General features: G+C 28.0%; 4 protein-coding genes across 5 annotated transcripts in view; 3 read left to right on the forward strand and 1 right to left on the reverse strand.

Moving 5' to 3' along the window:
• The window catches only part of LOC100208285 (uncharacterized), a 96,393-nt gene extending 50,653 nt beyond the window's left edge, over positions 1 to 45,740 (forward strand). Inside the window, exons 20-51 of one of the 2 annotated variants that reach the window (XM_065820190.1) lie at positions 10,711 to 10,944; positions 11,595 to 11,822; positions 11,988 to 12,416; positions 12,499 to 12,651; positions 13,131 to 13,295; positions 13,747 to 13,911; positions 14,306 to 14,636; positions 15,844 to 16,169; positions 16,672 to 16,868; positions 17,311 to 17,435; positions 17,995 to 18,249; positions 18,477 to 18,672; positions 29,296 to 29,467; positions 30,610 to 30,738; positions 30,863 to 31,294; positions 31,453 to 31,581; positions 31,669 to 31,905; positions 32,038 to 32,250; positions 34,588 to 34,759; positions 34,958 to 35,193; positions 35,332 to 35,493; positions 37,194 to 37,349; positions 37,548 to 37,700; positions 37,854 to 38,015; positions 38,340 to 38,464; positions 38,630 to 38,688; positions 39,024 to 39,157; positions 39,232 to 39,345; positions 42,361 to 42,477; positions 42,621 to 42,690; positions 44,775 to 44,899; positions 45,389 to 45,740. In XM_065820190.1, coding sequence (XP_065676262.1) covers positions 10,711 to 10,944; positions 11,595 to 11,822; positions 11,988 to 12,416; positions 12,499 to 12,651; positions 13,131 to 13,295; positions 13,747 to 13,911; positions 14,306 to 14,636; positions 15,844 to 16,169; positions 16,672 to 16,868; positions 17,311 to 17,435; positions 17,995 to 18,249; positions 18,477 to 18,672; positions 29,296 to 29,467; positions 30,610 to 30,738; positions 30,863 to 31,294; positions 31,453 to 31,581; positions 31,669 to 31,905; positions 32,038 to 32,250; positions 34,588 to 34,759; positions 34,958 to 35,193; positions 35,332 to 35,493; positions 37,194 to 37,349; positions 37,548 to 37,700; positions 37,854 to 38,015; positions 38,340 to 38,464; positions 38,630 to 38,688; positions 39,024 to 39,157; positions 39,232 to 39,345; positions 42,361 to 42,477; positions 42,621 to 42,690; positions 44,775 to 44,899; positions 45,389 to 45,615 — 6,128 coding nt within the window. In that variant the 3' untranslated portion in view covers positions 45,616 to 45,740. Of the gene's footprint in view, positions 1 to 10,710; positions 10,945 to 11,594; positions 11,823 to 11,987; positions 12,417 to 12,498; positions 12,652 to 13,130; positions 13,296 to 13,746; positions 13,912 to 14,305; positions 14,637 to 15,843; positions 16,170 to 16,671; positions 16,869 to 17,310; positions 17,436 to 17,994; positions 18,250 to 18,476; positions 18,673 to 29,295; positions 29,468 to 30,609; positions 30,739 to 30,862; positions 31,295 to 31,452; positions 31,582 to 31,668; positions 31,906 to 32,037; positions 32,251 to 34,587; positions 34,760 to 34,957; positions 35,194 to 35,331; positions 36,389 to 36,468; positions 36,699 to 37,193; positions 37,350 to 37,547; positions 37,701 to 37,853; positions 38,016 to 38,339; positions 38,465 to 38,629; positions 38,689 to 39,023; positions 39,158 to 39,231; positions 39,346 to 42,360; positions 42,478 to 42,620; positions 42,691 to 44,774; positions 44,900 to 45,388 lie in introns of those variants that run through there. The other variant, XR_010644322.1, reaches the window with a different exon arrangement.
• Positions 45,741 to 52,630: 6,890 nt separating this feature from the next.
• Positions 52,631 to 53,389, reverse strand: LOC136092005 (uncharacterized). The gene has a single exon (XM_065819726.1). It carries the CDS (start codon positions 53,387 to 53,389, stop codon positions 52,631 to 52,633), a length of 759 nt encoding a protein of 252 aa, XP_065675798.1.
• An 11,479-nt stretch (positions 53,390 to 64,868) lies between these two features.
• On the forward strand, positions 64,869 to 67,443 carry LOC105846008 (ubiquitin carboxyl-terminal hydrolase 37). Its single transcript, XM_065820093.1, has one exon. The coding sequence runs from the start codon at positions 64,878 to 64,880 to the stop codon at positions 67,158 to 67,160; it is 2,283 nt and encodes a 760-aa protein (XP_065676165.1). The 5' UTR covers positions 64,869 to 64,877; the 3' UTR covers positions 67,161 to 67,443.
• Positions 67,444 to 69,276: 1,833 nt separating this feature from the next.
• On the forward strand, positions 69,277 to 117,322 carry LOC100200745 (centrosomal protein of 152 kDa). The gene is made up of 15 exons (XM_065820094.1): positions 69,277 to 69,395; positions 86,776 to 86,902; positions 87,057 to 87,107; positions 87,198 to 87,627; positions 94,364 to 94,704; positions 95,563 to 95,610; positions 96,348 to 96,586; positions 101,532 to 102,486; positions 109,785 to 109,898; positions 110,790 to 111,581; positions 111,720 to 111,974; positions 115,598 to 115,786; positions 116,058 to 116,276; positions 116,419 to 116,534; positions 116,605 to 117,322. Exons 2-15 carry the CDS (start codon positions 86,864 to 86,866, stop codon positions 117,170 to 117,172), a joined length of 4,356 nt encoding a protein of 1,451 aa, XP_065676166.1. The 5' UTR covers positions 69,277 to 69,395; positions 86,776 to 86,863; the 3' UTR covers positions 117,173 to 117,322.
• Positions 117,323 to 131,506: the final 14,184 nt, after the last annotated feature.

Raw genomic sequence — 131,506 nt, forward strand, 5'->3', positions numbered from 1 at the left:
AAAAGAACTTGTGAAGAACAAAAGACGAATGAGAAATTTAAACTGTTGCACAAATTGGAAAAACAAAAATATGGTAAACGAATACAAAGCTTTTTGTAAAACAGTTAAAATTGAAACGAGAAAAGCCAGAAAAAAATACGAATGCGAACTGGTCTACAAATCGATTAGAAACAAGAAGATACTATTTAAATATGTGAACGATCAACAAAATGTAAAGAGCTCAATTAAAGCGATAAAAAACATCGAAGGAAATGTTACAAATACGACTAGTGAGATTGTTGACATTTTAAACGAAAATTTTCAAAACTCTTTCACTAGAGAGGGCGACCAAGTATTACCAGAATTCGGATCGAGATGTGGGGGTAAATATTTAGATTTTGACGAGAGTGCAATTAATTACAGTGACGTAGTAACAAGATTAAGCAAATTATCCATTGAGAAATCATGTGGAGTTGATCAATTGAGTACTATCATTTTAAAAAATTGCACTGAAGGACTAGCAATGCCAATCACATTGATATTTATGTCTTCGATTGATAAGAGCGAACTACCTAAGCAATGGAAATTTGTGAACATTACCCCAATCTTTAAGAACAAAGGCAGTAATCTAGAAGCGAAAAATTATCGACCAGTATCACTGACTTCTGTGCCATGTAAAATTCTGGAGAGCATAATAAAAGACTCACTTTTGGCACATTTTACGAACAATAAATTTTTATCGAAGTGTCAACATGGATTTGTTAAATCTAGATCATGCACGACAAATCTCATGGAAACTGTGGATTATTTAACAGAAAATATCGCACTGAATCGTCCGGTAGATGTGGTTTATTTAGACTTTGCGAAAGCTTTCGACACAGTGCCGTACAAAAGACTAGTTTTAAAATTAAAAGCGTATGGAATTACAGGAAAGCTGCTAAAATGGTTAGAGGAATTTTTAAAAGATAGAAAGCAACGCGTAGTCAACGGTGATACTGTTTCGAGCTGGCGCGATATCTACAGCGGAGTTCCGCAGGGGTCGGTAATTGGCCCGATATTGTTTGTTTTGTTCATAAATGACCTGCCGGATAGAATACAAAATGTAGCCAAGCTCTTTGCAGATGACACCAAAATAATGATCGATGTGAACTCAATAGAGAAAATAAACAGTCTTCAACGAGATATAAACAGTGCTTGGGACTGGTCTAAAGAATGGTTAGTGAAATTCAATAAAGAAAAATGCGAAATAATACATTATGGAAGTAACAATCCAAAACACGATTATTCTATGGATAATGTTGTCCTAGGACAAACTACTATTCAAAAAGATCTAGGCGTATTATTATCAGCAAACATGAAATGGAGACAGCAAATTATATCTTGCAGCTCGAAGGCAAATAAAATGCTGGGAATGATTAAAAACATATTTGTGAAACTGGATGTGCAGACTCATAAAGTCTTATATGTGACATTTGTTCGCCCAATAATTGAATTCGCGGTTCCAGTGTGGTCCCCTCAGCTTAAAAGAGACATAGAACTGCTCGAGAAAGTTCAACACAGGGCTACGAGACTCAATCCGACTCTGGCAAAAATGAAATACGAGGAAAGACTGGAGATTTTTGGCCTCAGCCCATTATGTGAACACAGACTTCGTGGAGATTTGATCCAGACTTATAAGTTATTAAATAAGATTGAAAATGTGGACTTTTTAAACGGTTTCAAGCCTAATGATTTTCAATTATCTAGAGGAAACGGTGTCAGGTTTGAACGCGAAAAAACTAAGTGCAACTTAAGACACTCATTCTTTACTAACAGAGTAACAAAACCATGGAATAAACTACCTAAAGATGTAGTTAATGCAAAATCAGTAAACAGTTTTAAAGCACAATTAGACAATTGGCTCCTTTTAAATAAAATTAATACTGACACGGCTGTCTAAGTGTGTTATTAATACACACACTCGTCGTCTTCGGGCGGCTACAGCATCTACTACTACTACTACTACTACTACTACTACTACTACTACTACTACTACTACTACTCATATAAATTGCTGTATACTCTTATTTGTAAACACATGTAATTTATTTATCAAACGACAATGTTATAGTTTTATTGCTATCATTTTTTTATACTGCTAAGTCTATTACGGATATATATATATAAATATATATATCTATATATATATATATATATATATATATATATATATATATATATATATATATATATATGTGTGTGTGTGTGTGTGATATTGGGAAAGTTTACATAATTTTCAACTCTATTCAAAAAGAAATGATAACTTAGATAAGAAACTAATAATATGGTTTTTTTTATTTAATTAAATCATTTATTATTGAAATGAAAAAACAATCATTAAATTTCAAATTTATTCATATAAGAAATAAATCAACTTAATTTCATAATTTTTAAAAATCAATGCAGAATATAAAGCAATTAACTTTTTCTCAGACGAATTTGAAGACATTTTTTCAGATTTTTTTACGGTATATCTAGTTTTATCAATAGATTGCTACTGCTCCTACAACAGGACCATTTATAACAACTAGTGATTTAGCAAAATCTTCGATGTTCTTAATGCTTGATTGTGTGTACAAATATTGAGGTAGAAGGGCCAGTCTCTAACCCTTTGCTTATCTAACCCTAATCTATCAAACATCAAGTATAAGAATTGATCAACTTGTGATGATAAACTTGGTGTATCAACTCTCTTTTCAATCCTAATCTTTCAATTGAAAATTTGTTATTGATTTTGAAATAATGAGTTTGGCATGTAATATTGCAGCATGACAGATGCAATCTTACATTTCTCTTCATTAGGAACATTGTTATACAACAAAGAAAGTGGTACAATTATAGAATTGAGATTTGTATGTATATTTATAAAATGATTTTAATAATGGTTTGACTGCATCTGGTTTGGTGAAAATATCTTTGTATAAATGAATTTTATGTATTGATAAAATATCCAGATATGGGGCTTTGATAGCCTTGTCAGATTGCAAATACCATTTTACATGAAAACATTCTATAAATTCTGCCATGATATTTATTTCTTCTAAAAGTAGTTGATCTTTCTAAACAAATTTAATCTGATTTGAAAGGAGTTGCAATTTGAGATATTATAAGTCTTTTCCAAAGAACATTGCATGATGGAGAGCTCCTGGTTTCTTCATTTTTACAACTCCAGAAGCCAATTAAGCAACAACTAGCTAAGCTAGTTCTTTTTTTCCTCTAAAAACTTTTTATTACCTCTAAAAACTTTTTATTACCTCTAAAAACTTTTTATTACCTCTAAAAACTTTTTATTACCTCTAAAAACTTTTTATTACCTCTAAAAACTTTTTATTACCTCTAAAAACTTTTTATTACCTCTAAAAACTTTTTATTACCTCTAAAAACTTTTTATTACCTCTAAAAACTTTTTATTACCTCTAAAAACTTTTTATTACCTCTAAAAAAATTTTTCACTTTTGATGTGTTTATTACAAAAATTTAGAGATACTCAATAATAGTTCCTTTTGTTTTGTCCTAAAAAATTTTGTAACTTCATTAGTAACATAATGATAAATCAGGAATTTCAAATGTATCTTTGAGTTTTTTAAATAAAGTATTGTCTGGTCCAGAAGTCTCATTTGTGTCACAACGTTCCCAAAGTGAACAATCTTCAGCTCTGGTACATGGTGTCTATAAGCTAGCAACAAAAGATTGATATCTAGATCATTTCCAATTCTAAGAAGTGAACTTTTTTTAGTATAAGTATGACTGAAGTTGTATCAAAGCATTATCTTCCAATATATGTTTGGGTTTCCTCAAGGAAATTTATCACATCTTTATACTGATAATTTTTACTACCAAATGTGTAACAATAGCAACACTACCATTATAAACATCTTCAGGAATTGCATATGTAACTGATTTTATAAAGTTTATTTCTTGTCCAGTCCCCTGGTTCAAAGTCTGAATCATTTAATGTTTCAATATCATTTTCATCTATACTAATTTTCCGTTTTAAATTTGCTTTAACATTTAGAGTATTATGTTTTCTTTTGAAAGTTTTCTTTCTAATATTTATTTTAAAAGTTAAGCTTCTTATCCAAGATATCATTTCTTTTTGTATAGATATATATATAATGTTTAATAGCTATATATATATATATATATATATATATATATATATATATATATATATATATATATATATATATATATATATATATATATATATATATATGATATATATATATATATATATATATATATATATATATATATATATATATATATATATATATTATAACTTTTGCATTATTATTTGATACATAAAGTACATGTGTATACAAATAAGAGTATATATACAGTAATTTATTTGAGTAAAAATTACTTGACAATTTTTTTTTTATAGTCCCAAGTAGAATTGTTATTATGACATAAATTTTATAAAATAAATGATAAATTCAAAATTCAAAACGTCTTAAATAAAGTTTAAATTTTACTATTCTAGTAATTTAAGCTAAAAATTTAACTTTTTTTCACGTTTTTAACACTTTTTATATACAAAAAATAGCAAAAGCAGTTTTATTCTGTCTTAACTACCCTTTTTATTTAAAAATAATTTTATTAAAAAATTTTATTAAAAAAATCAGTTCAAAATTTTCATATTATCACTTTCCCCAAAAGTGACAATATGAAAATTTGTTTTTGCATTTTTTAACCTTTTTTTAAAACTAAATGGGCACTGGGGGAGGCACAAAAGTGATCCAATCAGGCTAATATTTTTCCAAAGTCATTTTTAACACTAATATCCCACATTTCAAGGGGTTGTATATTGAAATTCAAAAGTTTCCTCAAAAGCAAGTATCCTACCATGTATATATAAAATTGTTATATTAAAATGTTTACTTATTAATAATGTTGTTTACTAACATTTTTAAGTATAAAAATTGTTTGCTATGAATAGTATAAGTATATATATATATATACATATATATACATATATATATATATATATATATATATATATATATATATATATATATATATATATATATATATATATATATATTATTGCTCTGTTCTTTAAGAACATTGAGAACTCTATTTGTTGAATACACTAATGTTATTTATATATAAATATATATATATATATATTTTCTTTAAAAGTTATTTCTTGTTATACGATATGTTTACAAATATATAAATTGATTTTAATAAAAAAAGCAGCGTATAACTATTTTTAATATATATTTTGACATAATAATATATTAACGATATTTTGCTGACCTATTGAGGTCAGCGTCATCAGGTAATGAAAAAAACGTTACAAAATAACAGAATCCAGGTGTTTACGAGCTTAAATGCTCATGCGAAAGTATATATATTTTTTTATTAATTACCGCAAAACAAGTTAAATAAATGTTAAATGTAGAAATGCTATTATGGAATGTTTATTTTCTTTCAGTTTTTTTTTTTTTAAATAATACAAATTAATATTGCATATTATAAAAAATGTTAGATGTAAACAAATTTCTTTCTTTTCTTGACATTTGTGTAAATGAATTAAAATATGTTAAATTTTTTTACTCTTTCCCTACCACAAGCCGCTAACAGCGGCTTTTGTTTTTTATATATTTTGACCACAAGCCGCTGGTATCGGCTTTCTGATGTGCCTCATTATTTATCATATTTTGTGATAAAATTCAAGATGAATTAGTTGGATTTATTAATTCTTTTGCCTCTTACAAAATGCAGATAAATAGTCCATGTTTAAGTTCATCTATATTTTCTTCTTGGACCCCAATTAATAAATATGATCTTGTTAAGTTTATTGGTGTCATGGTTGCAATGGGATTAGATAAAAGGCCCTCAATTAAAGACTATTGGTCTCTAACTGATATATATTGCAGTCCTTGGTATAACTCTATGTTTCCAAGAAATAGATTTGAAGCAATATACCATACAATGCTTCATGTTGCTCCATCTCAAGAAAGCCATGCAAAAGAAAAAATTTAACTATTTATGAAAAATCTTATTGCAAATTATCAAAAAGCATTTTATCCATATGAAGATGTTTCTGTTGATGAAATGTTCATTAAATTTAAGGGTAGATAAAAAAATAAACAATATAACCCCAGCAAACCAAGCAAATACCATATTAAAACATTTGGTTTGTGTGACAGTGCTACTGGCTATGCCTTTAACATCCTTACCTACTTTGGAAGTGATACATCTTATAACTCTGATCCATATGGAATGGGATAATTGGAAAAAAATTTGAATACTTAAACCTCTTGGAAAGGGTCGCCATATTTTTGCTGATATATATTACACAACACACTCTTTGATCTCCTATCATTCAACATCCAAATCATTTCACTACACTAGAACCTTACAAACAAATCGTAAGAATTTTCCAGATAATATCAAGTTCCAAAAAGGTTGTAGAATGAAACATCTACAAACAAATTATTATCGCAGTTAATCTGGAATTCTGTTCAGTGGCAAGATAAGAAAGCTAAAAAACCGGTAGTAGCTGTTTCTACTAAGTTTTCAAAAAATGTTGTTGCAGTATCTTCTCATCGCAAAGGAGTCAGGGAAATACCAGAAATTATTCACCGGTACAATCTATCAATGAATGGTTGTGATAGTCTAGACTAATCTGTTTCATATTACAGTAATCTAGATAGAGAGACAGTTAAGTGGTGGAAAAGAATTTTTAATTGACTGATAGAAGTAACTCAAGCTAACTCTTACATATTATATTTGTTAACTTGTCCACATAATTCAAAAAGAATTACTCTAAAAATATTTAAGGAGAATCTTATTGAAGAACTAGTTAATTCTTGTATTACCATGATGCCTAATAATTCTACACTTTTAAAAAGAGCTCCACATGTTTCAAATCCAGTCTTGGAAAGATTCACCAATACAAGACATTTGATTAAATATGTTGAAAGCGATAGAAATTGTGTCTTTAGTACTCCTGTCAATAGAAAGCGCACAAATTTTATATGTTCTGGCTGCAGTAATGAACCTCATTTGCATTCTAAAGATTGTTTTTTGATTTACCATTCCAGATAATTTTTTTTATCATTGGAAGTACTTGAGAATTTTTTTTTTTAAAGCACATTTTACAAACTAATTGATTTTTTTCCTCTTTAGATTTTCTAAATTCAGTTAAAAAAAAACTGGTTTTAGCTTTTTTCTGTTCTCAAAAGAAAAGTAAAACTATTTTTTATTACTTATGATAGATTCCATTCCCTATGTAAGTTGTTAGAAATATCTTTTAAAATATTTATTCTTAAAGTATATAAAAAAATTTTGTTTTTGATTTAATTTTTTTCTTTTAATAAAAAGCAACACTTTTAAACTCCTTGCATTTTCCAGTATGAAATGCTGTGTATTCAATATTTATATATTTAAAAAGATCTTTTTTTTAGCTTTCTTTATATATAGTTTGTTATGGTTTCAAACAGATTTATTACTTGAATTTCTATTAGTTTTGAATAATATGTGATTTTTTTTTTAAATTAGTGCTATCACAGCGAAAAGTTTTTTAAAAAAAACTGCGGTAGTGAAAGAGTTAAATTATTATTTTTTAAACTTCTAATTGCTACTTTGCAACTAAAAATGGTTTTTAAAATTAAAAAAAAGATTAATTTTTAAAAAATCAGCAAGTAACAAATAAAGTAATTACTTTATTTATTAAAAGTTTATTGTTTTATCAGCAATTATAATTTGAAAACAAAGACTAATTTTCCAAACCTCATTTATTTAAATTATATTGTTGTATTCTTTTATGGGTTTGTTTTTTTACGTTTCATTTAATAAGTTTGTGTACAAAAAAGAAAATCGTTGTTAACTATAATCAATTTTGTTTTCTGTTACTATAAATAAATATAATAAAATAAATATTTCATAAAATAATTAGCTAAATAGATGACTTTCCGTGCAACATCATATCTTTTTGTAAACAACATGCGTGCTCATACTTGTAGGCAGAAAAAAAACTTTATAAAAATACATTCATAAGTTTATTATATAAAAACACACAAACAAGTGTTTTTCACATTTCTTTTTATTACATTTCAAGTATTTCTTCTGCAAATCTTAAATTCAGATTGCTCTCGTAAAACATACACAACAAAATTCTTATAAGCTTTTTAAATTTTTTTGAAATTCTTTTGAAACCTAATAAATAACATCATAAGTGAAATATTTAATATTAAAAATTGATAGTTGTTATCATAAGTAGTGACAAATCAACAGAAAATGTAAGGAAAGTTTACAGCATATTCAAAAGACCTAGCTTTGTAAAAAATATACTATTATAAAAAATTTAAGTAATTTAAAAAAAAAGACAAATTAAAACTATTAGCCACCTTTAAATATATTTAAATCTTTATTATGTAAATAATCCTTCTTTTCAAATTACTTTATAAAAAAGCAGATTGCTGGGCATCCTGCAAAATTCAGAGAATTAAATAAATTTTGAAAAATCCAGGGAATATTGATTGATTTCATTGGAAAGTCAGATAATTTTTATAAGAGTCAGGGAAAATTCATGGAAAATGAACATAAAAATTTGCTGGCCACCCTGATAATATATATTTATATTAATTAACTACACCCATATTAAGACAAACAAATGCATTATTATATTAAACATGGTTTTATCAAATAAATTGAGTGCTCCTCTGTCAGCAAAGTCATATAAATTATGGGAAACATTTTATACATCAAATTACTCTAGTCATATGTGTACGAACATTATAAAGCTCTCTAGATTTCTTTGCCTCCAGATAATTATACTCTTATGTAAAAGTTATTATTTTTAATGTTGCCTTTATAGCATTTTTATTATTAAATCCTCTAGGTAGTCAATTAGTAGTAGTAAATTAAAACTCAAGCTGGTATAGAAGACTTTATTCAACAATTTAATAAATATGGTAGCCTAAAGATAGTCAAATTATTTTACATAAAAGAAACACAATAGTTATTAAATAATAGTAGTAAGCAATCGGAATCAACACACTCTGTCCGCAAGTATATAGCCACTAGGTTTATAGTTCTGATAAAAGTTCATTTTGATATAGTTATCTGTCTGCTACACAAGCACTCCAGCCAGAATATAATAAACTAATTGCCTCAGCAAACTAACTGCTGTTTTTTATTATATACCAGTTACAAATTAAATAGTATTAATATGTTTATAACTGAATCAAATTTGCTATTGTAAAGTCAAAATTGTTTCCTTGAAATAAAAACTTCAGTACAATCAATAATACAGTCTTTAAACTTTTTTTTCAAAAATTTATTTGTTATTTCTTTATTGCAATTTGGCCAAAAATTAGATTAACAACTCTAGCAGAAAATTGGTATTATTATTTTTAAGAAATTACACTAATGCAGGGCTACTGCAGAAAAGTAGTATCTTTATTTGATGGACTTTGTTTTAGTTTTATAAGCATTATTAAAATGGTCCTCCAACAACAATCTCAAGTGAACCAAGTTTTAATTCTTTTAAAGAGAGTTATTATTATTATTGAGAGTTATTAAAGAGTCTTTAACTAAAAAAAATTATTTTTTTTTTGACTAAAAAAAATTATTTTGTTCCTCTGATATCACATTTTGCTATAAAATATGTTTACTTTGTTCAATTAAAGCTTATTTTTTCAAGTTCAATAATTCAATTAAGTTTTATTGATTGATTAATTGAAAGTAAAATGTTTAAAATCCTGTATATAAGTATTGTGTTAATAATATTTTGAAATAGTAGACTTATTATTATGTGGTTTGGTGTCATAATGTATTTTCTCAGTATAGTCTATCTACATCGCAGATAATAATATTGATAGTCAAGAGATTGTTGTTTTTTCCATAAAGCTTCATATGATACTTTTCTCTTCTCTTTTAGATCGAACTAGAAATTAGAGTTAAGAAATCAGATGGATTAGGCTAATCCATTGCTTTAACCCAGTTTCTACATCTTCTACTTTTAAAAATTGATTTTCCAAAAGAAACTCCATAAACTTTAAATCCACATTAGTTTTCACATATTTTTGAGTAACTAGCTACACAACAACTTGTTGAAGTATTTTAATTCTTGTTAAAAAATAAAACAGTGAATAAATTTTCTAACAGAACATACAAGTATCACAATGTTTTTACTAGAAAATTTATGAATGTTTTTTTTTTCTGCCTACAAGTATGCGCGCGCATTTTTTGAAAATGTGAATGTAAACATTCGCAAGTCATTTATAGAGATTAAGTTTTTCTAGTCTTTAATTTGATCTGAATTTTTTTCATTAGTAAATGGCGCTTATATCTAGCATAATTGTCATTCAAACTTTTGTAACAAATATATTTTTACATAGTTGTCATTCAAAAGTTGTTTTTTATAAAATTAATCACTCCTTTTATCTTACTGCTTATTGAATAATTTAAAAGCTAAAAAATAATAAAAAGTTGGTTTATAGAAATCGCTTTAGGCGTTCATTAAATTGCTTAACGCGTACATAAATTATCACCAGCTTAACGCTTTAAAACAAGGCCTGATTTATATATATATATATATATATATATATATATATATATATATATATATATATATATATATATATATATATATATATATATATATATATATATATAAACACAGTATCTGTAAAATATATTCAGATATATATATTATTTTATTTCAAATTTTAGACAAAGAAATTCCAAAGATATTTTGTCCTAAAAATATTGTCATTAAAAGTGACTTATCTTCAAAGGTGTTTTGGTCTGATGGTATATACACTGATAATGTTGGTATAAAAAATGTTATCTTTAACCCACCAAATGGAACAGTCCTAGAGTCTAATAAATACCACAAAGTTACAATGTCAGTAGAAGATACTTCTGGGAACTCTGACAGTTGTGTCATGGAAATACATGTAGAAGGTTTGTTTTTATTATATAGTTGTATATAAATTTCTCTCTTTATATATTTTATAAGTTTAATACTTATGGTTCCATACTTGTGTTATTTGGATTACAAGACAAACTTGGGTAAATTGAAAGTTGAACTTTCTAGTAGAACATATTCAGAGAAAATGATATAATGAAGGGATGCCTAATAATATTGCTTTTTAAATATAAACAAAAAAAATCAAAATAAAATCAAACACCATAAAATTTTATACTCTACCCATAGTATCTCTACATCTACCTCTACCCATAGTATCTCTACATCTACCTCTGCCCATAGTATCTCTACATCTACCTCTACCTATATTATCTCTACATCTACCTCTACCCATAGTATCTCTACATCTACCTCTACCCAAAGTATCTCTACCGTAAATAGAATTTTTTAAAGAATTTAAATAGCAATAATAATGAATTTTAAAAATTCATTTTTATTGCTATTTGTATTCTTTATAAAAAAAGATTTTTTTAAACAGAAGAGATTTGTTTCAATTTAAAAATGACTTGTACTTTTTTGGAGAGCACTTAAAAAAGCCCAAAAAGTTTGCTGGTTCATGGGCAAGCACAGAAAGGTGCTTTGTTAGCATGAATATTTATGCTTTTTTTTTTTATTTAAAATAAAGGTTGCGGATGTACTCAGCGCGGTTGTGACTACAAGCAGCGGAATGGTCAATCAACGTGTACAATTGCACCTGGGGTGGTGCCTGATTCAGTAATTATTTCTTGTAATTTAAATTGTTTTCGAAATCAAACAACAGTGTTTGTTTCCAACACAGAATATGAAAAAACAAGAAATGTGATGTGTATACCTAATAAAGGATGGGAGAACAAATCTCCATCAGGATGCGTAGGTAAGTATTTATATATTGCTTAATTCATGCACAAGAAAGTTAATGAATGTAAGATGATGATGATAATTATGGTAATGTTGATGTTTTTTGTGTGATTATTGTTTTTCAAGTAGAACAAAAATAGAAGCCAAAAAAATCTTTATCTTTTTTTTTCTTCTTTTTTAGAAAGAAAGCCACTTATTTCATGCTTAAAAGGATCTTTATCAATTGACTTCACAACTACTAAAGATAATACAAATGAAAAACCATTTTCAGATATCTTTACTTTTTTGAATAACTTGAAGAATTCAACATGTTCTTTTATTTATCAAACAGGTAACTTAATTTCAAATGGTACATCAGTAGCTGGAGATTTCAAAATATTATCTCATGATGATGGTGTTATTCCTTTATTGAAAGATCATTTGGAAGAGTGCAAAACAATTTTACTTAAAGATCTTGAACTTTTTAAAAAAAATCTACTTCAATTAACTTCATCTGTTGACATTAAACTTTTAAATATAAGTAGTTGCTGCCCATTAAATAAAAGCTATTGCTGTCCTACTGGACATCTTATAAAAACCACAGGACAAACTGTTAAAACTAGCTATTGCAGTGAGTTTTTTTTTTTGTTATTATTATTATTATTATTTTAAAAACATAACAAAATGAATAATAATAAAAAAATATTTTCTAGTCCCATGCGGTTTGGGTATGTATCACAATAGCACAAATAACAAATGTTTAAATTGTCCTGTTGGATTTTATAATGATCTTGAATTTGCAGATCAATGTAAACGTTGCCCTAATGGAACAAATAATTTAAAAGTTCAATCTGATTCATGCACAAGTAAGTTAATAAATGTTAGATAATGATGATGTTAGTAATGTTGATGGTGATGATGGCGATAATAATGTTGATGATGATGATGATGATGATGATGATGATGATGATGATGATGATGATGATGATGATGATGATGATGATGATGATGATGATGATGATGATGATGATGATGATGACAATGATAATCATCATAATAAGGTGAGAGTTATGATAATATCATAATGACAATGATCATCACTGATCATCCTATTATCAATATTGGTTATGTTTTTTACAATTATGCGGTAGTTGTGTAGTGTTAGAGTCCTCATAAGAGTCCACGCTTCTGGTAGTATCATGCTCAACTTGTTTTTCCATGCAGCAGCCTTGTTCATCAAGGTTTGTGTTTTGGAGTTATAGAAGTGAGAAAGGGTTATACTACAAATAAGTAACCACAATTAAAGTACCAACTTAGTGCGCTATTAATTAAAGTAATATTTTAGAGATGTGTGCTGCTGGTAGTTATTCATCTACTGGATTAGAACCAACATGTCGTAAATGTGACTATGGTGAGTATCAAATGCAAGTTGGTGCATATAATTGCATTAAGTGTCCTGATAATCTTACAACATCAAGAAGTGGATCAGAAAATATCTCAGAATGCAAAGGTATTTTTTTCTATTTATGTCAATAAGCTTTAAAAATTATATATATATATATATATATATATATATATATATATATATATATATATATATATATTGGTATATGCACAGTTTAAATACGAATTTAATAACATTTATATATATATATATATATATATATATATATATATATATATATATATATATATGTATATATATATATATATATATATATATATATATATATATATATATATATATATATATATTGGTATATGCACAGTTTAAATACGAATTTAATAACATTTATATATATATATATATATATATATATATATATATATATATATATATATATATATATATATATATATAAGTATATTTGTATATGCACAGTTTAAATACGAATTTAATTACATTTAAGTATAATAATAAAAAAGTCAAATAATATTAAAAGTCTAATATTTTTTTATAGCCCAATGTTCTCCTGGTACTTATTCATCAACGGGTTTGGAGCCTTGTACAAAATGTGCTAAAGGACTCTTTCAAAATGAAATAGGGCGATCATATTGTAAACTGTGTCCTTCAGGAGGTATCTATCTTGGTATGGAGGGTGCAACAAGTGAAGCTAGTTGCCCATGTATGTTTTCAAATTTAACTATTTTAAAACAATTTGTTTGTTTTTTTAATTTTTTTTTAACTCTTGAATTATTGAAACACTCATTTTTGTCTATTTCTTATTTATGTAAATTTATGTAAATCCCTCAATCTGTTTCTTTGGCCTTGTTTAACAAGGTTTGTATTTCTGAGTTTTTCGGTTGAATTAGAGTTGCAAATAGTATCAAAAAAGAAGAAAAAAAAAGATTTCTTTCTAGAGTGGTAGTCGAGGGTGTAAGTGTAGTGAATTTAATTAGAAAAAAAAGAATTTAGTTTCATTAGTGAAGTTTTGCATCAAACTTAATCTCCATTAAAATATGTTTATGAGCAAAATTAAATAAGTTGTATAAAATGTTTACAGTATTATGAATATTTAGCAAAAAATGCATGCGATGAAAAGCCATGTAAAAATGGAGCGACTTGCAATGCAGGAAATTACTCATACACTTGTATTTGTGAGCCTGGATGGTCAGGTGTAAACTGTGAAGTTGATATTGATGAATGTGCTTCTTCTCCTTGTGGTAGGCACGGCACTTGTACAAATCTCATAAATGACTTTAACTGTACCTGCATTAAAGGAATAATTGGAAAACAGTGTGAAACAAACATTGATGATTGTAAAAATGATACTTGCAGAAATGGTGGAATTTGTAATGATCTTGTTGATGATTTTAAATGTCTTTGTGCTGCTGGTTTTGAAGGTAAAAGGTATGCAATTGAAATAGAAGTTCTGATATTTGTAAATTTGTTTGTTTCAATATTTTCAAAATTGTTTTTTATTTTCATGACTGTGCTATTATAACAATTCATAATATAATTGTAAAAATAGTAAAAAAAAAAAAAAAAGTAAAAAAAAAAGTGCAAATAACTAACAATAAAGAGTGTAAACACATATATTAACTAATTAATGATATGAATCATTAATGGTGTGTGTATTTTTTTTTTTTTTTTTTTTGGATCAGTAATAATTTTAAAATATTAACACTTTAACAAAACCACACAAGGTTTAAAATGATTTCTATGACACTTCTGATTCAATGCAGTCATATGATTTGATACTAATCACCAGAAAATATCACCTTTTGTGTTAAAATTTATAGAAATCAAATTTATAAAACAAAACTTTTTATATATAGTATTAGGGTTAGGGAGCTCCTTAAAAATTTTTGAAATATCTGCTCCCTTAATGTGTTTTATGTAATAAAATAAGCCTAGTTTGAAAAAAATTATGATAAAAGTTATTTTAAGGGGTAGCTCATGACTTTTAAATATTAAATTGGTCCCTAATATATTAAAAAATAATAACATTATTAAAAAATGAGTCATCAACAGTATGTCAACCTGGGTCTCAAAAGAAGCAAATTTATACGAATATTTTAAAATTAGTAATCATATTTTGTAAGAATAATAACTCCAATAAAATAACTCATAAATCTTTTTATTTTTGATGAGACCTGGTTACATGCTACCTACCCAAATTATTAAAATTAAAACGTTTTTATTGTTTAAATATTAAACAATTTAAACTTCTTTTGTGTATCAGACTGACTCCATTTTTAAAAATTTTTTTAACTAGTTAAAAAAATGTTGTTTAGTACTTTCATATTATAACTATTATTTATTTTTTTAATTTTGTTTCTTTTGAGACGAAATTATTTTTTTTTTTTTTTTGATTACTATCAACAAGGTTACAAGCAACCACTATTTAAGTTGCCAAAAAGCAAAAAATACTGGTAAAGAGCAAGAAAATGTATATTAATAATTAATTATGTGATATAATTTTATTTTAAGTGTTACAACTTTATTATACTTTATGTCATTTTATTAAAAAAAGTAAAAATTACTTTGTTAACACCTGTTAACCACATTAGTTACATTTATTTTTGATCCATTTTTAATTAGGAATATTTTTTAGATGCGAGATAAACAAAAATGAATGTGAACCAAATCCTTGCTTAAAAAATTCAACTTGTGAAGATTTGATTAATGATTTCAAATGCAATTGTACACCAGGTTATGTAGGCAAGCTATGTGATGTTGACATTGATGAATGTGCTATGTCTCCTTGTTTTAACAATGCAACATGTATTGATAAAGTTAATGCATTTGAATGCAAATGTCAACCTGGGTTTAATGGAACACTCTGTGAAACTGATATAGATGAGTGTAGTACTCAACCATGTGCAAATAATGGCTCATGCATTGATATTGTTAATGGTTTCTTGTGCAAGTGTATAGACGGTATGTTTTCTTTTTTAAATGTAGTTATTATTTTTTAAACTTAACATTTTTTATATATATCTTAGGATAGTAATTGTTATTAGGACATAAGTGGAAATTTGCGCAAATATCAAGTTTCTTTTTCAAAAATTTTAAGAAAAATTTTAAATCCCTAAGTTCTATAACTAGTTTTTATAATTTTCAAAGATGAATTGAAAAATATTAGATTTACTCAACACACAGGTCTTTATTCCAAAATTATGTAAAATAGTTTCAATGTGTCATTTTTCGTCAGTATTAAATATAATTTATATGTTTTATGTTCTTACTCAGTTAAATCAAACTTTTATTCCATTCTAAAATTTATAGTTATTCTATTACCATAGAAAATAGTTTTTGAAAAAACCGTAACTCAACATTACCCTGGTTCTCCAGAATGGGTTCTTTTTTTTTTTTCTTTTTTGAAATTTGAAAGTTTCAATTATATTAAAATGTTAATAAACTTGCTTTTTACATTTCTCAGGATTTAGAGGTTCCAATTGTTCAATTAACATTGATGAGTGTGACCCATCTCCATGTCTTCACAATTCAACCTGTGTTGATCAAATTAATGGGTTTCAATGTGAATGTTTGCCAGGTTATTTTGGTCTAAGGTGTGAAACTGAAATAAATGAGTGTGAAAGTCAACCCTGTTTAAACAATGCTACTTGTGTAGATAAGGTAATTTGAATAATTTTTAAAAATGACAATTATGATGATGATGATGATGATGATGATGATGATGATGATGATGATGATGATGATGATGATGATGATGATGATGATGATGATGATGATGATGATGATGATGATGATGATGATGATGATGATGATGATGATGATGATGATGATGATGATGATGATGATGATGATGATGATGATGATGATGATGATGATGATGATGATGATGTAGAAAAGGAGAAGGAGGATTCTATTGGGGACATAACTTAACAAAATAACTTTCATATTTCCCTTTGTTATAATTATATTTATTATTATTATATAGTTTAATAAATATCCACTGTCCTAATATTGTTTTGTTGCTCTTTTTGAAATAAATCAAGTTTAAAAAGTTATTCGATTTAGATAAATGATTACCAATGTCTCTACAATATTGTTTTAGATAAATGATTACCAATGTCTCTGCAATATTGGATTTGAAGGAAAACAGTGTGAAATTGATATAAATGAATGTCAACCAAATCCTTGTGTTAATGGATCATGCAAAGATCTTGTTGGAGATTATTTGTAAGTACTTATTCTAAAATTTTGTTGATAGCAAGCATTGCATTATTTAGAATTATGAATTTCTGATGAATAGTTTGATAAGTTCTGCCCACAGCATCAATACAAGGCTCAACTCATCAGTACAAGGCTCAACTTGTTTCTCCACTTTGTTGATCTTGTTTGATTTTTCCAATATTTTTGGCAATATTTTTATTTCAGAGTTATAGGGTGGAAAGAAATAAATTTAAAAAAAAGTTTTTTTTTTTAAATTTAAAATATTAAAGTAATAAAAGTAAAATATTTTTAAGTAATTCTAAGAACTTCTTGATGTAGAACGTCACCTCCTTGATATAGAACGTCACCTCCTTGACGTATTCTAAGAACTAGCCTCCTTGGCGTATTCAAAGAACTAGCCTCCTTGATCTAGAGTAGTATCTTAGCTCCTATAGGGAGAGTAATTTATTAACCTACCTGAGGTGATCATGTAATGATCAAATTCACTTTTATGATGTTTTTACTAAAAAAAATTTTATAACTTGCCTTGAAATTGTTCATTTTTAGTTGTATACATTAATACTAGGTGCGAATGTCAACCTGGTTTTGATGGAAGAAATTGTTCAAATCTTATAGATAACTGTTTTACATTGCCGTGCAAAAATAATGGAAATTGTACAAATAAAGTTAACAATTATACTTGTACATGTCAAGCAGGTTTCTCAGGTAGTGATTGTGAAACTAATATTAATGAATGTGACCCAGATCCTTGCAATAGTAATGCTTTAAACTGCACTGATCTCATCAATGGGTATATTTGTTATTGCAAACTTGGGTTCAGGTAAAAATTTTAACAAAAATTATTACTAATAAAAAAATTTGATTTATTCATTTTTTTTATTTAAGTTTTACATTAATTGTCAAGTTTGACTGAGTTTTACATTAAGTGAATTTTTTTATTTTAACATTAATTTTCAACATAACCAAGCATATTTGTTTAATAATAAAAAAAATTCTTAAATGTTAAGATATTTTTATTATTAGTAAATAATTGTTACATTTTTTTAGAGGGGAAAACTGCTCTGAAATAATTGATAACTGTAATCCACAACCATGCAGGCATAATTCAACATGTACTAATCGTTTTGTTACTAATGATTTTCATTGTAACTGCAGTCTTGGTTATGAAGGTGACCACTGTGAAATCGAAATTGATGAATGTAAAGCTTTACCTTGCAAAAATGGTGGAAACTGTACTGATTTGGTAAAAAATATTTTCCTATGAAATAAATAAGTAAAATCAAGTAATAAAAAAGTAGCTTAAGTTCCAAGTTAGGTTAAGTTTTTTAGAATAATTAGAGTATAAGTTTTTTAAAATAAGGAAGTATATATTTTTTTCAAACATACAATATTGTTAAATTTAAAGATATTTAGTAGTATATATATACATATAAATATATATATATATATATATATATATATATATATTTATATATGTCAAGTCAGGTTATCCTGCTACTGGTAACATGTAACTCAGTACAATTTGCTTCTTGTCCTGCTGCCTTGTAGGATACGCTTTATTAGGCAAAGGCTAGGAGAAGCCAACTCTGACTTAAAGCACCCCCTGCCTTGGGGCTATTGGTTGAGTAAAGGCTAGAGATTGTGTCTCGATAAAAATACTCATTTTGCGCAGATGTTAAATGCATCCAGCTACTGACTTGTAGAAGGCCTCCTAGGCAAAGACTTAACCCCTTCTTCATCTTTTAGGCTGGCGCAGATGTATTTTTAATACCTTGTTTCCAGTTTTGGATGTTGAATGCTGAGTCTTCTTAACTCAATGCATAGGTTTTGCTTGTGTCCCTGTTTTTATGACTAGGCAATTCATTCCTTTATTTCCTAATAAGGGTACAGCTCTAACACTCAGTTTTATGGTTCTGAGGCCGCCTGGTAGTTAGGTTTCCCGAACTCTGTGGTAGCTCTCAGAGAGGCTCATTCCATCAACAACTGAAAAATATCAAATTATTAACAGTGCCATGTTGCGCATGGATGGTGTCCCTGTTTGTACTTTTGGTGTGCATTGTTAAGGCCACATTTGGAGCCCTTTGTTACGGCTTAGTGTTTATTAATAGTAATGAGGCAATTGCTTGGGCTATTAAACAGTGTTCTGAGTACTATCTATGCTTTGAGTCAAGTTCTTCAACAAATTTAAAAATGAATAAAGTACCAAAAACTTTAAAACACAAAAAACCATCATCATCACCAAGTTCTCTTAACCTATCATTCACTAATATTCGTGGTCTTAAAAATAACTTTTCTTTTGTTGAGTCTTATCTTTTGCAAAGTTTACCAGATCTGCTTGCTCTATGTGAGACTAATTTGTCTCAGCTCAGCTGTCTCATCTTGTGGATCTTAGTGTTGATAATTATCTTCCTTTAATTCGTTAAGACTCCAATAGTCAATTGCTTGAATTGGGCATTTACATTCGTAAGAATTCACCCATTTGTCTGGAAACTAGATTTAAATCCACAGATTCTTTTATGTGCTTTCGTTTAGCACCACTTCACTCTATTGTCTTTCACTTAGTTCTATATCTCCTTCATCTCAAGACTGCACTCTTTTCGATGTTATTTCTGATCATATTGACCAAGCCCTCTCTTTATCCATCAGCCTATATTGTTGTTGTCAGTGACTTTAATGCTCATCACACTAAATGGCTTGGCTCTAGTGTCAGTGACTCTGCAGGCGTTAAAGCCCACAACTTTTCCTTTCTCAATCCCAAGTCCAAAGTCAACTTTCTAACTTGGACAACCTGAATCATTTACCTTCTCTACTTGACTTTTGTCTTGTTTCTAATCCTAGTCAGTACTCAGTTTCTCTACATTCACCCTTAGGTGCTTCTGATAACTTCTCTTACAACCACCTAAAAACTTTTTAGGTGGTTGTAAGAGAAGATTTCTTTGTGATGACCCTTGGGTAGAAACCTTTCTTCTTCCTGCTGACAAATATGCTTCTTACATAACTTCGTGGATTCAGGCTGGCATGGAATCTTTTATTCCCTCTCAATGATTCCAGGTCAACCTTCACTCTTTTCACTGGTTTTTCTCGCATTGTGCTGCTACAATTTTCAATCGAAATTGTTGCTTCCATATCTATCAGCAAAACAATTCTCCAGAAAACAGATGTCTGTTTATTACTGCTAGAAACCATTGTAAAAAGACTTTGTCTAATGCCAAAGCCCGCTATTCTCAGGTCATGAAATCTCATATTTCATCACAAAAATTAGGCTCTCACGACTTCTGGATAATCTTTAATAGTATCAATAATAAGGGCAAATATGTTATTCCAACTTTCTTGTATGGTCCAGATTTTGTCACCTCACCTTAAGACAAAGCTGAATTGTTTGCTAAGAACTTTTCGTCAATATTATCTCTTGCTTCCACTAGTTGCATTCTACCTTATGTTGCTGACAAACAGGTTGATCCATTGCTTGACATTTGTATTACTCCAGCTTCTGTTTCTAAAGTGGTTTCCTGCTTAGACTCTTCCACAACTTGTGGCCCAGACAACATGCCTGTTATAGTCTTGCAGAAGTGTTCTCTGGAGCTGAATACTATACTTTCAAAATTATTTAGCAAGTGCTTATCAGAGTCTTGTTTTCCACCCTTTTTGAAAGCGGCAGCTGTTATCCTTTTTTTCAAAAATTCAGGAGAGCGATCTGATTCGTCTAACTACTGTCCCATTAGTCTTCTTCTATCATAAGCAAGGTTTTTGAATCTTTAATTAACAAAGGCTTAATCTCTTATCTTAAATCTAATAACTTACTTTCTGATCATCAATATGGATTTCGATCTTCTCGTTGATTTGCTAACAGTAATAACCGATAGGTTTTATCCTGCATTAGGTAAAGGTAGAGAGGTTAAGGCCATTGCTCTTGATATTTCTAAAGCTTTTGATAAAATTTAGCATGCTTGTCTTCTCCATAAGCTTTCTTCTTACGGTGTATCTGGTAACATCTTTAAGATTATTGAATCCTTTCCAATTGTTGTATAAAAGTTGTCCTCGATGGACAGCACTCTTCTTCTTATTCTGTTACTGCAGGGGTTCCTCAAGGTTTAATCATTGGCCTTATACTCTTTTTAATTTACATTAATGATCTTCCAAATATTCTCACATCTAAGGTGGCATTGTTCGCTGATGATACTACCATTTATTCTTGTCATGATACAGCATAGGGCTCACAGTGGCTGGTGAACTTTAATTCAGATAAAGCTCAATTTTTTCAGCCAATCGTTATCGCAATAATTTAGTTCTTCCTATATTTATGAACGGTAATGTACTCGATAAGTCATCTACCCTTCATCTTCTAGGAATAATTCTTACTTTCGATCTTTCTTGGAAACCATATATCAAATTGGTTGCAAAATTGGCATCTACTAAGGTTGCATCTTTTTATCGAGCTCAACATTTTCTTACCTCGGATTCTATTCTCTATCTCTATAAAGTTAATTCTTGTGTTACTCATCATTCAAATAAGTCTCATCTTTTTTCTTTGACTGTTCTTAAGTACTCCAAAAACTATTATTAGTCTTGTTTTTTTCCTCGAACATCGTTTCTTTGGAATTCGCTTCCTTCATCTTGCTTGCCTGATTCTTATATTTGCAATATTTTAAGTTGTCTGTAAATCATTATCTTGCTCTACAATATTCATCTTTTCTCTTCTAGTACTCGAAGTGGGGTTGGATGTGGTGGATGCTATCCCGTCACCTTTCTATAGAGTATAAACCATCCCACCACCTTTTTATAAATCTATATATATAACAACGATTAGGTGGGATGATATTTTTAATTTAACAAATACTATCCTGTTAATTTTTTTTCTCTCCACTTTAAGCACTGTGTATATATATATATATATATATATATATATATATATATATATATATATATATATATATATATATATATATATATATATATATAATTTATAAATATTTTCATATTTTTAATAATAAACTTCATTACTTTATTACAATAAACTTTTTGTCAACTACTGAAATAAAGAAACTAAACTTTTAAAAATAATTATTTTTTTAAAAATAGAACTAAAGAAACTAAACTTTTTCAATAAAAAGTTTTTTGCTTCAAATAAATAAAAAATGATTTTAAAATCCCAAAACAGCAAACTTCAGGCACATTACAATTAACAACAATACAATTAACAAATCTAAAAAAATAATAAAAACAAAAAAGTCAATGAATAAATGTCAACCTTACAAGTCAAACTTAATATGGTCGTTCTTTGTTTAAAACAACATAGTTCTTTGTTTGATTTTGGTGTAGAAAATTTTTCAGTGGTTTTTCATAAATTAATATAGGAAAGTATATTGTGATGATAACACTCAATTTCAATAAAGTAATGCATTAAAGCATCAAGTCAAACAAACTTCATCTTTTATCAAATTGAAGAAAAGCCATTGAACAGTATTGTCAAAAGGACTTTTTAATCCATCTATTTCAAATGATTTTGGATATTGACCAAAGTGTAAAAAAATAAAACACTATACTGGTCAAAATTTCATATTTGTTAAGCAAATCATAATTTCAAAATACATGTCAATGTAAACAAGAGACTTCTTTGGTTTCAAAGAACACTTAAAAAATACGTCTAAAGATTTTTTTTAAATTTCTAAATTCTGTTTCAAGTAGTTCTGTAACAAATTTTCCTAACATATCATATTTGTAACAAAAGTTTTTCTCTTAATAGCGTTTTAATCAGCTAGACTATTTCTTTACGTGTATAATTTGTGAAATGCCTTGTGACATGTGTTGATATTATATGCCTATTGACATGTGATTTTTTTCATGCATAATGCTGTATCGCAAAAATCCAAAACAAACTTTCTTTGTTCATCATTTAGATCTCTAAGGAAGCTTTTCGATCATTATTGAACCTAAAATATATGCCCACACTTTTTAGATTAAAAGTTTTCCATTATGTGTTAACGTTTGAGATAGTAAAAGTTTCAGAGTGATTTAGAATAATATTGTTAGTATTATCAGTAAAAAATGTTTTGTTTTTCCATTATTTTGTATGTTCTTGATAACATGGACAAAATTCAAACAACAAAAGGGTTCCATCTGTAGTTAACCTAAATAAAATAAACAAACAAACAAAAAAATTAACAGCAATAATAATAAATAAAAGCATGCGTAAATTAAATTAATTTAAAAAAATAATAATAACGATAAAGCTATAATAAGTTATAATAATTATCAATTATATTGACAATTGTAACAATGATATTATCTTCAAGAAAAAAATCAAACTCTACAATAGGTTTTTCATTAAATGTTAGAGTTTGATTTTCTTTCACATATATATCACATAAAGCCTTTGCTTTGCTATTTGACTCTCTTACTGATTCTTAAGTTAAATGAATTTGATCACATAAAAATTAGGAATTTGTTTACAGGTTTTCACAACATTTTCAAAAGAAATTTAGGACCATCAAACATATAACTTGTATTACAAGTTATCATAACATCTAAAACACTTTTCGAAAAAGAATTTATATCACTGGTTTTCCAAAAACAGCAACTTCCTAATACAATAAAATTATTGTAACATACACCTTGTCACAGAGAATATTAGTTCCTAGTAGAAATTTTCAAATTAAAAAAAAAGTAGTAGAAAGTTCCTTGCAATTTTAGAATAAACTAAAAATCTATCTGAGCGGAAAATTGTGTTATTTTAGTTTAACCTTTTTGAAGTTTTGATGTCAATCAGATCATATAATAAAGTGCTGCTAGACGTTTTAAAACTCGCATTAGGTAAACGTTCTATCCAACGTGTATTCTTCTCTTTTGTCATCTGGGAAATCAATAACTTTTTAAAACGCTTTTAAATCGTTTAACTTCTTCAATGATAAATAACTTGTAGAACAGCAATCAACACATTTCACCATTTTTCATAAACATAAACAAACTTCATTATTTTTATAACAGACTAAATAAAGAAACCAACAGACGGTGCTATTTAATTTAGTCTTTATAATTATAAAATCTTTTCATTTAATAATTGCTATCCACTTCATTAAAAAAAAGTTTTATAAACAGAGAGTATTTTTAGTAGAGGATATTTAACAAAATTTCTGTCTTTGCTACACAGTTTTTTTTTTTGCTACAGGTTCTCGCTTGATGACTTTTAGTCACTATGTAAGACCTTCTTGTTAATAAAAAGATTGCAACTAATAGCCTCAATATATAATAAATTATTGGGGGTATGTATAGAGCTGTTTCAAAATATGACAAATTGACTTTTGCTACAGTTCCTACAGTCAATTTGCCATTTTATATAACTCCCAGTTCAATTTAAGTTGATACGCTGCGAAAAATGTGATATTCATTCAAAAATTTATGGGCATATGAGACAAAACCCATTAAATGGTTATCCGCTCCTGAATATATAATAATATATGATATTTTATATGTTATAAAATTATTTTTAAGTATCTTTACTGGAGGTAATAAGATTAAACCAGTATTTCTTTATTTAAAGAAACCAAGTTGAGTAAAGTTTTCTTACTGAAATATTAGCTGTTTTATTTATATAGTAAATTTTATTATGCTTATGTACAGTTATAAATACATGACAATAAATGTCATGTACATAAGCGTAATAAAAAGCTATAATTTTCAAGCAGTAAAAATACACAAATGTTAAGATAAATCTCAAGTCTCAAGATTGTATAAACATTTACATTTTCAACAGTATAAGCGTATATTTATCGAGTAAATCAAAATATGAAAGGTAGTTTTAATTCATTTTAAAAAAGTCAATTTGTATTATTTATGTACTGAAGTTTTTTGTCTGACAAAGTTTAATTGATATATTTTAAACTGTAAAAAATTTTTAAATCATTTCAAATCCATTTGGATATCTTAAATAGTCCATGCAATCAGTCAGATTAAATCCTGCCACACAGACTTTAATATCACAAACAATACTTCCATTTAGTTGATTAGTAATGTACGCAGATCGCTCAAGAACTAATTTTTGATAAACCAGTTTTTGTGTTACATCTATGGAACTGGCTGGTTAATTTAAGCAATCCAAGTTTATTTACAATGGTTTATTTATTCTAAACATTTTTTCTAGTTTAACACTTGAATGCACACATCAAGAGAGTTAGTGGAATAAGAATTATTGTTTTTGCAAACAAATATATATATATAAGTATTGAAAAAGGGCACTTTTCAAGATATTTTTTGAAAATTCTTTAAAAAGGTTATATTTGGATGTAACCTTCCTAGTGACTAATTGTTAATGACTTCATAGACCAGCATTCTAAAACAGTCAAGTTTAAATGTGTTTCAAAAAATGCTAGTGTTGTTAGCCAACTATTTCTGTCAGAAAAGCCAAAATTAAGTTCAGCTAACAAAAAATTAAATTTACTTAGAAATATATACTCATCACCATTTAAAGTATGAAACACATTGCTTATTTCAATAGAAGTTATCTTCCAACAAATCATGCTTTGTCACTAAATTTCTTCATAATGTGAAAGTATTTTAACTCTAATTGAATTTTCGTTCTAATGATCTATTCTCTATCTAACTCTACAAACCTTTTATTCATCCCTGTATGGAATATTGTTGTCATATTTGGGCTGGTTCTTCTATGAGGCTCTACTAATGACATGTTACAAAAACGCATTGTAAATGTAGTTAGACCTGCTTTATCTGCCAAGCTTGAGTCTCTCTTCCATCATCATAAAGTTGGATCTCTTTCTCTTTTTCTACAAATACTATTTATGGTTGCTGCTCAAAGAAGCTATCATCTCTAGTTTCATCAAACAAAACTCATTCTTGCTTGACTCCTCATTCAGCAAAGTCTCATTCTTTTACTTTACTTTTACTGTCAGTCCCTGCATGCTCTAAAAACTTTTATTTGTCTAGTTTTTTTCCCCGCCCTTCAACCCTTTGGAACTCTCTACCATCTTTATGTTTTCCTGACTCATACAACCTGAAACTTTTCATGTCTCCATTCAATGGTTCCTTCCTCTTTTATCTCTATTCTTTGTTTTCTAGTAACTCCTAATTTAATAGAGGTTGCTTGTAGCCTTGTTTGGAGTGAATCAGAATTAATAAAAAAAAAAAATACTTATTGAAAATGCTCCCATGTTTAATACCAGATTCCTTATAATCAGGTATATTAATATAAAATGTATAATTAATATATAATGTATAATTATAATCAGGTTGACCAACTGAATTAACTAATTATAAATTTTATAACTATTTTATAACTTTATTTTAAACTTTATAAGTTTCTATAATGATTGAATTACACATAATTTTTTAATCATCTCATGAAACATAATTAATTTTATTGTAATTGTAATTGTAGAACAATTTAATAAACAAATGTCTAAAATCTGTCACTATAAAAATATAAAACTAAAGCATCAAGAAATTTAGAAAAATAGGAATGTTTCTTGTATGTGTCAGTATCAAAGTAATCCGTTAAATTTTTGAATTGACAATTTAATTTAAAGAGTGATGTTCACACATTCAATCATTAGTTGTGCTAATAATAATTCTTTAGGATTGTATTGAGATGTATCCAGTCTTTCATTTTGTGACAACCTAATGACACTGATTTGCAATTCTCTCTCCTAACTTCAAGATGCTATATAGCAATAGTCTTTAAATATGCTATCAACTTATGCTCTGTATCAACTTTATCAATGCAAGTATTCACAGCTGCAAGAATATAAAGTATCCACAACTGCAATTTTCTTTTATGCTAATGCAAGTATACACAGCTTTCATAATAAGTTTTAATGCAAGTAAATCTTTTTATCAAAATTCAGTTCAGTAAAAATGGAACAAACAAAGTTGTAGTTAAATTTGTGGTGGTTCCTTAACATTTGCAGTTTACATATATTTTTTGAAAAAATGTTACATTGCACTTACAGCTGAGCAGTAGATGCAATAAATGTTTTTTTCCATACTCTCCTGTATATTGTATCACTGCTATCTACAAAATTTACACTACAAAAATATTGGCTGAAAAAGCTAAATGTGGGTTCTAAATTATTTATGTGTGACAAACCCTGATGATATTTGCAAATATGCATTCTCCGATTGCAAAAATTTGAAAAATTTTTTATTGCAGTTACCTTTGCCCTCAAGGAATATCCTTATGTGCATAGACAGCATGCACCTTAAATGCCACGCCATTTTGTTTAAATAGCCAACTGACTTTCTGCAAACAAAACAATTTTAATTTATTATTAAAAGGCGGTTTTAAAATATTTAGATAACTCTGATCTTTTCTGAATTATTTAAAGAAAAGTATATTAGCAAGATGGTTAGAGTCTATCATAAATGTATTTAAGATAAGCATGTGGTTTATTTTGGTTTATTTGTTACGAGACTTGCATGTTTTTATTTTGCCAGTGTTTGAATTTATCAAAGACTTTGTTAAGTTTTGTTTGCCTTTTATGATTAGGCTTTTTTTTTTTATTGTCGTAAGTTAATTAATATTTGATTGTTTTATTGTAATTGTCTATTTTTTTTTAAAAAAAAAGTTTACTCCAAAAAAGCTGTAAGTAATCACTAATCAAGTTGGGTCTTAACAGAAACTACTAATCAAGTTGGGTGTAACAGAAATCACTAATCAAGTTGGGTGTAACAGAAATCACTAATCAAGTTGGGTGTAACAGAAATCACTAATCAAGTTGGGTGTAACAGAAATCACTAATCAAGTTGGGTGTAACAGTAACCACTAATCAAGTTGGGTGTAACAGAAACCACTAATCAAGTTGGGTGTAACAGAAACCACTAATCAAGTTGGGTGTAACAGAAAGCAAAGAAGAGAGTTAAAGAGCTATTTTATGTTTTATTTTATTTTGAAGTCTCATTTACCACTATTTATTTCATTCTTTCCTCAGGCATTCACTGTTTGTGTGTGTGACCATTTGGCTAATTTATGTGTCTAATGGTCACATACTTATTTTCTAAAATTTTAAATATTTGGACTAGTCTGTTGGGTTTAGTTAATGGTCATCAGAAACAATGAAAAAAGCGGTTGTGTACAAATCAGGGCTAGAACTAGTAGACAATGATAATGTTAATGTTAGATAATTAATGATAATGTTAGATTTCTAACAATCAAGCTGCATTAATGAACAATCAAAAGAAAAAACATAAGTTAAATAATAATAAAAAGAAAAAAAAACATTAGTAAAATAATTTTAAAAAAAAGAAAAAACATTAGTAAAATAATTAAAAAAAAAAGAAAAAACATTAGTAAAATAATTAGAAAAATTAAGAAAACAATAGTAAAGTAATTTAAAAAAACGAAAAAAACAGTGAAATAAAGAACAGTTTTCAATCAACTATTTTAATTTAAAAAACTATATTTTGATTTAATGCTAATTGAATATAAGTGATCAATTTGAGTGTATTTTATAACTAATGATAATTATGTGTAGGTGTAGCTGTGTCTCGATATCATAAGTTTGGGAGAGGTTTGGGTCTTTGGGTTTGGGTTTTTTTTGTAGTGAGATCTGTTTTATTTTAATAAGGTATTTGGAAAATATCTGAATAAACTTATGACTGCATAATTTTGTATTGCTATAATATTATGGAATATAATAATATTATATTTTTATAATTTTAGTATATTAGTCATGTATTTAGATATATATTTATTTAGATATATATATATATATATAGTTAGTCATGTATTATATATTTACCAAATTTTTTTTATTGGAAAAAGTGTTTATACTTCATTTTAACTTTTTAATTGTTTTTGTCCATTTACTAAATAGTTATTAAACTTTACCTTGAAAAAAATTTTTTTTTCAACATTTAGCCTGGTAAATACCTTTGTACTTGTCCATCTGGATTTACTGGAGTCGATTGTGAAATAAACATTGATGATTGTAAGAATGTGAGCTGTTTAAATGGTGGAAAATGTATTGATTTAATAAACAACTATGTGTGCGAATGCCCTGCAACCCACAAAGGAAAACATTGTGAAAAAAGTATGTTTATTTACTTATGGGGTTGTTGTTTTTTTGTTGCAATTTTTTGATTTTTTTCTGCTAAATTTAAAATTTTAAAGTCTAAAAAAAAATTTACTTTTGTCTTAAAAAAAATAAGAAAGAAATAAGGTTTTAGAATTCTGAAATCTGTAGTTATTTTTTTCAAATTCTCCAGAATTTAATTTTTGTAAAAACAAATGGTTGTTAAAGTAAACATCACATTTTTTATCACTTAACAACTGATAGTTCAATAGTTGATGCATGTCAACTTTGTTCTGGTTGTTTCAGTGTTGATAGTTCAATTGTTGATGCAGGTTTTATGTCAATTTTTTGGTTGACATAAATGCATTAATGAGATTTTATGATATAAGTGAGACTTTATTTTATTAAGCATAAGTTTAGTTCAGTTTCTAAACAAAAACAAATCTGAAACAAGTTTTTATACAATATTTACATACAGTGTTATAATTTCCTTTTTTTTTTTTTTTGATAATTTTAAAAAATAAATTTTTATGATGCAAAACAAGGATAACTTTTAAGGGAAAAAGTGGGTTGATTGTTAAAGTGATTGTTTTAGTAACAGAATGCTTAGTGTGTTTTTACAAATTAATAAGTCAGCATAATTTTTAAAATGTTGTCATTTTATAATATATTTTTAAAATGCTATAATGAATGAATTGGTACCCTGTGATTTCTGAGATTGACTTTGAAAAGGAGATTCTGACCCACTCAGATTCTGACCCAATGAGATTCTGAGATTGTATTGGTTTTAATATGGTATGGTTTTAATATGGTATTTTAATGCGGTAGTGGTGTAGTGGTAAAGCGTTGGCTTCATAAGCGAGAGGTTCCGAGTTCGATCCCCACCACATCCCTGGTAGTACCGCGCTCAGCTTGTTTCTCCGCGCAGCATCCATATTCATCAAGGTTTGTGTTTCAGAGTTATATAGTTGAGAGAGGGTTATAACCACTATTAAGTAGCCTCCTCATCTGTAGTGGCCTTCTCGGCCTTGAGGAGGTGAATAACAAAAAAACAAAAAAATACTTGTTTTTACTTTCAATTGTTTTTGTGCAATAATTTTTCTATTTGATTTTAATTTAATTTTTATTTTAATAGTATGCTATTTTTAAATGTCTCATAGAAATTCCAGACGATGTTGATATTACGTTTCCGGGAGGGGATGGCTCTTACATCAAGCATTGTGTTAAAGGAAACGCATCAAAAGAATTTTCTATATCACTTTGGTTTCGATTTCTTGGAAGATCTAGAGGTATTTTTATACATTTTTTAATTTTTTTTAAGCTCTGTTATGTTTTTTCTGTATTTTTTATCGTTGGTTTATTGTCAATAACAATCATAATAATTTGTTTTTAACATTTAAAAATTCTTTGTAGGTGTTTTTTTAAATCTTGGATTTGGGTGCGAAACTGTTCGTCCTTTTCTTATAATGAGCCACAGTAGTATCAGATTTCAATTTCGTAACCAGTTTAGTTTTGTAATGATTGATAACTTAAAAGTAAACAATGAAAAACTAATTATTAACAATGGAGTTTGGCATCACATTTATATTGCATTATCATCTATAACATTAAATTTTAAAGTTGTGTTGGATGGAATAATTGTGCAGGAAGAACAAAAGGCAGAATTATCTGGAATGACTTTTTTCAACGAGTCTGGAACAATCTTGATTGGTAAATCACTTTTAAATGGTAAGCTTGTAGAAAGTGGTTTCATTGGAGATGTAAGCCAGGTAGCATTATTCAAACGTGTTCTTGATTCAACAGAGATAGCAGGATTGGTTAGAAATTGTTCTAGAAACATATCAGGTGATTTGTTATAATAATTTGTTATAATAACTTTCTTTTTTTTTTTTTTAATTTTTCATTTTTATTTATAAATTTTTTTTCATGTAAAACAATTAAAAAATGTTTTTTGTTGTGTATGCTTTTTTTCAATTAAATTTTTTGTGTCATTTTTTTGACAGAATCAATAATTCCATGGGTTGGTTTAATGGCTGACGCTGGTCAGAATGTTAGTTTACTTGAAATTTGGAGTTGTGGAACAAATGTATGTCCTCCTGAGTTTACCGGACAGTTTTGCCAAACAAAGATAGGTTTGTTATGTTTTTGATTTGTGTAAATTTTTTAAAAAAATTTTAAAAATTTTCAAAAAGCTTTTGTAATTAATTTGAATATTGTAGACAAAACACCACCAACTGTTGTTTTTTGTCCGTCTGCAATGAAAGTTTACACTGAGGAGTCAAGTGTTTTTGTAACTTGGAAAGAACCTCAATTTGATGATGATGTTGCAGTGGTTGAAGTGATTAGATCTCATTCTCCCAATGGTTTGTTTAGTTGGGGAGATTATGTAATTACCTATATTGCAAAAGATGCTTTTGAAAATTCTGCATCATGTACTTTTGAAATAAATGTTACACGTAAGTAACAAACGTTTTATGTTTTTGTATTTATTTTTCTTATTTGACTCTCTTTTTGTTTGTTACTCGCAATGTTATAAGTATGTAATAACATATTAAGGTTATAATATTTACCAAATTATTTGCCTTTAGCCTTTAATTGTTCACAATTTCAAACTGCTAATAATTCTATTCATGCATGTGGTACTTGGAAATACGGTCAGTTTTGTGATTATAAATGTCATGAGAAATATGAACTGGCAGTTCCAAAGCCACCATTTTATGTTTGTGGTAGACCAGGAACTTGGAGTCATGGTCCCCCAACATACCCAGAAAATCCAGATTTATTAGTTTCTGAATGTACTGGTAAGTTAATTATTATGTTTAGAAATGTTTCATAGTTGCATGCTACATTTAATTTACAATTATAAAAAAATTTAATTTACAATTATAGCATATTACAATTATACATAAATATTCAAATTAATGATGTTAGAGAGGAAATAATCTTACAAAGGAATAAAAAATGTATTACATATACCCAGGAAAGTAATATATTACATATAAACAGGAAATTAAATTTGTTGAAAAGAAATGAAAAATATATGACAAATACCCAAGAAATAAATATGAAATGAATAACCAATCAAAAAAATAATACTATTAATGGTAATAATAACTTGGCTTTGGTTTTTAATTTGTATTTTTGATTGGAAGGGGATGGGGGGCGACAGTATACAATATTTAAAATAATCATAATTATAAATGGGTGAGTTTAAATGTTTATAAACGGACTTTGTTATTTGTAAGGTGTTAATTTATACTTGTTGTGAAATGTCAGGAGGTTACTGCAATATAACTGGCATTACACCTACTACAAGAAATTAGCAGGCAACATAAGACTTAAGCAGCATAGGAAGTTTATCTTTTGTGCAAAAATTGTTTTGTTGTTTATCAGTTATGAATATAAATTTAATTATTACATCTTTATTGCATGCTTTTAATGCTTATATCAATTTTAGTTTTAGTTCTACCATTGCAGTAAAAACCAAAAAATAAAAGTTAAAAATATCTAACAAGATAAATATCAACAATATTTATAACAGATGAATTTTTTTTTTTTAATATGCATATAATTTGATTTTGGTGCCAATATTTTTTTGTGAATATTGATTAACTATCTTTAGTTTTATATGTTTGATCAAGCAAACAACGTAAACAACGTATTGGTTGAGTAATATTTTGGGTTATTAATTTACAATTAAAAGTCCGAAATATTAGGAGTTAATAATTCAGGTTTTTAATTGTAAATTAAATCTTATGAAAATGTTACTACAAAGTATGTCAAAAATTAAAAACATATTTTATCTTTAAATGTATATATATATATATATATATATATATATATATATATATATATATATATATATATATATATATATATATATATATATATATATATATATAAATATATATATATATATATATAAATATATATATATATATATATATATATATTCACAAGTGTTGTTCTAGAATAATTTGGGCAACTTTATCGTACTGTTGCACTATTGTCCCCTCCTAGCCTCCTAGAAAGAAAGAGGAAGGAGTTTAGGAATTTTTTTGTGCGCTAAAGTTAACAATTTTTTCATTATAAAAATTCAAAAAAAAAATAATAATTTTCTTTTTTAGTGTTAAAATTGTTAACTTTAGCGCACAAAAAAATTCTTAAACTCCTTCCTCTTTCTTTCTAGGAGGGGACAATAGTGCAACAGTACGATAAAGTTGCCCAAATTATTCTAGAACAACACTTGTGAATATATATATATATATATATATATATATATATATATATATATATATATATATATATATATATATATATATATATATGTATAAATTTTATATATAAAGAAAAAGTATTAGTGCTTTTTTAATTTCTCTAATGCTTTTTTAATTTCTCATTCATTTATATTTTATTTTAATTACTAATTCTATTTTCACTGGTGTTTGAATCTTATGTCATATGGTAATCCTACATGGGTTTCTTATGGTTCAGTTTTCATGGCCCTAATGGCATTGTTTATAATGGTCTTAAGCTTACTTTATTTAATTAGTTTAACCATAGAAGTATGATTTTTTTAAATTGAATTTATCTCCTTTACGATCTAGGAGGCCACTAATGTGGCCCCCTCGACCTTAAGAATGTAATTTCAAAATGAAAAATGAATAAAATGACCATACATGGTCAAGAAGGTTACCTTTTTTTCTCTAATTGTGTTTACAACCCCCTCTCGACTTTTTAACTCCAAAACATGAGCCTTGAGGAACAAGGCAGCTGATCAGAGAAACAAGTTGAACAAGGTACTACCAAGGTTGTGGTGGGGATCAAACTCAAAACTTCTTGCTTCGAAGCAAGTGCTCTACCACTTACACCACTAATAAACTTTTTTCCAATTCACGTGGTCCTTGACCCATTAAAGCCAAAAATTTGTTTGTGCGTTTTAATTGGTACTGAGCTAGTTGGTTTTTTTTTTGCATATCTAAGAATGCCTTACTTGTTAATGCACTGTTCATCTTGAGCATTTCAATCCCAAATTAGTACCATTTTGTCTGGCAAAGGTTGTGTAGTTGCTAACGTGTATGTTTATAATTTTAACTTGCAAGATATATATATATATTTCAACATCTAATATTTTCTAGCTACAACACCTTTTGATACTATCACTACAAACAAAATATCTTTCTCAACTTCTTCATGTGATGATTCATTCAAAAACGATTTTATAGAAAGTTTTAAGCAATTGATAACAGAATTGCAAGATGTTTGGTCAATATGCGGAACAACATGTGATTTTAAAAATATTAAAGTTAGGTAAGCATAAAACAGTAAGTTCATTTGTCTAAGTTTTAATTTTTCAAATGTTTATAATGTGTATTATCATTTTGTTAGCATTACTAATAGAAAATTATGGAAATAATTATTTTTGTACTTACTTGATTTTTTTATTGTTTTTCTTCTTTTTATGTAATTATTTTTTTTATTTCTAAAATTAAAGTTTTTTTATTTTAGCTGCAAGCCTGATACTAAACGCTTTCGACGAGAGATTACCGGACCCAAATTTATCTTGGATATTTCATTTGATGCTACAAATGAAACAAATCTTGCTAAAATTCAAAATGGAATTAAGACAAAAGAATTTAATATGACTGTAATAGTAAACAATGTTTCTATTAGTTCTGATTTGTTAAACGTTGAAGTTAAAATAGCATGTAATAATGGAAGCATTTTGAAAAATGGCATCTGTGGTAGGCTATATTAGAATTTCATTTGATTTTTTTTAATAAATATTTTTATCAGAATTTTTGTTGTCAATATTATTAATTTTTTGTATTATTGAGTTTACAGGAAAACATTAATAATGATTTAACAAAATCTTTTTTCAGTTAAATGCCCAGCAGGTACATTTAAGAATATTACTAATGAACTTTGTGAAAAATGTCCATTGGGATCATACTCAAAAGAAGCAGGATCGGAAATGTGTGTCAATTGTCCAGCTAATACAACTACAACTAGTGAAGGTTCCACTGAAGAGAAATCATGCAAAGGTTTTTAAATAAATTTTTTACTACTTATTTTAAAGTGTTTGATTGTCAAATTCAGAATGATGAACTTTGTTTTAAAGTTTGTTACTAATAATTTTAAAGTTATTTTTTTAGCCTAATTACATTAATTTAATTGGTTAATTGGTTAATTACATTAATTGGTTAATTACAAGTAATGATATTATTAATTAAAAACATCAACAAACAACTCAAAGTATTTCTCTTAATTAAAATGTCATCGAAACAGTTAGAAAAACAAAAAGAAATTCTGCACAGCTATCTACAAAATCCTTTTGCATTGTTACTTTCAATCGCTAAAACATCTGAATCTAGCAAAACTGCTGTTTATATGGACATAAAATGATACAAGAGCTCTCTATCAAACAAGCAATACGATCTGGAAGAAAGTGTACTTTTAGGATAAGAAAGCAGCAAATAGTATTCGATGATCATTTACGTTAAATTTCGGCTTATCGAGCAGAGAATATGCCAAAAGTATTTAAAGGTAAAGTTTCATAGTTTTTCATCAGGAAAGTTAAGAAATTTTACAATTTTAAGTCTTATTGAGCCATTAAATATCTAAACCGATCAGATAAGAAATCACTGACTGCTAAAACTCGATCTCGAAAACTTTATGACAAAGTGCTTACAAAAGTTAATGCCTGCATAATTACGGATGACGAAATGTATATCAATGTGACTTCAAACAGCTCTCAGGTCTAAAATTTTACATTTTAATTGTTCGTGGGCATGTCAGCAGCAAGTTCAAGTATAAATCATTGGATAAATTTGGTAAGAAACTTCTCTTGTGGCAAGCAAAATGCAGCTGGGGTTTGAGATCTCAAATTTTTATCACATTGTCAACTTTAAACTTGGATGTTTACATTATGGAATGTTTGTAAGCTAAACTTTTGCTATTTTATTGAAGTAAAGATTGGTTGGTTCTGGCCTGATCCTTTTTCTTATAATTATTTTAAGAAGACCGTAAAGTAGTACAGTTCGAGAGGCATCAAATTCATACCAAAAGCTTGAATCCACCTAACTGCCCACAGTTCTGTGCCATTGAGAAATTTTGGGGAATTGGCAAAGGGTATTTGTGAAAAAGTAGCAAAACCATAAGTACAGATAAAGATTTGGTTAGAGAGTGGACATTAGTTGGAAAAAAAATTGCCAAAGACGCTGTGCAGAAGTTGATGTTATCGATTAGTGTAAATATTTGCTTATTTATTCAAAATAATAAAAAATATTAAGCATTTTTATAATCTTCCTAATATAAATATTATAATAAATATAAATATTATAATAAATGTGAATATTATAATAAATATAGATATTATAATTAATATTGAATAAATATTTTTTATAAATAAATACACTTATACAAATGTGCTTACATTTTTTCTTTTCTTACACACCATATAATTTTGTTTTTGTTTGTATCTTTTTGCAATTTATAATTACATTTTTTTTTTTTTTTTGGTTAATATTTTTTTATTGATGTTTACTAAAGATTTATGTGCGTTATTCCATTAGGTTAATATAATAAAATTAATACTGCCCCTTATTCTTTCTTTTTTATGAACTTAGCCTAATATATTTTATTTTTTCCTTAGGTATTTGCTGCTTTGAGAAAGTTTATATACCAAAGGATTATATTTAAGATATATAAATTTGTTAATTTATTAACTATTTCATGTTTTTAGTGAAATGTCTTTTTGGTTCATATCTTGAAAATAATGAATGCAAAGACTGTCCAATTGGATTTTATAAAGAAACTGCCGGGTTTGAAAAATGTCAACCGTGTGCATTAGGTTTAACAACTAGAAAAACAGGAGCTGTAACAAGGGATCAATGCAGAAGTATTTTTTTATATTACATTTGTTTTTTTGTTCTTTCATTAATTTAAAAACAAAACCAAATTATTAAATGATCATTTTAAATTTATTTTTATATTTTATCAAATTTTTAAAAAAATTATTTGAAGTAAATAAATAATTAGAAACACAAATTTAACTTTAAGTTTATTGTAATTAGTTTGAAATTTTAATAAAATTCAGATATGTGCTCTCTTGGTCATGAATTGGTTAACAATACATGTCAACCCTGTCGTATGGGTTACTATAGAAACAATGATAGTCAACCCGTATGCATATCTTGTCCATACAAACAATCAACATATCAACTAGGAGCAACTAGTCCTGTTTGCTATGGTATTTTAATCCTTTTTTTAAATTTAAATCTTTTTATAATAAATTATAATAAAAATAGTAATATATAATAGAAGTAGCTAATATAGTAATTTATTAAAATGTTATAAATAAAATTTATAAATTATAAATTTATTAATAAATTTAATTGACTAGCTGTTTGTGAAGTTGGAAAAGAGATATCAAGTGATGGATTGAAATGTATGGAGTGTGCTATAGGTTATTATAAAGATGACATTAACACTAAAAATTGTTCAAAGTGTCCTGCAGGGTTAACCACTAAACAGTTAGCTTCTACAAGCATTAACCAATGTTTAGGTTTGTTAAAATAAAAAATGTATAAATGTATATTATAAATATGTGTACATATATGTGTGTGTGTATATATATATATATATATATATATATATATATATATATATATATATATATATATTATTTTTAAAACGTATTCTTAATTTTCTTAAATTATAATATGTACGTATTATAAATATGTATATGTTTTATTTATTATTAATTTGTAAAGGTAATAAAAATATCTTTTTATTTTTTGTTATAATACTTTTTTAGTATTGTTTTAAGGAAAATTTACATCAATGAAAACTTTTTTTGTCTATTTTTTTAATTGTGATTGAAATTTAGAAAAGTCATCTGACTCAAAACATTATGATGTCCAAGTAGCAATTACATCACTAACATGGAGTGATAACCTATATAACCAAAATTCAGTTGAGTACAGAGATGCAGCATATAAAATAATTGAATCAGTAAGTGATTATATCATTTATAAAGTATTTACAAAGTATTTATAATAGCCTTGTAAAGTATTATAAATGTTTATGTTACTGAGATGTTATTTATATCTTATTTTTATTAATGATTTATTGTGTGTTTTTTTTTATTACTATTTATTTTGTTTTCTTTTTCTTTAGGTATATGGTGTGTACTTGAAAAGTAGTTATTTGCTATTTGTGAACATTACTAAATTAAGGTAATTGTTGTTCAGGTCAAGAAAGTTATAAACATATATTTTAGATTTAGAATTTTTTGGATTAAGTTCTCTACCTAGTCCCTCAAAGAATTTTTTCTCTATTTGATTTTTATTAGTTATTAGTATTATTGTTTCAATTTCTTACTGCTATGTTACTATGTAAACTACTTTCTGTATCATATACTAAGTTTATATTTGCATTAGTTTATACTATTGTGTATATATATATATATGTATGCATATATTGTATATATGTATGTATGTGTATATATATATATATATATATATATATATATATATATATATATATATATATATATATATTATCTTCTTAGTTCTGGTAGTGTTGTTGCAAACTTAACATTAGGATTTAACCCATCTGTTAAAGATCCACTTTCTGTTCTCGATTCTGCAGTTAAATCACAACAATTTTACAAACTTACTGTTGATCCAGATAGTTTAATTGCAGGTTATTTTCTTGCACATTATAAAAAACTTATAAATAAAAATTTTTTTTAATAAATTTTATCTTTATATGTGTAGATCGTTGTAAACACATTGTTTGCCCAATGGAACAAGTATGCAGTTATGATGTTCAAGTTGAGTGCAAGTGTACAGTTGGAAAACAAAAGAGTCCTGATGGTGAAAAATGTTATGGTAATGCTGCAGTATTGTCCTAATATACTTTGCATATTTTAAGTTTTAAAACGACCACTTTAAACAAGACAGTTATTTAGAAAAAAATATTTTGTTATAAATGTTGTTCATATCTAGATAAATGTTGTTCATATCTAATCATATCTATCTGTCATAAAGCCCTTGCAGATGACTGTTTCAGTATTTCATTCAGTATAAAGTACACATAAATATTTACAATCAGGGACATATTATATAAGAGATACTTACAAAGACATTTTTTGACCACATAATCATTTAGTTTTTATAAACATTATTTTTATTTTTCTCTTTGAAAAAAAGAAAAAAAAAATTCTTCAATAACAAATACATAGAGATTTTCAGACAATTTCCACTTATTGAACTGCTGCAATTTCCAATTGTAGCCATTACTTCCATATCTATCGCTAAAATAGTTCTCCAGAAAACAGACATCTGTTTACTATGGCTAAAAACCACTGTAAAAAGGTTTTGTAAACCTCCTAATCTTGCTATTCTCAGGTTACAAAATCTATTATTTCATCTCAAGAATTAGGCTCCAGAGACTTCTAGAGAATCTTTAACAGTGTCTATAGTAAGGACAAATCTGTTATTCCTCCACTCTCGCATGGTTCAGATTTTGTTACCTCACCTAAAGACAAAGCTGAATTGTTTGTTAAGAAGTTTTTATCTATCTCGTCTCTTAATTCCATCAATCACATCCTTCCTGATAGCTGACAAACAGGTTGATGCATTGCTTGACATTCATATCACTCCAACTTCTGTAACTAAATTGATTTCTTGTTAAGTCTCTTCTATAGCTTGTGGTCCGGACAATGTACCTGTTATAATCTTGCAAAAGTGTTCTCTTGAGTTGTCATCTAAACTTTCAAAACTATTTCGCCTATCGGAGTCTTATTTTTCCAGGATGCTGCTTTCCAGGCATCTGTTATCCTTATTTTCAAAAATTCTAGATAGCGATCTAACTCGTTTAACTACTGTCCCATTAGTCTTCTTCTTATCATAAGCAAGGTTTTTGAGTCTTTAATCAACAAGCACCTAATATTTCATCTTGAATCTAATAACTTACTTTCTGATCATCAATATGGATTTTGATCTTCTTGTTCTACTGCTGATTTGTTAACAGTAATAACTGATAGGTTTTATTGTGCATTAGATAAATGTGGAGAAGTTAGGGCTATTGCTCTCGACATTTCTAAAGCCTTTGATAAAATTTGAAATGCTGGTCTTCTCCATAAGATCTCTTCTTATGGTGTATCAAATAACTTCTTTAAGACTATTGAATCCTTCCTTAATCTTGATCTTTCTACAATTATGAACGATAATGTACTTGATGAGTCATCTACCCATTGTCTTCTAGGATTAAGTTTTACTTCTAATCTTTCTTGGAAACCATATAGCAAATTCATTGCAAAATTAGCATCTGCTAAGGTTGCATCTCTTTATTGTGCCCACCACTTTTTTACTTTAGATTCTATTCTTATTCTCTATAAATCTCAAATCTGTCTCAAATCTCTCTATATGGAATAGTGTTGCTATATCTAGAGTGGATTTTCGAATGATGTTTTTTCTCTTTTAGACAAGATGCAAAAACTCATTGTAAACATAGTTGGACCTGCTTTTGCAGCCAACCTTCAACCATTGTCACATCATCGTAATGTTGCTTCTCTTTCTCTTTTCTATAAATACTATAATGGGAGCTGCTCTCAAGAGTTAGTATCTCTTGTGCTACTAAAATTTATTCACATGTTACTCGTCATTCAATAAAGTCTCATTCTTTTACTGTGACTAATTCTAAGTGCTTCAAAAATTCTTATTCATCTAGTTTTTTTCCTCGAACATTAGTTCTTTGGCATTTGCTTTCCTCATCTTGTTTTTCTGATTTATATAATTTGCAATCTTTTAAAATTCGTCAGTTAGTCGTTATCTTGTTTTATAAACTTCATCTTTCCTTTTTCCAGTATTTTCCAACTCTAATAGTGGTTAGTTGCAGCCTTGCTGGAAGTGGATATATTTAAAAAAAAAAAAAAGTAATTTTGAAGAAATGTATATGCATCATTTGATCGCTCTCGTTCAGATAAGGGTTTGTGTTTTTTTGAATATTTTTGCAATTCTTAAATAACAACAACAAACAACAAAAAGATATTTGTTTTCCTCAAAATTTACAATCATATAATAATAATACTTATAATAATAATAATATATATACAAATGATAAATTAAATAAATTTCGATCTTGTATATATATTATTTATATAAAATTATATATAATAGTTAAATTAAAACCACTGAAATAATTATGTAAAACATATCGAAATATTAAACTGAAATAAGCACAACTAAAAAAGAGTTAAGAAAAACTTCTGGTTAATAGTATACTAGAATATTCCAGACCTTTTTTAAAGTTGAAATTCATATTTTTATAGTTTTCCATCTCATATTTCATAGCTAATTTCATTGTCAAAGCCTGGATTAAAGTTAATTTGAGTATATGTTAGGCCACCTTAGTAGGCAGTAATGTATATTTAAAAAAAAAAATATTTTGGAAGAAAGAGGGGGGGGGGGGTAGTTTTTTTATCTTTAAAAAAAGTTTTGTATATAGAAAAATTTGAACTATTCTCTGTAAATATTTATTTAAAAAATAACTAAATCAAAAATAAACAACATTTTTTTTTTAAATTTAAGAACATTTTAAAAATTTAGTATTTTTAAATTAAATTAAGTATAAAACACATTTTTAACATAATATCAATAATGAATTATGCCGATGTATTAATTATGTTAACATGATTGTATTGTAATACAAAATTGTAAAGAAAATTTATTATGTTAACAATAAATTAATTATATTCTTGAAAATAAATTAGTTTAATGTTTTATGCACAAGAAAAATGGTTTTAATGTTTTTTACTTTTTAAAAAAATATATTTAGAATATAAAAAAATATAGGTCATTGTATGCATATTTATTTTTATATGAATTGTATTTGCAATTTAGATACTTGTGAGCTCAATGGGTGTCCTGTAGGACAGGAGTGTTTCTCAAATTCAACATTTAATGAGTGCAGATGCAAAGATGGAAAAGTTTTTAGTCCTGACAAAAAAAGATGTATCAGTAAGTTATTTGATGTGTGTTTTTTTAAGCTTAAGTAATTTATTTGTTTAAACTAATGTTAAACTAAAAATGATGCAAATTATTTCTTATTTTTAAGTTAAAGTATAAAAACTTTAGAAAAATAATTATAAAACATTTTTCAGATCAGTGCTCCTTGCATTATTGCAAAAATGGTGGTAGTTGTCAGTTAAAGGAAACAGGACCAGTATGCAGGTAACTGCTAAGTTGAGGGTCAAAAACAATTTTTCTGTTTTTATATATATATATATATATATATATATATATATATATATATATATATATATATATATATATATAAGAGTTTTAAAAATATATTCTCAAGCTCTAAAATTTTGAAAAATATTTCAATATTTTCAAATTTGTTTCAAAATCTAGCTCAGGCCGAATTTTGAAACAAAATTACAGGAGCCAAAATCCTGTACACCCCTACCTGATATTGATAGTGGTCAACAACGTTGACCATTCTCAATACCAAGTGACAATCGTTTTCTGTTAAACTTAATTGTTGTTATAAAAATAGAAGGACACAATTTCACATAACATATCATAACATAACAAAATAATTGATAAACAATTGAAGCTTTCAATTTGAAAGTGAAGTAAAGTAACTTCAGTTTCAGTTATTTTTTTAAAATGACTTTGATCAGTTTTGAATTGTACTTTAGAAATATTGGCATAAATATATATTAGCATTATGTGGCAGGAGTGAACTAGGATGATCATTGAGGACCTCCCTAGCAACACTGATCAAACGTTCTGATGGTGAACTTGTCGGTGGGACACCCAAATAAATGCGAGATACTGCTTGCAATCGTAGCATGATGTCACTCCACCACTGCAGTGGATCAGCGTTTCTATTTATTTCTGGTTCTACCAGATACTGGCTTAGCTGAGTGTTAATGCCTAATGGTAATTGTTGTTCACGTACTTTGCCTCCAGCAGATGTAGACTAAACAATTTTATCAATACATTGTCAGAGTAATGATGATGATGTATAAGAATTATCCAGCTGGGCTTGTTTTACTAAAATTTCTTCAATTTTGTCAAATTTTGTCATGCACAGATTGACTTCCATCTTGCATCAATACTCTCTGCACTGTAACTTTATTGAATATATATTTAACCAGATTTGTTACATCACTTCAGACTCTATTGTGTGTTTTCTCTTCAGAACTTTTCGTTGAGTTGTTGTTTGAAATTAGGTTTAGCTAATTAAATTGTAAAGAAATGTAAATACAAATACCATTACAAACATGGAGTTCATAGAATATAGAATTACAAAGAATATTGATTTGTATAAATAAAATATTAAGTATACATGTAAACACAGGCAAAAAAGATTTAATAAATATCTGACCAGTATTCAGAAATCCGGCTAAAATTTTGCCGGATTTGCTAACTTTTTGCCGGAGTCGGATTTGTAAAATTGGCAGGATTTCGGCCGTAGCCGGAGCCGAAATCCGATACAGCCATACTAATTAGTCAGCATTTAATGGTTGAAAATGTCAAAAAATTAAAGAAACCATTTAAATGTAGAAAATCAAAAAAAAAGGAAAATAATAATCTAAGCAATGAAATGAGGTTTTTAATTGAAGATACTTAAAATATATATTTAATGAAAAAACTAATAATTTTTATTTTCTGAATTGCATCGGTTTATTTCTATTCATTTTTTTTTTTTTCTCATTTTAAATATCGCTTTTTGTTAAAAACGTTCTAAATTTTCATTGTTTCTAAAGTAAAATAAAAGAATGCAACAAATGTATCTTTTCAAAACATCCTTTTATATACCTTTTAAATATCCTTTCAAATCAATGATGAAAGGCTATTACAATCTGGTGATAAGTAAATTTTGTTTTTTATATGTGAGCGCTTTATATTTTATGTAAAAACCATGATGATAACCACGGAAACCATGATGGGGATGTTTTATACTGCACAGTTTAACTCTTTGACTTTTTTTTTCCTAATATGTTCACAACTGTTATTTTTTACTTTATTGTGGATAAAAAAAGCCTATCATAACACATTTCTCAATTATTTATGAACATATGCTGTATGCTTACATATGCTGTATACTTATTTTCAAGTATATATAAAAATATAATAATATACCTATTAATAACACACATACAACAGGTTTGTAAGTATTTAATATTTCATCATAATAAAGTAATTTTGTAAGTATTGTAATATTTCATTATAGAAGTTTTTTTTGTACTAGGAAATTGTAAATTTTTTTTTACAATAAAATTGCTTGTTTTATGCTCTTTAAGATGTTCAAAGAATTATTCTGGAGATCAATGTCAAACACCACAAACTAAATCCAACGTGTTGATGATTGTTCTAGTGTCACTATCAGCGATTGCTGTTGTTCTAATAGTTATATATGTGCTTAAAAGTAAATTTTATTTTATTGATAATTAATTTTTTACTATATGTATTAAATATTTATATTTTTATGTATACCTGTTTGTTGGAGGTTAACTTATATATATCTGTATATTGGAGGTAAACTTATATACCTGTGTGTTGAAGCTAAGCATATACCTGTATGTCAGAGGTAAACTTCTATAAATTATGTCTCTGTCGGCGACACCCTTTATATTTGTTTTGTAAAACACTTAATGGGTATATTAATCGTTTTTAAAAAAAATCAAGTTTTTATTGTTTTAAATATTTAATTTTTTTTTATTTACATTTTTTAGATATATGAAATTATAAATGTATTAATACGCTAATAATTACGCTAGTATAAAAAGCTTGAAAGACTGGGTATCACCAGATAACTCAAGTACTTTACGTGACAACAGAGTTTGTTTACCTCCAATGTAAACAAGGCAATTTACTGTATATATTATATATGTATGTATGTATATTTGATTTTTAGATCGCAAAAAGCGAATCTATAATGAATGTAAAAATGATTTAATGTATGATGACGAGAAAAGTTTAGAACTCTCTGTAAAAAATTCAAACCTGGATAAAAAATCTGTCACATTAACTCGATACGATAATTTGCGTTCTTCAGAAAAACTAGGGAGAATAAATGGAGGTGCAACGTTTGATGATAATTCTCCTGCGCCTTTAATCAAAAATTCTGACCAAAAGCGGTAACGTAGTCATAGAAAGCTAGAATTATCCATAGAAACGTAGCCATAGAAGAAAAATAATCAACGGACAATGTTTATAAATTTTTTTGTTGTTGTTATATTTGAAAGATGTTTTAATTTTGTTTTTAACTTTTCTTTTTAGTGTTATTTTCATAAAGCGATGCTAATATAAACGGCCTTTAAATGATAGTTGAGGGCGTATATTCAAATGTTTAAAATAATGAGTTTTCATTTTATGGGAGATTTTGCTAAAATTAAAAAATTCATTATTGTTATTGGAAAACTCTTAATAACATGAGTCAAGTTATTACTTTAAGGACAAAGGAGGCTGAAACTTTGCCAATTCAATTTTTCTACATAAATTTGCTGGGCTAATAATGCAAAAACAAATATTATAAAACTTAAAAGCAATCCCGGTCATTGGTTTAGAAGTCTGGTTACGTGATCGAAGCAAGAAGGCTTCTTATGCCATAATATATAATCTTTTTTGTTGAGCTGCTCTAGAATGAGTCATCTTGTCTCATATAAATAAATACATGATGTATAATATTGGAAACAGTATATATATATATATATATATATATATATATATATATATATATATATATATATATATATATATATATATATATATATATATATATATATATATATATACAGTGCCGGTTTTAGCACTACCAGCGCCCTTGGCGAGATTTCTACGGCGCCCCTAGCTCAATTTAACCCCATTCAAAAAAAAAGGTAAAATAAACCAATTAGTTTCGCCCCTTTATATTCGGCGCCCTGGGCCATCGCCCAACCAGGCCCTACCCTAACGCCGCCACTATATATATATATACACACACACACATATTGTTTCATAAAAACTAACAGTTTTTTTGAAAATAAAAAAACCTTTTTATGTTTCCTTATTGTTAAAGAAAATAAATATGTTAAAAATAAAAACATGTTATTAAAGAAACTCGTAGAAGACTAAGAAGTCTTATTTTAAAAATTTTTTAAATTTTTAAAGAAAACTTTTTAGTCTTCTTTAAAACGAGTTTATTTCAAAGTTTGGGCTAAATACTCGTACAATCTGTTATAGATTTCTCGTTTGAGAAGCTTAAAGAATGTAGGGAGTACTGAGATAGGTCTATATTTTTGAGGCAGGATTAGGTCCAATTTTAACAAAAATTTGTTGCTTTTTCAATTGTATTTTTATCATTGTACTTTATATTGTCTATGACGATTTAAGTAGGTAAACTATTTGATTTAGTTGTTTGTTTTTTTCAGAACTATTTCTTTTATGTTTCATGTTTTTTATTGTCAAAAATTGCATTTTTTTTATTACAAAATAGACTTTTTTTACAAAACTTGTCCGTGCGCAAAAACCAGGAATGTTTTTTGCTGAATTTTACTTTAAATCCGTTGAACATTGAGCTTTAAATCCATCGAAATATATTGAGCCATATATTGAGCCATATAAACCACATTGGGACAAAGTAAAAATTGAAATACAAATTACAAATTAAAAAAACTCTATTTTTCTTTTCCATAACAAAACACAAATTAGTAATAAAATTGTATAAAATTAATTATAATTTGACTACACCTTAAATAATGTACAAAAACGAAACTCTCGGCTGTTTTCTATTTCTGCTATAATCTCGAATATAGCTTACGGTAAGATTATTATTTAATCAATTTAATATGTATGTGCATACGTCATTATATAGTTACTGTTATGAACATGCAACCACAAATTGCGTTACATTGTCAGACTACGAAGGATAATTGTTATACATTTTGATAAGTTTTCTATGTATAAAATAAATACGTATGTAAATAAAATATTTAAAAATGCTCGTATGCATTGTTTCTAAATCAAACTTTTTTTATGCGGTCCGTATCTAACCGTATAAAAAAAATGCTTTTAATATTGTTTTGAAAACTATTTTTTATAGGTACTCCTGAAGTTTTATGTGATTTTTTTTTTATGCGTTTTTTTTTAATGCGGTACCTATCTACCGCACAAAAAAAGGTTTGAGTGTATAGAATAAATACAAATTTCGTTAATAAAAACCCAGTTTGTCGCCTTAGTTCACTTTAGTATTTCCGCTACAGCGGACATGCTTAAGGGTATTTATAAATATAATTAAAGTAATAATAGTAATTATAGTAATAATGGGTAATTATAGGCTGACGCGCCAGCCTATAATTTTAAATTTTAACTATGATGCAATATGCGAATAATATACTTCTTTAACAGAAGGCTAAATCTACATTGTTGTTAAACATAAATGAATTATTTATTATATTTAGGCTTAACATGTGTGTAACATGACTGTAAATGAATTAACTTTCAAATGTGCAAAGCTGACTGAAAACTGTGCAAAATTGACATACTGGTGAATTATGAAAGTATATCAAGAAATTACTTCTAACTAATAAACATGCAAAATACCAATAGCTCAATCAGGGTAGTTAGAGAAATTAGTTGTGGCTCATTCTTAACAGGCTATAGGAAATAGTTTAGTAGCGCTACACTTTTGTTAGATGATAGTAACAACAATGTTGCTAATCAACGCAAATATATGACTGAAGTGAAGCAAAAAAAAAGCTAATATTAGGTCTCCATTTGTGGCATCACTTACCATAGTTAAGGTATGCAAATCTGGATTAACTGATTTACGTAGAAAAGTAGGATTAAGAGTCCAGAAAAGCCAAGAAAAACTATGGGAAGGCTGGACACGAATTAGCTGAAATACATAAGATTAACTAACGAAGACCGTCGTTTTTAGTTGTTAACAACCAAATGAGAGTTGTTTTAAATATTACAAAGAGCTCCGGGTATTTTGCCTAGTTCTTGATGTTTCGTTTCTGGTATTTCTTTCATTTCCAGGCATTTAGTGTAGTTTATGTAATTACTAAAATTTCGTTTAGTTCCTGATGTTTACTATTGTTCTTGATGTTCTATATAGTTTCTTATATTTTATATAGCCCTTGTAATTTTAGCTGGTTTCAAATATTTATAAAGTTCCCGATGTTTGTAAAGTTCCATATGTTTTGCTTAGTTCTTAGTATTTTCATACCGTTTTTATACTTTAATTGTTTGTGGTATTTAATTAAATTTCCGATATTTCATCTAGCTCCTGATGTTTCTTAAAGCTCCTGATATTTTGTATAGTTCCTAACCCTAAAATTTAGCTTAAAACATAAAGCACCACTTTACTTAATCACTTTTTTTTTTTCTTTCTTCTTTCCACTTTTGATGTTATGTCTGATCAAATTGACCAAGCTCTTTCTCTTTATTCATATTATTAATTATAAATATTGTTTAAAATTTATTATAAATAGTTTATTGGCGACTTAAATACTCATTGAATAACATCACACTGATTAGCTCAAATAAGATTCTCAATCTCTTACTCAGACTTTTCAAAAAAAATTCATCATTCTGTTTAATCAGTTAGTACAAGCTGTAATCTCTCTTCTAACTTGCATGTCATTTTTTTACTCCTGATTCCATTTTCTACCTATATTTATCTTTTAAATACGATTGAATTTAAATACGATTGAATAAGCTTGAATAGTCTATAATATAAACATTCAGGTCACTGATTCCCTGATTCCATAACTCTGTAATTTATTTCTCTTTAGCGGTCAATTACAGATAATACATACAAAATATTTTCACGTGCTTTAAGTAATTAATTAAGTAGTTTAGATATCATCAACATTATATATCAGTATTATATATCAGTATTATATATAATTTAAACAAAAAACGTTTTTCATACAAAGTAAAAAACTAATTACAAATATATAATAAATTAAAAATCTGTATGGTTTCATATTTTATATTGCCCTATCTAAGTTCTTCATGTATTTTCAATAATTTTAAAGAGAATCTTATGCAACAAAATTGTCACTCATTTTTCTGTAAATAGTATATTATTTAATAATCAATATGGCTTCAAAATAACTCAACCAAATATAAAAAACTTTACACGTAGTATTAAGAAGTCGTTTAATAAATCTGAGTATACATTAGGAATTTTTATTGATTTATCAAAAGCTTTTGATACTATTGACTATTAAATTCCTATTAAAAAGCTCAAACAATATGGAATCACAGGAGTTGTTTTAAAATGGATGAAGAGTTATTTAAATAATCATGTTAAATATGTACACATTGACGCTAAATCACCAAAAACATTACTAAACATCATTTGTGGCTTGCCACAAGGTTTTATCCTCGGGCCTTTTCTTTTTCTTATATATGTCAATGATCTCCTTAAATCCACTAACTTTCAGGCATCCAGCCTGAGAACAATAATGTTTGCCGACGACACAAATTTATTTTTATCGCACAACAACATTATTTTATTATTTGAAATTATGAAGTTAAAAAAGATTTCCAACTGATTCAAAGTACATAAACTTTAAGTAAATATTGAAAAAAAGTAACTGGACTCTATTTTTTAGACATATATCAACTTAAGGTTTATAATATTTTTTGTTTTATGTATAAATGTAAAACAAAATTATGTCCGTCTCTTTTTCATAGTTTATTTATAACGAAACAAAAAAATAAACACGATCTACGAAATGATGATTTTTTGATGCAACCATTTTCAAAAACTAATCATAGTCAATTTTGCAAATCATTTCGTGGACCGTATCTTTGGAACAAAATTGTCTCAAATAACTTTAATTTTTCTTTTGAATGGAATTATATACCTTTTCAAAAAAAAGTTGAAAGGAGTAGTTTTTGAAGTTGACATTATACAAATGTACTTTTAAAACCTTTTGAAATTTCTCTTATCTATTATTTATATAGGTTTATATGATTTGTAATGTATGATTTTAAATGATCGGTTTGTTTGATTTGTATTTTAATTATTTACGATCTGCAAGCATATATTGCTATTGTATTATCTGAAATTTTTTAATTTTTAATTTTTAATTTTTTTATTTAATTATATTTTTCTTGATATGATTTGTAATTCAATTACTTACGATCTGCAAGTCTATTTTGCTGTTGTAAATTTTTTTTTTAAGTCATTCTTTTATTATTGCAAAACATTAACTATTTATTTACTACGTGACACATTTAACATGTAAATATGTAACACGTCATTTTTTTTTTTTTTTTTTTTTTTTTTTTTTTACAACAATCATTATTATATATTTCAAAAACAAATAATATTTACATGTCTCCAGTTTATATAAATGTCCACCACAAATATTTACAATATCTAAAGAGCGTTAACAATGCTGTTAACGCATGCGCGTTTGACATTTTAACTCATGCGAATTAAAATAAATAAATTCGCGGTTTATAATATAATGTGCTGGCTATTAACCCATGCATTTAAAAAATATACGCAAGTCCGTCGCACCACAGGGCTACTAGAGACTTGCTTGTCGTTGTCGTTGAAAATATATGTTATTTGTTGAAAATATATATCAACATATATTAGTAGTACTATGTAGTTGTAAGGAAACTCGCAGAAGACTAAGAAAAGTATTTTCATCGAGAACCTTTAAAATACAAAATAAACTAAAAATTTAAAGAGTAAAGACACACATTAATTTTTTGAGGTCTACTGTTCAGAAAAAATTTAACTATGTATAGTTGCTAACATTTTTTATTTATTTATTTTTTTATATTTTATTATTTCTTTTTTATTTATTTTTATAGCTTAAATTGTTCTTTTTACATTTTATTATATTAATTGTTCTTTTATATTTAATACATATCGATAAAATTGGTTTTGTTAATTATGAGATCTTTTAGTTTTTTCTTCAGGGCAATAAGATTATCCAATTTAGTAAGTTCTATATTTTGAGGTATTGTTTTGTTGTATAAATAGGGGCCACGGTATACAATTGAAAATCTCAAAAATTTTGTTTTTTTTATGGGCAATGTAAAGTTTCCGGTTCCTCGTGTGATATATCTGTTGGCGTTGGTTTGAAAAAAGTTATTAGTAAAATGAGTTGGCACAAGTCCGAGCTTATATTTGAGCATAAATAAAACATTTTGGTAGATGTTAATTTGATAGATATTTGAAGCATTCAAGTTTTTAAGTAAAGGATCGGCATGAGTGAATTTATTTTTATTATAAATCAATCTTGATGCGTGTTTTTGGTGTGTATATAGAGAACTTAATTTAGATTTATTTGTACTTCCCCAGGCAATATTAGCATATGTTAGATAACTTTGTATATAAGAAAAGTAGAGAACTTTCAGATTCTCCTGGGAAAGTATAGTTTTGACTTTGTAAAGTATGCCGATACTTTTTGATATTTTTGTATTTAATGTTTTTATATGGGGTTTCCAAGAAATCGTATCGTCAATAATTATCCCAAGAAATTTAATAGTTTCAGTTCTTTCGATGTTTATGTTATCAATTTTTAGTAATGGTAGCATGCTTGGTATTTTGTTTTTTTGTTGGTTGGAATGAAACAAGATGTATTTTTTTTTTCTTGATTTAAAGATAATTTATTTACTTTAAACCAAATGTTTAGACTCTCAAGGTCATCATTTGCAGATTCAAAGAGATTTTCAATTGATGCTGATGAATAAAATAAATTTGTGTCATCAGCAAACATTATTGCATCAAGTTTTTTTAGTGATTGTGGAAGATCGTTAATATAAATTAAAAATAAAAGAGGACCAAGAATGGAACCTTGGGGAACTCCGCATTTTATTTTTAGTAAATTTGAATACTTATTATCGTTCGAAATAACACATTGTTGTCTGTTGCACAGATAACTTTTAAACCAATCTAGGCTAGTATTTTTTATTCCGTATTTTTCCATTTTTTTTAGTAAGATACCATGATTAATTGTGTCAAATGCTTTGGATAGGTCTATAAAAGTTCCTAATACAAATTGCTTTTTATTAAAAGAATCACTTATGCTATTAACTAAATCTAAAATTGCATGTTCTGTTGAGTGCTGTGCTTGAAAGCCGAATTGTTTTTTATTTAAGAACTTGTTTTGAATTAGGTATTCATATAATCTATTATAGATTATTCTTTCAAGTATTTTAGAAAAAAGGTTGGAAGTATTGAGATTGGTCTGTAATTGTTTATTAGAAATGTTTCACCGGTTTTAAAAATAGGTACAATTTTAGCTACTTTTAATTTATCTGGTACAGTTCCTGTTATAATTGATGATTTAAATATTTCGAAAATAGGTTTGCGTATCTCCGAAAAGACATTGACGACGATATTACTGCAAATGTCATCTATACCTGGAGACTTGTTTGTTTTAAGAGAGTTTATTGCATTTTCGAGTTCATCAATTTTTAGTTCTTTAAATATTAATTCGTTGTTGACACTAGTTAGATAAGTTTCAAATGAGTTGTTTGGACAATTGACTTTTGAAGCTAGATTTGGGCCTATGTTGACAAAAAAACTATTAAATTTTTCTGAAATTGCATTATTATTGTCATACTCTTTATTATCTATGACAATTTGAGCAGGTAAACTATTTATTTTGCAGGTTTTTATCCCAATTATTTCTTTCATGATATCCCAAGTTTTCTTAATATCACCATTTGTGTTTTTTATTTTATTTGAGTAATAGTTTTTGTTTGAATTTGTTTTAATTTTTTCAAACAAGTTTTTATACTGTTTGTAAACATTTAGGTTTGCCTCATTTCTATTTTTTAAGTATTTAATATAAAGTTTTTGTTTTTTTTTTGAGGATTTTTTAATACCTTTGGTGATCCATGGACATTTTAAATGTTTTTCTTTTATTAATTTTACTTTAATTGGGAAGTGCATATTATAGCTTTTTAGGAAAATTTTTTCGAAGTTATTATAAGCAGAGTTAGTGTGCCCAAGATTGCATTCATGGTATACCTTATCCCACTCTTCTGCCGACAGTGAGTCTTTAAATTGTTGAATAGCAAATTAGTTGATTTTTCTTTTATAAGTTTTAATTTTACAACTATTATTAGATTTTATATCTTGCGTCAAGGAGAAGAAAATAGGAAAATGATCAGATATATCTGCCTTTATTATTCCTGCCTTTAGAGAAGTATCAAACAATGAATTAGTTAATTATTGTCTATTGCAGTGATTGAAGTTGGAGTTACTCGAGTTGGCTTGTTAATAATCGGGAAGATGTAATGTTGAAGCATTTCGTCAAAAAAAAGTTTAGTATTGGCATGTTTATCATATTGTAAACAATCTATGTTTATGTCTCCAATACAGAATATTTTTTTTTGCTCATTGTTGTTTTTTATAAAGATTTGTTTTAAATGATTGGAAAATTTAAATAAATCACCTTCAGGTGGCCGGTAACATGTGGAGACCAGTATGTTTTTTGATTTGTTGCTAGTTATTTCAATTGTAAAAACCTCACTATCGGCATCTGAGATCGAAAGGTCATCTCTAATTTTGGTAACTTGATCATTCCTAATATAAGTTATAATTCCACCTCCCCTTTTGTTAGTTTTTCTTTCAGATGATAATAATTTGTAGTTAGGAATTTCTAAACTTGAATTTATTCTGCATGATTCGTCAGAACACCACGTTTCTGTTAGGCATATCATACTGAATAGATAATCGCATTCGATAAGAAAATGTTTTAGCTTATCCATGTTGCTATTTATACTTCTTATGTTAATGTGTATTACAGTAAAATTACTCTTTAACGTTTTTAGTTCACTTTTAAAAGTTTTTATTTCAAAAAAGGACGAACTAAAATTGTTTTCGTTAAAAAAATGCAAATCAGCGTCAGAAATATCATTAAGTAAAACATTTGCTGAATTGAAAACATTAAAGTGTAATTTTTCAAAATCTATTGTTAAGTTAGTCATTAATTAAAATCGTTAAAATAGCGCCTCGCTTAATAAAACTTCGCGCGTTTACTTTCTAAAATCTCTACAATAAATTTTATCAAATTTAATAACTGCAAACTTACCTTCGTTTCGTAATCGTTTAACTTCTTCCCAAAGCTTCTTTCTTTCTAACATCGTTTCTTTTGCATAATCTTCATTAATATAAATACCGGTTCCTTTAAGTTTATTTACTGAGCTTAATATTTTATTTTTATCATGATAATTCAAAGGCTTTAAAACGATTGATCTTGGTGTTTTATTATCTTTAACTGCACCGACTCGGTGCGCTCGTTCCACAACTACTTCACTTAATATATTTAGCTTTGTTTTAAAGATGTCTTTTACAGCCTTCTCACAATCACTCCAGTTTTCTTCAGGGTTTTCTTTTATGCCATCGATACGTAAGTTATTGCGTCTCGAGCGATTCTCTAAGTCAATAGATTTTTTTTTTAACATCAAAATTTCATTATCATATTTTGTTTTTATATGAATAAGTTCATCCTTAGCTTTTTCTTCTTGGAAATTTAAGCTGACTTTTATTTCGTCAACTTCATTTTCAACTCTTCTGATATTTAACTTGTTATTGTTTATTTCAGCGTCCATTTTGTCTAACCTTGCTGTTATTATTTTGAAATTCGAACTTATTATTGTAGTGAAGTTTTTTTCATGATCTTTGAGTAATCTCTCCGTTTCTGCTAGTATACTTCTTTTTTGTTCTTCTAGTTTGCTTGTGATAATTTTTTCTATATTTTTAATATTTATTTCCATTTTTATTGTAAATAAAGTTATGCTCAAAAAAAAGAATACGTCTTACTCGTCTTGTGCCGCAAACGTACCCCATTTTACAGCAGTACCCCATTTTACAGCAGTTCTCTACGACCAGACCTTTTGGTCTTCTACTAGTTTCCGGGTAAGTGGCTGGCCCATATCTTTCCAGCATATGATACAGTATCTAGTCATCGTCTCGACACTTTTGGCGGCTGCCACTAATGTTCCATTAAGTAACCGATGAGCAAAATTACAATCGTATGCTCATAATGTCTATACTGATCCACTGAAATTCTGCCATAGAATGTTTTCTGGGATTATTGATCTCAAAATAAATAAAATTTACACATGGATGACTTAGCACCAAACCACCCTATACAACGATTATGTTGAAATGAGATAGCTAGACGCAAAGTTTAAATATTTTTAACGAAAAGCTACTAAACTAAAAAAATAATTTCAGGTTCAGTGCACATAAAAATTATAAGTACAGTATATTGGTGTTTGTAAAGAAACACTACGTAAATCATTTTTTATCATAAACTAATTTTTTTCATCCTTATTGTATAGGCTGGTTTGGCGCTTAACCATCCATATATAAGTGATTGCTAAAAGTAGGGGGGGGGGGTCCAAAATTCTATATTTTTTGTTTAACCAGCTATTCTTTATTAATTTTTTTAGAAAAGTTTCAAAAACAATTCATTTTTTTTTATTTTTTTGTGGTTGGCCTTCTACTTCTATTTAAAAATTTTTAAAGATACAAAAAAAAAAAAAAAAACGTTTAAAAGAAAAATCTTTGCAGCGGTTATTTTGCGCATAAAGTTACGCAACTTTATGTTAGAATTTATGCAATTTAAATTTGATTGGATAAATTTGAATTAAAATGAATAATTGTTGCGTTTTAAAGAAAAAATGTAATAAAACTTTTTTTTGTTAAAACGTAAACTTTATAAATACTTAAAAAATAGCTTTTGTTTTACTTTGCAAGAGAATACTTTGCTTCTATTATTGTTAACTAAATTTAGATATCAATTGAAATACTTTTATTTCAGATTCTCGATGAGGGAAATGCAAATTGCACTGAAAGTAATCGGTAATCAAATTTTTAAAACAAAAGGAAAAATTCCAGATGAAACTGACCGTATATCTAAGTACGATAAAAGTGATTGTGAGGCTATTGAGAACACATTTATTGATTCTAACACACTCCCAACACGCAGTGCCATATGTAGAAAACTAAAACAGATGCACGCGTATTCTCTTGGTTTGATTGCAGACAGAGCTGTTCAAGCTAAAAATAGTGGCGATATAAAAACTCACGCAACTGACTCTCACTCGAAAGCATGTTGGGACCTTTGCACCTTCTGGTTTACATATTAGCCGAGAATATTATTTTCCTTTGCCTACTTTAGCAATTGCTTCAGAAACTACAGCAAATATTGCAGATGGAATAAAAACAACACTCGAAATGTTACAGGAAGCCTCAAAATACACCTCAGAAGAACTATACCAGAAGGTAGATGTTCATATGACTGACAGTACTGTTCATAATATAGGAATATCTAAAATCACAGCTGATATACTCAATAGAGAAATTCCTGCTGGTCAACTGTTTTGCGCTTCACATACAGCTTTAGGTTTTGACAAAGCTATTAAAAAAATTCTAAACCAAATTAAAAATGAAATGAATATGGATAACCTTTTCAAAGGCTTTCTGTTAGATATATCTACTAACAAAAGTACGGAGACGTTATCCTTAACCTTTCTATCATGGGTACTAAACTTATTTGGTCCGAGTTTTATTCAAAAACCATGGAATATCATAAAGAATTTAAAACTTATATGCAGCGTAAAAACAAAAATATTTTTTATTTTGAATTTAAAGATGTTCGATTTGAATGTCTTTCAAAATGTTCTTCTATAGTTTGCTTTCACTGGGATGACTTTAAGGAGTTTTTAGAATTTTAATTACATTAGAGTTACTTTAGTCGTGGTGGCAGCTTTTGGAATGCAAGTTATTTCACCATTTTCCTGTAAAACTAAAGGTTAAGCCACGCATTCTAAACTGCAAATATTCTTTAGTAAGTATGGAAGCTTATCTAATGATGTCATAAATGAACAATTCTTTGGAAGTATGGAAGCTTATCTAATGATGTCATAAATGAACAATTCTTTAAATTTAAAGAGTCATGTGTTCAAGGAGTATCAAAGAAACTATTTGAAAATCTCATTAAATAAGATTTTGGCTTAGAAGTTGTTGATGTAGTTCGAAAATACGCATCAAAGAACTTTGATGATTGCATTATTCTTGCAAATATAGTTCGGCAAAGTTTAGCTATAGTTCTTCAACACCAAAGAAGAAAGCATTATGGGTTTGGAGAAAGAAACAATGATCGATTACCTGATGAGTATTATGTTTTTGTTCAAGTTGTTGGAGTCGATAAAACAGTTACAAATAATATTGAACTGAGCGTCCGTGTAGAACTCATAGCAATCGACTTCGAAAAAAACCGTCACTTTCAACAGTTTCACGTGGTAATGTTCTTAAATATTCAAACCATTTAAGAAATAAAGATTCAAATAATTTAGAACTATTTCGGAAAATGGGTCCTATTGTTAGAAAAATTGAAAGTAAAGAATACAGTTGGAACCAGCGACAGATTCAACTGAGACAAAGCGGCTTAAGTAAAAAAGAACAACAAGCTTTACATCAGGCGTCCTGGAGAAATTCTTTTTTAACTTGTTTAAAACTACAAGGTCGCCAATTTACTAGTGGATCAGATGTCAGTGAATATATTGAAAAAGAGCAAGATCTGATAAAATGCTAAAAACGATTGAAGAATGACGTAATTTATTTTAGAGATACAAGTAGGTCATTGCCGCGGAAATCAACTCTATTTAAAATCATGATTTTTGATAAAAATACAAAATAGCGCCGTCTTATGTCTATAGAAGAATATGCTACTAATTTGAAGGTTCTACTTGGAAAGTCATCACAGCAATCCACAATCACCTACGATGACTTTCACAAAGTTATTTCGCACTTTCAATAGAGGTCGAAACAAATTGTTATTAATATTAGACTATCTTGATGATGTGCAATGTCTAATTTTTTGTGTTATTTATAACTAGGCATAATGATAACATGTTTTATTAATAAAATGAAAAAAAAAATGTGTTTTACGTCGCTTATATTTGAAAATAATAATGATTTCATTTAATTTAACAGTAAATTGTTTTGTCAAAATAATCATTTTTATTAAAATTGAAGTAGAAGGCTAAATATTGATAATGAAGTAAAAACATTGTGAAATTCGAAATCAGCATAAAAATTTAATTAAGAAAAAGTGGTTAAACTACAAAAAATCTGAAAAAAGTCAATTTCGGACCCCCTTACTAAAAGTGGGCGCCACGGGCGCCACTGAATCTACTAGTAATAAAATTAAAAATGAAAAAAGGTTTAGTGTGAATTAAAAAAGGTTTCTTTAATTCACATTAAACAATTTTTTATTTTATTACTAGTAAAATCAATTATTTTATTCGTCTGTCAATAACTGCTTAATATTATTTTCTAACTATTACATTCTGTATAGACATCTTATTTGAAGCTTTTACGTTTTTTTATACTTCTCTAAACTTTTTGTATTATCTTCAACTATTTCTATATCTGCAAACTTTTTCTCCGTGTGCATTGATACTAATGCATATAGAACTAGGAAAATAGCTGATTGAATAAAATGTACGAGGTATCGTTGTAAGAGTAATCGTTTGTTGTAATGTATATAAAAGTAATCGTTTTCCAATTATTTTCTTCGTCTGTCAATAATAGCCTAATATTATTTTCCCAGTATAAACTAATTAATTAGCTTTTCCTCAAGTCAAATCACACACTTTTGATTGCATAGTTTCTTTTTTTTTTTTTTTTTTTTTTTTTGTAATTATTTATTTTGCCGTTTAAAAATCTTTACATTGCAAATACATTTATATAAACTATTGGCTGGAGCAAGAAGAAGGCGTATTCAGTCTTATCGCCGAGCCCCATTTAAAAATAATAGCAATAAATTCTACATTACCCTAACGTAAAAATATATATAAAATAACAAATAGAAATGAAAACCGAAAATAACTAATGTAATTAGAAATAAAAAATAGTTTTTTTTTCGTTTTTTTTTAAAGAAGTATTGAAAACAATTGCTAAAATGTTTAACAAATATATTAATAAAAAATAAAATAGTCAAAAAAATAAAATTTATTGTGGATAAAAGAAATGAAATTTCATAATTAATATAATCACTAGATAAATTATTAACATCATCAGTGATATTTTATATATATATTTTTATTTTATTTTAAATATTTTGTATTAATTTATATTAATTACTGATACAATTAAATCTATTTTTTATATGATTGTTTTTAGTTTAGAATAAACATTTAAAGTTGGATATATCCATAAATAATAATAATCGTTTTGATTCGTTCTTATATTGCTCTAATATAGTCTGTTTATTGTGAACAATATCTGGAAACTTTTTCCACAGATTAGGTCCGCGGTATTTAATTGAATAGAAAGTTAATTTTAATTTATATTTTGGAGCAATAAAATTGTTATCTGAATACTTTGTTCAGTATTTATGGTTAATTTTATTAACATAAGATTGAAATATTTTTGGAGATATACCATTTTTTGTTTTAAACATAAATAATAAAACTTGGTGTAAATTAAGTTTATACACATTTAAAACACCGAGCACAAGTAGAAGTGGTTCGCAAGGAACACTTCTGTCGGCTCCAAATACTGTTCTGCACGCATGTTTTTGCTTGTTATAGAGTTTCTTTAGCTTTGTATGGTTAGTACTACCCCACACAATATTACAATAAGACAAATAACTATGGAGAAAGGCAAAATACAATTTTTTCAGGGATGATATATTTAGAAAAGGTTTAGCCCTAAACATCATTGCAATATTTTTTGAGATTTTTTTTTCAGTGCTATTTATATGTAAATACCACTGTAAATTTTCATTCAATTTTACTCCTAAAAAATTTATGAATGATTCTCTTTTAATAAAAGTGTTATTAATTTTAAGATCTGGTAATTTAAGAGGAATATTTTCAGATTTACTTACTTTATGAAAAAGTATACATTTTGTTTTATCCGCATTTAGTGAAAGTTTATTACTTTCAAACCACTCACTAACTTTAAAAAAAAAAAGATTAGAATCATCAGCAAACAAAATTAGGTCTAAAAGATTTGTTGATAAGTATAGTTGTTTAATTCTTCAGCTATAATTGATTTTTCATAAACTAACTTTCCATTAATTAAAAGATTTTTTGACAGCGTGCTTTTGTTGTAATTATTTTTTCCAATTAAATCCTTAATTACATTCCATATTTTTTTAGTGTTTCCTTTGGTTTTTTCTAATAACTGTGCATAATAAAGTTTTTTTGAGTATTTTTTGGTTTTTTCAAATATATTTTTATACTTTTTGTAAATTATTTCATTTTTATAAGATTTCTTTTTAAGATAATTTATATATAGTTTTTCTTTCTTTTTTGAAAGAAAAATTTTAGTAAACCTTTAGACATCCAGGGAGTTTGGAGCGACTTATGATTTACAATTTTTTTTTATTTCTGGAAACGCTACTTCATATTGTTTGCAAAATTGATTAAGAAACAATTCATATACATTATTAGCATCATTTGATTGCAGTACTAGATCCCAATCAACGCAATTTTGTAAACAGTTTTTAAATTTTTTTAAGGAGTTTTCATTGATCTGTCGCCGAATTAAGGTGGATTTTGTGGAAATATTGTTTATTAAAAGGTTATTTGTAGCTAAGAATGTAGGAAAATGATCCAAAATATCGGTCTGTATTATACCTGTGTAAAGAGGGTTATTATGAAAGTTGTTAGTTATGATGTTATCAAGAAGAGTAGAGGACCTATTTGTTATTCTTGTAGATTTGTTTATTGTTGGGATAAGGTTGTTTTGTAGAAGAGTGTTTATAAAATTCTTAGCATTAATATTTGAGGCATAGTTAATCAGGTTGATGTTAAAATCTCCGACCATTTAAATATGTTTTTTTTAATTTATAATTTTGTTTACAAATGTTTTCAGATGAGTTTTAAATTTTTTTAAGTTTCCAGATGGCGGTCTTTAAGTAGTATTTATAATTGTGTTTCTTTCTTTATTATTTACTAATTCAATGCACAAAGACTCACAATCTGTTTCATTGACGCAGAGATCGTTACGTAAGACAAAATTTATTGAATTGTGGATATAAATACAAACGCCCCCACCTGCTTATACTTCACGTGCTTAATGAATTGATGTGTTATTACTTAGTTCAAATTCATAATTTGTTTCACTGCATTTACACCAAGTTTCTGTCAGACAAATAATTTTAAAATCGTTTTTAATTATATCCAATAATATTTTTAAATTTTCAAAGTTTTTATTTAAACTTCGAATATTGATATTTAAAATTGAAAAAGTGTTTTTAGTTTTTCTTAGATATTGTGATGATTCAAAAACTGAATAGTATTGACTTTCTAGCATTTTGTGACTACAATAATTTGAATCAGTGCCGTTATCATTGATGATGTCATTTTCATTTGAAGATTTAAATATGAAATTTTCCTCCATTTTTAAAAACAGTTTAAATTAAGTATGCATAGTAATAACGAAAATAAAATTACGTTAATTAATGACAAATATTATAAAACTTATTGCTTTTTTTTGTATCCCAATCGCTAATTATCAATTTATCGTAAGATATGAAGGCAAACTTACCAGCCGCTCTTTCGATTTTCATTTTTTCCCTTGATTCTTTCCGGATTTGTGTCGTTTCGAAACAGAAGTCTTCATTTATATAAACATTTTTCCCTTTTAGTTTACTCGACTTCCTAAAATTTCGACTTTATCTTTATAATCTAAAAGTTTTATTACTATTGTTCTTTTTAAATTTTTTAAATTTTTTGCTACCAGTTCTATGGGCCCGCTCAATTTTGACATTATTAACAGATAAGATATCTTCATAAACTTTTTTTACCTTTAATTCGCTATCCTCCCAGCTTTCACCTTCATTTTCATCAATTCAACCTACTCTTAAATTATTACGTCTCGACCGATCTTCTATCTCCCTTAATTTATTTTGTTTGCGTATACTTACTGAATTGTTTTCTTTACTGCAAACTTTTGCTTTCATAACATTTTCATCAATTAGTTGTTCTTGAAAATTCAAACTAAGTTTTAAATCGTCGATGTCTTTTTCTACTTTTAAGTTTCCACTAATAATACTAATAAAAATTTTTTCTTGTTGCTTTAACATCAGTTCAAATTCTTTTTTGTAATCTTCAAACAATTTTGTTATTTCTAATAATGTAACTGCCATATTATATAAAAAATTACTTATAAACATAAACAAATATAAATATAAACAAATTTAGCTTTAACAAAGTCGTTTGAAAAAAAAAAATACGTCCTCTCGCGATGTCACTGCAATGCGATGCACTGCAATGTCACTGCAATGCAATGTCACTGCAATGTCACTGCAATGCAATGTCACTGCAATGCAATGTCAATGCAATGCACTGCAATTCAATGTCACTGTCAATGCAATGTCGATGCACTGAAATGTCACTGCAAAATTCTTTAAGAAACTATGTTAACATATGTTAAGAAACTATGCCAAACAAAAGTGTGCGGTTTGACTTAAGAAAAAGCAAAATTAATTAGTATACTTTGAAAATAAAATTAGGTGTTTTTGACAGACGAAGAAAGTAATTGGAAAACGATTACGCTAACAACTATACCTCGTACATTTTATTCTATCAGCTTTTTTCTCAGCTCTATATGCGTTAGTATCAATGCACACGGAGAGAAAATTGTCAGATATAGAAATAGTTGAAGATAATACAAATAGTAGAGAAGTATGAAAAAAAGTAAAAGCTTCAAATAAGATGTCAATACTGAATGTAACTGTTTTAGCGTTGAAGTAATGTTTTAGTGGATTATTTATTAATTACGAAATAACCAAAATGGGGTGAGTGTGGTGGTGTGAGTAATTGGGTGAGCGTGAGTAATTTGGTGAGTGTGAGTAATTGAGTGAGTGTGAGTGTGAGTAATTGAGTGAGTATGAGTAATTGAGTGAGTAATTGGGTGAGTGTGAGTAATTGGGTGAGTGTGAGTAATGGTGTGAGTAATTGGGTGAGTGATAAGTAAAGTTAAAAAAAAAATTGTGTTAATTTTTTAATGATCCATAACAAAAAATAACGACTGCATGCAAAAATACGCATATAAAATATTTTCGAAAATGTTTTTAGTTCCGGTTAGAGCGCTCACTTTAAATGTAAGAGATCTAGGGTTCAATGCATATTTCATGTCATCGGTAAAGAAAGAGACTTTACTTTAGCAAGGCGTTATTTTATAAAGTTTAATGCTCTTCCGCGGCGAAAAGCAAAAGATATACATCAATAACAAAATAGTATGAAAAGATAAACATGAAATGGTGTCGAGGCCTTAAGAAAGAAAAATGGTAGAAATGATTTTGCGTCACTGAAATTAGTTGCAAAACGTCAGGCATATTTTTGTTTCTAAGCAAAATGCTATCAATGCGCGTGCGATAATAATAAAAACGCGCGAAATAAAGTTGTCTAAGACAAGTCTAAGTTCTTTGTACTATAATATAGTATAGTCTGTATTCTGTAATATTAAAAAAATAGTAATTTAAATTCATTCTGTCGTAAAATAAAAAAATCTTATTTTGACAACTTCAAACCTATTCTAACCCATCCATTTTTTGTGTGTAACCATGCAAATATTTGTGTTTGATATAAATAAATCTTTTTCTTATTTAATTTTGTAAAGACGCGTAGAAACGATTTGAATGTGCTTAAGGTGTTTAAACTGTATTTTACACACATACACCAATATATATATATATATATATATATATATATATATATATATATATATATATATATATATATATATATACATATATATATATATACATATATATAAATATACATATATATATATACATATACATTATATATATATAAATATATATATATATATATATATATATATATATATATAATATATATATATATATATAAAATATAATATAAATAATTAAATATATGTATATATATATATCGTCTTATGTTTATATATATCGTCTGACTAACAATTGAGATTAAAAATATCTTTCTGATGGTATCATAAGTCGATTTTCAGCAAAAATCAACTAATGCAGTTTTACCTTATTGCACATGCATACACACACACACACACACACACACACACACACACACACACACACACACACACACACACACACACACACACACACACACACACACATATATATTATATATATATATATATATATATATATATATATATATATATATATATATATTATATATAAATATATAACATATATATATATATAAGATTATATATATATATATATATATATATATATATATATATATATATATATATATATATATATATATATATATATATATATATATATATATATAAATTTATAGATAGATATAGATAGATATGTCTATTGGTCTCTCTCTATATTTATGTTTATTGCATGGTCAAAATTCCTATTTTATATTTTAGGTAGTTTTAAATGTCTCAACATTTTTGTATATTCAGTGCCAATGCCGAACAACTTAAAATAACATCTGCTACAATTACCCCATTCACACTAGATAAAGGGGGAATTTGTAAACTTTTACAGGAAAAAAATAATCAATCAAAGTTTGTTTACTCTATTGAAGATTCTACAAATGAAAAAAAATGTAGAAAATGTAATTTTAAAGTAGAACGCGACTTTAAACCTATTGTAAAGCATAGAGACTGTCAATTCACTATTGTATTAAATGGAGAATCTAAGACCCAGCTCATTGGGAAGTTTTTTAATGCAATTGACTGTGCAAAGTTAATAGAAATTTTTGAAAATATAAAAAACATTTCAAATTTGAATAACATATTACTAAATTCTAAAGAGAATATTTCTTCAGTTTATAGTAGTCCTAATTCTGTTTACTGTTCAACAAGTATGCTCTCAAGCTCTAACAATCGAACTCCGTTGACACCTTTAGGGTTGTCAAAAGTTACACCATCCAATACTAGTATTCGTGATCATACACCTTCGAAATCCATATGCAAACAAAGACTTTTTCCATCTTTTTCAAATGAAAGAGATAATGATGATTTTGTTAGTGCAACAGCGATTGGTGGAAAAAAAGCTTCATCGTTTTACAAAATAAATGATCTCCAAGAAAACAAAAATTTACAAACATCAAAATTGCTTCATAGTAAAAAACTGTTTCGTTTTCGAAATAAACAATCTTTATCCAATCACATTAGTGAATCAACAACAGCTTTAATCGGTTTTTCTAATCTAGGCAATACATGTTATATGAATTCAATTTTACAATGTTTACTCAATATACCAAATTTTTTTCAAGATATGAATGATCCAGGCAACATTAACTATGTTCCAACTAAAAGTTTGTATCACTCTTTATATAATCTTGGTGTATTAAAGTACTCATTAGATACACTTGAAAACCAAATTTTTGCATTAAAACAAGTAAAATCTGTAATTTCTGAAGCTGCAGTTAGATTTTCAGGTTATGCGCAGCATGATGCTCATGAATTTTTGTGTCAGTGTTTGGACCAATTAAAAGAGGATTTACTTAACAAAAAAGATGAAAGCTTTTTAATAGATCATAATAGCTCATCTGATTCAGATAAAAGTTATAGAGAGAAATGTCCTATTAAGCAAAATTTTGAAAGCAAAATAATGCATACTGTAGTTTGTAAAAGTTGTGATGAAAAAGTGTTCAAAACTGAAGTGTGTCATGATTTTTCTTTAGTTATTCCTGATTTTGATGAAAACTCTGATCCTTCAGAACAAAATTTAAATCAATTAATACAGATGTATTTTTCTGACGAAGTTATTGAATACAGTTGTGATAAATGCAAGTCTTCAACTTCTGTTTTGTCTCATCAATTTAAAAAGTTGCCACGTGTACTCATATTTCATATAAAACGATATGACATTTCTGAAAGTAAAAGATGTGATCGTGTTGTCCTTCCAAAATTGATTGACATGAAGTTTCTTGCAACAAGCAATACAGCACTACCAAAAGAGTATATTTTTGACAAAACCAAGCTTTGGATAAAAAAGCCATTGCTTAAAAACTCAAGCACTGAAAAACGAAAAACTTGTGAAACTTTAGATTGTGAACCGCTGAATAAAACTTCTAAAATGTCATTGTTTCCTGAAAATGATTTAAAAAAGGAATCTTTTATAAGTTCAAGCAAAGCGAAAGAAAATACTAATGACACATTTACAAAGTTAAGAAATATTGGTTCAAAAAATGGTAATGAAATTTTCTCCCCTTATTCTAATTACAACCCAAATAGTAATAATGGGTCTATTACAACTTATAATGATCTTGATAAGAAATATGAAGAATTTACAACAGTGTCAGACGACGAAGAAGAAGATTTAAAAAAAGCCCTTGAGTTAAGCATGAAAGATTTTAACAATACACAACATGATGATGACTTAACATATGAAAGTTTATTTAAGTGTGACTATGTCTCCGATATAAATCCATTATCACCAAGCATGGAAGGTCTTAATGCAGAAGCTGTTTCTTTAAAATATTCTTATAATTTAGTGGGTGTGGTTAATCACCATGGAGCTCACACAAGTGCTGGACACTACACAAGTGATATTTATGATTTTAAATCTGACTGCTGGAAAAATTATAATGACTCAACAGTCAAAGATATTAAAGTTCATGAAGTATGTTATGGTCGCAGTCATAGTGCGTATATAGTTTTTTATTTGTACAACGCATGCTACAAAAGTATTAAAAATAGCTTTATATAATTTTTTGAATTTGTTGGAGTTTTTGTAAGTTTACTTTCATTGATTTTTGTGTAGCACTGTAATGGTTAATTTTACATATTGTGTTTGAACAAAAGTTATAAGTTTAGAATTTCTTCTTTATTTAAATATTTTTTTGTTTATTTAAAAGTTTATATTAAAAAATATATATTTTGTACAATAAGCTGTGTTATGCTAAGTTGAAATATTTCAAATTCTTTTATGAATATTTATTACAATCTTAATATATTTTGCAATTAATACTAAATAAATTGCATTTTAAATATTTATTGCATTTTTTTAAATTTCAATGATTGTTTTTCGCTGTTTGTATTTAAAACTTTTTTTTGTAATTTTTATAATACAAAATAAAGTGATTGTATATAATTATAGAAAATAAACAAATAAGCTAAATTAAAGCTATATAAGTGATTAGATTTGTTTATATAATGTATATATTGAATATGTATTATAAACAGAGCAGTTAAGGGTCCTTAACTTTAGTGAAGGCAACTTATATAAGAAAAAAAAACTTTAAAGAAATTCTTGTTTGTTTGTCAGAGCTTGTCAACCATTGAATAATCTTCCTAATAGTACTTAGGTTGTTAGGAAAGTTCGTAGAACTTCATTTGTAAAGATACAATAAGATAGGAAATAATTAAATATTTATATATCATTTTAAACTGTGTTTAATTATGAACATTTTAAGTACTTGTTGAAATATTTCGAATGTTTATTAAAAAGTTATTTAAATTTTATTATATGCGTTAAAAAAAAAAATTTAAAAATGGAAAAATTTGAATATCGAGCATATATTAAAACCCGTGCTCTACTTGGAGTTTCAGCACTAGCCATATCCGATGAGTTGGTTTTAGTTCATGGTAACCAAGCTCCAAATATAGTACAGTTGCCAAGTGGGCTACTTTATTTAAAGATGGTAGAGAGAGAGTCTCGAAGATTATCCTCGCTCAGGGCACCCTCGAACCATGTATACAGCTGAGAATATTGAACGTGTGCGAGCCATTATTGAAGAAAATCTGCATGCAACACATGATATAATTGAAGCCCTGATATCGATTAATCGTTTTACAATCAACAAAATCATTCACAACGCACTTAAAAAAAGAAAACTAACATCACATTGGATACCCCACAAGTTACCGATCAAAATTGCAAAAATAGAGTTGAGGCATGTAAGGAAAATTTAGCCCTTTTCAGAAACAGCCCATGAAGACTATGTGATATTATTACAGGGGATGAGTCGTGGTTTTATTTGAGACAAGTTGGACACAAGTCGGCTAATGCTAGTTGAGTCGGTGAAAGTGAAAGTCCAAGAACTATAGTAAGATGCGACAGGTTTCAGCCAAAAAACATGTTCTACATCTTCTTCAAAACAACTGGTGTTGTTCATTTGGGTTATGTTGAAAAGGGAGACACCATTACTAGCGAATATTATATAAAAAATTATTTGAAACCTCTCATATGCGAAATAAATAAGCAAAGACATAAAACAGGCACTCAAAATTTCAAATTTCTCCATGATAACGCTCGACCCCATGTGACTGAAACCAAGTTGTCTAAACCAAGCTGGAATTACAATAATTTGCCACCCACCATACTCACCAGAATTAGCTCCATCCGATTATTGGCTATTCGACTTGATAAAAAAAAATCTTGATGGCGATACTGATGTCAAAAGTATACCCAATGAAGAGTACAAAAAAACGTTTGACAAATGGCTTGATAGGATGCAATTTTGTATAGATAACGATGGTCATTATTTTGAACATTTGATAAAATAAAATTTAAAAAAATTCTTCTTTTTTTTTTTTAATAGGGGAGTTCTACGAACTTTCCTAACGATCTAAGTAGTATCACATAAAACTACTGTTTTAATAGGAGTTACCCCAAAATAATTGTTTTAAGGAATCTTAATATAGGGTCAATGTTTGTTTTATCATATATCTATATGACATACTGTAGAACAAACAACTAGAATATGTCTATATATTTTAATGAAATATATATTTTGATATTTATTTTTTTGATTGTAATTTTTGAATATTGTAAACATTGGTATTTTTTAGAAATATTTTTCCATATTAATAGTATTTGATAGTATTTTTTGATTTTTAAGTTTTAGATTAATACGAGAAACATTGAAAATGGGTGAAACACAACTTATGGCAATCAAAGAGGAACTTTTTATATAAAAAAAAGAAAAATCAGCAATATCAGGTAGAGCTTATTAACAATGTATATATTAGGAAATCATAAGTCACTAAAGAGTTTATTAAAGACTGTGTAAACCTTTCTATTCAGATTTCAACAACAAGTTTTGAAAATTCTTCAACACCTAGTATATAACCCATAGTTTGCGACAATATCAAATATTATTGCTTTAAAAAAAGGGGATGTAGTGGCAATTTAGATAAAATGTAAAATTTTTTGTGCTTTTTTGTGCTTTTATTTCTACCTAAAAATATAATCAGAAAAGTTAAAGAAAAATTGTAAAAAGAAAGGTATAAATTTTACAATTTGTTGAAGCTCAGGAAGGTGAAAGAAAGTTATTGGTTTAGAGGAAGTAAAAAATTCAATACTTTTAATCTTCTCTACAACCTCAATCAATTTAATTGATTCTTTTTTTTTAACTAATTTTAAAAATAAATCAAACTTAAAACATTTTTTTCTGTTAAAAATGAAACAAAAGAAAAAAAATTACCCCTTACTCAACCCTCAAAATAGCTATTTTGGGGTCAATTTTTCACTAAATTGATGGCTTCCAATAGGAGGGTCTGATAGTGCTTAAATTTTTTAAAGCTTATTTATATGCATTTTTATATTTTGATCATTTATATTTTTGATTTTGTTTATAATTTATAATAAAAAGAATAAAAAAAGTAATTGTAATAAATGATTTTTATGATCTATGAATCAAAATCTAGATCAATATATAAATTTCGTAAAGATAAAAAGGTTGAAGTTTTGAATCCTAAAGTCAATACATCATTTTTAGATAGATAGACTTTGAGTCTCGAATAATTATAAAATATCATTTAAAGTAATAGTGAATAATCTTTTTTTGTTAAGTTATATATTGATTGATGTAGTTTTTACAGGACAAAGATAAAGTTTGACATAAATGGTGCAACATTTTAAAGCAAATTATTTTATGGTTAGTGTGTATTAATGACATTGAAATCACTTTTAACTTTTTTTTTTAAAATTAAAAATAAAAAAAAAAAAATATATTAAATGATCTTCTTTATTTCATTTTAGATGACAAAAATCTTAAGCAATATACAAAAGTGAAGGTGAAATAAGTGTCACTCTCTCATAATAATTTTAATCCTCACACAAAACAAAACTACTAAATCATAACATTATTAGTTTCAGTTACTTTTTTAGTTATATATTTACTTAATAATCTATATTCACATTTTTTTTGAAAACATTTTTAACTCTGTGTAAGAAATGCTGCTGCAATTTCTAATCGAAACCATTACTTCCATATCTATCAGCAAAACAATTTTCCAGAAAACGTCTGTTTACTATTGCTAGAAACCATTGTGAAAAGGTTTTGTCTAATGCCAAAGCCCGCTTTTTTCAGGTCATGAAATCTTGTATTTCATCTCAAAAATTAGGCTCTTGTAACTTCTGGAGAATCTTTTACAGTATCAATAATAAGAGCGAATCTGTTATTCTGCCTCTCTTGTACGGTTCAGATTTTGTCACCTCACCTAAAGACAAAGCTGAAATGTTTGCTAAGAACTTTTCATCAATATCATCTCTTGATTCCACTAGTTGCGTTCTACCTGATATATCCCTCAAACAGATTGATCCATTACTTGACATTTGTATCACTCCAGTTTTTGTACCTATTTCCTTCTTAGACTTCTTAGAAATGGTGTCTCGATGAAAATACTCTTCTTGGGCAGATGTTAAATGCACTCGGCTACTATCTTGTAGAAGGCCTCCTAGGCAAAGACTTAAGGGGTAAACAGATTCTAACTGTTGACCAGCCTCGCACCCCTTCTTCATCTTTTAGGCTGGCGCAGATGTATTTTTAATACATTGTTTCCAGTTTAGGATGTTGAATGCTGGATCTTCTTGACTCAATGCATGGGTTTTGCTTGTGTCTCTGTTTTTATGACTAGGCAACTCATTCTATTATCTCCTAATGAAGGTACAGCTCTAAAACTCAGTTTTATGGTTCTGAGGCCAGCTGGTAGTCAGGTTTCCCGAACTCTGTGGTAGCTCTCAGAGAGGCTGATTCCATCAACAGCTGAAAAATATCAAAGTATTAATAGTGCTATGTTGCGCATGGATAGTGTCCCTGTTTGTACTTTTGGTGTGCATTGCCGAAGCCACATTTGGAGCCCTTTGTTACGGCTTAGGGTTTATTAGTAGTAATAAGGCAATTGCTTGGGCTATTAAACGGTGTTCTGAGTACTATCTATGCTTTGAGTCAAGTTCTTCAATCTAATTTAAAAATGAATAAAGTACCAAAAACTTTAAAACACAAAAAACCATCATCACCAAGTTCACTAATATTCATGGTCTTCAAAATAACTTTTCTTCTGTTGAGTCTTATCTCTTGCAAAGTTCACCAGACCTACTTGCTCTTTGTGGGACTAATTTGAGTTCGGCTGTCTCATCTTGTGATCTTAGTGTTGATGGTTATCTTCCTCTAATTCGTAAAGACTCCAATAGTCACATGCTTGGCCTCGGCATTTACATTCGCAAGAATTCACCCATTTGTCATGAAACTAGGTTTGAATCCACAGGCTATTCTTTCATGTGCTTTCGTTTAGCACCACTTCACTCTATTGCCTTTGCCTTTGTTCTATATCGCTCTCCTTCATCTCAAGACTGCACTCTTTTTGACGTTATTTCTAATCATATTGACCAAGCCCTCTCTCTTTATCCATCAACTAATATAGTTGTTGTCGGTGACTTTAATGCTCACCACTCTGAATGGCTTGGCTCTAGTGTCAGTGACTCTGCAGGCATTAAAGCCCACAACTTTTGCCTTTCTCAATCCCTAACTCAAATAGTCAACTTTCCAACTCGCTTTCCTGACAACCCGAATCATTTACCTTCTCTACTCGATTTATGTCTTGTTTCTGATCCTAGTCAGTGCTCAGTTTCTCCACATTCACCCTTAGGTTCTTCTGATCACAGTTTGATCTCTCTAAAACTAATATCTCATTCTTCTTCATCACCTGAATCCCCCTATTATCGAACCTCTTACAACTACAGTAAAGCTGACTGGGATTCTTTCCGTGATTTTCTTTGTGATGGCTCTTGGGTAGAAATCTTTTGTCTTCCTGTCGACAAATGTGCTTCTTACATAACTTCGTGGATTCAGGCTGGAATGGAATCTTTTATTCCCTCTCGACGATTCCAGGTCAAGCCTCACTCTCCTCCATGGTTTTCCTCACACTGTGCTGCTGCGATTGCCAATCGAAACCGTTACTTCCATATTTATCAGCAAAACAACTCTCCAGAAAACAAATGTCTGTTTATTACTGCTAGAAACAATTGTAAAAAGACTTTGTCTAACGCCAAAGCCCGCTATTCTCAGGTCATGAAATCTCGTATCTCCTCTCAAAAATTAGGCTCTCGTGACTTCTGGAGAATCTTTAATAATATCAATAATAAGGGCAAATCTATAATTCCACCTCTCTTGTATGGTTCAGACTTTGTCACCTCACCTAAAGACAAAACTGAATTGTTTGCTAAAAACTTTTCATCTATATCATCTCTTGATTCCACTAGTTGCGTTCTACCTGATATTGCCAACAAACAGATTGATCCATTGCTTGACATTCATATTACTCCAGCATCTGTATCTAAAGTGATTTCCTGCCTAGACTTTTCTACAGCTTGTGGCCCGGACAACATACCTGTTATTGTCTTGCAGAAGTGTTCTCTGGAGCTGTCGTCTATACTCTCAAAACTATTCAACAAGTGCTTATCAGAGTTTTGTTTTCCAGCCTGCTGGAAAGTGGCATCTGTTATCCCTATCTTCAAAAATTCTGGAGAGCGATCTGATTCGTCTAACTACGGTCCCATAAGTCTTCTTCCTATCTTAAGCAAGATTTTTGAATCTTTAATTAACAAACACTTAATTTCTCATCTTGAATTTTAATAACTTACTTTCTGATCATCAATATGGATTTCGATCTTCTCGTTGATTTGCTAACAGTAATAACCGATAGGTTTTATCCTGCATTAGATAAAGGTAGAGAGTTTAAGGCCATTGCTCTTGACATTTCAAAAGCTTTTGATAAAATTTAGCATGCTGGTCTCCTCCATAAGCTTTCTTCTTACTGTGTATCTGGTAACATCTTTAGGATTATTGAATCCTTTCCAATTGTAGTATAAAAGTTGTCCTCGATGGACAGCACTTTTCTTATTCTGTTACTGCAGGGCTTCCTCAAGGTTCAATCCTTGGCCTTATGCTCTTTTTAATTTACATTAACGATCTTCCAAATATTCTTGCATCTAAGGTGGCATTGTTCGCTGATGATACTACCATTTATTCTTGTCATGATAAGAAGCACACACTCTCTGATTGGTTGGAGGGGGTATTTGAGCTTGAAAAGGATCTCACTTCTGTTACAGCATAGGGCTCACAGTGGCTGGTGAACTTTAATTCAGATAAAGCTCAATTTTTTTCAGCCAATCGTTATCGCAATAATTTAGTTCTTCCTATATTTATGAACGGTAATGTACTCGATAAGTCATCTACTCTTCATCTTCTAGGATTAACTCTTACTTTCGATCTTTCTTGGAAACCATATATCAAATCAGTTGCAAAATTAGCATCTGCTAAGGTTGCATCTCTTTATCGAGCTCGTCACTTTCTTACTTCGGATTCTATTCTCTATCTCTACAAATCTGAAATCCAGCCTTGTATGGAATATTGTTGCCATATCTGGGGCGGATCTTCTAATGATGCCCTTTCTCTTTTAGGCAAGCTGCAAAAACACATTGTAAACATAGTTGGACATGCTCTTGCAGCCAACCTCCAACCATTATCACATCGTCGTAATGTTGCTTCTCTTTCTCTTTTCTACAAATACTATAATAGGCACTGCTCTAAAGAGCTGGCGTCTCTTGTGCCATCTACTAAAATTCATTCCCGTGTAACTGGTCATTCAATTAAGTCTCATCCTTTTTCTGTGACTGTTTCTAAGTGCTCCAAAAACGCTTATTCGTCTAGTTTTTTTCCTCGAACATCAGTTCTTTGGAATTCGCTTCCTTCATCTTACTTTCCTGATTCATATAATTTGCAATCTTTTAAGTTGTCCGTCAATCGTTATCTTGCTCTACAATCTTCATCTTTTCTCTTTCAGTAACTTCCAACTTTAATTAGTGGCTGCTTGCAGCCTTGTTGGAAGCGAAGATTTAAAAAAAAAAAAAAAGACTCTTCTACAGCTTGTAGTCCTGACAGCATGCCTGTTATAGTCTTGCAGAAGTGTTCTCTGGAGTTGTTGTTTAAACTTTCGAAGCTATTTAACAAGTGTCTATCATAGTCTTGTTTTCCAGCCTGCTGGAAAGCGCCATCTTTTATTTTTATTTTCAAAAATTCAGGAGAAGAATCTGATTCGTCTAACTACCGTTCCATTATCTTCTTCCTATCATAAGCAAGGTTTTTGAATCTTTAATTAACAAACACTCAATTTCTTATCTTGAATCTAATAACTTACTTTCTGATCATCAATATGGATTTTGATCTTCTTGTTCTACAGCTGATTTGCTAACAGTAATAACTGATAAGGTTTATTGTGCATTAGATAGAGGTGGAGAGGTTAAAACTATCGCTCTTGATATTTCTAGAATATTTGATAAAGTTTGGCATGCTGGTCTTCTCCGTAAGCTTTCTTATTATGGTGTATCAGGTAACATCTTTAAAACTATTGAGTCCTATTTTTCTGATCGTAGTATAAAAGTTGTTCTCGCTAGACAGCACTCTTCTTCATATCCTGTAACTTCACGGGTTTCTCAAGATTCTATCTTTGGCCCTATACTCTTTTTAATTTACATTAACGACCTTCCGAAAATTCGCACATCCAAGGTGGCATTGTTGGCTAATAATACTACCATTTATTCTTGTCTTGATAGGAAGCCAACACTCTCTGATTGCTTGGAGGGGGCATCCAAGCTTGTAAAGGACCTCACTTCTGCTACAACATGAGGCTCACAGTTGCTGGTGAACTTTAATTCAACGAAAACTCAATTTTTTTCAGTTTATCTTTATCTCAATCTAGATCTTCCTATACTTCCAGTAACTTCCAACTTTAATAGTGCAGGGCTCGAATTAAGTGCATCGCAATCGCAAATCGCGATTACTTTTTGCACCTTCGCAATTAGTTTTTTCTTAAAATTTGTTTTTTTGCAATCTTTCTTTTTTTATTTTAGAAGATTGATACTCTATTCGCGAATATTTAATGTTCTTTTGCAGTATAAAACTGCAGTGACTTCTGTAACGATAATTTTTTTTTTAAAGTGGAGCTTAAAGTTAATGAAAGAAAGATAAAAGATTTAGAAAATCAATTAGCAAAAATGTTCAAATGCAGGAAAAAGACCGATTGTTTAAGGAAGGAAAAATTTATAAAAAACAAACGGGTAAATACCTATTCGAATCAAGAAATAAAAGATTTTGATTGAAAAAAGAAATAAAAGTTAATTGATTGAAAAGTCACTTTCTTAACTCGAATTCTCAAGGGCTTTATTCCGATTTAGCTCATTCATTATGAACAAATTTAATGATATTTTTAGAATTTTATTTTGCGAAGAATAGTGGAAGGCAATATATACTCTAAATAGTTATTAAAAAAAACTTTAAAGTTTGTTAGTACACTTGCTAATTTTAAATTAATAGCAATAAATGGATGCAAATAAGGACCACAGATGCAGATTATCTACAGTTAAAAAGTGGGAAAAACATTTTAATTGCGAGTTAGAATACGATTTAAATGGAAATGAAGTTATAAGATTAAGATGCAGTTTATGTAAACAATTTGAAAAACGGATAAGTCAAACAAAAACCGTAATTAAAAACAACTTAACTGAATGTTTAAAAAATTGTAGATTTTACTGTGTTCTCTGTGATGGAAGCACAAATTGGAAAAACAGGAATTGATTTACAATCTTTATTTAAAAGATGGAAGTCCAAAAGTAGAATTCTTATGTATTGAAACGGCAGAGAATTCTAATGCTGTTGGCCTGAAAAAATGTATAACAGACACTTTTACAAGAGTTGGTATTACCAATTCTTATAAACATCTATTGGGTGTAAATCTTGATGGAGCTAATGTTAATCTCGGAGCTTATGCTGGTTTAGGTGCATTACTAAAAGAAGGTTCTCCTTGGCTGGAAGTTGTACACTGTTTTAACCATTGACTTGAACTTGCTTTAAAAGATGCGTTTGAAAATTTATCTGCCTTCAAAACTGTTGACGAACTACTTTTACAACTTTATCACTTGTATCAAAAGTCACCAAAGCGCTACCGAGAACTACAAGGATTAGCCAAAGCTTGGGGTAATAGCATTCCGAAACCAACAAAAGCATGCGGAACTCGGTGGATTGATCACAAGTATAAAGCAATCAAAATTATGGTGTGTTTATGACCCATATTGAATCATTGGCTATAAGAGACTCCCAGGTAGCAAAGAGAGCAGAGTTAAAGGGTTTTTTAAAGCGATGGAAAAATGCGTCTGTGCCTATTCATTTATCAATATATCTTGATGTTTTATCTCCCTTTCGGCGTCTGAGTTTAAGTTTTCAGAACAATATTCATGATCCAGTAAAAGCTGTAAGAAGAGTTCAAGAATTTACATGAACAATGGCCAAGCTGCAAATTCTTCTAGAAAATTCGCTAGACAATTTGCTTGATGATACAAGTGTTACGACCCATTATAAAAAACTCTCTGAAGATATTGAGACAATTGATTCAAAGCAATGTTATCAAAATATTGCACTTTCTCAATATACCGAAGTTAAGTTCTTGACCAGTACAAGCTAATTATTGCAAATATTACCATATGTATGGAAGGCCGTTTTCAATCTCTCCAAAAATCACCATTGTTTATACATTTGGTAGCTTTGCTTGATGTTTATAACTGGCCGTTAAATGTGAATGATGGAACTTTTGGCAATATAGCTATCAGTGAAGTTGTTGAACATTTTTCTGAATTTTTAATTGGTATAGGATATTATTTGAATAATATACTTCATGAGTGGATCATTTTAAAAGCATACATGTTTCCCATCATAAGTAACAATCAGAATGAGTATTATTTGAAAATTTGGGAAATTGTTTTTTCCAAATCAAATTTGGTCAAAGAATGCCGAAATATTCTTGATATTTTTGAACTATTTTTAATTTGTCCTTTTACAAATGCGAAAGTAGAGCGAATATTTTCATGTATGAATTGCGTAAAAAATGACTGGAGAAGTTGTCTTAGACGAGATCTCTTAGAATCTCTACTTCGGATAAGTGAAGAAGGTTGACAAATTTGAACCTGATACTGCTATGGACGAATGGTATAATGATAAAGTTAGATGATTGTCAGCAAATTTTCAACGTTATCCGGAAAAAAGAAAAAAGTCAGGAAAAACAGACATTGATCTAGCGACAGTTACAATATCGGATTTGGAAGAAAGTGAAAGCAAGGAAGAAAATTTAATATTCTAAGCATTAAACTAGTGAAATGATTACAAAACGATCAAAATATTTACGATCACGATCTAATATTTTTTCTATTAGCAATCAAAAAAAGTATTAGATTGTAAAAGATTCTATTATTTAGACACATTTTTTTTCTTTCGCTTTATTTTATTGAATGAAAAAAGTGAATGCTAACTTTTATTAAAAAAATACATTGAATGAAAAAGCAATAGATAGAAATATCATGGGAATTTGATAAGGTTACTTAGATAAGAAAACTTACTTAATAAGAATTTAATTATTATTCTTGTTTGTGATTGTGTGGGTTTTTGTGAAAATGTTAAGTTTTAACATTTTATCACGATAATGTTTTCGTCATTTTTAATAGTTTTTTATAACTGTTTCAAATTTATATATTGTTTTTTTAGAGTTTTAAATAATTTTTTTTTACTGTTAAAAATTTATAGAAAATTAAATATTCTAATTGTTTTAAACAGTTTAAAATATGTAAATAAAATAGAAAATGAAATAATTAATTAAAAGAAGATTATATCAAGTTCATTGATTTTGCAAAAATACAGCCGTTAGATTTAATGCAATATAATAATAGTAATAATGTAAATTATAACTAAAGCTACTTTACAACCGCTGAACGTAAATGTTATGACATCTTATGCAAAAATGAGACTTATTATATATGTTATTATAAATAAGTTAAAATAAATAATGCCCCTCCCCTCCGGCGGGAGTGGAGGAGGGGTTATGAGCAACAAAAAAACTGCGATTAGATTTTCTTACGTTAATTCGAGCCCTGTAGTGGTTGTTTGCAGCCTTGTTGGAAGCAAAGATATTTAAAAAAAAGATTATTATATTATTTTTCAAACAAATTTATTTCCAACAATTCTACAAGCAACCACTAATTAAGTTGGGAGTTAACAGAAAACAAAGAAGAGAGCTAAACAGAAAGTAAACAGTTGACAGAAGACCTAAAAAACTGTAACATTTTTAAATCAGGAAAATATGAGGACGGAAAAGAATTTCAATACACCAATGTTGGAGGAAAAAAAACTGGATAAAAGTATTTTTTTAACATTAAAGGAAGTATTAAGTAAAAGGGTGCTGAATAACACGTTCTACAAGATTTTCAAGTTTTGGTTGATGGAATAGTTGATGATAGCTTGCTTGAGCAGCAACCATAATAAATTTATAAAGATAGAGAATAAAGTCAGAATTAAGAAATTGGTGAGGATGATAAAAAGATATAATTTTTACAGATGATAACTTTGCAATAAGTTGTTGATATAGTTTTCATGAGAAATCAATAAATTAAAAGAGGATGGAAATTACTATAAATTGAGAAAGAAATTGGCTCAACATGAGATACCAGAAGTTTGTTCGTTAAAGATTCTTTGTTAATAATATTAAGAAGACTTATTGGAATATATTTAAGAGTTAAAGCAATCATCCAGATTTTTTTAAAATTGGGATTACAGATGCCATTTTCCAGCATGAAGAAAAACAAGATTCAGTTAAACAATTGTTTAAAAGTTGAGAGAGTAATAAATAGTCAAGGAGAAGTTTTTTTTTTATTGAACTTAATTTTTAATACTGTGATAGAAATGTTGTCTGGGCTGTCTAGCTGAACAAGATTTTCAGTAGGAAATAACTGTAGAAATAGAAGCAGGAGTTAGTAGAAAGCTGCCTAAAAAATGGGTTAACCAAATGGTTAATTTTACTGCCATTTGATTCCAGAGTAAAATAAGAGGAAAAGTTCTTTGCAAATAGTTCTGCCTTATCCTTATGAGAGGTCATTAGATCAGACCAATGTATGTGAGGTGGTTTTGTTAATGATTTCTTTTTTGTTAAACTTTTTGCATTGATTTCTTGCAATAACATTCTTCGGAGAGTTTTTGTGAAAAAAATTAAAAAAATGATTAGAAGTAACTGTTTTTTTTTTAAATCTAAATCACTCTCAAAAAGGCTGCAAGCAACCACTATAAAGTTGGAAGTTACTAGGAAACAAAGAATAGTGCTAAAGAGCAAAGAAACTGTTGACTGAAGACATGAAAAGCTTAAGGTTGTATCAGTCAGGAAAACATGAAGATAGGAGAGAGATTCAAAGCAGTGAAGTGAGGTGAAAAAACTAGACAAATAAAAGTTTTTAGAGCACAAAGGAACAGATGCAGTAAAATGATGCGACTTTGCTGAACTACGAGTCAAACAAGAATGAGTTTTGATTGATGGAAACTAGAGATTATAGCTCCTTTGAGGAGTGACCATGATAGTATTTGTAGAAAAGAGAAGGAGAAGCAACTTTACAATGATGGGAGAGTGGCTCAAGCTTGGCAGATAGAGCAAGTAAAACTATGTTTTACTTGCATTTTTGGACCTTGTCTAGAAGCGAAAAAGCATAATTAGAAGAACCAACTCAAATATGACAACAGTATTCCATACAAATAAAAGGTTCGTAGATTTAAAGAATGGAATCTCAAGTAAAATAGTGATGAGCACGATAAAGAGAACCTCAGCAGATGCTAACTTTGCAATTGATTGTTTATTTGAGAGGTCTGTAATAGCATGTGACTGAAGTTGAAATTTGATCAGGGCCTGAGTCAGGGCTGGGTTTGAAAAAAATTAGCAGGGGCTGGGGCCAGGTTTCTGATTAAAGTTGCAAAAGCATTAATACATCCTTATTATATATTATATTTTTTTATTCAAAATTCATGTTATATGTTATATAAAGAGTGATCATTGTTTTGGTTTTTTACGTAGGAGAGCGCAACACTAAACTAATTAAAATTAATTTTTATATATAAATTTATATGCATATATAAGACATAAACCAGAAAAAATCTGCGTGCATATTTTAAAGAATATCAAGTCTTTTATCTTATTAATTTCTTTACACAAAATTTATATGATTATTAAATCATTTCTTCCTAACCACATTATTAGAGTCATTGTCGAAGGCCTACACTCTTCTTCATTTTCAGTAACTTTAGGAGTACTGCAAAGGATTCTGTATTGTGTTTTTTATATACAATAACAATCTTACTAACAATTTTACATCTAATGTTGCTCTTTTGCTGAGAGCTCAACTTTATAAAATTTTTTACTCAACTTTATAAAATTTTTAACACTTTTTGATCACTTAGAACAAGCAGCCATCTTTAATCTGATTTTTCTTCTGTAACAGCTTGAGGCTTGCAGTGCTTTGTAGCTTTTAACTCCAACAAAACTTAGTTATTTACTGCAACTATCCCAGTATTGTTAAAATTCTTATATTGATGAATAACAACCTTCTTACTCTCAGAATGAAGAAGTCAATCTCAGAAAATTATATGAATCAGGAAAACAAGATCTGAAAAAAGGAAGTGAATTCCAAAGAACTGATGTTCGAGGAAAAAAACTATATGAATAGGAATTTTTGGAGCACATAGGAACAGCCACAGTAAAAGGATGAGACTTAATTGAAGGACAAGTTACACGAGAATGAATTTTATTAGATGCTTGCTCTTTAGAGCATTCCCCATTATAGTATTTATAGAAAAGAGAAATAGAAGCAACATGACGATGGGATAATGGTTTGAGGTTGGTTGCTAGAACAGTTCCAACTATGTTTACAATGCGTTTTTTGCACCTTGTCTAAAAGAGAAAGGACATCGACGGAAGATCAACCCCAGATATGGCAACAGTATTCCATATAAGGACAGATTTGAGATTTATAGAGATAAAGAATAGAATTGAGAGTAAGAAAGTGTCGAGCATGATAAAGGGATGCAACCTTAGAAGTTGTTAATTTTGCAATGGGTTTGATATATGGTTTCCAAAAAAGATCAAAAGTAAGAGTTAATCCTAGAAGATGAAGGGTAGATGACTCATCGAGTGCATTGCCATTCATAAGTATAAGAAGATCTAGATTACTTCGATAACGATTAGCTGAAAAAAAATTTAGTTTTATCTGAGTTAAACCAGCCACTGAGAGCCCCATGCTGTAACAGAAGTGAGATCTTTTTCAAGCTCAAATGCCCCCTTCCAAGCAATCAGAGGGTGTTGGCTTCTTATCAAGTCAAGAATGGTAGTATCATCAGCAAACAGTGCCACCTTAGATGTGAGAATTTCTGGAAGGTCATTAATGTAAAATAAAAAGAGTATAGGGCTAAAAATAGAACCTTGAGAAACCCCTGAAGTTACAGGATATGAAGAAGAGTGCTGTCCATCGAGGACAACTTTTATACTACAATCGGTAAGGAAGCAATAATCTTAAAGATGTTACCTGATACACTGAAGAAAGCTTATGGAGAAGACCAGTATGCCAAACTTTATTAAAAGCTTTAGAAATGTTGAGAGCGATGACCTTAACCTCTCCACATCAATCTAATGCACCATAAAGCCTATCAGTTATTACTGTAAGCAAATTAGGTGCAGAATAAGAAGATTTAAATCCATATTGATGATCAGAAAGTAAGTTTAGATTCAAGATGAGAGATTTTTTGTTTGTTAATTAAAGATTCAAAAACCTTACTAATGATAGGAAGAAGACTAATGGGACAGTAGTTAGATAAGTCGGATAGCTCTCCAGAATGTTTGAAAATAGAGATAACAGATGCCGCTTTCCAGCAGACTGGAAAACAAGACTCTGATAAGCACTTGTTAAATAGTTTTGAAAGTATAGACGACAATTATATTTTACCTTTTTAGTTTAACCATAAAAGTTTGCTTCCTAATAATTTAATGCAATAAAAACATGCTTCTAGTTTGCTAAAGACAAAATAAAATCATAATTTATTTAAAATGTTATATCCCCTTTTTATATTAGTTTACAATAGTATTATAAACCGATGGACTTTAGTAAAATATAAAGTTATTAATTGTATACATAGTGTGCAGTTTCGATACTTATCTATATAGACCGCTGTTTTAGAGGTCTGGCGCATTGCAGAACTTATTTAAACATTATAAAAACACTGCTAAAAGAAAAGTTCATCATAATATTTTTATAGTAACGCAACAATTAATTATTTCTCTTGTTCATCTTACTTAAGAAGAATTGTTTTAAATATTTTAAACTTTGCAAACTACGCAAAGCATGAAATGATTATAAAAATATATTAACTTTTTTATTTATTATATAATTCAACTACCGTTAGTTTTATTGTAATCTTGTTGAGATAAAACATTAACTTAAAGAATTATATTATACACTCTTATAAATTGAAGATTTGTTTGTTTCTTTACTAAACGATGATTAATAGTAAGTTGTTACTTTTTATAAAAGTGTCACTTAATTTTATAAATAAAATTATAAAAAAAGAGAAGTTTATATATAATTTATTCTAAACTTTATTTCTTTTTTCCGTTAATTTTCTTAGTTGCCTCCCGTCAAGGTAAGTTTTTTTTTCCGCTTTTTGAAATGTTTTTAAATTATCTAAAAAGCTGTGGCCATGTTGTTGCAAATAAATATTTTATGAATGGTCAGATAAAGTGCGATCGCACCCGTCATTCAGTTAAGTCTCATTCCCTAGAACCTGCATGCTCTAAAAACTTTTGTCTAATTTTTTCCCTGCACTTTTTTTCATTGCACTTCAACCCTTTGGAACTCTTTTCCATCTTCATGTTTTACTGATTCAACCTACAACTTTTCAAGTCTTCTGTCAACTGTTTCCTTGCTCTATAACTCTATTCTTTCCTAGTAGCTCCCAAATTAATAGTGGTTCTTTTCGAGGATAACTTTAATATTGCAGTTAGAAAAAAATTATTTAAAAATCTCAAAATTTTCCCAGATACACCATATAAAGCAAGCTTATGGAGAAGAAAAGCATGCCAAACTTTATCAAAAGCTTTAGATCTTTCAGTTTGAGCAGTTAAGAAGTCAGCGATAGAACAAGAAAATTGAAAACTGTATTGATTGTAAGAGAATAAGTAAGCTGCACAAGAAGGAGAAAGCCATGGGTTAGAGTGAGGCTCAACTTGAAATTGATGAGTAGGGATAAAAGCTTTTATGCCTGCCAGAATCCAGGGTATTATAAAGGAAGTGTAATTTTTAGCAAAGATAAAATGTATTCAACCAAAGGAATCCAAGTATTAAGATAGTAGTAAAAAGTGTCTTTGTTGTTTGCAAAAAAAGTAACAAAATATAAACATAAAAATATAACAAAATACTGACAATGAGAAAGGTCTTTAATCAATTTAATTAATCAAGTTAATTTAATCAAAGACAACAAAAAGAGTGCCATCTTTGGGAAAGAGAAAAACAATAAAGAACAAAAGGTGAATAAGTGAAAAGCAAAAACACATAAAAATAGTCAGCAGATTCAAACCTGATTCCAAAACAAAGATGTAAGTTGATATAGAAGTATATACCCAGATAAGAGTCTTTTTAAATTAAAAAATATTAGCTATCGCCCCCAAATATCTAAAGAGCAAATTACTAAAGCAATTTAATAAAATAAACCATTAGGACAAATTACTGGAACAAATTATTTGACAAAATTACTGAAACAATAATTTCAGCATATTACTGGAACAAATTACTAACTTTACAATTTTATAACTTTACAACTTTACAAACAAATTACAAATTACTTAACTTCAAATTTTATTGAGTCCAATAATATAATAAACTTCCTTTATGGTAAATATAAATGGCTGTATGCATGTCCAAGAAGACCTAATGGTTTTTTCACAGAGCACCGCATAAGAGCATTTAAATAGGAATTCTGTGCCTCCTTCCTTACCAGTGGTGCAAAAGATACCCAGAGCTTGTTTCGAACCTGGAATCTCTTGCTTCTAAAGCAAGCGCTCTAACCTCTGCGCCACTGCCGCTTCACCTCAATTAGCTCGTTAAAATTGACATATAAAAATAATAGAAAACATTAGGCCACGTAAATAAAAATAAGCAATTGCTTTTACTCAGTAATTGGTCAGCATTATGTGAATAAAAACTTCAGCAGTTTTGCTCAAATTTTTATTCGCGTAAAGTTAAGCAATTTTCTCAGTAATTGTTCAGCTTTACGTGAATAAAAACTTAAGAATAATTGCTTAAGTTTCTACTTACGTAAAGCTGACCAATTACTGAAAAAAAGGAATTACTCATTTTTATTCACACAGCCTATTTAATAATTTTACAATAAACAACAATTCATTTCAGCATGTAAACCTTTTATGTATGAATTAAATATTAATGTTAAGACCTATGTTAACTGTAATAACATATACCTACCAAAAGAAACTAGAAATTAGCTAGAGATGCTTTGTATATATACATAAATTATTTAGTTGTAATTCTTCTGCTTTTGTTGGCAGATGTAATTCTTCTGTTTACAGTTTGCCTACCTACTCAGGCCTGTAGGAACAAAAATTATATTGGGGGGGGGGGCATTGCTGGATTAAGAGGCCCTGAAATAGTTTTAAGGACCTTTTTTTTTTAAAGTCATTTTTTCGAAATTATTTATTTAAAAAATTATTGGGGGCAATGTCCCTGCTGCCCCCCCCTACTCCCAGTTGCTACAGGTGTGCTACTTCATCTATTAGTTACAAGTTCTCTGATGACACCATGGAAATTAATACATTAAGAAATTTTGTTTAATTAGTATATTTATTCTATAATATTTTATTAGGAATGATTCTATATTTTTTTAATTTAATTTGCAGATGTGTTTTGTGCATTCACATGGTGGTATTTACAGATTTTAAAACTTTCTTTTTTTAAACTTACGGTACAAATACTTTTATATGCAAAATGTTTTGTTTGAGTGCCACTTTATTAAACCTGGAAGAAAAGACTGGAAACCTGGTTTATTTAGTTCACTGTGTATTGTAAATAATTGATTTAAGCAAAAGTTTACCGGTGCTTATACAAAAAATTTATTGTTTTTCAAAATAAGATAAAAGTGATAACATAATCTTTATTTATATTTCACTTGTGTTTAGATTAAAAAACTAAAATTAAATTTAAAAAAAAAAAAAAATTAAATTAAATAAAGAAAAATTGGTAATAAAATAATGTTTTAATTATGAAAATAATGAGTGATAATAAAATGTTTCAATTCTATGAAATTTGAGATTTATGTAAACTAGATTTGTTAATCATGAATAAAAAAATACAAAGAATTTACAACAGAAAAAAATTAAGATTTTAAAAAAGTTTGAAAATTTTGGTCAAGCATGACAATTATTCTGGTGAAAGTTAATATTACCTAAAACAAAAGAAATTATTTTCTAAACTTAATTATTCAAAATATTTTTATAATTTAGTTCATATTTAATCATTCTTGGAGCATAAACAAGTACCCAATTGAGATTTACTGCTTGTATCTTATTGTTGAATTCATAGTAATTTTAAATCCTAATATTTTCTACCTACTTGGTTAAAGATACTAAAGTTCATAAAGTATATTATGGTTGCAGAGATAGTGCATATATAGATTTTTAAAAAGTAGCTTTTAATGATTTTATAAATGTATTGAGGATTTTTCAGTTAGTTTCACTTTTTTTTTAAACTGTGATTCATTATAAGGAAAACTGTGTTGGCTTGTTTTACATATTATGTTAAAAGAATAAAGTAATAAGTTACGAGTTTTTTTGTTTGAATAATTTATATGTAGAACATTATTTTGTGCAGGTAATGAGTTTTGTAATATTTTTAATATATCATATTATTTTTTTGGAAATTATTTATAGTATTAATAACGTTGAATAAAATGGTTATAATTATTATAGAACTTTTTAAAATTAATATTATTCAGGAAAATAAAATTAACATGCATGTACAAAATATTTAACCTTCAAAGAATTTTTCGATTAATATTCAAAACTAAAGTAAACATGTATTTTCATGAAATTTATTTGATGTTTTGCGTTGTTATAAATAGTATATTTAGGATAATAGTTTCTTATATTTATAACCTTTTTTGGTATATTTTTTAACCAAAAAGATGATCAATAAATTGTCTTGGTATCTTTTTTGCTGAATGACCATCTATCTTGATCTATATATAAAATTTGAAGAGTGGAGAAATTGAAATGAGTGTCATGTTTAGCCACATTGATTTTAATCTTCAGGCAAGCTAAAATTAATATATTATTTAAAAAATACTGTAAGTCATTGTTTTTACTTGTTGGTTTTTATTCATTAATTTATTTTATTTATTTTTACTTGTTGGTTTAAATAATTTGACTTGTTAAGTAACATATTGCTTGTTTAATATTTTTATAGGAGGATGATGAGGAGCAATTAGATATAGAAGATGCACACCAACAAGAAGAAGTTTGTTAATAGTTTCCTTTTTATGTTGTTATTTTATTTTTTAATTATAAGTTTTATTCATAACATTTAGATCCACTTTTTCATTTTTAGTTAAAAGCATTTCTTGACGATCAATTAAATGATGATTACCTCCTTGAGGATACCTCATTCAATCAAACTTCAGATGAAAATGAAAAAAATGATTCTCCTTTATTAATGTTGAATACGGATTTCCCAACAGAAACTAACAAAGAGAATGGGTTCAGTTTTGGATTGAGTGAAGACTATTTACAATTAAGGAAAAGTGTGTACCCATTTCAACAGCCTTTCATATCTGAATTAAATAATAATGCTGAGAACTATGTTGATGTTGACAGTATTAACACAGAGTACTTACCTAAAAATAGTCGAGAGCAGTTGGAGATTCTTTATCAAGCAAGAGGAAGAAAAATAGAAGAGTTACAAAAAAGTTTAGAAGAAAAAGTCGAAGAGAAAGAAAAAGAAATACGAGTTCTCAGACATAAGTTTACAATGAGTTCAAGTATATTTATATATATATATTTTTTTTGTTTTTTTATTAAATGAGTATTTTAACAGGATATACATTTCAGTTATAAATAATTGCTATCAGTATGTTTCCTGAATAAAATTTAAAATAATATAAAATTAAGAATTATATGTGATAATAAGTATAATATATAACTGGTAAAAATAAATTAAGGTTTTTAAGCACTTTTTGCCTCTTGTTAAAAGATTGGAATTACAACAGATAGATTATTGATGTGTGTTTGTTTTAAGTGTTTTTGTATTGTAAAATAGTTTGTTTAGTATTAATAAAAGTTATATCAAATAATATCAGATGCTACACCAAACATGTTGATCTTCTCCATTCAGGTGGATACAATTTTCAAGCTTATTTAAAGCTTATTAAATATCGTACCAATATTTATTATAGTATTCAATATATAAGACAATATTCCATTTTTCGTTTTAACTTTTGTTTTATTTTGTAAATTTTTATATAATTTTTCAAAATATAATTTTTAGAAAAAAATTGTTTTTAATTTATTATTTTTTATTATCAAATTAGTATTTATTTATTTTATAAGTATTTATTTAAAATTGCATTGCATATAAATGAATTATACAATTTTTTCTTCATAATGTATCTAGAGTATTATTCTCTTAAAAATGATAAGATATACCGACAGTGAATTACTTACGAAGGTATAGGTTTTCAATACCATCTCAAAGTGTGCATAAATATTTCTGAATAAAAGTTTTTTGATACAATGTAGTGTCAGCAGTATTGGTTTTATATAAAATATGTCAGGGTTTCTGCCTGTGGTTTAAGTTTTGAAGTTATTGCATGTGTTGGGTTAGATAGGATTTTCTTAAGTAATTTTATATTTTTTTATCAATAAGCTCTCGATATTGTAACTTGATATTGTAACAGATAGTTTATGGCATTGATCTCAATTACTTTGAGTGATTGTTTGTAGAATAGTGTAGCTCTTTTTTTGCTGCAAAACTGCAAGACGAGAGTATAGGGTCGCTGTACAGATTGTGAGTGTAGGATATATAAATTTGAAGTAGATTTAATTAAGTGTGACCAATTTTTTTAAGGCGCTTTAGTAAGTAGGATACTGACTTAATAGTATTATGAACTTTTATCCATTGATCATCCCAGTTAATATTTTTTTTTATTTGGATTCCCAGGTACTTGTAGTAATCAACTGATTCAAGTTTATAGTTAAAAAGAGTTGGCGGAGGAATTGCAACTTGATTAGAGTGACGACTCTCTATCAGTAATGTTTTAATCTGTACCCAACATGGACCTTCTAGAGATTTTTTTATGATATTCATAAAAAATCTCTAGAAGGTTATCATAATATTCTTGACAAATGCCTTTTTTTTATATTATAACTATTTTTCTAAGGAATATTTGAATTTATTATTATTATTAGAAAATGTTTTTAAAAGAATATATATATTCCTGATAAAATGTTTTTCTCAGGAATATATATACAATTAAGGTGAAAGCTGTTATCAATATGCATCCTGTAGCAGTAAAAATTAAAAAAGTTAAAAACATAAACACAAAATTTCGACATTTTATATGTGTTATATGTTAGATATAATGTCTTATATTATAAGATTGTTTCTCTTTCTTTTTTTCCAAGATTTTCTCTAGCATTTTGGATAATATGTATATATTATCCAAAATGCTAGAGAAAATATAAATATAATAATATAACATAAATAATATAAATAATAATATAACTCTAGCATTTTGGATAATATAATATATACATATTATATTATCCAAAATGCTAGAGTTTCTCTAGCATTTTGGATAATATAATATGTATATATTACATTTGTTCTTGCATTAAAAACATGTTCTCTTAAATTTTTTTACTGAATTAAAATTTCGCACTTCAATTGGTACTACTAGGTACAAGCAATCAGGAACCTAGCATACACTGGTTCTGGCAAATCTTTGCTAGAAAGTAAAGAAGAGCTAGAGAGCCAGAAAACAGCTCAGAAAAACTAAGTTGGGGAGTCAGAACATCAAGGTAAGATTGAATTTCAGATGTTTAAGAATAAAAAACAAAATGAGTAAATGTGTTTTGAGCATGTCAGTTACAGTAATGCAAGAGTGCGTTTTGGTTCGTGGAACAAAAGATAGTTTGTTTAAGCCTCAACCATGTTAGTACTTGTAGAAAGGTGAAAGAAAAGTTTTGTACAACAATGAGTCTTAAACTTAACAGCTACTTGCACATGTTTAATAAATGTGGGGTGTGAATAAAGGTATGTGGGAGATTTTAATCCAGATCTAATAAAAGGAGGGTCCTTATAAAAGGTATGAATGTGATTTTCCATTTTATGGTGAGATGTTTTGTAGCTCCGTTTAAACTTAAATAAATGATTATTTACTTAGTGAGGTGAATTTTTTGAATGTTTGTGGAATTATTATTGGAATCAAGTTTAAATTGCTCTATCATTAGTTTTTATTCCACCTCTTAGTATTTTGGTGTAAAAATCTGTATTGTTAGTTTATATGTTTATTAATTTTTTAATTAGTTTATATGTTAGTATATCTCCTGGAACATCATTACCTATTTCAATAAAAATATATTTCTTAAGTAAGGAAGTGCTGATTTCTGGGATAATAAACACTATAGTCATCTAGAACATAAATCTTGTAGTTTTTATGTGCAAAAACATTGTCCCTCTTTTCTAGGTTAGCTATTGGACTCAGTATATGTTTCAAACAAAAGAAAACTTTAGAAACTTCTTATCTTGAGGAGGTTTAAACTGAACTGGTTTACTTTAGGGTAGCTGCAAGCTTTAGTCCAAACAGTAATTTGATGGGACACTTACATCATAGAGAATAATTTTCTTTGATGTACATATCCAAACTAGTGAAGTTTAATTTTAAATAGAACTTTTATTTATGTGGATTTGGTCACCGTTCAGCACAGGTGGGTCAACTCAAAAGTCTTCAATATAATATTTATGTACAGTCTAAATAGTACATAATGTACAGTTCAAATGTTCAGTTCAATGTTCAGTGTCTTTCAAGTTCAATGTTCAGTGTCTTTCAGTTCAAATGTCTTTTAGGTACTCAAATATTTTTTCTTTTTGGTCTGCATTATTTAAAAGTGTTTTTTGAAAGCATTGTTTGTGAGTTTTTGTAGTGGACAGCGCATACCAACACCGTGCTCACTCATCAGGTTTTGTATCCAATGGTCTGAGAAAGTAATTTTGTTTTAAACATATTTCTGAGTAAGTGTGCTTTAAATGGTTTTGTAGATGTTAACAAACCACTCTGATAAAACTGGGCAATGTAACAACAGCAATGCTTTAACATATTTTCTACTTTTTTCACTAAAGTTTTCTATTTGGGAGTTTTCTTTTTTCTACTAAAAAGTTTGTCTTGTGTGGGTGCAGGGCGTTTAAAAAACGTCAGTTTAACTAAAAACTTATTAAATTGGCTGAATAAATTGGTATAATGGATCATGATGCAGACTTTAGTTGCCATTGTGAGGCCTCAACTAATTTAAACAATGGTTGGAAAGGAGTTGATATCCATTACATTAAACATAAGTTATTAAAAAATAGTTTTTGGATAATTTGTGGTCTTCATACAAATAAACTCTTTGACATCTTATGATTCAGTGAATATTATCTTTAGTTATTTGTCTGTCAGGTCAGGCAAGTCAATTTTAAAATAAGGTGTACTTTTTGAACAACAATTATCACAGAGAAATGCTTGTCTTTAAAGTTCATTTACTTGTTTACGCTTTTCAAGTTGATTAAAAGCGATAGTTATTTTTATCGTGTGTTTGTATTACCTGGATTATTACATTTGTTTTATACAAATAAAATAAAAATAGTTAGTAATAGGCTAAGTGAACTTTGCTTTTGTTGAAGTGAATTAGTTTTTTTTGCTGCAAAATTTTTTGCGATCTGGTAAATTTAAGTTAATTTGCCCCTTGCTTTTAGAAAGTTTGTGTGTTATTGTAGAAACTATATTGTTCATTATAAATAGAGCGCAAACAAGTATTTTTGTCTTTTCTTTTTTATTGTTTTAAAATCTATAATAGTGAAAATTTTTCTTAAGCTTATCATGTTTGTAGGACCTTAAGAAAAGAAATACTAAAAGTTATATTCAATTTTTTGTATTTATTGTGTTTAAACATTTAAATAGTTCCCAAAGGGTAAAAAAATGTGTAAAAAATTTTGATGAGTTTTTAGTGAAAATACATTTTCAAACACCCTGTGTCACAAAACAAACCTTTTGCAAGAGAAAAAAATATCTTATTACAAACTTAAAATATTGCGCACACTACCATTTCCAACATTTATATGTTTTTTTGTAAAATCAATAATGGTGGACAATTTTATTTATGATTATCATGTTTGTCTTAAAAATAGCAGCACTAAAAATTGTTTCTATATTATTTAACACTAAAAATTATTTCTATGTTATGTGTAAACATTTGAAAAGTGGAATTCTCATAGGTTAAAAAAAAGTAAAGAAACACAAAAACTTCCATGGAAAACCATTTAAAAAAAAACCCTTTGAATTTCAATTGGTATTTGGAACACCACAAGACAGGTTTTCCATGGATTTCTTATGGAAAAACCACAATCCATAGATTTATATATCCATATTTGATTTTCTAAAATCCTAAGGTATTTTAGTATATAATACAAACCTATTACGCACCATGCAAACCTATTACGCACGAGTTTTATCATATAACATATGTATGTTTTAATTTAAAATACTACCTGGGATGTGGTGGGGATCAAACTCAGAACCTCCCGCTTACAAAGCGAGAGCTCTACCACTACACCACTACCGCATTACCACTACACCACTACCCACTTGTTTTGTAACACTAAATAATATGCTGAAGTCAAACTGAAGTGTTTCAAGAGCATTATAGCTATTGGTTTTTAAAGAATTGAAAACATTTTTCATGATGTTTTGTTTATTGATCTCATTCCTTGATAGATCAAAAAAACTTAATGATATTAGTACATATATTATAATGCGCATATCAAACAATAGAGTTTGATTTTGCATATTCAGCCATCAGAATTAGGAAAAATGAGGTCGGCAATAATTTGCCAACCTTAATTTGTGAGTTTGGCATCAGGTTAGCAGAAAAAATGTAAAACAAAAGTTTGACTATAAAACATAGAAATGGTTGGCGATTGTTTTCTGACCTTAAACACTTCTTTGTTGGTAGTTAGGTTGGCATAGCCAAATGCCGACGTAATTAGTTAATCTATATATTGAAAATTTTCAAGTCAATGAAAGATAAATGCATCAAATGCAGTTAATCAAGTTAGTCAATTGCCAGTTAGTCAAATATCATGTTTCCAATAATACACATGAGTAAGTAATATACATTGTATAGTAACTAGTTGTATATTCTATTTTTCTATTTTTATAACTAAAATTCTATTTTTATAACTAAAAAAAAATACAGAAAAAAATTCAAAATCAAAATCAAGGATGCAGAATCCCAAAAGGACTCCAGCTTTATATCTTTATTTTTCCTCTTCTCTGATGTCCAGAAGCTCTAAATGTGTTGGTTGACTTATGATCTGCTATAAGAAAAAAAATCATGTAATTTTAATAATTTGGAACTTATTTTTTGTAAGCTTTGAGTTCTTGCCGCCATTATAACCCAAGGACTCCTGGTTCAAAAATTGATTATTCCTCTGTCCTAAAAGTCCTAATTTTTTTTCCAAAGGCAGTCCATAAGCTTCTTTATATATTTAGAGCTCCTAGATACCAAAACCTTGAAAAAATAATCTTTTTGTGACTTTCATATCTGGAGTTTTTTTGGGTTTCCTCATCTCTGATCAAAGTTAAAAAAAATCTTGTCAGTGCACGTGTTAAATCATTCAAAATTAGTTAATAAAATATTTATAATAATTATAATTATATAAATTATAATAACTTGACAGACTGCTAAAATCTTCATTAAAGCAAAAAAATAAAATTAGCTTAATTTTATTTTTAAATTAAGGTAATTTTATTTTTAAAGGTCTTAAGGTAAATTTACCTAGCAATAAAAATGAAAGGAATAAAGAGTAGTATCCTTGACTGTAATGGTGCCAGAACCTTGGGGAGATTTATAAACTAATCAAAAAAACATATAAAAAAATACTGAACATGACAAAAGCTGAGTTAATCTTTTTTGATCAGGCTCTTAATAAAGAATTATCCAGATAATGCGGAAAAACATATAATGGTCATATTTAGTTTTATATAGTTATTTATAGTTTTTAAAAATTAATGGTTATATATAGTTTTTAAAAATTACAAAGAATTTTCAGATGTTAAATGAAAAATCTTTTTCTTTTTTTTTTGTCTTTTAACTATAACTTATGTAAAATGGCCATTATTTACATATTGCAACCCTAAAAACCATAATTTTTAGCTATAAAGCATACCTATATTGTAAACTGCTTGTACTATACAATGTATGCTACCTTTTTTTTTACCTTTTGTATTCATTGTAAATTATAAAATACAAGTTTTAGAGTTTTTTTTGTGTCCATATGTCCTGCTTATATTGTTTTGGTTGAAAAAAATTACTAGATTTACCTTAGAACTTTTTTCACTCATTGAAATATCCAGTGATTAAAGTAGTTATTCATTTAAGTTTAGTTTATATGTACATTATTTATATAGAATAATCCATGAAACCATATTATATACCCATAAAGCATACTTATTTTTTTAGCTGAAATGGAAGGTTTAAGAATAAATATTGCTCAACTAAATGCAGTAATCCAAGATCATAAGCATGAAATAAATAATCTGCAGGGTTTGGTTCAAAATGAGCAAGAACAATGCAGGTTGCTAACAAATCAGATCGAAGAAGCAAATGAAAAGCTTTTTGTCTCAGATTCTACAATTAGTGCATTACAGATGCAAATACGAGAACTCAACCAGACAGAATCATTATCAAGAGCTCGTGCCCATCATGAAAGCATGTTAGCTTCTATGAGGGAGAAACACGAAGAAGAGATTTTATCATTAAAAGAAAAAGTAGATGATCTACAACAAAGTTTAGCATGGAAGGTTTGTGATTTTTTTAAAAATATTCTTAGTAAAAAGGTATTTTTATTTATTTATTTTTAATTTCCTTTAGCAATTAAAAAAAATAAAATTTCTAAGAATATTTTTAAATTTGGAAAATCTATTTGATAGTCTTGAAAAAGATTAATTTTTCAAAATTTTGACATTTCACCCCCTCTTCCCTCCGCTTCTTCCCCCTTCCTCCTCCTCCATCCCCCTAACTCCTCCCTCCTTCGATCCCCCTGGTGTTGTCGGCTCTGGTCCTTGATGCCTTTTTTGATCCACCAGCTTGTCCAATTGTATCTGAGGTAACAAAACTTACTAACATCTTTCCAACACTATTTGCTTCAATCAATTTTGTATGACTTCTCTGTATTCACCAAAAGTACACTCAAAACCAACAACATTAGTTGCATATTTAAAAATTATGGAAAAGTTTTTTCTTTGCTTGAAGTATACCATTGCATTTTAAGTCAATTTTAAGACAATAGAGATTTCTCTAACTTCTTTCTTCAAACCTCAATTTCACACCTTTTATGATACTGGCACTCACCTGCTACTTTACAGGGTGATCAACTAGTGTTAGGGATAATGTAACATGCTTGTAATTGACTAATTTTTTTTAGCAGTTACTCACCATTAAACCAACAATGGACCATCAAGAACTTTTATTGTTTTATTTTATTTTTTTATATTGTCTTATTATTAGCCACTTTTTTTCTGTGATTTTCAAGTGTAATATATAAGTATAAAATAATTTTTAATTTAATAAAAATATATAAAAAGTGTTAATATTTAAATGAAAAAACTTTAATAATAAAATAGTAAAAATTTGTTATTTAAAAATAATTTTTTTTTCAGAGTGAGGACCTTAATAGATACAAAGAGCTTTTGGATTCTAATTCCTCGGTAAGGATTATGATAAAAAAAACTCAAGAGAGGTTTTTTAGTCTCTAAAAAACCCTACTTGAGTTTTTTATTTTATTCATTTCCTTTTTTTTTTTCTTAAATTTGAATGTCCCATCCATTTGATTTCCTTTTTTTATTAAATTTAAATGTTTGCACCACATGGTTGAAAAAAACGTACTCATTAAAGTTTCTGCCAATAAAATAAAGTTTTTATTGTGTTTTTGAGCTCGACAAAATTTTTCATTGAACAGGTAATTTTTTTAATGCAAACCTTAAACATGGTGTAAAATAAAAATGGTTTAAATTCAAATTTTTTTAATTAGTTTTTTCTTTTCCCATGAAGTTACAAATATGCCATAGAGAATAAGTTGAAAATTTTTATAAATCCAAAAAACAAATTTTTTTAGACAGTAAAGTTCATTAAAGCATTGCGCATAAATGTTTATTATAAATTGAATTTTGATCCCATGTAATGAAACAAAAACTATTTATGTTTTGCAATTCACCCTTAATTTACTGTATTGTTATTATTTTCGTTATTTCTTGTTTTTTTGTTTTTTTATTATTGTATTCTTGTTAATTTTTTTTTATTTTTTATTGTTTGCTAATAATTATTAATAATAGAAACATACTATGGTAACTATGTATAATATTTATGCTCAATTTCGAGAAAAAGAAATAATAAAATATATATATATTTGATACAGTACATAGTAACAGATATAACTTTATATTAGGGTAGTGAAATCGGAATGCTGAGAAATCGTCTTTCTAATGAAGAAAAAAAAGTGACAAATCTAGAAAAAGATTTGGCTTTACTCACAAAGCATAATACTGATTTGGAAGAACAACTAAAAATGTTTGAAGTTGCTTTAAAAACAGATTCTACTTTTGGTTATTTATCTTCCACCCCTTATAATGCTGCAAATGCACATATGGGGAGAGACCAGGTTGATTATAAATCTCCTATTGCAAGGTAGATTTTCATCTGGAATGTATTTGTTATTGTTGTTGTTGTTGTTGTTTTTGTATAGTGTTGACAAACAGACTATGCAACACTATCCAAGCAGGTAAGTATATATACAGTCAAGTGCATGTGCATGTTTACAATTTGTGTGCAATTTTTACATATCATTGTGTTACAATCTTTATATATATATATATATATATATATATATATATATATATATATATATATATATATATATATATATATATATATATATATATATATATATATGTATATATATGTATATATACATATATACATATATTCTGGTGAAATGTGTGCATATATGTGTATATATATACATACATATATTATGATGTTAGTAATATATATATATATATATATATATATTCACACACAGTAGAATCCCACTAACTCAGACTCTGAAGGGGTATATATTTATTGTCCGACTTTGCGAATATCCGAATTAAACAAAGCTCTTGTTAAGTCGGACTTTTTGAAAATGTCCGACTTATTAAGATTTCGAGACTTATTGAATGTTCTTTAATGTATAAATATTATGTACATATATATAGAGCAATATAATCTTATGTGAAGTATGTATTTTTGTATATATAATATATACTATAAACAAAAAAAGTCCGCAATTGATGTTTCTTTCAGTGACTCACACAATTCTTTTTCAAACAGCTTTGAGGCATTCAAAGCTATTCTTCCGATTTCACCACTCTAAGTAAACATTGAAAAATCAACAAGGGTATCAATTACTTTACGAACTTCTTCAGTTGTTGGCTTTGTCACCGTTTCATCCGACGTTTCGTTTCCTTCTTCTTCTTGCATTTTCTCTCCAACTACCTTAATGATATCTTGAAAAATATATTTATATGTCATCACTCCTCCCATAACCGAAACGTCATCATCAATTGTTAACATATCTTGTAAGTAAAATCTTCCCGAATAAAATCCTCCTTATGCTGATATAACTGATCAATTGAATTATTTAATGCATGGAAGTATTCTTTATCTTTGTCTGGTACTCCTACTCCTTCTTTAAATCCTGCTTTGCAGAAGCAGTTAATAATAGTGGTTTCTGAAACTTCATTCCAAGAATGAACAAGCATTTTCATAGCATCAAGTATGGAGATTAAAGGCATTTGTTTTTCGTTATCAATAGCATTTATGATCTTGTTAATTAAATTAGTTCAATACTTAAACTTCAACAATCGAATGACTTCTTGATCCATCGGCTGCAAACCTGAAGTTGTGTTTGGGGAGGGGGTAGTAGAGTGTGACCGATTTAAGATTCTCAATATTTGGATGGGCAGTGCCATTATCAATAACCAATGCTACCTTACGGCCTTCTAATGCAAACTTTCTGTTGTTTTCTCTAACCCACTCCTCAAATAGTTCAGAAACGACATGGAGTGCTTCAAATTTCTTTAAAGCAACAGGGTTCGTTTGATTGGTTTAGTATTTTGTATTTTTCTGTTATAGTTCTACTTAATAGCTTTTTTTTAACAACCTTTGACATTTTTAGTAAATAAAACTTGATCAAAGTATAATAAATCGAAAATGTCAGTGAAAATGTTTAGTTCGTTGAATTATGTTTGACACAAAGGTAATTAATTTTCGAACGTTCTAAGTTTTGAATTTTGATTGATATTTTTGAATTTTTAATGTAATAGTTATTAACAAATAGAATTTAATCAAAGCTTAACTGAATAAAAAGACCTCCGTGAAAATGTTTAGCTATGTTTAATTATATTTGACGCAAAAGTATTTTATTTTCGAGCGTTTAATGTTTGGAATTTTTATTGAAGTATTGAAAGTTTTATTATTATATGCACTTATATGCAATTCAAAATAAAAGTCCTAGTTAAGCAAAATTTTTTGGTGAAGGGACCTCAAAAAACAGTTCGAGTTAGTGAATGGTCCGACTTAACCAGCGTATGACTTTAGCGGATAATTTTACTGTAAGTTGATAGAGAATGTTCCAGGGGAATTGAAATTCCGCCCAGCTTAGTAAAAATCTGACTTATCCAGGGTCCGAGTTAATGGGATTTAACTGTGTATGTGTGTATATATATCACTTATAATTCATCAATAAAGACTCAAAAAAATAAAAAAAACATGAGGGAATTGCTACATCTACTTTATAGACCAGAGTTTGCTTAGTCTTTTTTCTTATCCTTATACCATATGAGTTTTTCAGAAAAAGAAGAAAAAAAGGAAGAATAATAAATAATACTCAAAAATTTTTTAAAATAAAAAATGTATCATTAAAATAAGTAAATGTAAACAAAGTAAAACAATTTTTCAGCATTTTTTTTTTTTTTTTTTTTTTTGTGCATTAATTAAAAGTTTTCAAGCTAAAAAAATGAATGTTATTTTTCTGACTGAAAAACATATTTAAATTTTTTGTTTTGTTATTTGTCTAAACCCAAATAAGTTGCAGCATTTAAAACCATGTTTTTTTATAAAAGTTTTATTTATATTTTTTATATTTAAATTAGTTGATCTAATTAGTCAATCATTGCGTAATGCATTACAAATTACTTACTAATTAAAAGCCTTATTACCTCTCATCAATTTGGTTTTTTAAAGCTTAGGTCCAACTGTACACAGGTGTTGACAACCTTAAATGAGTGGAACACTGCTGCTAATAGCAAAAAGATAGTTGATATTGTATATATAGACTTTGAGAAAGTCTTGAAAGTTTTTTATTCTGTGACTCAAATAATAATTTAACAAATTGTTCTCAATGTATCTGTGTTGGTAACTTGTATTCAAACAAAATTCTTGTAAAGAAGGACAGAAAATTCCCTCGAGGGACTGTTTTATGACCCTTTGTTTTTAGTTTTTATAAGAGATGTAACTTTATGTATTGATGGTGATTGCAACATTAAGTTGTTTGCTGGTGACAACTAGTAATATCAAGCAAGCAATGATGGAAACAACATACACCTTATCAATACCTTAAAAATTATTTTCAGAATGGTGAATAATTTTCATCTACTCTATAGAAATAGTTCTTTACCATTAAGTTCATACTCAATGAACATTGATACACCTGTTGAATCCATTAATTCAATTCAAGATATCAGTATAATCTAGGCTTGAACAGGAAGGCGTGCAATTTCACGCGATAGTATGATCACACAAACAGTTTTTATTTTTAAATCATTTTGAAAGCTTGACCGCGGCTGTTAAAATGCTTTGTTTACATTTTAAAAATGCGCCAAAAAAAAAAGTATCTAAGCTATGAGGAAACTTAAAAAAAAACTTACATGATTATTTTATATTTAACTTATTATTTTATATTTAATATATATACATATATATTAATATACCTATATAATATATTTATTTTTTTAATTTATAAAGTTATGCATATTTTATGATTATAAACGCTTATAAACTAATTCTATAATTTATTCTATAAACGTCGTTCATAGAAAATGTAAACGTTTTTCGTTAACGTATTTCTCACAAAAGAAGCAATTTAGTTATTTTTTCTTTTGTTTTTACTACGAAGAAATGTTAAGAATCTTTTTTTGTTAAATGCGCGTATTTATTAAACAATCATTAGAAGGAATTTGTTACTTTTTTTAAAAGAGTTTCGTATAATATTATAAAAACATTAGCAACGATAAAAGTTTAAAAGTTCCAAACGTAATTATAAACTTAATTTAGCGTTATAGTTTATTATTTATTTTAGTCAAGTATTTTTTCGGTTTTTTTATTTTAGTTTCAGTTAAGTTTTTTTTATTTTTCATTATTTTCTTCTACGAAGATTTCTTTTCTTTTTTCAAAATAAATTTTGTTTAAGTTTATTTATTTAAGATAAAAGTTTCTTAAGTTAAGATAAAAGTTTTTTGGCGCATTTTTAAAATGAAAACAAACTAATGTAAATGTAAACAAAGTCTTAACAGCCGCGGTCAATTTTTCAAAATGATTTAAAAACAACAAATATTTGCGTGGTCATTTTCGCACTCCAAATCGCACGCCTTCCTGTCCAAGCCTGGTATAATCGTATCTTCGGATATAAAGTTTTCTAATCATTGTTCTTTCATTGCAAGCAATTCTTGTACTTTAAAAATCCTTCATCAGTAACAATTCCCAGCTTCCGATTAAACCCTATAAAGTTTATGTTTGACCTATTATACAATCTTGTACCTCTGTGTGAAATCCTCATCTTTTAAAAGATATATGTCGGTTAGAAAAGATTCAGAAATCTTTTACTAGAAGTGTCTGTAAAAGATTTCGCATTCCTTATAAGGATTATTCTTCAAGACTCAATTTTTCAATCTAGAATCTCTTGAATGCTGTAGAATAACATTTGATCTTGTAATGACCTATAAAATTATACACAACTTTGTTGATCTACATTATTCTGATTTTTTAAGTTTGCTTGTTCTTACTACCAAACAAGATGTCATGCCCCAAAAACTTATTTCACGTATCAAATGTAAAAATGATACTCAAAGATTTTTCTATCGTGAAAAAATTATCAAGATATAGAATTCTCTACCTAATTATATTGTTTACTCGTCCACTTTGTCTTTGTTCAAATCAAATCCAAATTTACTCCAACACTCGTTTTAAAAGTTCATTAATTATAACTTACTCTAGTTTCATAATGAATTATATGGAAAAAAATTGCATTAATATAAGATAGAATCAGGAAGACTTGCAAATTTCAAATTTTACACATTATAGTTTTATGGTCTAACAAAGGTACTCCTGCTTAAAGCAATTGAGTTTTCTAAAAAAAATCGAAAAATGTGTGTATGTACGTATTTATGTATGCGTGTATGTGTGTATGTATTTATGATTTAAATGTTTCTATTGTAACTAAAATTATCAAATTTTATGGTTTCATGATTTTTTTTAATTATAATTTTTTATCAAACTTTTTTATTAAAATTACAAATTTAATTAATGTTTTTAGAGATATAAAAAGATTAAATATCAAGTCAAATGATGACAGTAATGTTCGAAATGAACTAATCAAGGCATTAAATTCTAATCGTGAAAAGCGGCAAGAAATTAAAATGCTTTATGATGAAATAGCTTCACTCAAGTTAAAATTGGATAAAAATAGTAATACATCAAAAGAACATGAGTTTGCTTGCAAAGCTATAAATAGATCATTAGAATTACTAGCTGATCCTAAGCTATGTGAAACTTGTAAATGTTTACAAAACGATTTGGATGCTCAAAGTAAAGAATTTCAAGCCATTGTCATTGAATTCAATAAAAAGTTGGAGTCTTTAGAAAAAGAAAATTTAGAACTAAAAAAAAACATGGTTGAAATGGTCAAAAACTTTGACAAAGATAAAATAAGTTGTCTTGAAAAACAAAACAATACTTTAATGCAGTTAGTTAACGATGCTAAGGAAAATTTAAAAAAAGAACTTTTAGATGCACATCAACAAAAAGTATTGTCTTTAAGTAAAGAAATTGATCGCTTGAATGGAGAGCTATTATTTACCCAAGAGGAGTATAACAAACTGTGTGATGATGTGAAATCTGTTGAAAACCATTTAGCAGAAGAATTTAGTAGAGAAAAAGAACTTGCGTTACTTGAGTTAGAAAATAAGTTACAAAATGAGCACCAAGAAAATTTTTTGCAATTGAAGGATAAACTAAATAGTCAGCATATGGAAAATATTGAAGCATCAAAAGTAAAATGGCTTGAAGAGCACAAGAAAGAGCAAGAGATACTTATTCAAAATGCAGTTTCATCATCAAAGGTTGACTTTTTAAATGATTATAAAAATCAATTAGCTATCGAAATTAATAAAGCAGTTGATGTAGCAAGAAATGAATGGCTGATGAATCAGCATTCAGAAACAGATGCATTGATCAAACAATTAAAAGATGAATGGACCTCGGAACAACAGGCAAGCGTTTTTTACATATATATTTTTGCTTTTTTTTTTTTATAACAGTGTACTTATATAATTATATATTGACTCAAATTAATGTAAAAACATCTAATAAAGAATTGTTCAAAATTTTTTTACTGCTACCTTCTTGAATCTGTTTTCAGAAAGAGGGTGTTTTATTAGTGCATATGCTTTATGCAGCATTTTGTAATTATTTTTTCTTTTACATAATATATTGCAATATTATTTGTTTAGGATTTTAAAATAACTTAAGTAAATAAACTTAAGTTATTGTTATAATTTTACATTGTGTAAAAAAAAGCTTCATTACTATAACCATTTTACTTTTGTGAAAAAAATTACTGCTTGATTATTTACCTGATTTGTTGCTTGACTATTTACCTGTTTTGCTGCTTGACCCTTTACCTGTCCATGTAAAATCTTGAGCTCTTTTTACAGTGTTTACGCCTAAGGGGCGACACATACACATGTGAATAGGAAAAGACTTTTTTTCATCATTTTAAAAAACCCTTTAGCTCTGCTCTCTGTCTGAAAGTCTGTTGTCCAATGGTTCAATATGTCATAAATACACCATAATTTTCTAAAGCAATTTTTATTTTTTTATACTTGTGATCAATCTACTAAGTTCTCCAAGATTTTGGAACACTATTACCCCAAGATTTGTTTTATATTTTTGGGAATGAAATAATGCTTTCTTGTCATTAAGACGTACTGTATCAAATTTTTTTAACACATACTTGCATATATCTTGCACAAGTATTAGTCAACTTTTCTTGAGTAAGAGGAAGCTAAAATACATGATTACTGTAATGTTTGTTGATAAAAATTTATTTTTTGATGATATAGTCATTTTTATACTGTTTGATTAATTATAAATCCCGCAATAATGTTAAGTGGTTGAAACATATCACACAATTTTTTCAAGTTTACTTTTCTGCTTATATTTTACATTTTTGCATATTTTCTTTTATTTGAGTAAAATCCGGCTTTAAAATTTTTATTTTTATGTTTAAATTTAAAATTTAGTTGATAAACATTGGTTTCAAATATTTAGAAACCAATGGTTTCTAAATTTTTGAAAAATTTTTTGATGTAGGAATGATTACACATAAATTTCTTTGCAATTTTTCTTGTTGAAGTTTCAGATCAGATGTTTAAGAAATCTTTTAGACAATTGATGCTATCAAACAATGATTTTTAGACAATAGATGCTATTTTCTAACTACTATTAGCATTTATAATTTGTGTTTTCTGCCTGATCCAGGCTTACAAAATATTGGTTCATTGTACTTCCAGTTTTCTACATAGCATTAGTTGTTGATAAGAGACATCAAACAATGAGTTTGATCAATGCAAATTAGTTGTACTCTCGTTGATTGTGATAAATTTGTGTCAGCATTTATTTAAAATAACATTAATAACGCATGTCTGCGACAAAAATTGTTTTAAATTTAATAAGTGATTTTTATAATATTTTCAATGCTGATTTCGGGAAAAATAGTGAAAAAGTTCCATCAAGTACAGTTATTTCACAAACGGCTTGTCTAGTTTTAGCTTTTTCAATATTTTTTATAAATAGTTCAGTATTCTAGTAAGTTTGAATTTTGGTTTTTAAGATCTCCATAAACTGTTATTGAGCCTAAAGTACAACTTGTTTTATGGACAATGGCTATCAGAGGATGTATAAACTCACCAGATTGCTTCTGCTACATTTGTAGTAACTACACCATTAAAAAGTCACAAAGAAAAATCTCAGATTTTGTTGAAAAGGTCTATTTTGCCTATTTTGGTATAAAGCTAAGCGATCAAGATAAGTCTTGGGCTCCACACAAAGTTTGTTCAAAATGTGTTGAAGTCAGAGGCAATGGTTTCAAGGTAAAAAGCATTTCTTACATTATGGAATACCAATGGTTCGGAGGGAGTCCAGAAATCATAGTGATGACTGTTATTTTTGTTCTTGCAACGTACAAGGTTTCAATTTGAAAAACAAAAAGGATTAATGACAGTGATTGCTATGATCCTGGCACAACCGATCCCATTCCATTCACACAATCTGAACTGAACAATTTAGTTAGAAACCTAGGTCTTCCCAAAGACTCGACAGAAGTTTTGGGATCTGGATTGAAAGATAAATATATGTTGGCTCCGGGTACATCCTTTTTTTGGTATCGATCAAGGGAGAAGGAATTCGTATCTTTCTTCTCTCAAGAAGGTGACCTTGTATTTTGCAGTGATTTTCCTGGACTTATGGCATGTTTTAAAATAGAATATGCCCCTGTGAGTGCAGACTTTATTGTTTCATCAAAAAAAAGCCTTAAAGCAGTACTTCTGCACTATGGCAATAAGTATGCTTCTATGCCAGTTGGACACTCGGTGCACTTAAAAGAATGTTACTAAAACCTTGAACTGGTTTTAAACAAGCTCAGCTACTCAGACCACAAATAGGCACTGTGCAGGGATTAAGTTATTTAGTGCTGCTTGGTTAACAAAGTGGCTATACAAAGTTCCCTTGCTTTCTCTGTGAATGGGACAGTCGAGACAGAAAGCAGCACTACATAAAAAAAAGTTTGGCCCTTGAGAAAAACCTTAGAAGTAGGGATTAAAAATGTTGAGAGAAAAAGCCTTGTGGATCCCAAAAAAGGTGTTACTTCCACCACTTCAAATTAAGTTGGAGCTGATGAAACAGTTTGTTAAGTCATTGCCAAAAGAAGAGGAGACTTTCAAATAAATTTGTGGGCAGTTTCCTGGTTTATCCGAGGCAAAGCTAAAGGAAGGAATCTATGTCGGACCAGACATTAGAAAACTTATGAGAGATCCTAATTTTGTGGACAGTGGAAAATGGAAACAAAAGAAAAGGCAACATGGACATCCTTTAAATTAGTTGTTACAGGTTTCTTAGGAAACAACAAAGATCCAAACTACAAGACCATTGTCACAGACATGCTCGACAACTTTAAAAAGCTGGGCTGTAACATTAGCATTAAAGTTCATTTTCTCCATTCACATCTTAATTACTTCCCTGCAAACCTTGGTGATATAAGTGAAGAGCAAGGCAAAAGATTTCAGCAAGACATCAAGGAAATGGAAAGAAGATATCAGGGAAGATGGAATGTTAACATTATTGCGGACTACTACTGGATGTTGAAGAGAGATGATCCTGAACGAGTCCACAGCCGGAAAAGCAATAAAAGAAGCTTCAACAGAAAGCAAAAATGTTATTATAAGGACTTATAAGCTGAAAGAGAAATGTAAGTGTTCTTGAAATATAGTTTAGAAGATGATTTATATATAAAATAAAATTCTATAGCGTTTGAAAAATGTGAAAAATTGGTTGAACTTTGTTATTTTACCCAAAAATAGTCCCTTTTTTGTGAGAAAATCTGACGTGATAAAAAAAAAAGGATTACATTTTCGAAATTAGCGCTGAGAAATACATAAAAAACAGTTATCAAATTTCAAACAACTTTTTAAAAATATTTTTGTGCAGACCTGTGTAATTATATTTAAATAATAGTTATATTTATATAAATATTTTTAACCAATTGATAAACATCTATTATAAATGAAACGCTTTGCTCATTAGTAAGAATAATATACAGGTTTTGAATCAAATACCATTCAATTGTAAAGCAGTTTTATCATGTGTTTTATAATTACATGTTTTATTCTTAAAACTTGGTTTAGTTTTATACTTCAAAACTTGGTTTAGTTTTATTCTTAACAGGGTTGCATGGTTTTAACCAAATGGTTTAAACCATTGGTTTAAACCACGGTTTAAACCAATTTAAAAAATGTTGGTTTAAACCAAATTAATGTTTTTTTAAAAAGACTTGAACTTACAACAGGAAACTAAAAGAGGGTTATGTTCACAAATAAAACTAATCTTCAATATAGATGATTTTTTTTGAAAAACTCATGAGTTTTGTTTTTGTTTTTTCATAGAATAGAGTCCTCAGTGTTATTATAGAACAGAGCAGTAATAAATTAGTAATAACACTTATTTATCTGTTTACTTCGACAGGCTGTTTCTCCTTCAATAGGTTCATCAAGAAGCATTGCTTCCTGATGAACTTATTTCATCAGGAAGTTTTCTTAACTATATATATATATATATATATATATATATATATATATATATATATATATATATATATATATATATATATATATATATATATATATATATATATATATATATATATAGATTTATATGTTTAGCAAAAGTATAAGTAGTATAACATAATTTATTGATACCACAAAAATGTCTCAAAAAACTGGGCGCAAATGTGATATGATTTGGTTAAAATATACACAAGTGACTGTTCCGGAGAGAAAGGGGTGTGGAGCAGTTTGTAATGCGTGTAGGAAAAAATGGAAGGTCAAATTCAAAGGATGCATGAACATATAAAAAAGTGCAAGCAATCACAACCCCATGAAATTATGGATTCAATTGAAGATCAACAACTTCTTGAAGGTAATTAAATGACAGCATTGTCATTTTAAACTTTATACTTTCCCTAAATTGTAAACATATATATTTAGAATAATTCTATAAACTGCAATTTCATTTTAAAGGTAACTCACCATCAACATCACAACAACAAATGAAAAGGTTTCAGCCCAATTCAACATCAGCTGATAAATATTTGAAAATTGATAAGTTTTTCACACGAACAAGCCTCAAAGAGAAAGATTTATTTGATCTGCAACTTGGTAGATTTATATACAGTACAAACTCTAGCTTCAGAACAGTTGAACACAAAGAATTTAAAAAATTTATCAATATGCTTCATCCAGGATACACTCTACCTAATAGAACTCAAATTGGAGGAGAAATATTAGATAGAGTTTACACAGAAGAAATTGAAAAATGTAATGTATTGAATGGGAAAATTGTCTTTAGATGGCTGGAGTAATGTACATAATGAACCTATAGTTTGTATCTCTGTAATTACAGATAAAATTAACATTTTAGTAGAATAAAATCAACACTTCTGGTCATTCACATACTGGTGAATATCTTACACAATTAGCAAGAGAAGCAATAGATTCTGTAAGACGTAAATTTGGATGCACAGTAAAAAGCTTTGTGACTGACAATGCAGCTAATATGAAATCAATGAGACAAGAAATGTCATCTGAAAAAGATATTATCATAACTTATGGGTGTGCTGCTCATATACTAAATCTTTTAGCAAATGATCTTAACATTGAAAATGTGAACAAGCATGTTACACAAATAATAAAATATATAAGAAGTAATTATTATGCTGGAGCAATTTATAAATTAGGTGGAGGAACAAAATTGCCACTTCCTACTGAAACTCACTGGAATTCTGTATGTGATTCACTTGAAAAATATGTCAACAACTGGAGCATCATTTTCACAATGTTTGAAAAAAATAAAGACTTGGATCCGATGATTGGTAAAAAAAGTAAGGGATATACAGATATAGCGAAACGCAGAGGATTTATTAATAATATTAAAACCAATTGCAGTAGCTCTAGATAAATTGCAAAGTGATCAAACAAAAATAAGTGACACTGTTAAAATTTTTAAAGATTTGATGAACAGTTTATCATTTTTATCCAACGAAAAAAAAAAAATTGAATCTAGATACCTTCAGACTGTTAGTGATGCTCATTTACTGGCAAACACACTAGATCCTAGATATTTTGGATAAAAACTTTCTGAAAATGAAAATGAAGCTGCCATGAATTTCGCAGATAAAGAGTTCAAGAATTTGTTACCAATAATTTTCAAATTAAAAGCCAAATCTGCTCCATTCGATAAAAGCTATTTGTATAGTGAATCTGTTTTAAAAAATGTATCACCAATAGAATGGTGGAAATCTCTAAAAATTGTGGATTGTAACATATTGAAGGTTTATTAAATGCACCAGCTTCTAGTGCTGGAATCGAAAGAATTTTTTCAATTATTGGCCTTGTTCATTCTAAGTTAAGAAACCAATTGGGGGTAGAAAAAGCAGCAAAGCTTGTATTTATATATAGAACAATAAATAATGATGTATTGAATAATTTTGGTGAAATATAATAGTAATATTGATAAAGAATATAGTTTACTCAAATAAAATGTGTTGTGCTTTTTTTTTAATTTTAAAGGATAACTAAATACAACATTTTTTAATAAAAACCTAATTTAAACCAAAAAAACCATGGTTTTTTTGGTTTTTTTAAAAAAACCTATGGTTTTTGGTTTTTTTCAAAAAAAAAACGGTTTTTTTGCAACCCTGATTCTTAAAAACTTGGTTTATTTTATACTCAAAAACTTGGTTTATTTTATACTTAAAATCTTGGTTTAGTTTTATTCTTAAAAACTTGGTTTATTTTATACTCAAAAACTTGGTTTGGTTTTATACTTAAAAACTTGGTGTATTATATTTCATTATTGTAATACTTTCACACTCTATAAAATGAATATGATTTCAAAATAATTGGATAAAAGATTGATGCCAATCTTTTATCCAATCATTTGACAAGATGACAAAAAATCACATTTAAAAAACTATCAAATAAATAATATACTTGCATTTTTAATTAAACAATTTGATGTCCAGCAAGAAAAATTTAATATAAATTATTATATGCTTTATAGATAGATGTTTCAAAATAGATTAGCTTGTTTCAATTAAGAGGTTGTTCAGATTTATGCAATTTTCCACTTTTTTATTTAACATTTGATAAGATTTGTTGTTTCAACTTTACTTCATTAGTTTTACTTTAACTTAATAATATCATCAAAACAATCTAAGAAGAAATAATAAATTGAGTATCTAATAGTAACAATTTAATACCATATTATTGTTTTATTTTATTCACAATCAGTTAAATACAATACATTTCCAAATAGGAACCACAGATATCAATTTTCAGCAGGCATAAAATGTTAGATAGTTAAAAATAAAGTACTTAAGTGCTTGTTAGATAGTTTAAAATAGCTGTTGCTAGATAGTTAAAAATAAAGTACTTAAGTGCTTGTTAGATAGGTTAAAATAGCTGTTGTTAGATAGTTAAAAATAAAGTACTTGAGTGCTTGTTAGATAATTTAAAATAGCTGTTGTTAGACTTCTAGGAGTTTGGAAACAAGCTGTATAAGAATTTTGCAATTGAAGTCAAAGGGATTACATGTCTAACAATTGATCTGCAACCTTAGATGTTAAACTATAAAAAATTTAATATATATTTTCAAAATCTTTAATATGTATACAATTTTCATATTTTCAGGATGTTATTCATATTATTCATTTTAGTTATTTCATTTATGTTTTTAGGGTGTTATTCAGGCTAAACTAAATTCTGCAAAAGTAGATTGGGATCTTAGTAAAAGAAATGAGTTCAACACCATGCTAAAAAATCACCAAACAGAAGTTAAAAAGCTACAAGAGGTAAAATTATTTCCCAATTTTTTGAAAATGATTATTAATGATTAAATATATGACAAAAAATATTAAATTTAAATGATTAAATTTATGTTAGTTATTTCTTTTTTTAAAATTTTGATGTTATGTTATAATTTTTGACTGTACTTTTTTTAAAAAAATACTTTAATTTGTAAGTAAAAAAGAAATTTTGGTCTATTCAATCCTGAAATGGCATTCTATAACTGCTGAAAAAGGGAGTTGTTGTATTGTATTTGATGAAAGTTTCCCTTACTTTGTAATAATCTTTGTTGTTGAGGTACTTGTATTTGTATGTAGCTGTCTACAGGTGAAGCTGCTGCGGTGTTACCATAATCATAATGGTCATTACTTTTACCTAACCACAGCTTGTGTTGCCTTCTTGTTTAGATGTTCTTTCTAGTGTTGTTGCAGAACTAATCAATGATTGAGTTACACTAACATGAGAAGTTGGTTTGACCCTATTTAACTTAAAATTTTGGTGTGACCCTGCAGCTAGCACTGCAACACCCTAATACTACTTATAGTGATGTTCAAAATAAAAATTTTAAATAGAAAAAACATTAGTATGAAATTAGTCAATCAAGACCAATTGATTTCAATTTATTATGATCAGTTATATTTATTATAATAAAAAGTATCACACAGAAAACAATATCATAATTTTTGAAGTAATAAGACAATATCAATAAAAGATTCCCAATATTTTGTAGAACAACAATAAATATTCCCAATATAGCAAAAAGGCAGTAAAAAATATATTCGTGGCTAACACCCTGTGTATATATAGTTATACAGTTTTCATATAGTTAACATATGTTATTGCATTTTATTAATAAAAAAACAATTATAAATATCAATGAAAAAGCTTTTTTTTAGAATTTAGATTTGGCGAATAAAGAAATTCTATATCTAAAATCACGACTTTTATCAACAGAAAATGTTTTAGAATCTTTTCAAGCAGATTTTAAAAAACACAATGTCATAGAAGCACTGAAACCCAATGGTGATAATGTAAAAAATAGTGAAATTAACTCAAATATGGCTGATATGAAGTCAGCTGTTGACAAAAGTCAATCATCTGTACTTTTAGATGAAATTCTTCAAAGTAATGTTCACAATGGTGGCATTCAAAATCAAGGTGATGCTTGGAAAGAAAAAGAGATATCTTGGAAGAAGAGAGAAGAAGAATTAACTCTTTTAATCAAAGAAATGCAAGAGCAAGGTGCTTTATTGAAGAATGGCTTAACTCAAAATGCACTAGGGAAATCACATGTAGATGTATTAGAAGAAAGAGAAGGTCAACAAACATTACCTGCACTAGAAGAAAAACTAAGTACAATAATAAGATCAAAAGAAAAAGTTTGGAATATAAAGGAAACTAACTACAAAAAAGATATTAATAGTATTGCAGAAGAATTGAAAAACATGAAAAGTGTGATTATTGATAAAGATCAACAGATATTTAGTTTGCGTAAAGATTTCCTTGATTTAAAAGAATCAGGTGATAAAAAAGTCTATCAATATCAAAAACAATTGTCAGATTTTAAAAATGTGATAAAGAAGTTAGAAGAGCAACTAATGCTTGAAAAAGAAATAGCAAAGGAAGAATTTGATAGTCTTCAAGCAACAATTGAGGGAAAAATTCATTCTGCTGTTTTGGCTGAAAAGGTGGGTCTATTATTTATGTTTTGTTTTAATATGTCAAATTAAAATAAAAATGTCAAATTATTTTATAATCTTAATGAAATGAAAATATTTTTAATACTAATTACCAAGTTCACCTTTTTCATTTTACTAAATTATCAGAAAAAACATCAACATGAGTTAGATAAATTTCGAGATGAACAGTTAAAAACAGAGAGCTTTCTCTTAAAAGAACGTTTGCTCAACGAAGTTCAAAATCAGTCAGATAAAGAAATAAAAGATATTGAGACAGTTAAAGCAGAATACAATGTTATAATCAAAAATTTAAAGCAAGGGTTTCGTGAAAAGTTAGAAAAAATTAGTGAAATGAAAAAAAAGTGGCTTGCTGAAGAAGAAGAAAAAAGATCAATACTAGAGGTATCTATAACTACAATTAATAGTTGCAAATATTTTTATGCTATGTTTTATCAATTGTTATTCAATTGTAAATAATTCTGATTTTTTTTTTTTTTTTTTAGTTTATTAATTAAAATAGCTGATAGTTATTAGCTATAATAAAATATGAAATCTAAATTTGAAATATAAAATTTATTGATGTAACATGTAAAGTTAATGTTTGTTACATTTTATCTTTAAAATTGAATAGTTTGCAACTTAATTACAATTAACATAAAAAAAAAATTGTTGATTTTTTGTCAATGCAACAACATGGAATGGTCAACTAATCGTTACATTTGAATTTTATTTTCATCCAAAAAGTTTTGGAACATTTGAAACAAAATAAAAATTTTGATTACTTACGTTGATGATCATTTAAAAAATTGCATGCAGTTTTGTAAACTCAATCGAAATATTGTAAGGTCTTGAATGTTTAGTAATTGTGCTACCAGGCAACAGTAGTAAACAATGTTAATTATTCTTTGTTTCAATGTGCTGACAGTTGTTACTACAAATTAACTTGTAATACAATAAAAGTTTTCTTCACATTGGTTTTTTATGACGCCATCAATGAATAAGAAAAGTATTTTTTGTGAACCTGTTTTTTTTTGTGTGAACAAGCAATTTTAGACCCATTTTTCAAGCATAAATTTAGGCAAAATAGATTTTTTCATATTACTTAAATCATAGGTTAAATCATTTAAAAGATAATTTAAAGCTAAATAAAATATTCTTTATGCAAAGTTTTCAAAGTGTATGAATTATATTAGGTTGGTGCAAAAGTCAAATTTCATACACATTTCATAAGAAAATACTGACACTATGTATAGTACTTTAAAAGTAATGTTTTTGTATACATTAAAATTTTTTTATTCAAATATTATATTTGGATCTTGAGGATCAGGAATGGTCAGGTAGGACTCAGGAACTTGAGACAAGTTAGAATCACGACAAAGATCTCTACAAAAGAATGAACAACCACGAATTAATCATACACCTATTTTTAAGCATTTACATGAAATGATAAAGGTTCAAAATATTGATTAATGGGTTTGGCATGATTTGTCCAAAAATAAAAAAATGCAGCATATGACAAATAAAATAACGAAATGCAGTATAAACCTGTATTTCTCTTTCTGGTAAGGTAAAAATAAAAAAGCATCTTTCCAGTGATGAAAAGTGGATTTGTTATGAAAATGCAAAAAACAGTAGTCAAGTACTTGTAATGCTTTGCATTTGATGGGATATCAAACAATATACTATGAACTCTGAAATCAGAGCAAACTATTTATGCTGATTAAGGTGTTTGCTACAATTGATTGAATGAAAACATTTTAGAAAATAGGGTCTAGACCAGGTCATGGAAACTGTAAAGTCATTGCTATATAAAAATGTTCAGACCCATTTTTTTATGAGAACAAAGGAAATCATTAACGATCTAGGTTAAGAGGACTTGCTGGACTATGCATATAATTGCGTATAATAAGTTGAATGGTCATAGATAACCAAGGAAATTATTTTAATGACAAATTTTTTTTTTGTTTGTTTTTTTATATGTTAAATAAGAACTTTTGCGAAAAAAAATTATTTACTTTTGCACAAGATGCTCAAAGTGGAAATTATGAAACCTTTTTTTTCAAAAATTATATTTGTTTAAAAGAATAATGTAAAAGAATGGTGTAAAAAAGTTTATTGATGAATATAGAATAATTGTTTTAAAGAGCATAGTAATTTTTATGGCTTAATATATTTAGTACTTGATACATGGAAAGTTTGAATGAGTAATTTTTGATTTAAAGCAAAACTTTCATTATCGAGAATGCTGAATGTATTTTTGTCTGACTCGATACAATAAAGTTGCTTTTTTCAACAGGAATACCAAAATGTTTTATTTACTTAATAAAGATTAAGTAAATATGGCTGAATTATGGTCAGGTGATTGAACAAATGCTGATGCATTCCCATAAAACTAGGGGTGGACTAACAAGAGACCATGTAAAAGAATGTACGCCTCATTTGGGTTTCAATTATTAATACACAGCTGATGTCCATGAAGCCATAGATCTAGTGAGCAGCATCTGGAAATTCACACATCTATTTAGTAATTAAGTTCCAATATTCAAAGTTTTTTTTTGGTTTGAAACAAGAAATTCAGTTGAAGATGCTCATTTTAATTTTAAAAAATTGAAAAAGCCAGTGTAATAATAATCTTACGTAGAAACCTTCACTATAGAAATTACTTCTAACAGAGCAAAAGATGTGTTTAATACAAGGATTATCTTTTTCCAGATATTTCCGGAATTCTGGATATTTATTCTCAATTTTTAGTTTTTCCGGATATACAAAATGTTTTCCATATATACAAGTTTAGGAATATATTTTTGTAATATATTTGTTTTTTAAGCTTTTTCACTCAGCACTCATACAAAATTGAGAAAAGTTTGAATAGAAAGTCAGAAACATCTCAGCTTTAAGCAAAATTAAAAGGAGAAGATATTTCGGATTTTTTCCGGATATTTTACCCTAAGCAATTTTCTGGATTTTTAAAATATGGACTGGATGTTCTATGTTAATAGAAGTAACTGGTGTCTATGTTCTTTATAGAGGTGATTTACTACATTGTTAAATGTTGGAGCATTAAAGTAAGGTTAACTATAAGTTGCATAAGTAGACCTGGTAAAAAAAAGTTTTGCTTAAGGTTATTCTATGCACCAAATAAAATGCGCAAAAGTAAAAAGCAAATCAAAAAATGAATCCAAAACAAGAACATGCATTTATAGGAAAAATGGCATTAAGTGTATGCTAGAGTATTACCATGGAGATTGCCATGCAATAGATTGCAACAATAAGGCAGTAAAAAATTTTTACAATGAGAAGTGAAAATGTTAATTTAATTAATTATTAGCATTAAATTATCTTTCTAACAGAATATCATTTTAAAACGTGTCTTTAGATCAGGTCTGAGTATTTTATTATGATACTAACACTATATATACATATAAATATATATACATATATATATACATATATATATACATATATATATATTTTTAAAATTTTAAGAGTTACTATTTTTTAAATAATACACCAATTGAAAATAAAAATATTTATCATTGTTGATAGTATTAATAAAAAACTAATCAGTTTATTAATATTCTCATGACTTTAATGTTGTTTTTTTTAATGTCATTTCTTCAAAATCTGTGATTTTGTAAGATTTAGCTTTTTTAAATGATCAGTTTTAAATGATCTTTTTGCATTCTTTAATTTTAATAATTATCTTTTATTTTGTTTTTTGTTCTTTATGTTGTTTACCTCCGTGGTTTTAAACTTTTGTGTTGAGGATGTTTCAAACTCGTGTGTTTTGGGATGTTTCAAACTTCTGTGTTTTGAGATATTTAAAATTTTTGTGTTTTGAGATATTTAAAACGTGTGTTTTTAGATCAGGTCTGAGTATTTTATTGTGATACTAACACTAGCAATAATACCATCCAAGGTTTAAAGTTAATAAATTTTTAAGGTTTATAAATAAATCCTTTTATTTATTGTAAAAATAAGAAATTTTACTTATTAAGCATATATTAAATTATTTATTGATTTAGAAAAATTTTAAAGAACAGTTTTCACTGAATAAAAAGAATCTTCAAGACAAACACAATGAGTTATTTGTTCAACAAAGACTGAAATATGAAAATATCTTGGCAGAACTTGAAGAGTCTTTGGCTAAAGTAAAAGAAGAGAAAAATAAGGAAATTAAAACATTTCAAATTGAGAAATCAAAAATGGAAGAGGTAACAAATATCACCAAAAAAACCATTTCACTCCCCTTGATATTAAATCTTGAACCTTGATTATATGTAGTGTATTTTGATCAAATATAAATACTAATATAAATACATAGTAGTCTCCTCCCCAATCTCCCCCATCTTTGCTATTTTACCTGTTATTATCATCTTTGCAGGACTTTAATCTGCAAAAACCTCCTCTTCAATAGAAGTAGATTATCTCCTCTTCAATAGCCAAAATAATCTTTTTATCTTGTATAATACTCTTTTCAAAAAGGTTATTGCAAGTATGACTTCTCTTCATAAACAAGAAATGTCAGCTCTTGATGCAGAATGGCAATCGCGGCTTGATAAAGAGCGTTTTATTATTGAACACTATAAAACTATGAGGCAAAGAGACGAACTAAAAGAACAAGAATATGTTAAACATATCAATGAGCTATTAATGGATGATCGTTCCAAAGAAACAAATGAAAAAAAAGCTATAGATAATACAGTAAGTGATTTTATGAGGTAATTTTACTTACATTTTGGTGTAGCATTCTTTACCATGTGCGCGTTACACTTGTATTGCTTTCACTAGCATGCACATAAATTGCTTATTTTAACGTGTTTAAACTTAAATATTTTATTCTAAGCCAAACGAAGGAGTAGAAAATATGCGTGTGTTTTACTTACGAGCAGTCGAACAAATAAACTTTGACGTAATGGAACATATTAAAAGCATGCGAACAAATGCGGCTACTCAAATAAGGTATGCTTATGAAAAGTATTTATTTTGTTGTTATTAGTGGCATGTTTGTTATCATTTTGTTATCATTTAGGGAAGCTGTAAAAAAGGAGAGACGTGATATATTTCGAAAATTAAAGTCTAAAAAAGAAGTAAAGAGTTTGAATCGAGTGTACAGCGATGAAGAAATATTTGAGGTCAATTTTGGTTCATCCGATAAATTTAAGACTAACGATAAATTAAATGACAAGTTAAGAAGCAATCAAACAAGTGGCCATGTCACTAACGACCGTTACGCTTCGGATGAAAAAAAAACTTCAGTTCTAGGAAGGAATGAATTAGGATCAAGTTACGTCTGCGATAAATCAAACAACGATAAACAACGTTATTCTCAACGTTTTTCAGAAAAAGAAAATGTTCGAAACATTATTAGCCCAAGCAATTTAGAAAACGATAATCAAAACAAAAATTCCGTTTTTTATTTCCAGCAAACTTTATCCAATAATCCAGAAAAACTTGATGAACAGGAAAAGAGTAAATGTCAATATTTAACTAATACCAATCATTTAAAAACTCTAAGTAACACTCATTCGAATGCCAATTCAAGTTCTGTAAACGATCTTCCAGTAAGTTTAAAAAGGAGCGACGGTAAAGTGCCGTAAGAAATTTAACGGTGATAAAAATGTTTTCGTTAGTATTGATCTATAAAAAATTATAATTTAAATATAAACTACCATTTTTGTTTTTTTACTGTAAGTAAGTTTGAATAATAAATGTGTATATATTTTTAATGTTAAATATATATATATATAAATTAATTTTTTATAAAAAAGCAATTTTGCAAATGAAAAAATATTTATAAAGATATTTATATTGTGGGTAAATATTTATATGTGTGTTGTTTCAAAAAAAAATTAATTATACACGATTTTAAAGGTATGTAATATTTATAGAACATGTGATTTAAATACTATTTGTCTCACTTGTTATGTTTTTTTAATAACGAAATAATTTGTTTCAAGCATATCTCAAGCCTGTATTATAAGAGGGTCAACTTCCAAAAAACACATTATAATAGAAGAAGGTCAATCAAAAAAAATAATTGCAGTTAATAATAATTGCAATACTTTTCGCAAAGTATTGCAAATAAAAAGTATGTTTTCAAGTAAAAACTAATTTTGATAATCAAAATTAGTTTTTACTTTTTAGTTTTAAATTTTGATAAATAAAATATTTGACATGATTTATATAATTATTTTAAAGAAAGATTGTTTTAAACATGAGAAAGATTTTAAAGAAAGATTATTTTAAACATGAGAAAGATTGTTTTAACGTGAGTATTAATAATTCTACTAACTACTTGACTAAGATAAGGGAGTTATAAATTTTAAGTTTACATATAAATCAAAATGTTTTTTTTTTTTTTTTTTTGTTGGGGGAGGGGAGGGGGAGGGCGTTGTTTTAAAACAGAAGGCTTTCCATGTCAATAATCAAAAAATTTACTTGCAAATTTCCTTTTTAAATAATTTCTTTACTTTGAATCGGTGTCCGAGTCTTTAGCCAACACCCTCCCTTTTAATGCAGTACTGCCAGATTCTAATAGCTGTTGTTTTTTCCTCTATATTTTTGTTTTATTGAACATCTTTTTGATCATACTAATCTCATTAAAGAGTAAAGAGCTTTTCCTTGCCACCTAAAATTAGCACGCGCATTCCCGAAGGAACAAAAATTATATTGGGAAGGGGGGGAGGCAATACTAGTTGGTAGGTCATATACTTTGAGGGTGAATCAGAATAAAACCTTATGATTTTGCTTGCAATGTATAATAAAGAAAATTTTGCTTTATATTCTACTTGATTTGAAAGACAGAAAAGGCAAATCCACAGTTTTTTACGTTGGGGTGAATTTGCTAACTTGTTTAAGTTGACATTGAATATCATTTTTGGATAAACGTTTAAACGTGTTTCTTTCCAATCATCAAACTCTTCCGCAACTTCAATCATATCGATTGCGTCAGTCCTGTCTTTGAATATTTAATAACATAATATTGATGGTTAAGCGCCGAACCTGCCTTACAAAATGATTTAAGTAGTGTTTCTTTGCAAATACCAATATACTGTATTTTAAATTTTAAAGTGAACTGAATTGTGATTACTTTCAATTTTTTTGGTTTAGTGGCTTTTGTTAAGAACTTTTAAACTTTGTGTCTAATTATCTCATTTCAACATATTCGTTGTATAGGCTGGTTTAGCGCTAAGTCATCCATCTGATTAAAGCGTTTGTTAGTTGTTGTTAAATGTGGACACGTCTTTCACGCGTCTTAAAGCTTCTTTTCTATATGTTTTTTTTTTTTATTTATTATTATTATTAATTTTTAAATGGAGGGCAATTTGCGATTAAAATATTTTCCTGAAAATTTAAGTCTCAGTGATAAAGATACCTATACAAAATACTTTGATCAAATAAGATGAAAGTAACTACTACTCGATTTACCAAACCGCAAAATATTTTCACCAAAATAGTTTTCAATTTTAAATATTAATATCCGAAGTCTTAACAAAAACTTTGAAAACTTCAAATTTTTACTCGACGAAATAAAACATGATTTCGGCATTACTTGTTTTACAGAGACTCGGTGTAAATGTGAAAAAAAATGCACAATTTGAATTAAAAAATTATATATCTGTTCATCAACTGCGTAAAATTCATGCTGGAGTAAGTGTTTATGTCCAACCAGGTTGGAATTTTAAAACATTCAAAACTAATCCTTAGCTCATTTTTAAACAAGATTAATAACACACAAAAGCATCCTTACATAGTTAGTGATACAAACATTAATTTGTTGCCAACCAGGATAACTAAAAATTCTTCTACCTTAGTTGATAATATAATAACCAACAATTCCCATGTTTTCACAGGTATAATTAGAACAGACTTTTCAGATCACTTTCCCACCTTCTTAACTACTAAAAACATAGCACCAAACAATAACACTCTCAAACCTCCTATATACAAACGAGAGATCAATAAAAACTCCTTACAAAAATTCAGAAATTTACTGAAAGACAATGATGAGTGGAATATTATACTGCAATCAAGCGGTGCGAACAACGCTTATGAACTTTTTCTAGGTCAATTTTGTAAATATTATAAAAAAGCGTCTCCAGTTAAAGCTGTTGTTATAATATAACAAAAAGTTACTTTTAACTCCTTGGATGTCTAAAGGTTTAATCAAATCCTCAAAAAAAATTCTACGACAAATTCCTAAAAAAAAAAACTTATAAAAATGAAGTTACTTGCAAAAATTATAAAAAATTGTTTGAAAAAACAAAACAATACTCAAAAAAGGCTTTATTATGTTAAAAAAAACCATGGAAATGCTACACGGCGATTTTTTTTGCCTTAAAAATTCCCTAAGCTTTTTTGAAGAAATACGAAATATGGTCCAAAACGTCCGCAATTTTTTAATTTTTATGAAAAGTTGCAAAAAATTACCATCTTTAGTAGCCATTCCAGACGATTTTTTTATAAATCAAATAAGCATATATAATTTATATCATTGTATAAAATCATTGACTTAACTTAAAAAATGAGGGGTCATTCGACCTTGAAAGTTAAGCGATCCAAAGTTATTGAATTTTTTGTAGTGCAAAAATTGATGATTTTTTGACAAAAGGTATAGAGCTTAAGTATTGAAATTTGCAGTGTAATGGCACCAAAAAAGAGAGTATTTTTGTTAATCAAAACAAACGCAAAAATCAAAACAAAAACGTCATAAAATACGCAAAGTATGAAAGGCATTATACACACAATTTATATATGCATATCCTAAGCACTAATTTTTCAAGAAAACATAAATAAATAACTGTTTTAAAATAAGGAAAGGCTGTAGTTGTCATTTACACCTGGAGTCTTTCAAAAAACACCTTTTTTGTCTATATAAGTTAACCTAGAAGTTTTTAAACGCTGAGAACTAAAATTTTTTGTATAAATGTTCAAAAGACTCCACATTCCATTAGATTCCTCATCCCTTTTTTAATATATACAGAAAATTTTATAAAAATTGGATATTTTTTAGTACTTAGGAAACCTTACCTCCAAAAGCTTCGTTATAAAAAAACGTTCCCGCTTTAATTTTTTTTCTTAAAAGTGGTCTTAGAATATGGATAATATTTAAGTGAAGCCACAAAAACCATAGTACTTTCTATATATGGCTGGAAAGAGGTTCAGTAAGACTAACTGTGGCAAAAGTCTCAAGGTGCATGCTTAACTATACAAAAAGATATAAGAGAGTAAAGTTTATGAAAATTACGTGTTTTTCTTCAAACGTCAAATGTTTTTCGTTGAGCCGTGGAATCGCTATCTTAAGCATTGAATTAGGGCTATAAGTATAAGTTTGTGTTTTTATTTTTTTTTAAAGTGTAAATACTTATCATGCATTTTTTTATAAAATCTGCTCTTTAAAAGTTATATAGATATTGAAATTCAATTTATTTAAAAAAACTAGTACAAAAACTAGAAATAATCAACTGGATAGACTAAATGACGGTTTCCTTAACTTTCAATGTTATTACTTGTAAAGATAAATTTCATTTGGATCTCAATTTCCAGTTTACAACTATGTATCTAAATTACAGTTAAATAGTAGTTTTAAGCAAAATAAACATAAAAATCACTGTTTTTTAATGAAATACATATATATTTACTACATTCGTCACCAGAAGGTATATTTTGTAAACTGGAATCCTAGATATACAAATTATGAACCCATGTGGGAATTTTTAGATTATAAGATGCATCATGGATCGAGTCTATCCACGAGTTTGATAGTAGGTTACTTTATCGGTAAAAGTTAGACATCTAATGATATATTATATAATTAGATGTCTAACTTGCAGGATTTTATTGGACAAAAAGTGAAGCCGCTTTTTTTTGTTTATAACAATAGTCCGCCATTTGTAAAAAGGGCAAAAAGGGTTTCACTTTTCGGATCGAAGTTAGACATCTAGTTATACAATATATCATTGACTTGGCGCGTAAAAATAAAATAAACTGTTTTCTTTACATCCGTATCAAAAAATCTCGTAGCAATAGCAAGTGGGAGAAAATCAATCAAAAAAAATCGCCGTGGCTAAGAAAACATGGAATACGATTAAAGAGGTAGTCGGTAATAATAACTGTACAAAAGCAATCTGCCAAAAAAGCTTTTGATTGATGGTAAGTTAGTCGGTGATAAGATAATAATTGCTGAATATCTAAATAGCTTTTTTCTTAATGTGTCACAAATTAGCAGCAGAAATTCCGTCGAGTTCTGCAACATTTCATTCTTACTTGATAAAGAACCTTACCTCAGAAAAGATTATGAAAGAAACAAATCTAGATTCTAATAAATTGCAATCCGCAAATACTCTAAAAAACAACAAAAGTGCGGGCTTTGATCATATCAGTAGCTTTGTCGTAAAATCAGTATTTTATATCATTGAACCATAATTGCTTCACACCTTCGATCTTTCACTGAAATCAGGCACTGTCCCAGATAAAAATTGCCTAGTTACCCCTATTTTTAAATCTATTTAAAAAAAAAAATTGCAAAGTTACGTTATACAAAAAATATATAAAATAAAACTCTAAAGTATTAGAAACTACTTCAAAGAACGCGGAAAACTTGCAGAAGACCAACGGTCTTGTCATCAAGAAACCGCTATGCGTTACTAAATTTTTGGATACTTCAATTTAAAATAAGTTTATATTAAAAAAAAATGTTTCAGTTTTCGGCAGAATGAAAATAAAAATCCAAAATGCAGAAAACAAAGAATGTAAACAAAAAGAAGTTTTTCATTTTTTAAATTTTATTTCAATACACATAAATATAAGTAGGTACACGATTTGCTAAATAGGTAATATAAAGTCGTTCAAGTGTTGATCAATAAGCCTATTATTTGTTTTTGTATTATTGTTATTGCTGTTGTTTTTGAGTTATTTAGAGTTTTTAGAGTTATTAGAGTTTATTTTTGGTAGAGCATTGGTTTCGGAACAAAGTTAGTTTTATACATAGTTTTAAATGCTTTGGGGTTAATAAAAATTCATAAAGTTGTTAGTATGTAAAATGAGATCTTTTAATAACGTTTTCAGAGTATTTAAGTTATTCGATTTTTCCAGTTGAATATTGTTGGATATTAATTTGTTATATAGGCAAGGACCACGGTGCGAAATGGAAAAGCGCAAGAGATTAGTTTTTTTAAAAACTATTCTTGCAGCATGTTTTTGTTTTCAATATAGTGTGGTTAGCTTGGATTTATGAGCCCATGCAACATTAGCGTATATGTTGTAGCAATTATTTGACGGAAAACAATTTTTTATACGGTAAATAATTTGGATTAAAAAAAAACTACTCAACCGACCATGCCTTTAAAGCATTTTTAAAGCATTAGATATATGCCGACCATATATCTAATGCTTTTAGTAATGATTGCTTTACTTTAGGAGTTTTTATTGATCTTTCTAAAGCTTTTGACACCATAAATCACAACATTCTTCTAAAAAAACTTGAAGTGTATAAAGTGAAAAATAACAACTTACTTTTGTTTAAAGATTATTTATCAAACAGAAAGCAATATATTCAGAATGTAACAACAAAAACAACAAATAGCACAATAACTTGCTTCCCCAAGGTTCGATCTTGGGATCATTATTATTTTTACTCTATATAAATGATTTATATTCAACATTAAACTTATTAAATATAATCTTGTTTGTGGATGACTCAATTTTGTTCTATTCACACAGAGACATTAAGACACATTTTAACAAAGTTAACAAAGAATTGCATAAAATAAACGGGCGGTTCATGTATAACAAACTCTCTTTGAATGTCAAAAAGACCCAATTCATCCTATTTCATAAACCAATTAAAAATGAAAATATTCCTCTTATACTACCTGATCTAAAAATAAATAATACTAATATAAGAGAAACTTTCATAAACTTTCTAGGTGTGGTCTTGGATGAAAATTTGTCGTGGAAGCTTCATATAAACACTTTAGAGTGAAAGCTCTCAAGAAATATTTCATTAATGTATAAAACGAAACCTTTCCTAAATATAATTTCTTTAAAAAGTTTATACTTTTCATTAATACATAGTCACCTAAGCTATGGTAACATGGCCTGGGCAAGCACAAATTATACTAAACTTAAAAAACTCTACAGTAAACAAAAACATGCCGGTAGAATTGTCTTTCGAGTTAGTAAAAAAGTGTCTTATGAACCTCTCTTATGCAGACTTAGAGCGTTGAATGTATACAAAATTAACATACATCTTGTTTTACAGTTTATGTACAAGATAAAATTTGGAATATCTCCACCGATATTTCAATCCTATTTTAGCAAAATAAGTCATAAATACCCTACTAGATTCTCATATAACAACTTTGTCATCCCAAAATTTACATTAAAGTCAAATTCATACTCAATCCAACACCGCGGACCTTATTTGTGGAAATTTTTTCCCCAGATAGTTAAAAGAAATACACTTGAACAGTTTAAATCTGAATCAAAGCGTTTTTTATTATCTAGGGACTTAAATTTTCTTTTCCTTTTTTAATAAAAAAATATAAACTAGCACAATTTATTTCTTTTATTTGCTTTTACTTTTATTTGTTTTAAATTATTTTTACAAAACGAATTTATATATAAACAGTTATATCAATTGTGAAACGTAGTTTTACACATTTTATATATATATATATATACATATATATATATATATATATATATATATACATATATATATATATATATATTAGGGATATGACTTTTTTGCAACCTACTAGGCCTGTATCGTAATTCAATGAACTTTTATGTAAAAAGAACGAATAGATGTTTCATTTTGACATATTTTGAAAAAAGGTCACCCCAAAACCAAAAAATCGAATTTTCAATAGGTACACTTTTGTACAGTAAATGAATATTAAAGGCTGAAGATGTTGTAAGAGTCATACTCCTGTTGTTATTTTATTTATTTATGCAACATGTACTGTGATATAACAAAAAACATTATGTGATATATAATTATACAAGTATTACAAAATTAACAGTATCAAAGCGTCTAGTACAACAATATACATAACTGTCTGTGTCTATAGGCCTACTGTGTTTAGTACATGGGTCACATGATGCTCACGTCTCATAAAGAGTCTAGCGCTTATTACTTAGAATGAATCGAAGTTGCAGTTTTTCTTTCTTTTTGCAGGAAGCATACAGGTCTTGCATCACCTTGATTGCACGTTCAGCTATCTGATTACTTCGTGGTATGTCGATGACGGATGGCTCTTTCTTCCAGTGATTTTTGAATGGCTGCAATGCCTTTTTGTAAGGCTTCAATACATTAGATAAATTCTTGAAGTCATTGTCATTGTACTTTTGACTACTAAACCAATGTTCTGCCCACTCATATGAAATGAACCTGCAAACCTTCTCCAAATTCTTTCTCGCTTCAGGCATAAGAATGAACGCCAGAATGGCGAGAATGGCTCTTGAGTTCCATCTGGCATTGCTCATATTAGGAATGTTCTGAAAGTGAATCAGAGGGAAGTTTCTTTGTTCTTCATAGAACCTAAACACTCTTGTTAAATGGTACAAAAACTTCATATCGTCTCTCCACCCTGATTTATCAAGAATTTCTACAGTTCCATTCACAAACTTATCCTTCAGTTCATCATACTTATTCAACAGTTCAGACACAAATGGGTATTCAATGTTTGGAGATTTGGTATCACCCCCAAGTTCTTCGTCCATCACCAGACGGAGAATCCTGTCTAGTACGTGATGCTGACAACCGATAAATTGTGGTATTGTGACACCCTTTAATTTAAACATACGTTGCAACTTCACAACAACTCCATTTCTCTTCCCAGTATTGACGTTTGTTGTATCAGTAATGATCATCTTAATTGAATTCCACAAATTGTATTCATCAATAAGTTTGGCAATTTTTTCAGCAACAGTTTCAGCTTTGCCATCTTTTAAACGCAGTGCATCAAGTTTCACGTCAGTTCTTTCATTCTGAAGTACAACTACCTGATATTCCTTATCATCTATTCGTTTGCCGTCAAAGTGTAAGGACCACTGTTCCATTTTAAGTTGTTGTATCATTTCTTTTTTTAATTTACCTGCCTCTTTGAATATGGACTTGTAAATTGCTGATTGACTTGGAGTTGGAATATCAATACCTTGTTGTGATAATACATTGCATATTTTAGCAGCTTTCTTTGTGGAAACTCCACTTGATGTAACCATACTTACAGCAAACTTACTTTTGTAGTGCTTTCTAGTTTTTTTCTGAGTGTCCTCATCATCGTCTTTATCACCGTCGTCGTCTTCATCATCTTCACTCTTACTTTTGCAGTTTTCAGATTCAGTACCACTGTCTGTGGTAGACAGGACTTGTGATGTGGAAGGTATTGCTGTTCCAGACTGGATTTTCCTTCTCTTGGAAGGGTGAATGGTTTCTTTACTTGCCACTTGTCCTGTTGAGTACCCCACCTGTCCTTTACTTTCTTTTTGTAGGTGGTATAGACGTTTATCTTCCGAGGATAACCACTGGCCATTCACTTTCGTGATGTCAAATAATGCATTGAGAACATCATATTTTCCACGCTTGACACATTCATCATAGACCTTCAGCACCTTCATAAGCTTTGCTCTTATCACTTGATCAGACACACGTGGAAAATTCAGTTTATTGTCCCACAATTTTGTAATTTCCTTAGAAATTTGGTCTATTCGTTCTTTTCTTCCTTTAACATATGCTCCGAGAAACTGGTATCTTCCTACGATCTGCAATTGAAGTGGTATTCTGGATTTTTCATCGAGTGAATGTTCTTCTACAGCCACGCTTCCTCTTCTTCTGTGTGACTCTTGAAATCTCACCAAATTTTTAGTCCAAGTCTTCTTGTTCTTTGTTACTGTGGTATGACTTTTCTTGTGAGACATCATATAATATTGTTACGACTTTACGGATAGCTGAGCGTAAATATCCGTTTAATAAAGTCGTTTAATTAATAAAATACTTTAACTGTATAGTAATCCAATTATAGTTCGATAATCCAGTCAATGTTGATAACAGTTCGATAATCCAGTCCGTATCCTAACGATAATGCTACAACTACTTATACTTCGTACACTTACAGCGTCTTTAGTTCGCTACAGTAGTTCCTTATTAGCTCAGTTACACGCAGAGTACTTCATAGAACTATTCACATTATCAACACTGAGCTCTGACAGCAGCTCGCTTATATAATTATTTAGAGCTTCCAGAATGTTCTACTAAGTTCTATAAACTTCTACAGTCTGTTACAGTCGTCTATATCACCGTGGTAACACAATGACGTCATCACATAACAATTCCAAGTATTTGCCGGCACACGGCCGTTTCGTTGCCATGGTAACGTGTGGCGTTATATTTATAAATTCATAACAAAATAATGAAATAAATAGAATTAAGCTGAGAATTAAGCTTAAGATTAAAACATCGGTCAAAAATGAATGTATAAAAATGGTAAATCAAATTTTTATTTTGGGGGTGACCTTTTTTTGTTGCAGAAAGCTATTTGGGCATTTTTTCATGATTTTAGGTAAAAGTTCATCGATTTATGATACAGGAAACATTTTATTTGAAAAAAAATTAAAAAGTCATATCCCTAATATATATATATATATATATATATATATATATATATATATATATATATATATATATATATATATATATATATATATATATATATATATATATACTGATATATATATATATATTGATATATATATATATATATTGATATATATATATATATATATATATATATATATATATATATATATATATATATATATATATATATATATATATATATATATATATATATATATTATCTCAAGCATTTATAACGATTTTATACATTTTATTGTAAAAAAACGACCTGTAATGAAGCTACAGTGGAGCTCGGTGATAAGACAAACATAAGACAGATGATGATTTAAACATATGACAGATGAGAATATTAACATAAGACAGATGTCTTTTTCTTGCTCCAGCCATTTATTTTATTACTTATGCTATTTTATAAATTTTAACTTTCTACGGCAAAATTAAAAACATAAATAAATATAATTAAATAAAAAAGCAGAAAAAGATCTTTTGCTTACGGTATTAGTTTTAGGCATAACCAGTAGAAGCTTCGCCAGGAGAGTGCTTTTTTTGATTCGCCAAAGTAACTACTTAAGACAAAAAACACCTCTTACCCATACTTAAGTTTTGTAAAAAATAAACTAATTTGTTTGCACTTACAACTTTCTTTCAAGCAAAACCTAAGATTTTGCTATTGAGAGATCAGTTCATCTTTTCCAAAATCATTTTTAACTACTTTGAAAACGACATCGAGTTCTTTGTGATAGGATTCGCCGTTAATTGCATTCATAAAAACTTGTTGCACATTTCGGTAAACAACCCAATCTGGCTGATGAAAACAAGTTGTTATCGTTTCAGCCACGTTTTCAAGAGCTTTGTGATAAATCTTTCGAAATATCTTTTCCTTTGTTTTAGGATAGTACGTGGTATTACCAGTATAATAACTTTCTAGCAGGACATCTTTTCTTTTTTTATATATAAGGATCTTCAAACTGCAATCGTAAAAGTTTCCAAAAGCTCTTAAATGACTGATCATTTCTAATTGACATCAATGTTTTAACTGTATTAGAAGCAAAATGGTGGCCTTAAACAGCAGTGCATGCGCTATACCGTATAGTTCGTGATCTGTTTGTATTAAAATCATTTTTCCTAACAGACAACCAAAAAGAAAATTGAATTGCTACATGTTTATCATAACACCACGGATACTCCTATCGTGTCAGTTTTCTTTACATTTCCCAACTACCACTCGCATAAATCCATCAGTTCATTGTAGTTTTCAATTGTTACTGAGGATGATTTCCCACGAATAGTCCAGAGAGTTGGAAAATGCATGAACACTACGGTTTTCATTTTCGCTTAATTCACGGAGTTCTTTTCGATGAATTTCTCATTTTGGAGACAACACTTTCTGACAACAGTTTAACATTTCTAACAAAATCTTCAATAGCAAGTTTCAAGGCATGCTCTTAACATTGTGTATAGAGGCATTTTCGAATTTATGTTCTTATCACTGTTGCAACCCTTTTCTTTTTTTTTTACTTGTCATAACATCTGCACTATCGTAACATTATCCACGAGCATTGTCCAGTTAGAGGCTAATTCTGTAAATATGAAAGAGTTTTTAACGCTCTGTAATTATCAAAGAGTTTTTAACGCTAAAGCTGAAATTAAACAGCAAATTTTTTGCAAAAATAAGAAACCTTAATTGATAAAGCAGTAAAAACATACAGCCCGCAATATTTTGAATAGAAGGTGTAAATAGAATTCATTTTTTCGCAGCATAAATACCTGAATGATGTTTACAATTGAATTAGCATCAGGAATTTCAAATGAATGTAGAAATGTTTTTGTATTTTGTTACACATTTTGCGTCTCCTTACACATTTGCGTCTTCGCGGGGGGTATAGGGTATGCATCCCCCAGGATCCATAATTGGGCAAGGTATATTTCATTTGCTTGCAATCCAACCACTTTATTAAACTTTTGTCTTTATAATCAGAAGTAATCATCAGTAGTTGATGAAAATTTGAATTCAACTCTGATTCTTTGTCCCAGTTACCTCTTGCTTGACGTGCTGCGTAACAAATTTAATAATTTATATTTAGAAAAAGCATACCAAAGAAAAAGATTTAAAAATCTAAGCTTAAATTTTATTGATATCCTATTGAATGACAAAGGATAAATCTACCAAAGTACGGAACGTATGAAAGAATTTTTAGAACCATTTTTTTATTGTTGAGCTATTCTAAATGAAATTCATTAGAAAGGATAGCCCCAACATTCCCGAACTCTGTTGGAGTCTCCAAACAGTAACTTAGTGAGGGGGGAGGGCCATATGGGAAATTGTCCAGGGCGCAAAGATTTAATAGGGCGCAAAACTACCAAATTATCTTTACTTTTTCTGTTAAAAAAATAAAACAATATAATATATGAAGAGTACACGGGAAAAAACGGCATAGTCACATTTAAAAAGTTTTGAGAAAGTATATATTAATCATTTATAAAAGTTTTCATATAAAGCATAGAAGTAAATTAGAAAAAATTATTTCCTGATTAACTTATCTGAAGTTTCCATTTTTAATAAAATACACTGAGGCATATTCGTTTAGACGCATCAATTTTTTTCTCTTTATCTTAATTTTTTTCTATGTATTGTCAACTGATATGCATGCAAGTTATTATCAAAATAATTGTTGTGTTGTGGGCTAATAAAAACCACAAAAAAAATTTTTCTATGTGTCTTTATTAACATGAGAGTATGTTTGATATACAAAAGCATATTTTTTAATTGGAATATATCTATAGACGCAATCAGGTTAATAACGGTAATTATTGATTTTTAATCACTTTTACACAAATAAATTGATAAATTTTAGTGTAATTTGATCTTTTGCTCTGCCAGTATTATTTTTATTGCATTTTCCGAAATGCCTAAAGGAAAGTATTTGACAGATGCTGAAAAAATACAAATTAATTTATATCGTGGCTCAGAAATCTCACCAGCACTTTTTATACGAGAAATAGCAAGAGAAATTGGAAGATCTGACCATGTTGTACGAAACTACATTGCAAAAGGTGACAATTAAGGTGTAAAAAAAGCAACAAACGGCAACAAAGTATTAACAAATCGGCAAATTAATCGAATTCGCTTCGAAGCAACCAAAAATAAATTGAATGCAACACAAATAAAGGATAAATTATTATTGCCTGTCACCAATAAACATGTTGCACATATTCTACGTACAACACCAAACTTATAGTGGAAGTAACCACAACAAAAACCAATGTTAAAAAAGCACCATAAAATTGCTACATTACAGTTTGCTAAAAACCATATGCATTGAACTCATGAGTGGCAAAACGTAATATTTTCAGATGAAAAAAAGTTCAATTTAGATGGTCCGGACTCTTACAGTTATTATTGGCATGATCTAAGAGGAATAAATGACCCACAAACAAAACGAAGTTATGGATGAGGAAGTTTAATGGTTTGGGGTGGATTTTCTTATTCAGGAAAATTGACTCTGTGTTGTGGTTTACCTAAAATGAACTCGATAAAGTATACAGAAATGTTGGATGATGTTCTCATAACTTATATGGATGAAAACATGGACGATAATGCCATATTTTAGCAAGATAATGCTGCAATTCACACATTTAGGCATTCTATGAAATGGTTTAAAGACCACAACATCCCGGTTCTCGAATGGCCAGCTTGTAGCCCGGACTTAAATCCAATGAAGAACGTGTGGGAAATGCTATCAAGAAAAGTTTATGACGCTAAAGCAGCCGGACACCAATTTAAAACTGTTACTGAGTTAAAATGTAAAATCCTTGAAGCAAGGTCCAAGTTGGATCAAACTATACTTCAACGACTAGTGGAGTCAATGAAAGGCAGAATTTTTGAGATGATTCAGTGTAATGGAGGACATACGCATTACTAATTTCCATCTTTTAATGTCAAAAATATGACTGCGTCTATAGATATATTCCAATTAAAAAATGTACTTTTGTATATCAAACATACTCTCATGTTAATAAAGACACATAGAAAAATTTTTTTTATGATTTTTATTAGCCCACAACACAACAATTATTTTGATAATAACTTGCATGCATATCGGTTGACAATTCATAGAAAAAAATTAAGACAAAGAGAAAAAAATAGATGCGTCTAAACGAATATGCCTCAGTGTATTTGTAACTTTTATTAAAAAAGTATTCTTCCTAACTTTATACAAAGACTTTTATAAATGATTCATAAATACTTTCTCAAAACTTTTAAAAATTGACTATGCCGTTAAAAAAA

This window comes from Hydra vulgaris, chromosome 15, assembly GCF_038396675.1.
Source record: "Hydra vulgaris chromosome 15, alternate assembly HydraT2T_AEP".
Lineage (NCBI taxonomy): Eukaryota > Metazoa > Cnidaria > Hydrozoa > Anthoathecata > Hydridae > Hydra > Hydra vulgaris.

Coding starts and splice junctions, on each gene's coding strand:
- LOC136092005 (XM_065819726.1), bottom strand. CDS start 53,389: ATGCACTTCCCAATTAAAGTAAAATTAATAAAAGAAAAACATTTAAAA.
- LOC105846008 (XM_065820093.1), top strand. CDS start 64,878: ATGTCTCAACATTTTTGTATATTCAGTGCCAATGCCGAACAACTTAAA.
- LOC100200745 (XM_065820094.1), top strand. CDS start 86,864: ATGAGTGTCATGTTTAGCCACATTGATTTTAATCTTCAG. Junction 102,487..109,784: donor AATGGACCTCGGAACAACAG/GCAAGCGTTTTT, acceptor TTATGTTTTTAG/GGTGTTATTCAGGCTAAACT. Junction 111,975..115,597: donor AAAAAAGATCAATACTAGAG/GTATCTATAACT, acceptor TTATTGATTTAG/AAAAATTTTAAAGAACAGTT.